At 36.4% G+C, this 144,179-nt stretch overlaps 2 protein-coding genes across 4 annotated transcripts; both read left to right on the forward strand.

Annotated features, from left to right (window-relative positions):
• The first annotated feature begins 6,863 nt into the window (after positions 1-6,863).
• OSBPL8 (oxysterol binding protein like 8) lies at positions 6,864-109,923 on the forward strand. Of its 3 annotated transcripts, none has more exons than XM_065886883.1 (22): positions 6,864-6,894; positions 16,821-16,958; positions 49,739-49,809; positions 55,677-55,754; positions 57,572-57,673; positions 59,067-59,270; positions 61,373-61,457; positions 63,056-63,227; positions 66,531-66,768; positions 67,380-67,564; positions 70,819-70,900; positions 71,196-71,294; positions 72,751-72,847; positions 82,430-82,528; positions 85,353-85,450; positions 87,234-87,323; positions 88,600-88,736; positions 90,392-90,577; positions 91,261-91,348; positions 105,757-105,862; positions 107,874-107,976; positions 109,791-109,923. In XM_065886883.1, exons 2-22 carry the CDS (start codon positions 16,868-16,870, stop codon positions 109,921-109,923), a joined length of 2,544 nt encoding a protein of 847 aa, XP_065742955.1. In that variant the 5' UTR covers positions 6,864-6,894; positions 16,821-16,867. The 3 variants fall into 3 exon arrangements, with proteins under 3 accessions (XP_065742955.1, XP_065742956.1, XP_065742954.1); XM_065886884.1 differs by having other exon boundaries at positions 16,830-16,958; XM_065886882.1 differs by lacking the exons at positions 6,864-6,894; positions 16,821-16,958 and adding an exon at positions 41,850-41,994.
• Positions 109,924-116,330: 6,407 nt separating this feature from the next.
• On the forward strand, positions 116,331-118,917 carry BBS10 (Bardet-Biedl syndrome 10). The gene is made up of 2 exons (XM_065888266.1): positions 116,331-116,515; positions 116,937-118,917. Exons 1-2 carry the CDS (start codon positions 116,331-116,333, stop codon positions 118,915-118,917), a joined length of 2,166 nt encoding a protein of 721 aa, XP_065744338.1.
• The last annotated feature ends 25,262 nt before the right edge of the window (positions 118,918-144,179 follow it).

Genomic DNA, 144,179 nt, shown 5'->3' on the forward strand with positions numbered 1-144,179 from the left:
GTTTCCAGTGTACAGATACTGGTAAGCATACTATTGCTTTTTTTTTTTTTTTTGCTACTTTTTAAGATTAATGCACCACTTAATTCATTTGATAAACTGTGCGGGCTCTCTAGATTCAGATTCAGGTATACGAAATTAAATCACTCCTGAGAAAATTTGTCCTATTTTTTAGATCTTGCCATTTGCAGAAATTGCTGAAGTTCAAGAGACAGAGAGTAATATATGGTATTATGTTCAAAATGTTAACATTTTTGTATTTTTTTTTAGGATTTCAAGTTAGATTCTTAAAATATATTTTCCACTATGTTTAATCACAGATGATTATGCCATTATAAAGCGTAGCTAACATAGATCGAAAAGATCACCTTGAAAATTCCGTTTTCATTTTTCCAATATGTAAATAGATTTAATCTTTTTTGACTATAAAAATAATGCATACCAATGTGGCATTTTTAAACAATAAAGGAAAATATAATAAATAAAATTCTACCTTCTAGAGGTAACCACTGTTTTTATTTTTGTGGCATATATGTGTTCATATGTGTATATCTTACACATGAAATTTCATAAAAATGGAGTCATATCATACAAACTTATTTATAACCTACTTTAAAAAAATTTTATTTTACTGAAGTATAGTTGATTTACAATGTTGTGTTAATTTCTGCTGTATAGCAAAGTGATTCAGTATAACACTTTTAAAAGCCAATATATAATGAATGTTTTTCAGTCCCTGAAAAAAAACCAAACTATAATGACTACAGAGTATTTTATTATGTGAATGTATTATTATTTATTTAATTCCCTGTTTTAAGTAGATTACTATAAATGATGTGATAAATATCCTTGAACACATCTTTTAGTATACATTCCTAGTGGTGGAATTGCTGTATCAAAAATGTAACTGCCTGGCAGATCAGATCATATTCTCTAACAGCGATAAACTCTAGTCCCAGAAAAATATTCCCTTAAAATCGCTCCTGTAAAACTCAGGGATAAAATGTGCACATGTGTGTTTTGCAAACGATTGCAGGAATATGAAAAAATTTATTTAAGTGTAGAGTGATGACTCCTGTTTAAAGAACAAACAGATCTCAGCTGCGTTGTATATCCCTCATTGAATTTCTTACTCTAAGAGCCAAAGATAACACTAAGTAGAACATTCTTTTTTTTTAATTTTCTGTTTTTTAAAAAATTTATTCTCTCTTTTTTTTTTTTTTTTTTAATTTTTGGCTGCACTGGGTCTGTGCTGCTGTGTGCTGGCTTCCTCTAGTTGCAGCGTGCGGGGTCTACTCTTCGTGTTGGTGTGCGGGCTTCTCACTGCGGTGGCTTCTCTTGTTGCGGAGCATGGGCTCTAGGTGCGTGAGCTTCAGTAGTTGTGGCACACGGGCTTAGTTGCTCCATAGCATGTGGAATCTTCCTGGACCAGGGCTCGAACCCCTGTCCCCTGCATTGGCAGGTGGATTCTTAACCACTGCACCACCAGGGAAGTCCAAGCACTCTTCAGATGTTTTATATAATTCTTCTTCAGTATTGTGGCTTCCAAGAGCCCACTGAAGTAGGATTGCTTCTCTGAGTACAACTTGATCAACTGTATTGGGGGAAGAGGTGCCGTCTGCTTGAAATTTTATTTTTAAGCTCTACTCATATCAGTGCTTGATAAGCTATTTGTACTTTCTCTTAAGCTCAACAAGTAAGTCAAATCAATAAAACAGGGAGGTGCCGTGCTAAAGGCAATGAAATCAAGCTATGAACCTCATGGTATTGTTTCTGTATTATATATATAGGGTGGCCATCTGTCCTGGATTGCTCAGGACTGAGGGGTTTCTCAGGTTGAAGGGTGTGATTATGAACTTCTACCTCTTCCTTTACACTGCTTAAAGATCACAAGTTTTATGCTAATTATAGATGGCATGGCAAATATTTAGAAGTACATTAAAGTAAAATCACATTTTTAATATTATGCTCTTTTCCTGATATTTGTAGACTAAAATCAGTAAAGATTTAGATAATGGCTATATTTCATGCTTTTATTTAAAGTACTGGTAGTATGCTATTGAATACCAAGTAGAAAAATTCTAGGCATGTTACTATTATTATTTTTCAGCTCATGCTTTCTGCCAAAGTAGAGAATTTATTTATATGATAAAAAATTTGAGATGACTGTATGGACATTGTTCAAGGGATAATTGTAAACATGGTAAGTTGCTCAGAGAGAGAAAATGTTTCTGTCATATCTTTTTTTTTTTTGCGGTACGTGGGCCTCTCACTGTTGTGGCCTCTCCCGCTGCGGAGCACAGGCTCCGGACGCGCAGGCTCAGCGGCCATGGCTCACGGGCCCAGCCGCTCTGCGGCATGTGGGATCCTCCCGGACCGGGGCACGAACCTGTGTCCCCTGCATCGGCAGGCAGACTCTGAACGACTGCGCCACCAGGGAAGCCCTGTCATATCTTAAATGCTCTTTTTCTGAACAAGCTGAGGAGAAAGTTCCTGGATTCCTTGAAATTCTAGCAGTATTTTGTTCTCTATCAAAAGCCAAGAAGAGTGGCTAGCTTTTTCTTTTTTTAAATATCTTAAAAGGTACTTGTATAGAGCATTTCCACATCAGTACTTCCACATTGTCCTTATTCATGGGTTATACAATATGGACCTGCACAGGTTAGGCCCAATCCTAAAAGCAGTAAGAATAAGAAGTGTAGTGTGCGGTTCAGCAGTGTGTAGAAGACTTCAGCGATGTCAGTTACTTGGTAAAATTAATATGTAATCTTCAATTACTTATATATTGTTTCCCAGTTAGCATCACTTGCAAATAATTCTGGGAGGATGATTTCACTTGCATCTCAACTTAATGCCTTTTTATCCACATCCTTCTGGGAAAGGTTTCTTAAGTGAAACTTATTTTTCATTGTGTTTCTGTTTCTATTTGTAGCGTTTCAGCTTTAATTCTTAGTTCTGTTGTTCCATTATAATGTATGTTTTCTGGAGGCTGTTCTTTTATCCTGTGGCATTTTTCAGTCTCCTGTGATGAAGCCATTCAGATCATATACCCTAACTATCACACATACCATAATTTATACTATTTTCTTACCAACCTAAACCTTTCCCTGTACAGGTCTGTGTGTCTAGCTGCCTACTTGACATTTTGACTTAGATGTCTGACAGGCATTTCAAACTTAACGTATTCCAAACTGAGCTACAGTTGGCCCTCCATGTCCAAGGGTTCTGCATCCAAAGATTTAGCCAACTGCAGATGGAAATTATTTGGGGGGAAAAAATTCCAGAAAGTTCCAAAATGCAGAACTTGGATTTACCACATGCTATAAGCTATTTACATAGCATTTTCATTGTATTTACAACTATTTACATAGCATTTACTTTGAATTAGGTATTATAAGTAATCTAGAGATGACATAAAGTATATAGGAGGATATACATGGGTTATATACAGATACTACACCATTTTATATAAGGGACTTGAGCATCCGCAGATTTTGGTATTGTGGTGGGGTGGGGTGGAGGTGGGAGGTGTCTTGGAAGCAGTTCTCTCTGGATACCAAGGGATGATTGTACCTATATTTCTCCCTGTAAACTAGCTTGTCTCACTGTCTTTTCCATCTCAGATTATGGCAGTTCATCCTTCCAGGTGCTCAGACTCCAACACTTGACATCGTTTTGATTCCTTTTTTTCTTTTACCTCATGCTTGGCCTGTTTGGAAATCCTGTTGACCTTACCTTAAAAATATATTTAGAACTTAACTACTTCTCATCACTGTCACTGCTCCCATCTTGGTCCAAGTCTCCTTCATCTCTCCCCTAGATTATTGCAGTAACCTCTGAGCTGATAATACCCTTGTCCCTCTGGTCTATTCTCAACATAGCAGCCAGAGCAGTCCTGTTAAAACGTAATCATGTATGTTACTCCTTTTCTCAGAACCATCCAGTGGCTCCCTATTTCATCCAGAATAAAACAGAAGGCTTGACTATGTCCTATAAAGTCCTACAGCTGTTTACTTCTTTGACTTCATCTGCTACTCTCCTGCTTGCCTTGTTTCCAGCCCTCTGGCCTTTTCACTATTCTCCAAACACTCCAGTCTTGCTATTCAAGTACTCTGCTCTGTACTTGATCCTCCCTCTCCCTGGAGTACTCTTCCCCTTTAAGTCCTTATGGTTAAGTTTCCTCATTTTGTTCAGTCAGCTTGGTAGTGAAGCCTTCTTAGGCCACCCTATCTAAAACTTTAACTCCATCTTCCCTAACATTTTATGTCTTCACTTTCTGCTTATTTTTCCTTAGTATTTATACTATATAATATACATCAAAATTTTACTTGTTTATTATGTTATTGTTTATCTTCCCTACTAGAACATAACTATCACAAGGACAGGATTTTTGTCTGCTGTGTTCACTGCTATATTTCTCAGTGCCTAAAATGATACCTGTCTATATAGTAGGTACTCAGTGACTATTTGGATGGATGGATGGATGATAGATTAATGATAAGAATAGACAGTGTTTACTTTGATTATTCTCCAGTGCCTCAGCCTGAGAAAAATATTGGATTAATACAATACATTCAGATTTATATGACACCAATATGCCTGAGGATATAATGTTGAAAGCATAATTTGAAATAAATGTTCAGAAGCTGTTGTGTATGCTAGGGATTATTTTCTGGGAGTAAATATATAAGGAGTACAGCTGCACAGAAGATGACATAGTGCTTTTAATCAACAAAATCTGAGAATTATACAGAACTGTACAATGAAAGTGAACTTGATCTTTTATCCTAAGTAGAAGACCAGCTCAAAAGCTTCAAATGTGACTGGCCCTTGTGAAATTAAATACTCTTAACTATGTAAATATGGTTAGAATCATTCTTTCCTTTAGGAAGTTATAGGTAAATCTAGGGAAACTGGTAATTATTCATATCAGTACAGGAAGATTTTTCCAAAAGATGTCTATGAAGGATTTGTAAAGTTTGCCATAGTTGTCTCTGTCAGGTTCTGAACTTCCTTCAGTTTTCCAATATTATATTAGTTATTTATTGATATATAACAAATCATCCCAAAATTAAATGGTAGAAATCAAGCATTTATTATCTTACAACTTCAGTGAGTCAGGAATTTAAGAGCAGCTTTGCTAGGTGTCTCTAGCTCAGAATCTTTCATATGGTTGCAATCAAGCTACTGGAGAGTGGGAGCTGCCGCTGAGGGGGTCAGGAGAGGCGGGAGAGAAATTTCCAGGGTCACTTAGGGTTTGTGGACAGACCTCAGTTCCTTTGCCTCATGGGCCTTTCTACAGGGTTGCCTCATGATGCAGCAGCTGGCTTTCCCCAGGATCATCTATCTAGGAGAGAGCAAGAGACCACAAACAAGGTTGAAGTCATAGTCTTGTTACAGTCTAATTTTGGAAATGACATCCTTTCACCTCTGCCATTTTCTGTTCATTAGAAGTGATTCAGCAAGTCCAGTATATGCTCAAAGAGAGGGGATTATACACCAAAAAGTGGGGATCACTGGGGCCATTTTAGAGGTTGCCTGCCACAAATACTTTAATCTCTTCCCACATGCTTGCTAGCTGTAATGGATTTGAGCACAATTATTTCGTTGTCACTAAAGCTGTATTTCTTTTTAGTTTATCTGTGAACTCAGTTTATAGAAGAATGAATTTAAATGGACACCTATAGAAAAAATGAATAGAGCAAATGCCTTTAAAAGCATTAGAACATAATTTTAAGCATTGTGAAATAACCATCACTTTAGGGAAGTAACAGGGCCAAGATTTTTTTTTTTCCCCTAGGAGATAGCAGAAGCCCTAAAGCAAACAACTGCTACTTTTTTTTTTTTTTTTTTTGGTCAAAACCAATTAAGATTCCCCATTCCCTTTAAATAAGACCAAACAATAATGTCATTAGTGGTGGGAACTTTTTGTTTGTTTGTTTAATCACTTCTGATACGTTTCCATGTTTGGTATTTGAAATGAAGGAGAGAGCTAAGGACTCTGTTCCTGCCAAGGGAGACCAAAACACTTGTCTATACGTGACATTTAGTGTAATGCTGTTTATTAAAATAGTTACTAGACAAAGATCAGCAGTCTTTTTCCTGTTTCTTTTAGTTGATTGCAAGTTAATCATTTAAGAATTGGATCTTCTGACTTCCTAGAGACTAGTAGCTCTAGATTATATGCTTGATATTAGTGGGTCCTAAGAAAGTTTTGCCTAACTTAGTAAAATTTATTGTTCTTCTAATCAATACTCTTTGTTTTTTTGCCATTTGAGAAAAAAATTTGTTCCACTTTGTTGATGTCTCTGTAAAAGCTCTTTGCACATGCTTGGCATAATATAAGCACTCAGTAAACTCCTTTCTTTATGTAGAAGCATCCTGAATTTCTATGTAGTGTTAAGTGCTTTCATGGCATGCAGAACTAATATTTAATAGTGCATGGGTGTTATATATTTTTAAGCCACTTGAATTTAAATGAATAACTTTTTGGCTGTCCTTTACATTTCTAAATAATTTTTTATCACTCCTAACCCATATCTTGAATTATAGTTGAAAGTAATTTTTCACTTGAGTAATTTTCAAAACAAAATACTTGGGTGATTTCATTTTTCTCTTTCCACCTTCATTTTCCAAAATTAAAACAAACATAACACCTAAGCCAATGTCTTTTTATGTGTGGAAAAGAAAATTCCTTGCGAATTATGATTATTAGAATTGATATGCATGTGCTTTCTACTTATAAAACTAATGCTATTTTCCTTGTCCTTTTGTTTCACTGCTGCTTCAATCCTGATACATTTTGCTTCTTCCTGATTTGGATTGTATTTGTTTGCTGCTCAATTACCCTGCATTAAAAGCTTCTTGGTGATAGCAAAGATGTCCTTGGGCCATCAAGTAAGTAGCTAAAGTTTGAATGGCATGTTTGGAGACATGATAATATTTTGATGTGTACTTAGAAAAGGCATGTGGTATTTCCATTTTGGTTATTAAGTCTTCTGCTTTTCTTTCCAGGCATTGAAATATAAAGTAAAGAATATGAATGATCATTCAGTACCCATCTGTTGTCAGTGTCCATCTGAGATTGATAGTGTTTGTATATTTACATCCTGATTATCTGAATATGGATTATTTATTTAGCCAGTTATCTACTTCATAATTTATAAGTTGATAATTCCTAAATTATGAATTAATACTTCTTTATAGTATCCTTTCTACAGTCATCACAAAGCATAGATCAGAGCACTGTGAGGCTGGATATAGTACAACAAATTCACTGCCATATGAAAGTGAGAAATAGTGTCTTATTTTGTCAGAATTTTTACATAATAGATACTTTGGTTATGAAAAGTTTTTATGTATACTTTGGTGATTTCATAAGTGACCTGTTTTATCTAGGGATTTAGAAGATACACCCTTTAAATTTATGTCCAAAAAAATTTTTCTTGACCAGACGCTGTGCTAACTTCAGGGGATACACAATGAATAAAACATGTGCCATGCCCTTAAGATCATTATAAACTAGTAGGGGAGTTAGACCCATGAATGCATAATTTCAAAGCTTTGTGACATATTAAAAGTCATAGAATTACTGAGGTGAATGAAACTTCAGAGATCATTTAATAAAGCATTAATTTTGTAGATGAAGAGCCTGAAGCTAAGAACTTAAATATCTAAGGAGTTAGAATTGGTTGCTAGTTCAATATGTCATCTTCTGGTTTTCAGAAATCAGAATGAAACTATCATTTTACTGAATTCAAGTCTAACCAAATAATTAAGATATTACTGCATCATAAATCAGACAAAGATTTTAACTTTATTCAAGACCAATGTGGAAATTATATCAATTTAGGATGTTTTAGTATTTATTCCTAAGTAATTGACTGTAGTAAATCAATTCACCACTTTGGGGCTCATTTTTGTTATTGGCTAAAGAAGGGGACTGAGCAAGATAATGGCAAAGTTTCTTCTAGTTGTAAAATACTTTGGTCTAGATTAGTTGCTGTTTTCTCTAATAATGGTTATAGTATATTTGTGATTTTGTTTTCTAAAAAGAGAGGTAATTTAAAGTGATATGCTAAAATTCCTTTTTTATTCTAATTGCAACAATTCATAGTATTTTAAATATATTGTTTATTATACATCTCGCATTATTAGAATAGTGAAATTTAAAAGTAGAAAAAGTATACAAATCCCAAAACATTTTTATGCTTTCTTGTTCAGGCTTACTTGTGATACCTGGTAGATATTTTCAATGCATTTTTCAGTTACTTTAATTACCTCATATATTTAGATGTTGGCTCAGGTGAACTGATTGGCAGTGCTGAACTTTACAAATAGAATTGCATTTTTAGAAATTTTTTGTGGTTATATATTTTAAGCATATGTAAATTAAAATATACAACATATAGTAGAGAAGAGTTTATATTGTACTCTGCCAACTGTTTAAAGACAGGCTGTATAATTATTTACTGCAGACCATATATCTGTTTGAGTGAAAAGTAATTTCACATAGTACTTCATTAGGATCTGTACAATTGAATGAAAAAACTATGAAGATCATATTCAAATTACTTATGTATTTGAGAAAAGGTATATCCCCTGTAAGGGGTTATTTAGGATTTTCATAGAGATTTGTATGACTTTAAACAATTACTTTACTTATTAGTTTTCACTTAGATTAAAAGCAAACACGAGACTTTGAGGCTTGTAATATTCTTCAGATTTTGTATTGATGAGTTGAATTCAGAAAGAATGGTAGTTATAGAATCATATTCTCTTAGAAGTTACAGTATGTTAATTATATTACTATTATTCCAGTGTGATTAGTTTTTACCATATTTAAAAGTAATATGACTAGCAAAGTAGGTGGCTTTGCTTTACTTTGACTACAAAGTAGAACCAGGAGAGGGCACTATAATGCTAATATCTTTAGAAGGTTAGGCAGTTGATTGAATTACCAGAAACTGTTTTGGAATCCTGCAGTGATTCATTGGTCAAATATCGATCCAAGCATTTAGTAAGTATTTATTGTCAGTTTTATACAAATGAAAATAAAGTCACTGCCCTTTATATGTGAATAGTCTACTATTGTGCAAGTGATATAGGACATCAAAATGATTTTTATATTACGCAAATGTTCTGTATAGTTAATGTTTGTGAATGTGGTGAAAGAAAACAAATTTTAAAATGCTTTCTGTTTTTTTTAAGGAAATATACTCTGTGTATTGCTATTTCTATAAGCCCTCTCATTTCAAGGTTATCAAAATCATAAACAGTAATACCTCAATAAATAAGGAGTTAGAAAGGGGTGAATAGAACTAAGTTTACACTTTTCCTTTTTTATATAGTGAAGTTATTCAAGACTTAGATATGTATGTCTTTCTTATGGAATACTAAAGCATACTTTAATTCTTTTAGCTGTCCTTATAATGTATTTAAATTAGCCTTAAATGTACTAATACTATAAAAGAATATATGAAGCATATGTAAATTATAAAGCATAATCATACAGTGAGTACATATTGAACCTACCATTCAACTACAGAATTTGAATCCTACAAATGCCTCATGTCTATCTATGTGCTTCTTCTCTTTCCTCTCCCTGTGCCTCCCCCCACCCAGGGGTGATGACTAATTTGTTTTTTTTTGTTTATTATTCTTTGCTTTTTCAAAAATAGATTTTTGGGGTTATTTTTAGGTTACATATGTATCACTAAGGTTTGCTAGGTTTTTAATTTTATAGGAATGGTATCATGCTATATGTCATCTTCTGTGACTTGTTTTTTGTAGTTAACATTGGATTTCCAAGATTCAGCCATGTTACTGGGTATAGATAAAGACCATCTATTTTTAGTGCTATATACTATTCCATTATATGCCTGTACCACAATATATTAATCCATATTGTTTTCAATTGATGAATATTTAAGTTGCTTTGATTTTTGCTATTATGAACAGCATTGCTATGAACGAATCTTATTTTTGTCTCTTGGTACACACATAGAAGAGTATTTCTAGGTATAAAGCTAGGAGTGGAATTTTTGGACCCATAGGATATGTGAAATTCAATTTTATAAGCTCTAAATGGTTTTCCAAAGTGCTTATATCAGTTTATATTCTGCCAGCAATGCTTAAGATGGCTCACTGATCCCATCCTTAACCAGTATTTGGCATTATCAGACTTACTAATTTTTTTCAGTTTTACTGAGTGTAAAATATTTATTTCATTGTGATCTTGATTTGTTTTTCCTGACTGCTAAAGAGGATGAAAATCTTTTTGTACATTTATTGGCCATTTGCATTTCTTCTTCCATGAACTAACTGTTCATGTTTTCCCACCATTTTTCTCATTTTTAATTAAAAATTTTTTTAATTGAGGTATAATTGACATACAACATTGTAGTAGTTTCAAGTGTGCAATGTAATGATTCCATATTTGTATATATTTTGAAGTGATAACCACAATAAATCCACTTAACATCCATCACCATACATTGTTACAGAATTTTTTTTCTTGTGAAAAAAAATTTCTTCTTCTTTAAGATTTATTTACTCTTGTGATAACTTATAATGGAGAAGAATCTGAAAAAGAATATAGATAGGTAGATATATATATATATATAGATAGATAGATAGGTAGATATATATAGATAGATAATTGAATCACTTTGCTATACACCTGAAACATAGTAAATCAACTGTACTTCAATTTTAAAAAAGATTTACTCTCTTAGCAAATTTCAAATATGCAATACAGTATTATTAACTCTAGTTGCCATGCTGTACATTACATCCACATGACTTATTTATTTTATAACTGGAAGTTTGTACCTTTTGACCCATTTTGCACAAGCACAACGCCATCCCCCTCTCTGGCAAACTGCCAATTTGTTATCTATATCTGTGAGTTCAGTTTTTGTTGTTGTTCTTGGTTATTTGTTTAGCTGCCACATATAAAGGAGATCATATGGTATTTGTCTTTCTCTGACTTATCTCACTTAGCATAATGCTCTGAAGGTCCATCCATGTTGTCACAAATGAAAAGATTTCATTCTTCCATTGATGGACACTTAGGTTGTTTCCGTATCTTGGCTATTGTAAATAATGCTCCAGTGAACATGGAATGCGTATATCTTTTCAAATTAGCGTTTTCATTTTCTTTGGATAAATACCCAGAAGTGGAATTGCTGGATCTTGTGGTAGTTCTATATAGGTTTACTTTTTGAGGAACCTACATACTGTTTTCCATAATGGCTGCACCAATTTACATTCCCACCAACAGTGCACAAGGGTTCCCTTTTCTCCACATCCTCATCAATACTTGTTATTTCTTGTCTTTTTGATAATAGCAATTCTAACAGGTGTGAGGTGATACCTCATTGTGGTTTTGATTTGCATTTCCCTGATGATTAGTGATGTTGAGCATCTTTTCATGTACCTTATGGCTATTGAGCTATATGAGTTCTTTATATATTTTGGATATTAACCCCTTATTAGATATATGATTTGCAAGCATTTTATTCCATTCATTGTATTGATGGTTTCCTTTGCTGTGCAGAAGCTTTTTAGTTTGATGTAGTTTCACTTGTTTATTTTTGCTTTTATTGCCTTTACTTTTGCTGTCAAATCTAAAAAATCATTGCCAAGACTGATGTCAGGAAGCTCACTTCCAGGGACTTCCCTATTAGTGCAGTGGCTAAGAATCCACCTGCCAATGAAGGGGACATGGGTTCAAGCCCTGGTCCGGGAGGATCCCACATGCTGTGGACAACTAAGCCCGTGTGCCACAACTAATGAGCCTATGCTCTCGAGCCCGCGAGCCACAACTACTGAGCCTGCGTGCTGCAACTACTGAAGGCCGTGCACCTAGAGCCTGTGCTCTGCAACAAGAGAAGCCACTGCAATGAGAAACCTGCACACCGCAATGTGAAGCCCATGCACCGCAGTGAAGAGCAGCCCCCGCTCGCCTCAACTAGAGAAAGCCTGCGCGCAGCAATGAAGGCCCAACACAGCCAAAAATAAATTAAAAAATTTTTTAAAAAAAGAAAAAAAGGTCACTTCCAGTTTTCTTCTGGGAGTTTTATAGTTTCAGGTCTTAAATTTGAGTCTTTAATCCATTTTGACTTAATTATTTTGTCAGAAAATAAGTGGTCCAGTTTCATCCTTTTGCATGTGTCTGTCTAGTTTTCCCAACACCATTTATTAAAGAGACTGGCCTTTTCCCCATTGTATATTCTTGGCTTCTTTGTCATAAATTAATTGACCATATATGTGTAGGTTTATTTCTGGGCTCTCTATTCTGTGCCGTTGATCTATGTGTCCCTTTTTATGCCAATACGACAGTGTTTTGATTACTGTAGCTTTGTAATATAATTTGAGATCAGGGAGTGTGATGCCTCCAGCTTTGTTCTTTCTCAAGATGGCTTTGGCTGCTCGGGGTCTTGTGTGGTTCCACACGAATTCCATTGGAATTTTGAGAGAGATTGCATTGTCTATAGATTGCTTTGGGTAGTATGGACATTTAAATACTATCCCTCCAATCCATAGCATGGTATATCTCTCCATTTTTGTATGTCTTCTTCAATTTCTTTCCTCAGTGTTTTACAGTCTTCAGTGTACTGGTCTTTAAACTCCTTGGTTAAGTTTATTCTCAGGCATTCTTTTCAATGCATCCTCCCATTTTTCTTTTGCATTTTTGGTCTTTTTCTAATTGATTTATACGAGTTTTTTTTTTTTTTTTTTAACATATTCTGGATACCAACTCTTTGTTAATTATATGTGTTGCAAATATCTTCTCTTGTTTTTTTTGATTTCTTTATATCTTTTGATTACATTAATTCTTAATTTTTTTTCTTTCTTTTTTGGTTAGTGCTTTGTTGTGTCTTTTTTTAAATTTTTTAATTTTATTTTTTTATACAGCAGGTTCTTATTAGTCATCAGTTTTATACACATCAGTGTATACATGTCAATCCCAATAGCCCAATCCATCACACCCCCACCCCCACCCCCTGCCGCTTTACCCCCTTGGTGTCCATATGTTTGTTCTCTACATCTGTGTCTCAATTTCTGCCCTGCAAACCGGTTCATCTGTACCATTTTTCTCGGTTCCACATATATGCGTTAATATAAAATACTTGTTTTTCTCTTTCTGACTTACTTCACTCTGTATGACAGTCTCTAGATCCATCCACATCTCAACAAATGACCCAATTTCGTTCCTTTTTTATTGCTGAGTAATATTCCATTGTATATATGTACCACATCTTCTTTATCCATTTGTCTGTCAATGGGCATTTAGGTTGCTTCCATGACCAGGCTATTGTAAATAGGGCTGCAATGAACATTGGGGTGCATGTGTCTTTTTGAATTATGGTTTTCTCTGGGTATATGCCCAGTAGTGGGATTGCAGGATCATGTGGTAATTCTATTTTTAGTTTTTTAAGGAACCTCCATACTGTTCTCCATAGTGGCTGTATCAGTTTACATTCCCACCAACAGTGCAAGAGGGTTTCCTTTTCTCCACACCCTCTCCAGCATTTGTTGTTTGTAGATTTTCTGATGAAGCCATTTCTAACTGGTGTGAGGTGATGCCTCATTGTAGTTTTGATTTGCATTTCTCTAACAATTAGTGATGTTGAGCAGCTTTTCCTGTGCTTCTTGGCCATCTGTATGTCTTCTTTGGAGAAGTGTCTATTTAGGTCTTCTGCCCATTTTTGGATTGGGTTGTTTGTTTTTTTAATATTGAGCTGTATGAGCTGTTATATTAATCCTTTGTCCGTTGATTCGTTTGCAAATATTTTCTCCCATTCTGAGGGTTGTCTTTTTGTCTTGTTTATGGTTTCCTTTGCTGTGCAAAAGCTTTGAAGTTTCATTAGGTCCCATTTGTTTATTTTTGTTTTTATTTCCAGTACTCTAGGAGGTGGATCAAAAAAGATCTTGCTGTGATTTATGTCAAAGAGTGTTCTTCCTATGTTTTCCTCTAAGAGTTTTACATTGTCTGGTCTTACATTTAGTTCTCTAATCCATTTTGAGTTTATTTTTGTGTATGGTGTTAGGGAGTGTTCTAATTTCATTCTTTTACATGTAGCTGTCCAGTTTTCCCAGCACCACTTCTTGAAGAGACTGTCTTTTCTCCATTGTATATCCTTGCCTCCTTTGTCATAGATTGGTTGACCATAGGTACGTAGGTTTTAAAGGATTCCTCTTTAAAGAAATCATTTCCTATCCCAAATTTATAAAGATATTCTCTTAAATTTTCTTTAAAAAGCTTTCAAGTTTTGCTTTTTGCATTTATGTTTTTAATTTCATAAAAAATATTCTTTGTGTGTTGTATGAGAGTGGAACCTATTTTTCCAACATGGATGACCAATTTTCCTAGTATCAATATTATTAATTGCATAGTCTTTCCTACCTCTGGCATATATACACTCTCCACATATGCATGGGTTTGTCTCTGAGAGCTCTCTGTTAAGGTCTTTAGATCAATTTGTCTCTCTCTATATCAGTACCATACATTTTAAATTTCAGTAATAATTTTTAGGTATTAAATGGATATTGGATTTAGTAACTCAATAAGCCACCATATACTTTATGATAATGAAGTTTCATAAAAATATAAAATTTGTTGATTTGATTCCTTCAACAAAATTCTTTTGAACACCTTCAGTATGCCAGAATCACACTGGGACTTGAGGATTTATGGAAAAATAAGGCAGGCAAAACTCCCTTCTCATGGAATTAATGGTCTCATGTAGAAGGCAGATAATAGACAAATAAATGATATAATTTCAGATGCTGATAAGAGCTACAGTGAAAATCAGGTAGGGTAAAGTGATAGAATATAATTATGGTAGAATGGGCACTAACCAAAACAAAAAAAAACCAAAACCAGAATTGATAAATTGTATTATATTAAAATTAGGAACTGACTTATCAAAAAGCACAATGAGGGGCTTTTCTAAAGAGATGACATTTGAACACAGACAACAAAGGATGAGAGTGGTCAATAATATGAAGATGTGGGGTAGAAGTATTCGAGGTAGAAGGGAAAAAAGATATAAGGGCTGCGACTGGGGCAAGATGGCATGTTTGAGGAATACCAAGAAGGCCATTATGGCTGGAGCCAAGTGAATAAAGAGGAAAATGGTAGAGAATGAGGTTGGAAAGATAAGCAGGGGCCAGACTGTTGAATCTTTAGGCCATGGAATTTATTGCAAATATAATGGAAAGCCATTGTGGATATTTCTCCTTAATACAAATCTGATTTATGGTTTACAAAGATTACCCAGGCTTCTGTATAGAAAATGAACTCTACACAAGGCAGGGAGCAAGATGCTAAGTCCGGAGACCAAGTAGAAATCTGCTGCTCTGATATTGGTGGTAATGCTGGCTTGGAACAGGGTGGTAGTTGTGGAAGTGAGAAGTAGGAGGATTCCAGATAAATTCTGAAGATAGAGTATAAAGATCTCACAGATGAGTTGGATATGAAATGTGAAAGAAAGAAAAAATATCAAAGAATACATCTAAGGGTTTTTGGCCTGAGAAAGTGGGGGAAGGAAATACTGATTGCATTAACAGATGGGAGAGAGGCAGGTTTGGAGGATAAGGAAAGGCAAGAATGGTTCTGGATAAATTTGAGATGTCTGTAAAATAATAGAGGTGATTATAAGGCAGGTAGTTGGATATGTGAGTTTTTGAGTTTAGGAGGAGATAAAAATTTAGTAGTCATCAGTATAAGGATCTTTTTTTATGGACTTGATGGGAAAATAAATTTTTTATATCTTTACTTGGATGATAAGTGAAAGTATTTTTTAGTTTTTACTTTAAAATTTAAGGAGCTAAAATATAATTTTGATAACTTTAGCACAATTTGAAAACATAAAACAATTAGATTTAAAAGATATAGTGATTAAAAATGTGAATATTAAGTTCTCATTAAGTTTAAAATTACATCTAGACTGAAGACAGAATCATCCTCTCTCAAGATAAAACTAAAGTTTTCATAGACTGAAAAGCAGTTATATAAAATGAGAGGATGGAGATCCTGGGGTACTGTGGATTTGCTCACGATTTGCCCTACTCCTTCAATGAGTATTTTTCTCTTTTCTGCCCTCTCTGGAACTGGACATTGCTCTCCTCTATTAGTAGCTTTGTCAAATGGGTGAATAGCAGCCTTAAACACTAGATTGATTGTTGGGACAGCAAGCTTTTGAGACCAGACTTTGAACCAAATTGTTCTGAGTTAGAATCTTACCTCTATTACTTAGTCTTAGGCAAGACAATCTCTGAACCTAAAGTTTCCCCATCTCTAAAACAAGAATCACACCTACTTTCCATGAAAATTAGAAATTAGAGTAGAAATTCTAGTGAATATAAAATACCATTTTATACTGCTATTAATTTGTATTTTTTCTCATTACTAATGAGGTTGACTATCTTTTCATATGTTTACTGACCATTTGTATTTCTTCAGTGAAATGACATTGTCTTTTGCTTACTGCTCTATTGGCAAATATATAGAGTTAATAACACAATGAAAGGTTGACAGTAAACCTTGGAGTACTTTCATTATCAGAATATGTACTTTCATTTTTATGAGGTCTATAATTTGTATAATTTGACTCATACCTATAAATTCCTCTTGAATTGATAACAAACTAAAAATAAAACAATTATGTTAATTTTTTATTAAAGTATTGAGTTGGTAAAATGAATATAACCACTGAGGCCATTTCAGTCGTAGTTCTATTCCATGTCATTAACTATGCCGTTATGTAAATCTATGAATTAAGTACTAATTCTTTTTCCCTTCTTTCCTTGAGCTGTGGTAGCAAACAGTGACGATACTCAACACCTGACACCAGGAAAGATGAGTCAGCGCCAAGGGAAAGAAGCTTTTCCAACGCCAACCAAAGATTTGTATCAGCCATGTTTTAGTCCAGCAAGTCCTCATAGCCAGGGTAAGGAGTTGTACTTTTAATGTTTTTTGTTGTTTTTGATTGTGTGGTGTGGTGTGTGTGTGCATGTGCGTGTGTGTGTGTGTGTGTGTGTGTGTGTGTTTAGGGAGAAAATGACATTTGGGGGTCTATCATGACTTTTCTTTTGGACTGTTTGGTTTTATAAAGGTTGATGTTTGTTTTGCTCGTTCATAATACTCTTGAAATGAATGCATTTTCCTTTGGAGTCCTTTAATTCCCCTTATATTCTACAACATATTTGGTTACTTGTATCATTCTTCTAATTCAGTGATTCTCAAACTTTTTGGTCCAGGACTCCTTTGTACTGTCAAAGATTACTGAAGCCCCCAAAGAACTTTCATTTATGTGGGTTAGGTAACCTCCTGATACTTAACTGTATTGTAAATTAAAACTAAAACCTTAAAAAAATGTTCAGTGTTTTTTTAATTGAAGTATAGTTGATGTACGTACAATATTATGCACATTACAAGTGTACAATATAGTGATTCACAATTTTTAAAGGTTATACTCCATTTATATTTATTATAAAAATATTGGCTACATTCCCTGTGTCATATAATAAATCCTGTAGCTTATTTTATATGTAATAGTTTGTTTAAAATGTTTACTCTTAATTCATTTAAAATTAAATAATAAACCTATCACAGATTAATATGATTAAAATATTTTTATGAAAAATAACTGTCTCCCTCTCCCCCACCAAAAAAAAGTTGAGTGAGAATGAGAAGAGTAGTATTCTTTTCCCTCAGGGTCCCTCAACCTTGGCCCTACTGTCATTTGGGGCTGGATAATTCTTTGTTGAGGGGAGATATCCCGTGCATTGTAGGATATTTAGCAGCATCCTTGGCCACTATGCGTTAGATGCCAATAGCATTTTTCCTGATTGTGACAACTAGAAACAGCTCTAGATCTTGACAAATGTCCCTTGCAGGACAAAATTGTCTCTGGCTGAGAACTACTGTTTTACAGTTTTTGCAAATCTCTTTAATTTTTATGTCTAGCTTTATCAAGGACATTTGTAAGTGAAACTGGCCTTCTTTTACTGCAAGTGCATGGCAGTGAAGAAATCAGTGACTACTACTGCATTCTGGTACCTCTGTTTTGATATGTGCTGAATTGCCAGTGGTCTTACCCAGCGTTGCTTTTGCACTATCAGTGAAAATGTCAACACAGTGAAAAAGTATTATGAAACTAGTTTTGACGTTGCAGACCCTTTAAAAGAGTCTTGGGGACTTCCAGGGATTATGGAATTCCTAATTCATAATTGATACCTTTTGTGTATTCGATTCTGCTTCTTAGCTAAAGTTTATTTGATCAAATGCTTTGAACTCTCCTGTGGTACTACTGGTAACTGTGGTGGAAAGACTTCTGCTTTTAAAATTAAGAACTTAAATTTGGTGTTTGAAAGCTGATATGTACTTAGGTTTTCAAGTATTTTTAAAAATTTAGAGTCTTAACAATTATGTTATACTGTCTGTATAGTTAGTCAGGTTTTAGTGTTGTTACTTTATGAATTATTCATTGAAGTAGGCTTTAGTTACTTCTTTTTAAATGAATATTAACTGGTTAATAGTAAGTTACATGATCATTTTCTAACTTATTCCAGTGGAAAATGTTTTTCTAGTCAAGTGTTAGATGGAGACATTTTTATATAGCATTGCAGGAATTGGAAAAACTTTAACAAGATAAAAACAATTACTACTATGCTAAAATTTATTGCTTGGTTGTTGAATATATTTTGGAAAGTTAACATTTTTGTTACTAAATGCTTTTTTGAAAATGGATATATGGTATACAATGGTATACATAAGCTTCATTAAGATAAAATTCTGAAAGGATGCAGCTTATGTGATTTTTTTGTTCTATGCACCAGAATTTTGACTGTAATAAATATGGTTCATCTGATTCATATACCTGTGTACTAGAATATTTAGAGGAATTCTTTAACTTGGAATTTAATGAAACAACAAAAAGGTTAGTTACTAATCGTTAAAAGTACTTTCATGTGTCACAGACATTTTCCGGCAAACAGGGAATTTGAGAGAATAGTACAATGAACACTAATAAATCCATCAAGTAGATGTAAGAAATTATTAACCTTTTGTTGGATTTATTTTATTTATTTGGGGGTGGGGCTGGAATATTTGGAGTAAATCATAGACCTCATGATGTTGTACCCCCAAATACTTAATCCATCTCTAAAAATTAAGAACATTTTCTTATATAACCATAAAACCTTTATTTGATCTAACAAAGTTAATGATAATTATTTAATATAAGCTAACACCTAGCTCAAATTTAAATTTCCCCAATTGTCCCCAAGTTTTTTGCAATAAGCTTCTTGAAACCAGGATCCAAGAAAAGTTCATGCATTGCATTTGGTTGTTATATAATTAAATCTCCTTTAATCCCAAAGAGCTTCCTTGTTTACTCTTATTTTATTTTCTCTTGTGCCTTTGACTTTTTTAAGAAACTAGGTCAGTGTCCCTACAGAGTGCTGGACCTTTTCGATTTGATTGCCTCCTTGCAGTATTGTTTTATTTGTTTCCCCCTGTCTTTTGTATTTTCTGTGAACTGGAAGTTAAATGCAAAGGCTTGACTACATTCAGGTTGAACATTTTTGGCAAGATTGTTTTCTAGGGGATGTGTACCACTTCATGCTGCCTCGCATGAGAATTCACTCAACATACGATTGTCCCACTATTAGTGATGTGAGATTGATCAGTAGGTTCAGGTGGTGGCAGCCTGATCCTCTTCAATTGAAAGTTGCATCTTTTCTCCCCGTATAACCTGAAAGTAAAAGACAGTTGGCACCTAGTAAATATTCTGTTCGCCATCAACTTTTCACCTAAAAGTGTAAGCACTCTTTGATTATCAAGATCAATTAGGGTGGAAAACAACATTAGGGTGGAAAAATGGTGATTTTCTAATTCTGTCATTCTTTTTACGCTTGAAGTTTTCCTGTAAGAAAGAGATCTTAATTATCTTAAGGCTACCTAATAAACACTGAAATATAGTTCCTATAGGAAAGTCAAGATAAATGGTTATTGCCTCCTAAGTACCAGTGTTTTAGATTAAAAAGAAGACATAAAGTCTACTTCCGGTGGTGACGTATTTTTTGGGCTTACAAATATTTTACTGTAAAGAACTCATGCATTGAAGATAATAATAGTATCTATCCAGCACATAAGATTTTTATAAGGCTTAAAATGCGTTAATACATATAAAAAGCTTAGAACATAGCCTGGTAAATGATAACCACTCATGATAGCTGATTAATAATAATATAATAACCACAACAACAATATTATTACTGTTATTATTGTTTTAAATAAATGATTCTATTTGAGTTGAAGGCTGATATTTCGACTTTTGCTGTACTTCAGCATCTTATAGAGGCTCAGTTGGAAATTCTTTTAGTATGGATGGCCATGTACAACCTCTAACTTTTGCATTTACAGTGTCTGTAGTGTTAGTTATATCTTGATTTACACCTAAATATTCCTGGGTAAGTTATGGGTAAATTAATAGTTGTAGAGTGAATTACATACTGAACGTACTTCTCTTTTAAAGTCAACCTATTGGGTTTTTGTAATGTATAATATCTCCCTCTGGTTTACCTACTGAAATTCCACATCATAGTTTTCAGGTGTCAGAGGTGTGTTTGAAATAAGATAAACCCATTAACTCTTGGTTATGGTGAAGATAAATTATCGGGGATTAACAAATATCTAGAAAACCTCTTTGATAGGTCTGCCGTAACTCAAGTACTCTAGATCAGTATTTCAACTTCTGAATGGAAAGAATTAGAATTCCAAAACCTTATTGATAGTAATAATGACCAACATTTAAAGTTCCCTGTGTCTCTTAAGTGCTTTTTACATGTATTATTAGCTCCTGGAATTCTTATAAGAACCTTATGGTATATAAATCATTCTCCCTGTTTCACAAATGAAGAAACTGAGCAGTTGGTAAGGGTAATTTCCTTAATGTAGTTTACACAGTTAATATGTGATAGAGCTAAAATTTGAACCTAATTATGACTCCAGAGGTTTATATTTTTAAAGTTTTGATCAATTTAGTCAGATTTTTTTTTTTTTTTTTTTTTTTTTTTTTTTTTTTTTTTTTGCGGTACGTGGGCCTCTCACTGTTGTGGCCTCTCATGTTGCGGAGCACAGGCTCCGGACGCGCAGGACCAGCGGCCATGGCTCATGGGCCCAGCCGCTCCGCTGCATGTGGGATCCTCCTGGACCGGGGCACGAACCCGTGTCCCCTGCATCGGCAGGTGGACTCTCAACCACTGCGCCACCAGGGAAGCCCTAGTCATTAGATTTTTGAGGCTCAAATTTTACAAACCTTAACTCTGGCTCCTGTGTCTTTTGATATAACTCCATAATGTGTACAATGCTTTATGTGGAGTTTTTTTTCTTTCTTTCTTTGAGTAGTATCTAGGAGTACAGTTGTGAAGTCATATGATGAGTGTATGTTTTACTTTATAAGAAATGGCCAAAACTGTATTCCAAAGTAGTTATACCATTTTACATTTGTCAGCAGTGAATGAACATTTCAGTTGCTCTGTAACCTTGATTTCTTTTAGTTTAGCCATTCTAGTGGATGTATAGTAATATCACATTGTGGTTTTAATTTGCATTTCCCTGATGACTAATAATGTTGAGCATCTTTTCATATGCTCATTGGCCACTTGTATATCTGAAGTGTCAGTTCAGATGTTTTTGCTCATTTAAAAATTTGGCTTGTCTTATTGAGTTTTAAGAATTTTAAAATATATTTCAGTATCATCCTTTGCTAGCTGTATATGTTGTATTTTCTTCCAGTCTTGGCATGCCTTTTCATTGTCTAAATGATTTCTTTCAAAGAACAGATGTTTTTAATTTTGATGAAATCCAATTTATCAGTTTTTCCCTATGGCTCGAACTCTTTTTCCCACCATTAAAGAAATCTTTGTCTACCCTAAAGTTGCAAAGAACACTTTTTGTGATTTCTTCTAGAAGTTTAAAGTGTCACAGCTCTGGTGTTTATCTTCATTTTCCTTCTTAACTATCATCATCTTAGGTCAGGTCCTTATTATTCCATACATACATTACTTAGTACCATAGTATCCTAACTCCTCTTAGGAACTTGCCTTCCAATATACCAGGCTCATCTTTCTTAACAAGACAACCAAACAGAAAATTATTGTTACATGTTAAGATGAGACTGTGATGGGACTGGGGTTCTTATAGATGTATATGGTCAGAGAACACATGGATCCTATGAAGTAGGTCTCTTAGGGAAATGATATGAATAAAGAGAAATAGAAAATTATAAATGAGAATACAGATTTTTATTATTCAAGCTTATAACTGAAAACTTCATTAGGTATCTGCATTTATGACACTCCCATTCTCAAAAAGCCAGTGGTTGACTGTTGCCTAGAGCAGTGGCTCCTACGTCTGGCTGTATCAGAGAATCACCTGGGAGCTTTCTTTGCTTAGATGTAGCTTCTTCTCCAACCTTTCAAAATCTCTAGGGTGAGTCTGTGTATTTGTGACGCTCTCCAAGTGTATCTGATATAGCAACATTTGGATCAGCAAGCAGAAACCAGCAATAAAGAGCGTAAATTACAGATTTCATAATCTTGTAGTTAGAGCTGTTAGTATTTCTGACTTTACTCTTCCCTTCCAATTTCATTTTATATTTTCCCCCATCATGAACCTAGCTAGATGACTTTCTTCCCTGTTCCCCATAAGACTGTGCTTTTATTTATTCTCATTCTCCATTGTGGAACATTCTCTCCCTTCCCTCTGCTTATCTAATTCTTCTCAAATCGCGGGGTGCAAAAAAATGACCTCAAAATAAGGATCAGATCAAGAGTTCTTCTGTAAGATTTTTTTGGTTGAGACCTCAGAAAGATTTAAGACAATGCCTCTTAGAGCCTTTCAGCTAGAGACAAGCACTGAAAAGAGTCTTAAAGGCATACCTTATAAGAATGTCTCAGCTAGTCCAAAGAGCTTCAAAGCTCTTAAGTCTGCTGTCCTACAGTACCATGACAGACAGCCCTAAGAAGGAAGTGGCCTATCTCAGAGATTAGTGGGTGTGATGTCTGTTTAATTGAGTTATTTCCAATTAAATTCATAGGAAATCCACAAAGTTTTTACAAGGATGGTACTAATCAAAGCACCACCAGCTTAGACAGAAAAGGATAGACAAAGTTCAACTAAAAAGAACCTTTGTATGTGTGGGGAATCCCAGTCTTATATGGGCAGGAAGCAAGCTGAGAAAGCTACACTGTTGCAAACGTGGACCATTTCTTACGAAATAGGAAGAGTGACCCGAGGATGGAGCTCCGAGCTTGGAGCCCAGAGGGTAGAGTCAACAGTAACAGAGGACTGTTTTCAGGGAGCAGAACTGTTGTTCTAGTCAAGTTGCTGATGACGTGTCCCTAGCAGATTTCACAATTGCTATGGCACTGATATGTGCCTTCTGTGTAACTCCCTATTCCCTACAGCTTTTGAACTCAAGTGTCTTATTGCAATTCTATCCCCGGCTTACTGCACTGGGGCAGATAAGTTATCTTTTGAGGCAATGGGATTTTGATTTAAGAGGAGCTGTATCAAAGGAACCATATGGGGACTTCCCTGGTGACCCAGTGATTAAGACTCCACCCTTCCACTGCAGTGGGCATGGGTTCAGTCTCTGATCAGGGAACTAAGATCCTGCATGCTGCGTGGCCAGAAATTAAAAAAAAAAAAAATTTAATTAAAAGAAAAAGGAACCATATATGCGGAACTAAACCCAAGGAATACATGTGCATTTGAACCTGATTTAGATAACAAGATCCTGGCCTTACAGCCAGTGCTGTAATAGGATGACATTTTGATTAGGGGAAGGGCATTGAGTATATTTGGCATGTGGAAGGAATGTAAATTAGGTGGACAGTGGTATATTTCATTTTCAAAGATGACTGCAACAATGTCTTTCATCTCACATGCTCTTTTTCTATGTGTCCTTACAACTTGCCCATCAAGAAATGGAGTCTATTCCTCTTCCACCCCTACCTCTGTTTAGTTCTAGGCTGGCCATGTCTGTTGGCCAGTCTATTGGCTATGACCAATAGAATGTAGTAGAAGTGACATTCTAGGACTTTTGAGACCAGGCATTAAAAAGATCTGGTAACTTCTATTTTTGTATATTGGAGGAAGTCAGCTTCCATGTAAAAGTCTCACCATCCACATACTACCAGCTGTATGAAAGCCCAAATTGGCCAACCCCTAGCTGTTCTAGTCACCTAGCTAAAGGACCAGAAATGTGAGTGAGGAAAGCATATTGGGATTTCCAGCAGATGCTATGTGGATTAGAGACAAGCAGTCCCCATCTGCCCCCCTCCCCCAGTTTGCCAAAATTGTAGAATTATGAGCAAATAATTTTAGTGTTTTAAACCACTACGTTTCGAGTGGTTTATTGTACAATAGATAACTGTAAGAGTAGGCAACACAAAATGATTAGAATTGCATTTATAAATTTGGAAGAATACAGTATATGAGAGAGGACTCATTACTAGACTGTACCGTCCAGGCGAGGTGAATACAGCCTGGATGAGAGTGACAGTTCCGTGAGTTTTTAAAAAAAAAAAGTGGAGAAATATATAGAGGAAAATTTCTCAGGGATTAGTGATTGATTGGGTTGGGGGGTGACAGAGGAAAAAGAGAGGGAGGGCTCAGCAATGACTCCTTGGTATTTTGCTTGGGAAACTAGTTCAGCAGTTTACCAAGGTAGGGGACTATGGAGGAAGACTATGTTTGGGGGAAAGATGCTGAGAACTCCAATTTTGGACATGGTGAGTTTGAAGGACTTTATCCATGTGGAGCTGTTGAGGAGGAAATTGGCTTTATGGGTTTAGAATTTAACAGACACTTATGCACTAGAAATGTAGATTTGGAAGTCATCAGCTTAAATAGAGTAGTTGAAGACAGTTACAATTGTGTAGATCAGTTTAGTGATTCTCAGACAGTACAGTTTTTTTTTTTTAATGAAATAGAATAGGATCAAAAGATCAGAGCTTACTTAATCTGATCTGTGAAATTGTTATCTGATACTCATATGTGTACACACACACACTTGATGTAAAATATATTTCTCATTGTGAGCTGTGAAAAGTTTGGAAAGAATTGTAGTTTGAGAAAAGAAAGGAGTTGGAATACAGTCCTAAGAAGTGTCAGCATTTAACGATCTGTTGGAGAAGGGATTGGCAAAGAAGATTTGTAAAGGAATGTTATATCCCAGGAGAATGAAACAGGGTTTTATGAAGGAAGGGGAGTGACCTACAGTTTTATATATAACTCAAAAGTAAAGCCAGTTAAGACAACTGAAAAATTATCCATTGACAAGATATCTTTGATAACTTTTGTGAAATCAGTTTTGGAAACAGTGATGAAGCTAGATGGCAATAGGATGAGGAATAAGAAAGATAAGAAATTGGGAACAGTTAAGATAGCAAACTCTTAGGAATTGTGCCTTTGAAGGGGAGAAATATGTAGGGTAGATAGAAAAAGAACATGGGACAAAAAGGAGATTTGTTTTAAGATGAGATATTTGAGCATGTTCAGACATTGACAGGAGAAAGTCAGTAGAGAGAAATACTATAGTAGAAAGGAGAATTAATAGGGCAGGTTCTCAGAGAAGGCATCAGAGATGGGATCCATTGTGAAGATTAAGGGATCCACTGGACTAGGAATACAGCTAGAAAGTGGAGGAACCATAATAGTGGGATTGCCAAGTAGCGTTTAGGTTGGTATCAGTCTGACCTAGTATGGGATTTTCTTCTGTAACGTTAGGCCTTGCTTGGTGTACGCAACAAAAGAATGGTGGCAGAGTGAGTGTGGGATGCTGGCAAGGGAGTGGAGTTTGGTGGATGAGCTTGGTGGACTGCTTTGGTGGCGGGGTAGGATCTGTAGGAGGAAATGCCAGGATCAGTAGACGGCTTGGAAGCATTGTGTTAAGTGGCTGTAGGGGCAAGGGCTCTCTTATAGACAAATACTGAACTGATAAAATAATTGCAGGTTAGTGTAAAAGGAAGAGAGTTGTTGAGCGTAAATAAATGTCTGTTTGTCATATATATATATATATATATATATATATATATATATATATAAAATAAGTATATATTCCCCCATGCCTCACATAGTACCTGCAACGTAGTAGGTACTTTTATGTTTAATAAGTGAATAAATATCTTTATTGAGTACCTGTTATGTGCTGGTTCCTGCCACTGTGAAGCTTATAGGCTCATTTTTTAATGAATAAATGCAATTTTGGAGGTGATCTTCACGTGCCTGAAGCCCCTTCTCTCACATGAACCTCACGTGTCATATTGTTCCTGTGTTTGCTAACGAGAGAGAGTGGATGACCAGGCAGACAGACAGATTGATTGATTCATTCATTCATTCACTCATTCATTCATTTAATATGACATTCGTTTTGCTGATATTTGCTGGACTCATACTTAATAGCTACCATTTATTGAGCACTTACTGAGTTTGGCCATTATACTAAAAGGTTTATATTTCGAATTATATTTAACTTTTGAAACAACCCCACAAGATATAGGCACAGTTACTATGTCTACTTTACATGTGAGGCAGTTGAGGATTAGGGATGTTAAGAAATTTGTTCAGATTCACAAAACTAGTATGTGTCAGAGGCAGGTTTCAAATTCGGGACTGTCAAAGCCCATAGTCTTTAACTATTCAGCTATACTGGAGTGAATTACAGATCAGCTATTTTCTTTTTCTGTTTTATACATGGTATGGTGATAGAAATTTATGTTTTGCGAGTGCTTTAGAATGGCAAAGATTCTCACTGTTCCTGTTTTCTGGCTGAGTCTCCTTTATACATATTGATTCATACCAATTTAGTGTGGGTCACTTTCCCTTAAAAACAACTTAAGTTTATTTTTTTGCACTGTGGTTTCCTTCCATCATTTTAGGATTTTTTTTCTTTATTTTTGGAGGAACTAGGGAGACTCTGGCTCTCCTCACTAAAGCCCACCACACACATCAATATAATCTTTCATTTGTTATCTGTTTAGATTATGATGATGAATTATTTGGATTATTCCAAAAATTGTGTATTTGCCAGCTTTTTTTCCCTGTTTGAAGACTAAGTACCAGTTCAAAGTAGTCTTAACTTAAGTATGATTACAATCTCTTAAGTAGAATGGTATTTGTTTTAGGCTGACTTGTTTGAATGTAATGTATTTCAGTTTTTTATCAAGAAAGAAAGACTTGGGGCTTCCCTGGTGGCGCAGTGGTTGAGAGTCCGCCTGCCAAGGCAGGGGACGTGGGTTCGTGCCCCGGTCCGGGAAGATCCCACATGCCGCAGAGCGGCTGAGCCCGTGAGCCATGACCGCTGAGCCTGCGCGTCCGGAGCCTGTGCTCTGCAACAGGAGAGGTTACGTCAGTGAGAGGCCCACGTACCGCAAAAAAAAAAAAAGAAAGAAAGACTTGTAGATTAATTAGGCTTGTTGTCTCCCTTTTCCCTGTACTTTTGAATAAGGACAATGCTAAGGCAGCCTAGAGACTAAATTATAGCTCATCTCACAGACAGATGCTCTACTCCCTCTAGATCACGTTTGAGATGATTATCAAAGCTTGATGAGTTACTAAATTTTATCTTGTAGCTACCCTTTCTTTCTCTGGTCATAAAAAGCTATTTTCACGGTTTTATTTTTTAAAAACCATCTTTCAATTGTAGTGCTTTGTGAGAGAATGTGAAATGTTGCTGTGCCAAAACTTATATGAATCCATTTCAAACTAACTTTTGTGTTTAAAATTTAAAAACTTTGAAAACTAAAAGTTTTACCTGCTCAATCAGTTTTATCAAAGTTAATTTAGGCCATGTTTGGTTTATCTAGGCTTGAATTAAAATGTCTACACTTAGTATTGAGTTCCTCTTATCCTTTAGTAAATTCTCTTAAACCTGTGAAGTCCCTTCACCTTGAATGCTCTGGCAGCATTAAACGTGGAGTGATGGGTCTATATCAAATACTTCTAACTTAACAGAAAACTTTAAAGGGGGATTTTCTTTAACAGGGAGTGTACTATTGTGAAGATACCAGATTCCTCAGGGTGACAATTTTAGACATTGTTAATAAAATCTCAGGTGACTAATTCTGAGTACCTTCAGTAGAGTGGCTCACAGACCAAAGGAGACCTAGAAGTCAGTTTCCTCCCTGAAACGAAGCAATTCCTCCTTCCTTGGCAAGACATTTCTAGGGTCAATTCTGAACATATATGAGATCATACACACATTAACAAGTATGTTCTTGAATACATGTGTTATATTTCATGAAAATTGTTTTACCTAAAAGAAAACTTGAATTTATTCCCCACCCCCACTCTCTTTTTTTCCCTAGATGTTGTGCTATGGTAGATTGTTTTCTTTAGAAATAGTATAAATTAGAGATTATGTTGATTTTCTTCTAAGTTTCTGAGCCCTCAATAAGTTAGATTTCTGAAGTTATTTCGTAAGACACGGTTGTTTTCTGTTTTGAAATTCCTTGTGTTTGGGGAGTTGCTTCATGGAGCTATGAAAGTACCTATTAAGTAATGAAAGAGAATATAATATTTGGCAAGTTAAGAAAATAAGAATAAAATATTTTTCTAAATCTCTCTTGTGAAATGTTGCAATATCTGTATTCTTCGGCTGTTCCTACATGGGAAACTGAAATACTTTGAAATCATTTATTGAAAAGTGAGAATGAATAATTCAGCTTTGTTTTAAGCATCTTTACAAAGATGAGAGAGTCTGTCTTATCCTTGCCAGTCCTTACTAATTGCTTCTTTAACAAAGCAGTAAGATGAACATTAAGAACGCTAAAGGATGCTTTTCTCCCCATAAACATTCATATATTCCTTCCCCCCCCCAATTTATTTATTTATTAAGATAACAGTGAAGGATTGTCACAAAATACCTGCACTAGTTTCTCAGCTCTTTTCTGGTGGGATTTCCACCCCCCAATTGTTTTCATATAGTCGGAGAGGTTGACATCTCCCTCTTAGCCAGAATGGTAAAAGAGTTTCATTTGTAGAGTTAGCTGCTACAATTTTCCTTTTCCTTATTTGAGGCATGTGGAGGCAAGCTCTCTGTATTTTTAATGAGTATATAGCAAGATAATATCAGTTTAATTTACCAAGTAATATTTGCATAATTTCTGAGAGAAGATAAACAGTAGTTTCATAGAAACTTTTCTGTTTCCATTTCTTTGCGGTAACTTTGAACATATATTAAATTTTATTTAAGGATGAAACACTGAAAGTTTAGCAAACTCATCTTTTTCCAGGTGGAGGAGGGATGTTTGTAACAGAAGGACAAATACCAGCTGGGGAGTACAGGATTTTCCAAGGGTCTTCTCTATCAAGCCAGCCTTTATTTAGCCTGCTTAGTACCTACTTCTGTACTAGAGAGCAAGAACAAACAAAGAATGATATTCCTAGCTTCTGCCTTCAAGAGTTTAGTTTGTGATTACAAAGTTTAGGGACAAGAAGTAGGGAAACATAAGAAACATGAAAACATGTAGCTGAACTTTCACTTCCAGTAACATGGCAAACTAAATGTTCAGAGAAAACCTTCTTAGTAAGAACATCAGAATGCTGGACATGGTGTTTTAAAAATTTATTTTTAGAGTGTGACTGACCTGTCGGTAAAGTAAGGGAGTTAGTAAGAGTTATTGAGAGAAGGGAGCCAATTTAAAAAATAACCACTTAAAATAACAGAAAATAAGGTACATAACAATAATTCTAACAAGAGGTGTGAAATACCTTTAAGTAGAAAAGTATAATACTAAGAGTATGTATTCTCAATAAATGGAGAGACATACCATGTTTCTGATAGGAAAATTCAATGTTATTAGCATGTCACTTCTCAGATTGATTTTGTATGTTCGATGTATTTTGAATTCATATCTCAACAGGATTTTTTTCATGGTACTTGATAAGGTGCTCTGTAACTCTCTAGGGAGAGCAAAGGGCAAAGAAGGGTCAAGACATTCCTGAAGAAGCAGAGCCAGACAAGGGTCAGGGCTTACTTAGTACTTAATAATGCTCTAGCAAATAAGATAGGTGGTATTCATGCTGATAGAGACAATGAGATGAATGAAACACAACAGAGACTTAGAAACAGACTCAAGCATATATGGAAACTCAGTTTATGACATATTACTCAATAAACTGTTTGGGGGAAATTAGTTATCTGTATGAGAAAAAATGAAAATAGATCTCTTCTACTAAATACAAAATCAATCCCAGATTAAATGTGAAAGATAAAGCTATTAAACTTTACAAAACATAGAAAAATATTTTTATATCCTTAAGGTAAAGAAGGATTTAACAAGACACACACACACACACACCCCTCTCAAACTGAAGATTGACCCATTCTACCTTGTTGAGGTTAAGAATATCTGTTTATCTAAAGATACCACAAAAATAGTGAAGAAACAAATTGCTATGCATATAACTGACAATGAATTAATATCTAGGAAAAATAAAATACTCCTATGTATCAACCCAAAAGACCAAAACCCACTACAAAAATATACAAAAGACATGAATAGCTATTTACAGAAGAGATAACACAAAAGACCAGTAAGTGTGAAAGGATGTTTAACATTAGGAAACTGGCAAAAGTGAATTAATACTACAATGGATTTCCATTTTATACCCACTAGATTTAAAGTCCAATAAGTACAAGTGTCAATGGGGACGTGAAACAACAGGGACTCTCATTTACTAGTAGTGAATGCTTATGTTGGTGATTTTGGAAAATAGTTTGGCATATTACATAGTAAAGTTGAAGATGAGCATACTCCTTAGTGTATCCTAGACCTAGTGAAACTCTCACAAATGTGTACCAGCAAATTGTCTGTAATAGAAAAAAAAAAGAAATGGGGAAAACCCAAATGTCTATCATCAGTGGAATGAATAAATATCATAGTTATATTCATACAGTAGAATACTATGCAACAATGAAATGAATCATTTAAAGCTACAGGCATCAGTGTGGAAGCGTATAGAAAACAAATTAAAGTTCATGCAGTATGATGACATTTATGTACAGTTTAAAAATAAGTAAAATGAATGAATGCATGGGACCTCCCTGGCAGTTAAGTGGTCCCACTGTAGGGGGCACAGGTTCTGGTTGGGTAACTAAGATTCTGCATGCCGCATGGTGTAGCAAAAAATAAAAAAAGAGAGAGAGAGAAAGAAAGAAAGAAAAAGAAAAAAAATGAATCAAGGGACTTCCCTAGCAGTCCAGTGGTTAAGACTGCACACTTCGCTGCAGGGAGCATGCGTTCGATCCCTGGTTGGGGAAGTAATATCCTGCAAGCTGCGCCACACAGCCAAAAAAGAGAATCAATGCATTGTGTAGGAATAGGTACATGATAGAACAATAGAAGGAGTAAAATAGAATTTGGGATAATGGTTAACTCTGATTAGAAGGGAGGTGTGTACAATCAAGCATACATGGGAGCCATCAAAGACACTTGAAATGCTCTCTTTCTTAAGTTAGTGGTCATTACCTATGTTTTCATTTTTATCAATAATGTTTAAAATGTACACATGTTATATTCACTCTTGTGTATACGTCCTTAGAATAAATGCATCTCTCTTTTTTTAATGGTATAGTCTGTGGGCTAGTGCTGGTGCATGTGGTTCTTTCCTAGTTCTGTAAGTAGATGAGAAAAATAAATACACTATTACAATTTTTCACTAAGTGAAATTCCTTCAGTGTAAAGGACTGTCTTTATTATGAGATTATAGTCTTCCTGCTGTATGATATTTAATATCCCTTTGTGAATTGATGAAGACTGTGAATTATAGGTTTAAGAAAACATTGTGTCTTCTCAAGATGAGAACCCTGATAGCAGTGCTACTGTTTTGGGGGGAAATTTTACTGGTCCCCAAATTCAAACTCTGTGAACCATAGGTTTATGTCATTTGCCTATGTGAGGAGATTGTGGGTATAGGGTAAAAAGATAAGGAAATCCTTGTATTTTGGATAGAGTAACGGACCGTGAAGTTAGTTAGATGTGTGGTTACAACTGTGGAATCAAAATAGCTTCTTCAGGACCTTGTTAGGCTCATCATTAGGAAATTTCTGGAGTGTGCCAGCCCATTTAATTTATATCCAACTCCAAAGCTTGCATAGAGTTGGATTGAGTCTCTGGTGGGTAAGTAAAAAGATGTGAGCATTAGCACCAATATTTGAACATCAGCTAAGAGAGGGAATGGAGAGATCAGTATCCATTCTTGCCGTCCTAAAACAAGCAATATTGTCTTATAACTTGGTTCCCATGCTTGGAGAGAAGAGCTAGAAGACTAGTTACTTGTGGAACACTAACATATTTAAATGGGTACAGTGGAGAGTGGGATTTTCTTTATCTGTTATGTTTTGAGAACTCAATTGTATGGAAGGAAAGAGTGTAGTAGCTTTTTTCTAACATGATACTTGCACAGCTTTCTAGTGGAAGAATTTTTGAAACAGATTTTTAAAAAGTTTTAATTAAGTCCCTGATTTACAAACTGTCCCTATGTGTGAAAGATGATCTAGTTGAGTGGTCTCTGTCCTATAGGCTCCCCTTTCTTCTTCACTATCATTAAGATTTTTCTCATTTTACCCCTTCCCACTGCGGACCCTATTGTAGCCTGGGATCATGTTTTTTATCCCCCATCTTTGAGTCTCGCCTTACCACAAAATGGTTTGATGCTGGCATCTGTGTTGGCAGGCTTAGGGAAAGCAGAAAGAGGAGACGGGGGGAAAGTAAACACTACTCTCACGGCTGGATTCTAATCTTGGCTCTATTGCTTGTTTACAGTGTGACTTCGAGCCTATGTGCCTCAGAGCTTGATTACCTGTAAAACCAGGATACTACTCCTTTTGTATGTCATGTTGTTGTTCTTTGAATCTATTGAGAACATATGTGAAAACACTTTTGGAAGCTTATTACTATATAATTATTAGGTAGTATTATGATGGTTACATTCATAGGTACTCTTACTACATTTTCAGTTAGATTCTTGTGAACAGTCTTAGAAAGAAACCTAAGCACTTCATTTAACATTTACTTTGTGGAAATAGACTCTCCGAGTTTCAATCAACTTTTAATGAACATGAACTCACATATGTTGAAAGCTCGGTAAGAGCAGAAATTAGGGACTTTTATGTTCATAACTCTCTTGTGCTTAACATAATTCCTAACACAAAGTAGGTGCTTATTAAATTTTTATTGAATGAATCTAATATACAAATATAATTACAAATAACTTTTCATCCAAAGGAAAGTACTGTCTTACACTTATTGCTGTGAATATGGATATATAGACAAGAATGCTCTCCAGTCTAAAATTATACTAAGCCATCCTTTTAATTTTGTATGTGCATTTACATGTGCTGTTAAGTTGAGAACGTATTTAATGCTGAGAAGCTACAGTTATTTTTTGAGGTAATGTGGGATAATAAGATTGCTTTGTATAATTTTCAAGCCATATAATCATCAATGAAATTTTACTAATTACAGCTAAGAAATTAATTGTCATATTGGAGGATGGAAATTGACTGAGAACTTTATTGGTGTGTTTTATATTTTAAAGCAAAGATCATTATCAACCATCTTAATTTATATGTTCTTTGAAAGGTTATTAATAGGCTTTTTTGCTAACCCTGTGCTGCTTAAATAATAGTAGATAGCTATATTATTTTTTAAATTTCATGCTCTATAAGGAAACTTACTGCTGAATTTGTATAGTACCACCTTCAGATATTTAGTTCATTTTTTAGGGCAGTGGTTCTCTTCATGTTTGGACATAATACTTTCTTAAATTCTTATTGGTTGATTTTTGTTTTCAGTATTTTGATCTTTTTCCAACTCTTCTTGCTGCTTTAAGGATTCTAAAATCTCTTAAAGCCTAAGTTTATTATCTTGGGATTCAAGATAAAGTATATAGCTCTTATAATACTTTCATCATAATTTAAATCAATATATTTTATCATGAGTGTGCATATGGAACTTTATAGAGTTTAGATGGATTTTCCAACTACCAAATTAGATGATTTCAGAATATCAGCTATGTTTGCTTCATCTGTTTTTAAAATAAAGATGGTCTGGAATTTGTCCAGGGAACTCATTGGAGTTCTGTTATTACAGTGAGATGCCTTCTCCAGTCCTAATCTTTCGGCTCTATAGAAAGAAGTTGAAGCTGGGCATTTTCTTTGGGCATATAGCAGGAACATCTAAAGATCTTATTATGGCCTTTTGTGGTTTTTTCCTCTGCTCAAATGTCTGCCATTTTAATATGGAAAGAGTCCCTAGACCAAAGATAATATATGTAGCTGGTCTCTAGTGGCAAGGAGATATTAGTTCTTTTTAGTGTTGGGGAATTTCAAAAGGAATAATATCATTTATGTCAGTGTTTTCCTATTTTGACAGTGATCCATATAAGAAATACATTTCATGTCACTACCCAAAACATAATATGTGTGTGTATAGTTATATAAAGAGTCTTAAACAGTGGATAGACCTAGAGTCTGTCATACAGAGTGAAGTAAGTCAGAAAGAAAAAGACAAATACCGTATGCTAACACATATATATGGAATTTAAGAAAAAAAAATGTCATGAAGAACTTAGGGGTAAGAGGAATAAAGACGCAGACCTACTGGAGAACGGACTTGAGGATATGGGGAGGGGGAAGGGTGAGCTGTGACAGGGCGAGAGAGAGAGAGTCATGGACATATACACACTAACAAACGTAAGGTAGATAGCTAGTGGGAAGCAGCCGCATGGCACAGGGATATCGGCTCGGTGCTTTGTGACAGCCTGGAGGGGTGGAATAGGGAGGGTGGGAGGGAGGGAGATGCAAGAGGGAAGACATATGGGAACATATGTATATGTATAACTGATTCACTTTGTTATAAAGCAGAAACTAACACACCATTGTAAAGCAATTATACCCCAGTAAAGATGTTAAAAAAAAAAGTCTTAAACAAATGATTGATGAAACAACTCGCCTTTTAATATCAGAGTATGATGCACTCTAATATTTCCTATCTTGGCTTATTCTGTTTCATTTTTTTAAATGCTATTTGTGAGTCACTAAATTGATTTTCAACTTACCAATGAGTGGTAACTTGAATTTTGAGAAGCATGTTCAAAATAAGTAAGTTTATCCATAGGTCATAATCTATTTCTAATATAAGTGTTTCACATGACTTTCAAAACTATTATGATGATCTTACAACATTCTTGTTTTATAATTTTTCTTGTTTTCATACATAGATAATGTAGTGTAAAATGAGAGAGATGATAAATTCAAATGTTAACCAAGATATGTTTGAAGAATGTTCAGCTTTGCTCTAAGTTTTACAGTAGTTGAATCTAGCCAGCAAGGCACAGTAAATGTGATTATGCTGCAGGTCTTTAAAAAATTTTTTTATTTAATTTTTTTTTTTTTTTTTGGCTGCGTTTGGGTCCTTCATTGCTGCATGGCTTTCTCTCTAGTTGTGGCGAGCGGGGGCTACTCTTTGCTGCGGTGCACGGGCTTCTCATTGTGGTGGCTTCTCTTGTTGAGGAGCACAGGCTCTGGGTGCGCGGGCTTCAGTAGTTGCAGCATGCAGCCTCAGTAGTTTTGGCGTGTGGGCTTCAGTAGTTGCAGCGCGAGGGCTCAGTAATTGTTGCTCACGGGCTTAATTGCTCTGTGGCACGTGGGCTCTTTCCAGACCAGGGATCGAACCCATGTCCCCTGCATTGGCAGGCGGATTCTTAACCACTGTGCCACCAGGGAGGTCCTAAAGATTTTTTATTGAAGTATAGTTGATTTGCAATGCTGTGTTAGTTTTGGTATAGTGCAGCAAAGTGATTCAGCTATACATAGATTTGTATCTGCTAATCCCAAACTCCTAATTTATCCCTTCCCCACCCCCTTTCCCATTTGGTAACCATAAGTTTGTTTTCTATGTCTCTGAGTCTATTTCTGTTTTTGTAAATAAGTTCATTTGTGTCATATTTTTATAAGTGATAGCATATGATTTTTGTCTTTCTTTGTCTGACTTACTTAGTATGATAATCTCTAGGTCCATCCATGTTGCTGCAAATGGCATTATTTCATTCTTTTTTATGGCTAAGTAGTGTTCCATTGTGTATATATACCACATCTTCTTTATCCATTCATCTGTCGATGGACATTTAGCTTGCTTCCATGTCTTGGCTATTGTAAATTGTGCTGCTATGAACATAGGAGTGTGTGTATCTTTTCAAATTAGCGTTTTCTCTGGATATATGCCTACAAGTGGGATTGCTGGATCATATGGCAATTCTCTTTTTAGTTTTTTAAGGAACCTCCATACTGTTTTCCATAGTGTCTGCACCAATTTACATTCTCAGCAACAGTGTAGGAGGGTTCTCTTTTCTCCACACCCTCTCTAGCATTTGTTATTTGTAGACTTTTTAATGATGGCCATTCTGGCCAGTGTGAGGTGATACCTCATTGTAGTTTTGATTTGCATTTCTTTAGTTATTAGCAATGTTGAGCATCTTTTCATGTGCCTATTGTCCATTTTTATGTCTTCTTTGCTCTTCTACCTATTTTTTTATTGGGTTTTTGTTGTTGTTGTTATTGAGTTCTATGAGCTGTTTGTATGTTTTGGAAATTAGGCCCTTGTCAGTCATAACGATTCCCAGGAAAAGATAAGCTGAATAGAGTCTCTGGGTTATAGTTTGGCTTTGATTTCTTTGAGAGTTTAACAGGAATCTCTTCTTTGGAAAGCACTGGGCAAGTGAGCCCTGGGATACATAGGGTTCATCATAGCTTGCAGTTTATGTACTAGATACCTTACAGTAATATGGTCATGAAAGGTATTTTCTGCCTTTTAGTTCACCATGTCCTACCAAGAATAGGTAGAAAATAGAACATATAAATTTAAAACATTTGCTTTGTGAAAGAAAGTGACAAGAGAATGAGCTCACAAGCCAAAGACTGGGAGAAAATATTTGCAAAAGGCACACCTAGAAAGGACTTACCCAATGATATACAAAGAGTTCTAACAATAAGAAAACAACTCGATTAAAAAATGGGCCAAAGACCTTAACAGACACCTCACCAGAGAAGATATACAGATAGCAAGTAAGCATATGAAAAGATGTTCCATGTCATATGTCATCAGGGAAGTACAAATTAAAACAACAAGATACAACCACTGCACACCTATTAGGATGGCCAAAATCTGGAACATTGACATCGTGAAATGCTGGCAAGGATGTGGAACAGCAGGAACTCTCGTTCATTGTTGGTGGAACTGCACAACGGTACAATCATTTCAGAGGACAGTTTGGAGGTTTCTTACAAAACTAAATCATATTCTTACCATATGGTCAAGCAGTCACACTGCTTGATATTTATCCAAAGGGGTTGAGAACTTATGTCCTCACAAAACCTACACAAAGATGTTTATAACAACTTTATTTTATAATTGCCAAAACTTGGAAGCAACCAAGTTTTGTCCTTCTGTAGGTGAAAGGATAAATAAACTGTGATGCATCCAGACAGTGGAATATTGTTTAGCGCTAAAAAGAAATGAGATATCGGGACTTCCCTGGTGGTCCAGTGGTTAAGAATCCACCTTCCAATGCAGGGAACATGGGTTTGATCCCTGATGGGGGTGCTAAGATCCCACATGCTGCGGGGCAACTGGGCTCTCGCAATTCAACTACTGAGCCTGCGCACCACACCTGGAGAGCCCATGTGCCACAACTGCTGAGCCCGCGCGCTCTGGAGCCCGCATGCCACAACTAGAGAGAAGCCTGCACGCACCGCAGCAAAGAGCCCGCACGCTGCAACAAAAGATCCTGCGTGCGCAACTAAGACCTGACACAGCCAAAAATTAATAAATAAATTAACAAAAAAAAATAAAGAAATGAGATATCAAGCCATAGAGGAACCTAAAATGCATATTACTAAGTGAAGGAAGCCGACCTGAAAAGGCTTCAGACTGTATGGTACCGGTTACCTGACATTATGGTAGAGGCAGAATTATGGACACAGTAAAGATTAGTGGTTTCCAGGAGTTAGAGAGGAGGGAGGAATGAATAGTTGAAGCACAGAAGATTTTTAGGGCAGTGAAAATACTCCATTTTCACTGTTAGGAACCTGTTAGGAACCGGGCCGCAGAGCAGGAGGTGAGCGGCAGGCGAATGAGCGAAGCTGCATCTGCCGCTCCCCCTTGCTCGCGTTACCGCCTGAGCCATCCCCCTGCCCCCCGCCCCGGTCTGTGGAAAAATTGTCTTCCGCAAAACCGGTCCCTGGTGCCAGAAAGGTTGGGTATTCTGTCCTAAAGTACGCTGTGGACCTTGGGTGATGATGATGTGTTAATACAGATTCATCAGTTGTAACAAATGTTCTACTCTGGTGTGGGAAATTTATAATGGCAGAGGCCATGCATGTGTGGAGGCAGGGGGTATATGGGAAATATCTGTACCTTCCTCTTAATGTTGCTGTGAATCTAAAACTGCTCTAAAAATAAAGTCTTTAAGAAAAAACAGTTCAACATATTTGGAGTATCCTCAGTTTATCCAGACATCAGGGGCTGAGAGAAAGAGAAAAAGCTTCATCAGCATACTGTCAAGACAAGCCAAGGTCAGAAAAGAATTTGGGCAAAGCTCACCCACAGAATTTGTCTTTTGGGTCAAAAAGAGATAGTAGGAGACGTTTGGTGATGACAGTTTTTTAAGCTCAGTATCCTGTTTCCTGTATTCCATGCATTCTTAATTTGCCATCACTTTTTGGTAGAGTATATATATATATATATATATATATTTTTTTTTTTTTTTTTGCAGTACGCGGGCCTCTCACTGTTGTGGCCTCTCCCGTTGGTGGAGCACAGGCTCCGGACGCGCAGGCTCAGCGGCCATGGCTCACAGGCCCAGCCTGTCCACGGCATGTGGGATCTTCCCAGACCGGGGCACGAATTTATTTACTTTATTTTTAGCTGCGTTGGGTCTTTATTGCTGCGCGGGCTTTCTCTAGTTGCGGTGAGCAGGGGCTGCTCTTCATTGCAGTGCGCGGGCTTCTCATTGCAGTGGCTTCTCTTGTTGCGGAGCACGGGCTCTAGGAGCATGGGCTTCAGCAGTTGTGGCTCTCGGGCCCTAGAGCACAGGCTCAGTAGTTGTGGCGCATGGGCTTAGTTGCTCCGCGGCATGTGGGATCTTCCTGGACCAGGGCTCGAACCCGTGTATCCTGCATTGGCAGGCGGATTCTTAACCACTATGCCACCAGGGAAGCCCTAGATCATATATTTTTGTATAGCCTTTCTCAAGGAAGTTCCTTAGAGGGAAGTAAGGAAGGCCTGTGGAAAATAATATAGGTGAATATTTTCTCAATTCTCCCAAGTATATGGTACATGATTAGAGCCATTATAGATGCATAGGAGAAAAAATTAATTCATTCTGAAGAGTGGATGTTTTAGTGCATTAGGCCTATTTCTATTGTAGAACCCCAGGTGAGAATGGCTACTCTAGTAAATTCTTTAAAAACATTCATGGAAAGTAAATTTTTAAGACCTTGCATATCTAAAAATATCTTTATTTTATCCTAGTATGTAATTGATAATTTGACTGGGTATGGAATACTAAATTGGAAGTCATTTCCTTCTAATTTTGAAGGCCTTGCCTGTATTTTTGTCTTGATTTCAGTATTGATGTCAGTAACTTGTCTGATTCCTGATCTTGGTGCTGTAAATTATATGCACAAGGATTCTTCGCCATGAGTAGGATTAGTTCTCAGTTTTTACCACTGCTGGTTTGTGGTTAAGCTTTCCTGAATCTGCAGGACAGTGACTACAAGTTCCTTTCATGCACTCCACTGTCAAACTTATGTTGTTGATGTATCTTCTCCTGGATACATGCTTGTAGGATACATACCCATACCTGCTTATATTTTTAAAAAAATACTCGTTTCCTGTCATTTTTGTCAAGTTTTAGGAGGGAATACCTTAGGTCAGTATCTTTTTTAACCTGGAACCGTTCTTGATTTTACATGTATATTATCCAATTTGATCCTTATAACAATCCTGTAATATAGGGAATATTATTAGCATTTTATAGATGAGGAAACAGAGACCCAGAGAAATTAAGTCAATTGCTCAAATGCATCCAGCTAGGATAGAGCTAGGATTTGGACTCAGGCAGTTTTAATTTAAAATCCTGTTTAACCATTATACTATAAATGCCTTTTTTGATGTTATACTCTTCATGTCTTGAGAGCCAAGTACCATTGCATGAATTAATTATAATTATTTTTCTTTTGCCTGTATTAAATGGTAATCTATGTTTCATGGCATGGAGAAAAGAGAAAAAAAAACAACCCAAAAAACAAACACACAAAACCTGTTATAGTTGTAGGTATCAACCATAAACTGTTTTTACTACTAATTGATTTTGAAATACCTTTGTCAAAGAAATAATATGTGTATATTGTTTGTTTATTTTTAAGTGTCCTTTCTTGTGAAGAGAAACAGTCTGAGGCTATATGGGATGCTGTTGTATATGAGTGGAGAACCAGCCTTGAAGTGTATGCATAGTAAGGAAGGAAACAGATCTTATACTAAGGTCTATAAAATGAAGCACTAAATCAGTTGTAATTGAGTGGTTGTTGTCTAGCTAAGGAGGTGTATTTCCAGGTTGAAAGAAATGTGATCAGAAAAAGCAGTCTAGAGTATATAGAGAAAGTAATTGACTTAGAGTTTTTCATTTTAGTTAAGGTGTAGAGTGAGGCAAATGGATTTTAATATAAGTAGGAAAGAATTCTCTGGAGTTTTAAAGATTAGGAATAAAGAGACGACATAGTGTATCATTTTGGCTATGGGTCTTTCCTGTTAGATTTAATGATGTGGGATCATACCAGTCACTTAGTTTTAACCTAGAAAAGAAAGATATTTCCATCTGTTACTGTGATAATAATGTTACATTATTTTAATAAGTTTTAAGTGGAAAATACTTGTTGGTAGATTATATATTTTGAAAAGTTTAAATGTAATGAAGAGGAACTACAGCAGCTGTTTCAAAGAAACATATATTGGGGCATGCAGCATTATTAATGGTGTCCCTTTAATCTTTTCTGTTGATTGGTTTGCATTAACACTGTCTTAATGATGCATATATCCCTACTAGAGGTAAAACTTAAATGTTTGTTCTCTGCTTTAGCCACTGGAATCCATCAGAACCGAGTGTGAAAGAATATCTTTCCTTATGAATTCTTAATCATGGCTGAAGCAAGCAGTAGATTAGATATAAATCTAGAAGCTTCAGGAAAGATAAGCAGTGTTATGTGTATATCCATTTTTAAAGTAAGCAAAAACTGGAAAGGAAAGAATTGGAAGAGGTGGGAAGTGTGGCCGATACTATAAAAATGTAATGGATATGAGAAGAGGATTGCGTTTTTTGGGAAAAGAGAAACTGATCTTATTACTTCAGCCTGAATCTCTAAGTATTGATCTTGCTTTGTTTTCCTAAAGCAGCAACTCAACCCAAGGCATTACTGGTTTGATAAAAAGGTGAAACGGTGGAATAGCCTTTCTTGTTTATCAGTTCATTTTTTTAAAAAACCCCAGCAGCATGACTTAGTGCCTTTTCTGTCAGTCTCTTTCTCTATCTGTTTATTGCTGATTTGACAGTCTCTGGTCCTTCTCCTTTGCTGTTAAATGTGTGTGTCCTTTGTTTGTGCTGGTGAGTTTTGCTATATTTGGATGTGAGAGAAAAGCCTGTCATTGCCATATTCGTCTAAGTAGGCTTCTGGGTGAGCATATACATTAAATAGACTTTCTAAGCCATGAAGGAAGAGAGCTCACAACAACGTAGATTTTCTTCCTGTACTGTGGTTTCGCCTGTTTTATTTCCTCCACGAATTGATGGCCGAAAGCTGGTCCGGAATGCTTCATTTGGAGGATACAATGAACTTTCTCCTTCGTTGCCAGGTTTGTTTGTTTAATCTTGTATTCTTTTCTTAATTTCTTATAGATTTTTTATTAAAATAAACTGGATGTTTTAACATCTTAAAACTGCTTTTGTTTAAACAAAATAATTCTATAGTGAAAGGTTAGATTTTAGTAACTGCTGCTATATGGCTTGGCTTTTCCATATTTTCTTTTACAGTCTCTTTAAGCTTGAACTTGAAAACTAATGATTCAGTGAAGTATGAATCTTGAGTGCTGATAGCATAAATTTTTGCTTTAATTATTGAAATAAATATTATAACCCTTTGATAAAAATAAAGCCCTTTCTAGACTTCAGATAAAATTCTATAGATAAACCAATTGCAAATGAAACCCACATATTTAATATTGATACTTGTTAGACTATTTCAAGCAAAATAGTAACTGTGAAAATTGATGTTTAGTTTAAACTTTAATAGCTTAAGTCCTGACTAACGTGAAGTTTTCTACCTAAATATAATTTTGGAAATGCCTTACTTTGTGTTGTTAGATGTGTTTGGGTATCATAAGTTTTTGCTTAAAAAATGTTATTTTTCTGGTAGTATTTATTAAATGAAATTAGGCATTGACAGCTATGATTCGAACATTAAACACTTGATCAATGAGATGTAGATGTAAGCTGATCTTTTATTGCTTGAAAAAGATTTATTGTAGCAAATATTTGGTTATAAATTTTAAAATATAAATAATCTCTGTTTTGTTTTCAAAATATTAAGCTGCTACATAATCATATCTACTCTTTTAAGGTTGTATTTTTCTTTTAAAATAAAAATATTCTTTTAATACTCATGGTAAAGAAGTATTGACTGAAACTGGTGCTTGTTTTAATTGTTTTTTTGTTGTTGTTGTTGTTGTTGTTTTGCGGTACGCGGGCCTCTCACTGCTGTGGCCTCTCCCGTTGCGGAGCACAGGCTCTGGACGCGCAGGCCCAGTGGCCATGGCTCATGAGCCCAGCTGCTCCGCGGCACGTGGGATCTTCCCGGACCAGGGCACGAACCCGCGTCTCCTGCATCGGCAGGCAGACTCGCAACCACTGCGCCCTAATTGTTTATATATTTTTCTGACACACATTTTGTGAAATTCGAATTATATTTTCATTTTTCACACTAACCTTTATTCTTAGCTTTTTGTGAATATTCATGCCGCTAGGCAGTATATGCATTCTTTTGAGATGATGAAACAACTTGTAGAAAGTGTTACTTGGGCAATTAAGTAAATTATTGTAAATTCACTGATTTCATTTTCTTTTCTAACAGGGTTTCCGAAAAGAATTGGAAACCATAGTCCTGAACTGTTGCCTAAGTAGCATAAGTTTCAAACAACATTCATAGTCCGTAATTTAGTCTTCTTAGTGTAGCATGATTACTATCATGCTTCTTTCTTAATGTTCTCAAAATGGTGTAAATTTTACTATTTGTCTATGTTCACAAGTGGCTCTGAAAATGCAACACACAGAAATGTTTTAATGTTGTTAAATACTGTACTTATTTGCTTTTACAGTGTGACTTAGTTCCATTTCTGTATTTGTCTTTGTCTTCTTGATTTTCTTTTTTTAAGCCAGCAAGCTTGCTAGCACATGTTTGCTGACCTTCATGCCATGAGTCTACTTAATATAAAGAATAATCAGGTTACCTTACTAAACAATAGAAAACTTCCCTGTTTAGAAATTTGGGTTTTACTTCATTAGGTAATTGAAGACAGAATTGTCAGTTTCTATTCTCAAAGAAAATATTGAAGGTCATTCTAGATAGATTTGTTTGAATGGAAAAGTAAATGGTTGGCTTTGTTTTCTAATTCTTGAAATAGAGAAAATCATATTCATAGGGATGCTTCCATATTCCTCTTAATACAACCAACAGTTTTATTACAACCAGCCATGATAAAAAACTTTTAAAAATATGTTTTATTTTATCAGCTAAGAAGTAGAATTAGGTACTTCAAAGAAGTGGCTTTTTATGTATTTCTTTTAAGTTAAAAGTAAAAAATATAATTTTTTCTGGGACATTTTATTGATTTTTCTGACATCATTAGAGAAAGAGGGGTTCTACATTAGTGATATTTAGAGATAACTTTGTTTTACCACTTTGACCACAACCCTTTTATCATTTTAGTTTTCCTTAGGAAAATCTACTCCCCCCCCTTTTTTTTTGTTACTTCTACCTTAAGGAATATATTGGTATGGCCTTTTTCTTTATGATGAGTTATAAAATAGAAATGGTACCCTTTGTCCATGTACCTAGAAATTGGAATAAATAAACTTTGAACAAAGATGTTTATAGACAGACACTCTGTGTAAGCTTTAGTACATAGATAGATCTGTTTAGTATGTTTTGACTTCTCGGAGATTTTTTTCTTATACAATTTCTTGATTCTTGGCTGTATTCAGTATAGTTTATGTAGCAATTCTATATTTTGTAAATACTTATTCAATCTGCATTTGTAGATATGTGTATATAATCTCATTTTAACAAGATTAAAGCAGCATAAAACTTGCTGTATTATATCTAAACATTAATGAACCAAATTTTACTGAAGTATATAAAAAGCTTGTACTTTATCAATGCTGATAACACTTGTATTCTGTTAACAAATTAGAATTAGGGGCAGAGTGCTAATTTATTCAGGAATCATAGTCCATTGAATTAGTAAGAGAAAGTAAACTCTGTTTACTACTACATTATTGGAAAATATCTTCATGACCACAGATTTAGGGGAGACTTTCTTAAGACCAAAAAGCACTAACGGTTAAAAGAATGAAATTGCTAAATTTGACAACCTTAAAATCAAGAGCTATTCATCAAGGAGACCGTGCATAGAATTAAAAGACAAGCCGTAGAATGGGGAGATATTTGTAATAAATATAACTGGCAAAGAACCAATAATTGGAAAACATTAAGAATTCCTATATAAATTAAGAAAAATGTAGACAATGAGGTTTTTTTAATGTAGATAGACAATGAGTTGTTTTTTTTTTAATGTGCAAAAGATCTGGGCTCTTCACAAAGAGAAAATTAAAATGGTAATTAACATGAGATAGTGCTCAATATCATTAGTAATCAGGGACACACAAACTAAAATCTCATTGATTTACCATTGATACACACACCCAACAGATTGGCAAAGATATTAAAAATCTGTCAATATTGATGTGGTACCATGGATATGGAGAAAGGAGAACTCACACACAGTGCTAGTGGAAAAATAAGCAAATTGGTAAACAATATGGTATTCTTAAAGTTGAAGACGCACATATACTCTGACCTAGGAGTTCCGCTTCTAGGTTTAAACCCTAGAGATATTCATGGATATATATGTCTACTAGGATACATTTCCAAGAATATTCGTATCACCAGTGTTTGTAAGAGGGACAAACTAGAAACAGCCCAAACAATGGATGGATAAATAGTGATATAGTCATGCAGTAGGATTCTAATCAGCAATGACAATGAATGAAATACCTGCTGTGACATGCTGGTAAATAATAATTGCAAAAGTCAAGGTAGTTACCTTTGAGGGAAAGAAGAATAGATAGATTGTGATCAAGAATGGCATGGGGCAGGTGGGGAGTAGTTCTTATGGGATGTTGACAATTCTGTATTTCTTGATTTGGGTGGCGGTTATGCAAATAATCACTGTATACATTAAATTATGCCTTTACATTTTATGCATTTTTCTGAAGGTGTGCTATATTTCACCTATTTTTAAAAGCCACTACAAGTAAAAGTACAGTCCATTTTTATTAATTTTTGGATCAGTTTATCAAACTTTGTATTTGAAAGGATGAATAAGAATTAAACCCTTCTTTTAAGGAACTCACAGTCAAGTATGTGACATGAACATGAAAACAAATAATTGAAGTACATTGTGGTAAATATGGTAGTACAAATGTACCAAGTGCTGTGTCTCAGAGGAGACAGCTAACTCTATGCCTACACAATCTAAGCAAGGCTCCCAGAAGACGTTGGCCTTGGATCTTGAGACACACCCTGGCATTCTAGAAACAGCATGAATTTTAAAGTTACACCTAAGTTTGAATTAGCTCTGATACTTTCACTTATTGACATTTGTCAAGTTACTTAATTCCTGTGAGCCTCAATTTTTTCAGTTATATAGAATATTCCTAATATTTAGCGGGGGGCATTGTTTTGAAGATTAGAAATAGTAAATCAAGAGCTATTCATCAAGGAGACCGTGCATAGAATTAAAAGACAAGTCGTAGTCACAAGTGTTGGGCTTCCCTGGTGGCGCAGTGGCTGAGAGTCCGCCTGCCGATGCAGACACGGGTTCGGCCCCGGTCCGGGAGGATCCCACATGCCGCGGAGCGGCTGGGCCCGTGAGCCATGGCCACTGAGCCTGCGGCATCCGGAGCCGGTGCTCCGCAACAGGAGAGGCCACAACAGTGAGAGGCCTGTGTACCACAAAAACAAAAACAACACCAACAAAAAATCACAAATGTTCCTACAAGTGGATATTGGTTGCTTTATTGTTGTTTTCATAAATATTATTATGTTAATTATCCCCATAATTATCATCATTGTTGATGAATGAATCAGAATTAGCCCAGAGCAGGATATGTTAAAGGGATATAGACTAAGTAAGAAAGGATGTCATAGCAGGAGACGTCTAATAAACTAGAAGAATAGGGAAGGATATCTGAATTTAAAAAATTTTTTTATTGAGGCATAACTTACACATAGTTAAGTGTACAACTTTTTGAATTTTAGTTATGTATCAATATGTGTAACCATTTCCCAGTTTCCCAGAAGACCCTCTCATGCCCACCCCAGTCAGTTCCTCCTACAACAAAGATAAACCACTGTTCCCACCTCTAGCACCATAGATTAGGTTTGCTAGTTCCTGATTTTTATATAAATGGAATCATATGGTATATGATATGTGCTTTTTTTTTTGATGGGGAGAAGTGGCTTTTTCTACTCATTATTCTGTTTGTTGTTTTGTGTATTGGTAATTGGTTCTTTTTCATTGCTGTGTATCATTTCATTGTGTGAATATAATGTATTCATTTATTCTACTATTAATAGTCATTTGAGTTGGCTCCAGATTTTGCTATTATGAATAAAACTGCTGTGAACATTTTTGTACCTGTCTTTTAACAAACATGGACACACTCATCTCTGTTGGGTGTAGCTAGGATCAGAAGTGCTCTGTCTTAGAATATGAGTACTTTCAGCTTTAGGAGATACTGTCAAATAGTTTTCCAAAGTGACGATGCTATTTGTAGTCCCACCAGCAGTGAATAGAGTTCCGGTTGCTCTATATTCTAACCTAACCTGGATTTGGATGGTCTTAGTCCTTTTGATCTTAGCCATTTGCGTGGGGATGTAGGTTTCTATCTCATGGTAGCGGTGAGGAGGATAGTAGGAAGAGAATTTACTACCTAATACCGCTAATAAGCAAACTTGGTAAAAAGTCATGATCTGAAACTGTTCTGCATTATTGACAATGGTCAATAATGTATTGTAGGCTTCAGGATTTTATCTATAATATCACATTTTTAAGAAATAAAAGAGTAATTTTTAAGTAATTTTAAATCCCTATACATGGAAAACAAAAGTCTAAGAAGTATTTTGGCTGAGCCCTTTTTGGCTTCTAACAAATATAATACTTTCGCTGACATTTTAAGATGATTATTTTTCATGTTTTTAGGAAGCCACCTTTATCCAGTCTAAAGAAAGAGTCCTTCATGTGTTGCTTTTTGCTTTGCCTACCTTGGAATTACCCTTGAAAACTTAGTGTACAGTATGGCAATATTTTCTGTTTAAGGCTTTTGAACACTTTTATGTGGTCATTGCACTTTAAGCTACTCATCTGCTTATTTGCACTTAGCTGAAATTCAAAGTATTGGACCAGACTTAGCCTTTTGCTTTATCCGCTGTAATTTTAAATAACTTGGAAGTCATCAGGGCCAGCTTTTAAAATAATGATTTGATTTGCTAGTTTGAGGTATAGAAAATCTTTTAAAATGGGATTCATTTATTGGTCTGACATAATATACAACCTATGTTTATGAGTGCCCTTTTTTTTGTTTTTCTTGTTTAGTTTCATCTTGCTTTCGTATGTGTCCTTTTCCAACATTTGAAACTTTCTGCAAGACATATTTGCATGTTCAAAAAAAGTCTATTCAGATTTGTAACTTCCACTTTGTTTTAATTTACTGTTCTGTTTTTAAAATAATATGTGAATGTATACACAGTGAAGTGGGCGTTTTTCTTAGTCTGATAAATGGATTGACCTAGATTGAGCTGAAACCAAAACCAAACTAGAGAAATTTAAGTAAAATTCAGTTCTTAGGAGAATAAAGAAAAACATTATCTTTTTTCCATTCATAATATATACTTTTAGAAAATCTTTGTTCTCTTGTACATCTATTTTATAAGATCATTGAAATAATTTGTGTTAATTCATTAGAATTAAGAATTACTTATTACAAAATGTTTATTACTCTGAATAAATATTTTAGAATTTTTAAACTGAATTATGTAAGTTTGGTTTGCTTTACGCTAAAGTTTCAAATCCTGGTAAGTTTTCCTTTAAAATTCCATGTTAGATTTATGAAACAGGTTTCTTTTTTTCCCTCCTTGGTTTTAGGATTGCCTGATCTTTCTGCTTACCAGAGATGGAAAAAAAAAAAGAAAAAGATTCCTTCTTCATATTACAAAAAAAAAAAAAAAAATCAGCAAAATCTCTGAATTAAGAAAATGGAATGGATTTGTTTTAGCTAATATAAATCAAATACAGAATAAATGGTCTCATTGATATCCTAGAAATGATTTTTAAATGCTTCAGGCACTGATACTGATAACTTTATAAATGCTGCTTTATGAATGATTATATTTTATATAGGCTTTTAGTGGACTCAGAACAGATAGTTGTAGGGAAGAGTTAATATTACTTGTCCTCAAAAGTAGAAAGAACTTCATTAAAATGAGTACTGCCCCTCTTATGCCTGCCACACAAATCTCAGCATTAACGTTTCTCTAATTGTACCCTTACAACATTAACTTGTTAATTGCTTTTGATAGTGCTATATTAATGTGTTACATGGTAGGAAAGATGTGTGCATATATCCCAATGCACTCATGTTTTAGATTTATCCTTTTAGAATTTATATAACAATAGTCAGTGACAATGATAATATTAAGGGTCAATGTTAATTGAATACATACTGTCTGCAACTACTATGCTAATTGCTTTCTATGCATGCTCATTTAATTCTCACAATAAACACATTATTAGATTTTTTAAAAAATCTGTCCCTCAATTCAGATTTATTTCCCTAGTATTCTTTTATCACCCATTCTGGAGTTGTTTTCCAGTTTGGCAAGAGGTGTGAAAAGTATGTTGGGTTGGTTCTTTGTTAGAAAACAGCTAACTGAAATAAAAATTCCACGAGTCCTGAATTCATGCCAAGTGAATGAGCAGAGAAGAGAGATATTTAGCTTATGTTGATGGGTTCAGGGAAAGACACCAGTGCCTCTGTAAGTCTTGATTTATTCTAAAGAATTACTATTAGTGACATGATCCCTTAGTAGTCTTTAAACTATAATAGTTTAAAACTGTATGTTGAGTCTAGGCTTCTTGCACTGATGTATATCAAATATTGTATAGTGTATATTTGAAATTGAATAACTTATGTGCATTTGCTTTTTAATGCCTATATGTGTTCAAATGTGGTAATACTGAAATAATGACTATGTTTTTAAAGGGTTTGAAAGAGGAAAGGAAGACATTTCTCAAAACAAAGATGAATCTTCCCTTTCTATGTCAAAGAGCAAGGTAAGCATATTGTTGTCCTCAAATATATGATCACAACATTTTTCTAATATTTAAGATGAGTGAACTAACACTGAAATCCTATCAGATTTTTGTGGGATGTTTTTATGTTGGTATATCTAAACCAGGTAGTATATATGAAAAAAGGAAAGTTCCCCTGGGGCTGATTTAGGTTCTGTTGGTTACTTGGAAATATAGCCTATTGGTAACCAGGGTTCTCTCCTGAGTGATATTGTTCTGGTATGTCTGCTATAGCAGTATATCTCAGACCGAAGTCTGAGGGTTCCATGTAGAGAATAGAGATAGTCAGGGTTCATTGGGTTTTTTTGTTTTGTTTTGTTTTTTAATTTCTAAGTGTTTTGGGCTCATTCAAATGACAATCAAAACACGTACATTTTCCCAGTTAAAGGCCAAACATCTCTTGCTATAATAGTGTGCAATTGAAAGGCAGTGTCTTAGAATAAGGCATAGTTCCCTAAATTAGTCATTTTCAAATGAGATACTTGTACATATTCTTAAGTCTGTTGAGAATTTTTTCTTTAAGAGTACTATTCAAATTTGAAAAGTATTGTATGATGCATTGACTTTCCTATGGGTTTGTAATTCACTAGATTTTCTATAATTCGTCAATGGATTTGACTTTTTACTGTTATTTCTGGTCAGGTTTAGTAGCAGGAGAAGCTTTTATGTTTGTGGAATCAAACTTCAATGACTGTAAGAGAATCTATATCTTTTTTTTTTTTTACTTATTTATTTATTTATTTATGGCTGCATTGGGTCTTTGTTGCTGCACGCAGGCTTTCTCTAGTTGCGGTGAGCGGGGGCTACTCTTCGTTGCGGTGCGTGGGCTTCTCCTTGTGGTGGCTTCTCTTGTTGCAGAGCACAGGATCTAGGCACGTGGGCTTCAGTAGTTGTGGCTCGTGGGCTCAGTAGTTGTGGCTCGCGGGCTCTAGAGCGCAGGCTCAGTAGTTGTGGCACACAGGCTTAGTTGCTCTGCAGCATGTGGGATCTTCCCAGACCAGGGCTCGAACCCATGTCCCCTGTACTGGCAGGCAGATTCTTAACCACTGTGCCACCAGGGAAGTCCGAAAATCTATTTCTTAAGCTAGTAAATTCTCTGCTATTCTCAGCAGTAGGCTTGGCTTGTAAAACCCTACATATTTTGTTCCTGTTCTTGTGAGTGATTGAGAGGATTCCATGATATATTTTTTATCATATTCCATGATATGCTTTACACAGATTTTATTCACACTTAACTTTTCAAGTATTCATTACATAAAGGTCCATCCTGTACTTATATGTATATAAGTACATAAGGTGAAAATTTAGTAGGACTTTGTATGTATATAACATATGCCTGAGAAATACCTTTATCATTTTATATGAGATGCATAATGAGGAGATGATTTATCTTGGTTCTGCCATGGTTAGAAATACAACGAAATTTATGGAATTTTAAAAACCTATTTTCAAGCAGTTAATACCAGAATTGGTGAATGTATGGAATAGTGGTATTCCTACTGAGAACCCTAAATAAACTCCAGATCTACCTACCACAGCCATCTACATGTAGTCTCTAAATGGGAGGGTGAGGGAGGGGCAGGAGGGGTAGGGAGGGCAGGGAGCCTGAAAAGCAAGTTTACATATCTTAATGAAGCAGTGTGCATTAATAAATAAAAGGAGGGCTTCCCTGGTGGCGTAGTGGTTGAGAGTCCGCCTGCCGATGCAGGGGACACGGGTTCATGCCCCGGTCCGGGAAGATCCCACATGCCGCGGAGTGGCTGGGCCCGTGAGCCATGGCTGCTGAGCCTGCGTGTCCAGAGCCTGTGCTCCTCAACGGGAGAGACCACAACAGTGAGAGGTCCGCGTACCGCAAAAAAAAAAAAAATAAAAAAATAAAAAAATAAAAGGAAACACAGGCTGCACCTTGAGTACAATAGCACCTAGTTGTGTATGAACCTTAAATTAAAATTAATTAAAATTAAATAAAATTAGAAATTTGGTTCCTCATTTACACTAGCCACATCTCAATAGCTCAGTAGCCACATATAGCTAGTGGCTGCCATATTGGACTACTCAGATATAGAATATTTCTGTTATTCAGAAAGTTCTACTGCACAGCAAGCATTCACTGCTTTAGGGTCAAAAAAGTGAGTTTGAATCTTGACTGTCATATAATACCTGTGACTTCTTAGATGCTAATTATAATGACATTAATAGCTACTTTGTACTAAGAGCTTGCTAAGTGTCTTTTTAACTCTCTTAAGGATACTAGAAGACAGGTATTATTGGCCCCATTTTATCAGTGAACAAACCGAAGCTTAGAGAAGTTAAATAACTCTCAAGGGTCAAAATGGTAGAGCTAGAATTCAAAGTGGCTTCAATTTTCTTATCTGTACAAAAGAGGTAAGATCTAACTCTCAGATTGTGATGCTGTAAGTGCCTCATGAAGTACTTGATTAATAATAGGTGTTTGAGAATTCGTTTTTCTTACTTTGAATAAAGAACTACAGTGAATGAATAGGCTTCTTGATGTAGTAACTATTTGGTGTAAGTAAAATTGTACTCATTCTGTTATTTTCCAAGAGCTGAATCTTATTGATTCTGTCTTACCTTAGATTTAATCTTGGTTTATTCTGTTAGCTTAAGAGATACATAGTCACTAGTTTGTCCTTATATATTTTAACATATATTCCACTCTTTTGTTTTTCAGAACAATCCTAAAATTTATACATTTATCATCAAACCTTATTCTCATGGAATTCTGAAGATTTTGTTCTTACCTAAGTAACTTTGGGAAGCAAAATCTTGTTATTCCTTCTATGATCAATCTGCATAACTGAGACCATTAAATAATTTTAACCTTATACTTTTATGAGTTTGATGCAGAAAGTATCAGTACTGTCATTTTGGTCACTGAATTTACGGTATCCTTCTTCCCCCCAACCCCCACCATTTTAAAAATAAAGGCAGTTCCTGTTTCTCAGGCATCCTGTAAATGAGTGAATTGGAGAAAGCAGTTAATCAGATCATCCCATCTTCCTTTTAGCATTTTTAAATAAATTTTTAACTGTCCATCTCAATGAAAGGAATTGCCAGCATGAATAATATTTCTAGTGGGATAAAAGGAATGCTATTACAAGGATAAGGGGTTTCTGAGCCAAGATCTTGACTTGATTCTCCAGCCGTCAGTCTGCTTAGCTGTAGGTTTGCTAAATCATCTACCTCTTGCTGTAAAAAATATATTTCCTTGGACATTAAAAAAAAAAAAAAAAAAAAAACTTTCCAAATCAAAATATCTGATAGAGTCATAGTAACTTATCATTATTGTTATTATTCCTTATATCTGCAGTATTTTATAGTAAGTCGAAAGTATTCTCATATGTTAATATTCCATTTATCTAAAGGTCATATTTTTGTCAGCACTTGCAATCTAGAGGATAGTCACAAACCTGAAACACAGTATACCAAGTACTGTGTTAAACACATCATGCACACTACCTCATTTACCCCTCAAAGCAACCCTATGACTTGGTAGGAATATCCTTATTTTATAAATGAGCAACTAAGACTGGAAGAGATTGAATAACTTCCCATAGTTGCACAGCCCATAAGGTATCATCATTAAAATAGTGGTCAGTAAGTTTATAAAAGGAGGAAACTTAGTTTAGTAAAATATTTCCAACAAAAAAACAGTTTATGATTCTTGGTATTTAAAAGGTAACTTGTTGATTCAGAAAACTTTGGTAGTATTTCATTGAAAAGACTATAGAACTTGGTCACTGGATCCTTTTTTTTTTTTTTCAGAACTAGCTACACAGTATGGCAAGGATTCCTTGAAGTATGTGTGCTGTAATTTACCAAGCTCATGTGACAGCCATCTGGCCTGCTAGTCCCTTATATACTAGAATCGTTTAGGAATCTCCAAGCCAGATCTTGTCATGTCTAGGGAAATAGATTTCCTGTTGTTCATAAAGATAAGTCTTAAATTTGAGTCTAAGATTCTATATGAACAGTTTTAAAAGGTGAGAAATAAATGTGATGAGATGGCTAAGAGCATGAAACTGAGAATTAGGCACACCAGAGTACAAATCCCAGATCGTCTACTTATGACTCTGTGACTTTAGGAAGTTATTTAATCTGTTAGTCTTAGTTTCTTTATTAGCAAAAGGAGGAACTACAACTATCTCATAGGTTGCTTTGAGGGTTAAATGAAGCAGAACATATAAAGTACTTACATAGTACTTGGTAAAGAGTTAAACAGTCATTCATTTTCATTAACTTTTAAGCTAATATTATTAGTATTCTTCACTTAATAGTATCTAAAAAGTACATTATAATACACATTTTCCTATTAAGCTGTGGGAAGTAGAAACCATTATATTCCTCTGACAGTAGCCATGTCATCTTTGAGTTTCCAGCGGCAAGGAGAGGACAGAGACCTGTTTGGCTTGAGAACTTTTGTGAAATGGTTTTAGTATCACAATATATCCTGTCATCATGGGAGTAAGCAATATGATGTTTCAAGTCCAGTTCTCAAAGGAGTAACTTCAACAAAAATTTAATTAGGTTAATCCCCACCTTCTACATTGAGTTTAGTTTGCAGTTCCTTTCCAGTTCAGCCAGTTATTACCATCAACATAATAATTCGTATTTTGTACTAAGTAGCGGAGGCATTTTTAGGAGAGATGAGCTGCAAATGCTAGTTTCATTTTCATTTTATTAATTCCAAAGGTATTTATTGAGCCCTTCCTTTTCCCCAGGTGATAGCTGGCTATAATTGATGAATAAACATGGTCCCTGTCCTCATGGATCTTAAAATTGAGTGAGGGAGTTTGTACCCAAAGTTTTTCATCCTTGATCACATCTAGTGATATTATGTAGATCTGGCCATTAAACACTTGAAAGCTACCATTTGGATCAAGCCCCATATACTTTCCTGGCACTGGGAGTAATGCTACAAACTTTAAGTACCTTCTCCCATGTCTAACAATAGGTAAAAATGAAAATAATAGAACAGTGAAGGAATATGTTTAATTTAATTGTTCCAGGATTTATAGAAGCAGCTTTTAGTTCTATATTCTTCTACTCTGGTGGAAGAAAGTAGTCTCCTTGAAAGAGTACTGGATTAGGAGACCCGGGTTCTGATCCCTGCTGTTGATTGATTGTTTAGAAAAATCAACATCCCTGAGCCTCCCTTTCATGATTTGTAAAATGGAGATAAAACCACTTGTTACGCCTATTTTTCAAGGTTCTTATGAGGATCAAATTGAAATATCAAGTATAAACAAAGTCTGGAAACAAGTTTAAGACATTAGTAATAATTTAGGGGCACTGGATAGTTAGGAAGAAATAGGTGCTAGGAATATTGATTTTTAAACACTGTACAACTTAGGGTGTTTCATTACTTGTTTCTGAAGATGTTTGTATTTATCCCCTTTGGAGAAGGAGTAGCAACAGAGCAATGTGTACAGCAACTTGCTAGAAGTTTTTTGTTTTTTAGAATATTTCAACTTAAAAAATTACACTGCTTTGGATACATTTGTCCTAAGAATAAGTAAATAATTGTGTTTTTCAGAAATACCCTGAAAAATAGAAGGCAGAGATTTATAAATGATCTTATTTAACCTCACATTGTAAATTAATTTATTGATATTTTTGTGGCTTTAATGTGGATTAATTTTCAAACCCAAATACTATAAAGGGAAAATCAGTATTTGAAAATCGACATTTGCCTAAATCACAGCAATGAATGGGAAGAATGTCACAAACATAGTTTTAACATTAGTTTTTATGTGCCATATGTGTGTGTAGAATAAGTGGCGATTTTAATTATTATTTCTCTTTTCTTCATTTCCATGTGATTTCAGTCTGAATCTAAACTTTATAATGGCTCGGAGAAGGATAGTTCAGCTTCAAGCAAGCTTACAAAAAAAGAATCTCTCAAGGTTAGTTTCCACAGTTATGAAATAAGATAAAGAAATAAGTATTTGTAATCCTAAAGGAAGAAAAAAATATTAATGTTTGTATGGCATGCTGGAGTCAACTGAAAAGACTCTTTGATGACTGCCCCAGTGCTACTCTGGCCCTCAGCTGGGGTGCGGGTGCTGAGGACTGGATATCTCTGCACAGCTGTACTTGAGTCAGGCACGCCACTGCGTTATAGAACATAACGGGAAGCTCTGCTGCCCTTTGAAATTTGAGTTTACTAACTGCTAGATCATGGGCTGAATTTGTCCCACAGGTAATATATATTTTGTTTGACCTACACAGTGTTTTAAAAATTTGAGCCAACAATTACAAGTCCAGATTTCCAGCTTCTCCTAAGAAATAGGTTACACTGGGCCTGCCTTCCAGAATGGCCACAGATCCTGGAGTTTAAGGAACACATGCTTTCCAATTGATTCTTGATTCCCATATAGTCTGTTTTGCCCCTCTTTTTTTCCATATCTGATCCTATACGTATCTGCATTTACAGTCCTATATGAAATCTGTTAATTCAAATATGCATATTAACAAAGACCAAAGTGAACTCTTTTTGACTGTATAATTATTAAAATTTCTTGTGTGTATGTAGTCTCTTCACCATTAAATGCAACTAGGAAAATTTTGTGTTTTAGTTTATAAAAAGTCACTGATAGGTTATCTTCTCCCCTTCGTGAACAACAACAAAGCAATAAATAATAAGATTGCTTCACTGCTACTTTCCCAAATTATCTCAGGAGTGACTTCTGAAGGGTAAAACTTTGATAATTTGAATGAATTAGTTTCAATGTTGTAGTTTCTTAGTTATTTATATGTTATATATTAGTGTCAGAAAAGAGAGAAAAATTGCCAGTCCTAAATAACTACAGCATTGTTTGTGATATGAAAAACTGACAACAGAGTAGATTTCCATCAGTAAGAGAATATGTTAAGAAAAATTTTAGAAGTAATATAGCATGGTGCTTAAAAGCATGTGTTTTAGAGCCAGGCTGCCTCTATTTGAATTCTGCCTCCATGAATTACTAACTATGTGATCCTGGGCAATTTACTCTCTGTGCCTCAGTTTTCTCATTTGTAAAATAAGGATAATGATAGTCCTACTTCCCAAGGTTATTGTGAGTATTAAATGAGGTAATACATGTAAAGTGCTTACAACAGTGACTGGTACGCAGAGTGTGTCCCATAAATGTTACCTCTTACTATTTTATTCATACTAGGAATCCTTTGTAGCAGTTAAAAGAATGAGGTAGACATGGAATGGAAAGAGAATTGAAATGCTCCAGAAAATATTGAATAGGAGAACCTTTTTTATGTGTTCAAAAAAAAAAAAACAAACACAAAAGTATATTTCTGTAGGTTGTGTACATAGAAGAGGCCTGAAAGGATAGTGTTTTCCTGAAGGTTAACAGTGATCAATTCTGGGAATCAGAATAGGAGAGGGTATAATAAAAACGGCTTTTAACTTTGTGTTGTTTGAAATTTTTACCATGAGTTTGTATTCATTCATGTACTATGTAATTTTAAAAATGTAAAATTCTTTAAAAATATACAGAGAATTGGACTAGTGATCAGAAAAACTAGATTCTAACCTTGCTTTTCTAAAAATTTCTACCAGCTCTTAAAAAGAAAAAGGTCTGTCCTAAGATGCTAGAATTCTAAAAGAGGTTTAGAATTTTATTTTAGAGTGTAAATTTTTTTACATACTATGGAGCTAAAAAATTGGAGAGAAATTGCCTATTTCTAATGAATTTTTAATTTTTCTATTATTTCTGTAAAATAGGTGCAAAAGAAAAATTACCGAGAAGAAAAGAAAAGAGCCACAAAGGAGTTACTCAGTACAATCACAGATCCCTCTGTTATTGTTATGGCTGATTGGTTGAAGGTCAGTTTGTATTGACTCTTGAATTCAAATGCTGGATATTTAACAACTGGAATAGGAAAGCCCAGAGTGCACCTAAAAGCCTGCAAGACAAAAACATCTCCTAGGTTGATTGTTTTTCACTGATGAAGAAACTATTAATTGTATCCCAGAGGATCTATGTTCCAGTCTTAATGGAGAGAAGAAACCTTAATGTTGTCTCTCTTGACATCAAATAACATCAAATATGGATAGCAGTTCTTTTAAAAAGGCGTTTTGATTTGTGTGACATGATACAGTCTAATCCGGGGGTCCCCAACCCCCGGACCACGGACCAATACCGGTCCGCGGCCTGTTAGGAACTGGGCCGCACAGCAGGTGGTGAGCGGCGGACGAAGCTTCATCTGCCGCTCCCCATCACTTGTGTTACCGCCTGAACCATCCCCCCTTTTTGTGGAAAAATTGTCTTCCACGAAACCGGTCCCTGGTGCCAGAAAGGTTGGGGACCGCTGGTCTCATTGATGTCCTGTAAAGAAATATTTTGTTTGCTGTTCAAATTATCATTTAGTATTATTGTAGACTTGGTATATTTGCATTTTGGAGAAGATATGAGACAAAGTTAGTGTAAAAGTTACCATTTGAAAAGCATTAATTTGCAGAACAACATACATATTGCTCTTTCTATTCCTTATTCTTTTAGCCTCTGGTTATTTCCACTTATTTTTATTTCCTGTCATCTTAGTCACTCTATCCTCTTTATCATTCTTATCTGTAGGATATTTGGTAGGAATATTTTAGCCTAATGCTAACTTTGAGAATGGTCTTGTAAGACCCTGACTCCCAGGAAGTTTTAGTACCTGGCTTTCAACTAAAAATCACCCCAGCACTGAAAGCTTTTCACCTTCCCCAAGGATAGGTACAACCTCCAACCTAAAATCCTTATGGGATCTGTCATGGAAGTTTTTTTACTAAAATAGAAGTCTAGTGATAGTTTCCTTGATAGTTCAAGTAATACGGGGGTCTTCTTCGATATTATTCTGAAAACACCTTCTGACTTATATTGGCTCTACTTACTAAGTCTTTAAGCTCCATATCCTATACTAGGAAAGTATATTTTAATGGCCCCTGACCTAGCCAGGAAGGTTAGGAAAACCATTCTACTTGGTACATTGTTTTGAAATTGTTGATGCAGTCTCCCACTAGAATTTAAGTTCCTCAGAAGCAGGAGTCATGCTGTTTTCACATTTATTTCCAGTGCTTGCTATTTAGTAGCTTAACAAACATACACCTAGTGAATTTAAAGTGTACACTTTATGGAAATTTTAGATTAAAATACCCTATTTGCCTCTATTTGGTTAGTATCTTGTGGAGCAGAGAAACAAAAGTTTATTTCTTAAATAAACTTATATTTTTGTAGATTCGTGGTACTCTAAAGAGCTGGACCAAACTGTGGTGTGTGTTGAAACCTGGTGTGCTACTGATCTATAAAACCCAAAAAAATGGTCAATGGGTAGGAACAGTTCTTCTGAATGCCTGTGAGATCATTGAGCGTCCATCAAAAAAGGATGGCTTTTGTTTTAAACTTTTCCATCCTTTGGAGCAGTCAATTTGGGCAGTGAAGGTAAGTAAGCACTTGTTATATAGGTGAGAGGTAAAGATGACAATCTATAAGTAGAACTGAGATAAATCAATGAATGATTAATGATTGCTGTCCTCTGCCAGAACTTATAAATTTGTTTTTGTCTTCAATCACATTATTCCTTTTTCTGTTTCTACCCACGATGAAATGTGCACCAAAATGCTTAGTTTACCTTTAAGATCTAACTTAAAAATTTCTCCAGAAAATGCTTCCCAAATTTATATTGTACCTTATTATCTCTTGTCTGTAGGGATTGTTTGTACTGTTCTTTTACTTTGCAATTACCAGCTTCGCTTTGTAACATTGTATCCTGTTTACTGTGAGTGTTCTTCTCTTCATCAAATTGTCAGACTCCCTAGAACAGAAGCTGCCATTTATTTTGGTGGTCTTTCCTGTATTGATGTAAATATGTGATAGGAAGCCTATAAGCAGAAGCAGTCCTACATATTTTTGAGAGGCAGCTTTCTTTGAAGATGGAGCTCTAATGCTTTTATAACTAAAAAGCATTACCGTGGTCACTCCTTGTTTTAAAAACAAACAATCAAGAAAATAGAAATGCTCTATTTGATAAACTATTATACTAAGGAATTCTACAAACAGTAGACAGGCAGTACATGATAACTGAATAAATGAGTCTAGCTTAAGTTTTTACAAAGCGATCATTGTTTTAGTTTCTAAAGTCAATTACACTTGAATAAAGGTTTTGGGACTCCTCCTTTAGGTAAACAACCTAATTGAGATTAGAACTAAATGTAGCTTCAGCTTTTTAATTTGTTGAGTATTGCTTAATTAGGCAATATACAGACATCTAGGAAAAGACCTGGACTTTTAACCTTTATTTCAGTAGTGTGGAATCATAGCAGGAATAAATTTAGGATTACAGTTAGTTTTATTCTGAGATTATATACTTCCCACAGGGGAAAGAATTTAACCCATGAAACCTCTGGTATTTCTGTATCATGTCATTCTGAAGTGAAAAAAAATTACTTTCAAAATCTTTGATATGTATATTATTTATTCTTTACTACTATTTTTAGGCATTGTAAGAATTATAATGAATATTAAAATCATTAAAAGATACTTATAATGTCAAGTTATTTCATTCCAGATATTGGTGGGAGGAAAATTTGTACAATTATATGAACATCAGAATATTCTTCACAAGCAAAACCTACTTAGGACATTGTTTAAGCAGCTTAAAAGTCAATGTCTATGCTTAGGAAAGAGTAATGTTTATAAATTTTTACTTTGTGTCAGGGACTCTTTTCACATGTTATATGGAATCTTTTTTTAATTCTCGTGCCTGTAAGGTACGAGATAAGGATGATACAAATTTCCTGTAAGGAGGATACAAATATCCCCCATTACCCAGATAAAGAGATTGAGGCCTAAAGAGGTTACTTAAGTAATTTTTCTAGTATGGAATCAAGATTGAAACCCAGGCAGTCTGACTCAAGGTCCTACTCTATACTGGTTCTAGGAACTAGACCATAAATTATAAAGCCATTTGAAAATACCCAAGGGATATTATAGGATTTGTTAAAATTGTATTGATTTGTTTCTACTTTTTTCACTTTAAATGTCCATCTTTACTTCCTAATGTTTATGCTTCTTAAAATCCATTTTATTCTTTGATCTGACAACTTAAAAAATTATTTTTCCCTGGACCTAGTAAAAATTCATTTCTCTTTTTCTTATAAGTTTCCAGCTGTTTCTTTAGGCTTCCAGAAATTTAGTATTTCTCATCTAATAGTTTCTGTAGTATGGAAATTCTCTGTTAAATTAAAATTTGGTCTCATATGGGAAATTTTAGGTTTCTCTTTAATATGTGAACAATATGCAGAGATAATGCTTAATGTTAGCTATAAGTTCAGTTTTCTGGTAAGGAGGTAAATTTTGTGGAAGAGGAAAGCTTTCCTCAGTACTTAACATTTGCTTTCTTAAGAAGCATGAAATTAAAGCTTGTTTGTTTTTAAAAATTATAATCCATGCCTCACTTAGATTATTACAGATAATTATGAATAATATAAAGTTGAGATCTCATAATACTGTACACCATTTATTTTGTTTTTTCTGCTTTTAAGGGTCCAAAAGGTGAAGCAGTTGGATCCATAACTCAGCCCTTACCTAGCAGTTATTTGATCATCCGAGCTACTTCAGAGTCAGATGGTAAATACAAATGATGGATTGGATTTTGGTCCTTATTTTTAAGAGTCACTTAAAAATATACTATATACTTTTATAGATCTATACTTTTATAGATCGCTGCATTTTCCTTTGGGAAATCTGCATTTAGTATGGAATTTGCAGCAGGCGTATTATAATCATAAATTGCCTAGAACACTAAATATATCATCAACTTGGTTGACAAATGGAGAAATCTAATAGGAAGGAAGCATTATATAATTGAGTGATAAAACTAGCAGCCTGGAGTTTTCTTCTTCATCCTTTATTGACTTATTAACACCTTTTTGACTTGATTAGCATTCTCTGTTGTAACTCATTAAGTTTTGTCATTTTAGAAGTACATTTAATACTATTTATATTTTATCATTAAATATTAACATGACACTGTATACACTATTTTGTTTTTTTGCATAAGACGTTCAAACACAAACTTCTATTCTGTACTTTATTACTTAATATTTAATTCCTGAAACAAATATAGGGAGGGTATAATTTGTATGAAAGCAAGGTAACTTTAATAATTGATAATGGATTTTTTCTTCACTTTTATGTTTTATAGTGTAGACTAGCTTAGCCTAGGGAATCATGTAACCTTCTAAACTTTACTTTCACTAGATGATTATTTTTTAAATTAAAATATCATAGGCATGAGCTTTCATTATGAAAACGATTTATGTGGCTGATATTGCCACCATATCTTGAAACAAATGTATATGACTTTTAAGAGCAATTAACATTTTTTTTCTACTAGTACTGTTCTAAATTTTAATTAAAAAAAATAAAGTTATTGGGGGGAGGGATAAATTGGAAGTTTGGGTATTGACATATACACACTATTATATTTACAATAGATACCAACAAGGACCTACTGCTGAGCGCTGTTGAGCACTGGGAACTCTGCTCAATATTCTGTAATAACCTAAATGGGAAAAAAAATTTCAGAAAGAATAGATATATGTATATGTATAACTGGATCACTTTGCTGTGCACCTGAAACACAACACTGTAAATCAACTATAGTCGAATATAAACAAAAATTAAAATACATAGAGTCAACCACACACACACAAAATTAAGTTATTAATGTTTCTACTAACTAATATGGCAGTTAATAACAGTATTAGACAGGCATTTTTCTGACTTAAAATTTTGGTGCTAAACCTGGGATAGAGGTCCTGTCAACAACAAAATATTATTTTAGATAGTTTGTTTATAGTAGAAACATAATCCCTTAGGTATATTTCATGTACCTTTTTGGTACCTTCAGTTATTCTACATGTTAATGTTTGAAGCTTTTAAAAATAAAGTACATTTATTTTAGATTAGATGTATTTTCTAATGTATGTTAATGCTATTTATTTACCAGTGGTTTCTAGATATTTAGAATGTAAAAAGCACTTATTAAACTGAAAAATTGCGTTAAGACATCCTGGCAGGATTTTATATTCTAATTAATTTTTACAGTGCATGTTTCTGAGAGAAATAATAGTATGTTTAAAAGTTAACAGTGTTAAATTAAGATGGATGCTAGTTTTTCTAGTTTCTTGAATTATACTATTTATGAATCTGTCTTTTTCTAGGAAGGTGCTGGATGGATGCTTTGGAGTTGGCTTTGAAATGTTCTAGTCTTCTTAAACGTACAATGATCAGGGAAGGAAAGGAACATGACCTGAGCATCTCATCAGAGAACACACATGTGACTTTGTATGGCTTATTACGTGCTAACAGTCTCCACAGTGGTGATAACTTCCAGTAAGTAGATATTGCCACTAATTTGGTGATTATTTTCGAGACTGTGTTATTCACTAGATTAGTTGGCAGGCCTAGAATTTTTGTATTGTATCTAGGATTGAAACTTAGCTGTCTTTAAACCCCTATGACCTGGTTTAAAATTTGAGTTGCTATAGTGAGGTGTAGAGAGTTATTTCCTTGATTCCAGCTAATATGAATTACTTGTTCTTTCCTAAATACAACCATGCTAACTACCTTGTCTTTGTGCCTGGTGTTCCATCAATTAAGAATGACGTCTAGTCCTCCTTGCTCTTTTCTTCCGTCATACTCCTGTGTTTTCTTCAAGGCCCATCTCAATCTCAAATATTATATCATATGCGAAGCCTTTCTTTGCCTCATAAAAATGAGATGTAATCCGTCCTACTGTTGTTCTGTTAGCACTTTTTTCTATAATGGACTTGACTTATTCTACCTGGTATTTGTGGAATTCTCCTATTATATTGTGTTTCAAATTGGAACTGTATCCTATTTGTGGTTTTTTTTTTCCCCTGAAGCATTCATTGTAGTTAATACTAAAAAAACTTTTCTTCAAGGAAACGAAGGTTGAGGTTCAGATCTCTTCTGTTGCTTTGCAGGAAAAATAGACTTCCGCTTTTCCTGCCTGGCCCCAGCCCTCAGCTTTTCCTCCCTGGCCCCAGCCCTCAGCTTCTCAGCAGCCACTTATTTCTGTCAGCATTGACGTTACCCTCCTCAAAGTTAGACTGCTTCTCTCCTCGCTTCCCTGTAAGCGGAGCTGAACTTTTTTTTTTTCTCCTATCCTTTTGTTTGACTCTTTTTCTTTACTCTCTTTTAAAACCGCCAAAAATAAATAAATAAAACAAACCACCATTACCTTATCTTTTACATCCTTTCTTTGCAGATCTATAATCTGGAGCTTTATTTTATCCTAGTGTAGGAGTCTGAATGGGATAGGATGAGGGGGAGGGAGGTGCACCTGATATAGGAATGGGTTTTTGTTGGGGACTTTTCCCCTGGTATTATAGAATACCAGGTAATCCTTAAATGCTCTTATTTGGGGATCTTAAAATTCATCTGCTTCACGTATTTATTCATTAAAAAATTTTGAGTCTCTTTTCTGTGTAAGATACCATACACTTTTCTTTGTAATTCACCACATTGTGAATAGGAAAATGAATCAGATATGATCCTAAATTTGAATCCAGTATAACAGTTTACTAGCTATGTAATCCTAGAGAGATGTTTTGTTTTGTTTTGCTTGAAAGCGATAAAATGCCAGGCAACTATAAATAGTAGGAAGAAAAGAATGACATAAACAACCAAAGGAGAGATGTCTTAGGGTAATATAGGATCAGGAGAATTTAGAGGATGAAAACATAATATCCAACTAGGGAATCAGGGAGAGGATCAATATAACAGATTTTACCATTAAGTAGAATCAACATATGAACACGTTCATTTGGATATATGACAGAAAATGAGCTAGGAACTGATGTTGCAGAGATGAGGAAGGATGGGAGCCTACCTTTGAGACTTAGAGTCTCCTTGGATGTAAGAGACAGGAAACGGGTAAAGTTAAAAAAAGATTACCAAGTTTTAAGCCTGAGTAACTGGGAAGATGATAAAAATTTTTTAAAAGGACCATATTTGGGAGATAATATATTAAATATTGGATATGTTGAGGATGCAGTGGTCCCAGTATATATAGATGTGGTCAACCAAACTTTTAAAAACATTAATCTGAAGCTTATTCTTGCATGCATGGGAAATCATCAAACAGAAATCATCAAATAGAAATGATGAAGTCTTGAAACTGGACAGGTTGCCAAAGGGGAGAGAGGATAAAACAAAATAAAAGAGAAAATAAAAAACAGATTGTGAGGGATTAAGGAGAGACTAGATGGTAAGAAAGCAAAGACAGCAATATATGATTGTAAAGGAGAAAAAAGAAAATAAGTATTCTAAAAAATGAATTTCTGTTAGAAGTTGTCTGATTAAAATCCAAACATAAGAAGATTTTGGAAAAATAGAGACTAAAAGAGAATCAAATAGGACTACTCTGTTAAACTTATCTCAGCATTGTTAAAATGTCAATTATTATATATAACGGCACCATGTATTCTTTTGTAAAGTACTTTACAAATTTTTTATACCAAACAAAACCCACAGATACTTTCTTAAATGAGAAATTTCTAAAAAAATGTTTGATTCTGGAAGTGATTTTTTTAAAAAAATTGTTTCCTTTTTGTGCAGAATAGTAACCCTAGTCTTGTAAGTAAGAATAAGGTTGGGTATGGCAGCTTAACAATTTTAGGCCATAGGTTCATTTCCTTAAGCTGAAATTTCCGTTTCCAGTTCTCCATAGAGTTTTTTTTCAAGGTTAAGCCTATCCAGTTGTTTTTTTTTCTTTCTTTTGGCTCCGTTGGGTCTTCGTTGCTGTGCGTGGGCCTTCTCTGGTTGCGGTGAGCGGGGGCTACTCTTCGTTGTGGTGCGCTGGCTTCTCATTTTGGTGGCCTCTCGTTGCGGAGCACAGGCTCTAGGTGCGCAGTCTTCAGTAGTTGCGGAGCGCAGGCTCTAGGGTGAAGGCTCAGTAGTTGTGGCACAGGGGCTCAGTAGTGTGGCTCACGGGCTCTAGAATGCAGGCTCAGTAGTTGTGGTGCATAGGCTTCATTGCTCTGCGGCATGTGGGATCTTCCCGAACCAGGGATCAAACCCATGTCTCCTGCATTAACAGGCAGATTCCTAACCACTGTGCCACCAAGGAAGTCCTCAGTCCAGTATTAAATCGATATAATTACCTTATACATTTCTCCTTTTATTTTTGGACTTACTATGAGTGACTTTGGAGACCTTTACAGGTAGAAAGTCATAATTCATTTGCATTCACTTGAGAATCTAGTGGTCTTGTCTTGAAGTTTTTCTTTAGACCAGAAGTGATAGGTTGATTCAAGTGATGATGTTTGTAAAACTAAGAAAAAAAATCTAGCAAGAAATAGTCTAAAATTTTGCTTTTGGAAAATTTTAGACCTAAAGGATAGAGAAGCAAAGAGCTCAGAGTGTCATCTTTTAGCATTTTCCAGGTTTTAATTTAATTTCTCTGTGCCTCCATTTATTAATCTGTGAAGTGAGAGTAATAATTTTACTTTTAGGGCTATTTTATGATTAAATGAGTTAAACTATATAAAACACTTAGAATGGTACCCTGCACATAGTAAATTCTCAGTAAGTGTTACATATCCTTCTTATTTATAAATTAAATATTCTTAACCTCCTTTATCCTTCCTCCTAATAATTCTTTCTCTTAAGGTTAAATGATAGTGAAATTGAACGGCAGCATTTTAAGGACCAAGATATGTATTCTGATAAATCTGATAAAGAAAATGATCAAGAGCATGATGAGTCTGACAATGAGGTGATGGGGAAAAGTGAAGAAAGTGACACAGATACATCAGAAAGGCAAGATGACTCATACATTGAACCTGAGCCTGTTGAGCCTTTAAAGGAGACTACCTACACTGAACAGAGCCATGAAGAACTCGGAGAGGTAACAGTCTGTGATTTTCAGAGATTTTGGTTTCTAATTCTTGGAAATTTACGGATGAAATTGAAGATATTTGTATGACCTATTGCTTCTTTTCCTGAAAGAGAATAGTATTTATATAATACCTATTTTATGTTAAAAGTTGCATACATATGAATATATCAAGATTTATAAACAATTAAACACATATACTCGCACAAATACCAATATATTCTATTAAATTTAGAGTTTACATCTTCAGGTTTGCTTTTGAAATAAGATACTCCTTGATGTTATTGCCAGGTACAAAGTAAATTGTAGGGAAGCATGAATTTATAACTTTCTTGTTTTTGCTAATGCATAGAAGTAAACATAGTATAAAATAATAGAGTATAATGTTTTTTTGTAATGGATTCTTTGTATATATCATTCACTTTATTTAGTGTCTCTTGCGACTACCCTTTTACTAAATTTTATAGGTGTTGACTTATTACCTAATGGGTTATTTTCACATTTTAAGATTGCTTGGAATAGTCTTAGAGAAGATTCATATTTCCAGTATTAGCTGTCTTATCTACATATTTATGTGTCTGAAATAAATATAGTATTTCAGTATTTTTTGTTAATTGCTGAAGGCAGGTGAGGCTTCTCAAACAGAAACTGTGTCAGAAGAAAACAAAAGCCTTATCTGGACACTACTGAAACAAGTCCGTCCTGGCATGGACCTATCCAGGGTGGTTCTGCCTACATTTATTTTGGAACCCCGTTCTTTCCTGGATAAACTTTCAGATTACTACTATCATGCAGATTTCCTATCTGAGTAAGTAAATTCTCATTTCTTAAAATAAAAGATACTTCATGGTTTTCGAGTATTTTCAGAGTGCTGATTTCAGTGGTAATGCTGTCCCAAAATCAGGCTCAAATGAGATACCACTCTCTCTTCTCCACCACTTCTGTAGTTGACCTTAATAAGAAGCAGGTTTAATACTTTGCTGTAATTTTTCCATTTATGAGGTCAAATGGAGAAATCACAAGCTTGAGGAAGACAGGAATTCTGCCCCTGCCTTGACAGCACTGCCATCACAGGCTCCCTGACCTGTGCATTGACCTAACACAGGGAGAGCTGGCTGGCATTCTTGGTTCTCCCCCACCTAAGTCCTCCTTCAGGTCCTGTCCTGGGGCTTCTGCTTTTGTTTGTGCTTATTCTCTCTGCATGCAGTGAGGCATGTGCAGCTTATCACAACTGGAACATCCTACTGACTGCTGGCACATGGCATAAATCCCCACTCTCACCTTTGCTTTTCTTCCTGCCAGCTAATCCTGGGAGTAATTCTGAAGAAGGCAGGCATGAGGGAGGTGGAGGAGGAGCTGCCTACCTCTTTCCCAGCAGTTTCTTAGACAATCATACTTTTCCAGGTTTCACTTGCTGCCCCCATTCCAGCAGCAGTTTCAAGGCGCTGTGTTTTCTAAGATACTAGGTTCTGGCCCTGTGACCTGATTTTTAGATTCTGCATTAATACCTGTATTCAGTTTATTCATTGCATTATTAGTCTATTAGTTGCATTAATGAACATTGCAAAAACAAGAAAAAACAAGCTGATTCAAAGGATAATTTGTAAACTGTGGGAGATTTTTGCAAATTAAGTCATAAATGAAGTGTTAAGCTCCCTAAAATAAAAAGGGCTCTTTTTATTTTAGTGAATGAAAAGAAATTCTTAGTGAATGAAAAAAAACAAGCTGATTCAAAGGATAATTTGTAAACTGTGGGAGATTTTTGCAAATTAAGTCATAAATGAACTGTTAAGCTCCCTAAAGTAAAAAGGGCTCTTTTTATTTTAGTGAATGAAAAGAAATTCTTAGTGAATGAAAATGATCAATAACTTAATAGAAAAAGAAGTGGAGGAAATGACCAAGCAGTTTAAAAATGAAGTAATAAAAATAGTCCTTAAGGGCTTCCCTGGTGGCGCAGTGGTTGAGAGTACGCCTGCAGATGCAGGGGACACAGGTTCGTGCCCCAGTCTGGGAAGATCCCACATGCCGCGGAGCAGCTGGGCCTGTGAGCCATGGCCGCTGAGCCTGCGCGTCTGGAGCCTGTGCTCCGCAACGGGAGAGGCCACAGCAGTGAGAGGACCGCGTACAGCAAAAAAAAAAAAAAAAAAATAGTCCTTAAACATGTAAACTTCACTTAAAATAAGAAAAGTGCAAATTCAGACCATAATAAGATCTATTTTCCATCCATCACTTTGACCAAAAATCTAGATGCTTTTATACCCCAGTTCTGCTTCCTTTTATCTATCTAGAAATGTATTTCCCTCAGAATATGAGGTAGGTTCCTATGAATCACAGTAAGATCTTGAGAGAGGACCATTTTCCCAAATTAAAAGGTTGCACTTCTGGCAACACACACTGTTGCCAAGGTTGTGTGGCACTCATAGACTGCTGTTGGGTCATACAAACTAGCACAGTGCATTAGAAAGGCATCTGGCAGTATCTACCAAAATTATAAATGTATTCAATCCTTTGATCCAGTAATCCTGCTTCTGGGAATATCTCCTACAGATACAACTCCACATGTACAAAATGACATATATACAAAATTGTTGCAGCAGGGTTTGGAACAGCAAAAGGTTAGATAACTCAAGTGTCCAGCCACAGTTGACTGGTTAAGTAATGTATGGTACATCTACACTAAGGAAGAACTCTATAAACTGATTTGGAGGGATCTTCAGGAGTGTGTGTGTGTGTGTGTGTGTGTGTGTGTGTGTAAAAAAGCAAGATACAGAAGAATGCATTTAGTTTGTTCCCCCTTTTTTTTAAGAAAAAGACTACATATTTGGGACTTCCCTGGTGGCACAGTGGTTAAGAATCCTCCTGCCAGTGCAGAGGATATGGGTTCGATCCCTGGTCCAGGAAGATCCCACATGCTGCAGAGCGACTAAGCCTGTGAGCCACAACTACTGAGCCTGCGCTCGAGAGCCCACTAGCCACAACTCCTGAGCCCCCATGCTGCAGCTACTGAAGTCCGTGTGCTTAAAGCCTGTGCTCCGCAACAAGAGAAGCCATCACACTGAGAAGCCCACGCACCACAATGAAGACCCAACACAGCCAAAGAAAAAAAATACTACATATTTATATTTGCTTCTTTATACTTCAAGAAAACTATATAAAAAGAAGCAACTAGGGACTTCCCTGGCAGTCCAGTGGTTAATACTCTGTGCTTCCACTGCAGGGGGCGCGGGTTAGATCCCTGGTTGATTCCTGGTCGGGGCACTAAGATCCCATATGCCACGTGGTGCGGCCAAAAAAAAAAAAGCAGCAGCTAAAAAAAAAGTTTGCCTATGGGAGGTTAAGTAGGAAGAGTATGGAGAGATGGGGCAATAGCAAGACCGTGTACTTCTTTATATTGCTTTGAGTTTTGAACTGTGCATTCTACATACATGTAAAGCTGTAAATAAATTGTGTAGTAAGAGAATTTAAACCAAGAAAAGAAGAGAGCAATCAGAGGGATGTTAACTCCCGAAAAGTTCAGTATTTTCAACTTGGCACAGTTGTCGGCGAGCCTAGGCCTAGCCTCTTCCATCTCACACTTCATCTTCAAAAATCACCACATTGGATCTTCAGACATGCTTGAAGGGAGTAATATAAATAAATTGCCATATATACATATATATATACAAACTCAGAATTCACCTGAAAAACACAATCATTGTTTTGCAATATTCATAGAATTAGCAGAAGGGCAAGGGGACAGGTGAGTCATGGCTTTTGAAAATGCCTGTTTTAAAATGAAAATTATTCTTTGATTATCTATTTGTACAGTTAGTTCACTCTGGAAAATCAGTTGGTAGCACATAGGGGAGGTTGAAGACTAAAGATGGGGTTAAAAATGGGCAGAAAAGTAACCAGATTATGAAAAGTGATTCTTGCAAACTGATTTACATGGTTGTTTTTGCCATCTATTTTGAAAATGAATTATGCTTTCCAGTCATATCTCATATTCAATTGTTGATTAATATGAGGGAGAATTTGTGATATGTTCTGTAAAATTTTTGCATATATCGTTTTATTTTTTAGGGCTGCTCTTGAAGAAAATCCTTATTTCCGTTTGAAGAAAGTAGTAAAATGGTATTTGTCAGGATTCTATAAAAAGCCAAAGGTAATGTTTGTTTTACTTTCTATAGCCTTATATGTGTTCTTTATTCTTTATGTTATCTTTAGATTATTTATTAATAATTGCATTGCAGGGCCTCTTTCAGTTAGCAGAATTGCAAAATACTTGGTTATTTAGACCTGTATTATGATTGAAGTCATTTAATTTTATTTCATGTCACTACTGGGAAATTTTATAAGGATAGTTTCCAGATGATACAGTTAAGCCTATCTTGACTGGTTTAAGTTAGTACTTTGAATCTTCCATATTTATAATTTGAAACTTGTATGTTTTTTACTAGGGACTGAAGAAACCTTATAATCCTATACTTGGTGAGACTTTCCGTTGTTTGTGGATTCATCCCAGAACAAACAGCAAAACTTTTTATATTGCTGAACAGGTATTAGAAATCCATGTTATAGAAATAAAACTGATTTGGAAGTTATTCAGATTTTTTTATAGAAAATGTTAACTCAGTAAACTCACTGTTGATTATAACCTTTCTTACTAGCGAACATTTGGTAAGATTTTAACCTCTTGGTACTGACTACTACTAAATACCATACTCTTAAGCTACGTACTCTCTTACAGTCATGGAATCCTACGATAAAAAATAAATCTTTATTTTTATTGCTCTGCCTCCCCTCCTTTTTTTGGACCAAATACTTCAGTGGTTCCCCAGTTCCTAAATCAAATTTACACCCATTTCTCTGACATTCAGGGTCCTCCGTATCTTTCTAAATTTATCTCAAATTACATGCCTTTTTAAGCCCTCCACAGATTCACAATTAGATAATCTGATATTGCACTTTTTGCCTCATTATTTTTAAATTTAATTCTCCCACCCTATTATATCTTCCCAGCTATTCTTCATCTAAACAAATCCTGACCTGCTTACCTTTCATATACAGAATGTAAGGAGGATGAGAAGACTGTGTTATTTGAAAAACCTTCCTCTTCCCAAGAGATTTTGATATACTCCTCAGATTGAAACCACTTATCTGTATTAATTTTTTTAAATTAATGATTATACTGTCTTGTATTTTAGTTCACTATAATTCTTCACTAAGTTGAGAAGCTTGAGAAGCGTTTGATTTTAGTTTTGTCTCATTTCAAAAAACATGATATATACATTTTGCAATATTAATTATTAAAATATTTGTTAAAGCTTTTGTTAGTTTCCTACAGTCTATTCAGTAATCTACATGAAGAATAGCCACTGTATTAGTTATTCATTGCTGTATAACAAATTCAAAACTTAATGGCTTAAGACAAAAAACATTTATTATCTCATGCAGTGATGTTCAGGAATCTGAGAACTGTTTAGCTGGGTGGTCTGGCTCGGGATCTCTCCTGAGGTTGAGGTCAAGATATCAGCCAGCTTTGCAATCATCTGAAGGCTTACCTGGGCTGGAGGATTCTGCTTCCAAGCTCATCACATGGCTTTTGACAAGAGTACTCAGTTCCTTGTCACGTGGGCCTCTCCATAGAGTTGTTCATAACATGGAAGCTGGCCTTTCAGAGCTAATGATCTTCGAGAGAGAAACACACACACACCAAGGTACATGCTGCATTTAACCTAATTTCAGAAGTGATATACTATTACTTCCACACAAACTAACTTTGGTACAGTGTAAGAGAAGCTCACCTTAACGGTGTGAATACCAGGAGGTGGGTTTCCTTCAGATACATCTTGGAGATTGGTTACTATAATCATCAATATTTAATTTTACTACTTACCAAATGTTTCTTTTAATTCATTATTAGAGTATGCTTTTAAGACTTGAACTTTTGATAATATCACAATAATATGCTTATATTATTATATTTTAATGTATTTTTCCTGTATTCAATAGGTGTCCCATCATCCACCAATATCTGCCTTTTATGTTAGTAACCGAAAAGATGGATTTTGCCTTAGTGGTAGTATCCTGGCTAAGTCCAAGTTCTATGGTGAGTTTACCCGTGTCTCAATCTATATGCTTTTCTGGAAGGTAGTATTTCCTGGTGAGCTTTTATACAGACAGTGTCTTGGGCTGTTTTCAGCCAGGAATTTATATGTCATTTTACCATTTTTACTTGGGTAATGACCTTTCTTTTTCTGTTGTTTTTCTTTGCTCATTCATAAATAGAGATATGACTCATGTTATGTAAGTGTTCATCACGTACGTGTAAATTTACCACAAGTACCACTTATCAAAAGACAGAATAATGATTGCCCACTATAGCTAACCATTTTAGGCCATAATGTTTTGTTTTGTTTTAGTCTTTGAAAAGAGGAGAAAGCATCCAAATACAGTTAGAATACTTAGTCCAGGGTCAGTCAGTAATGATATTTAACCTTGGATCAAGTAACATACTAACAAAAACTTTTTTAAGTACAAGGGAAAATAAATATGTACAGTAGGAAACCTTAATCTAAAATCTGTGACAATTCAAACAAACAAATCATCCCTTGATGCTTGCTTTGTTTGGGTTTTGGTTTTGATTTTTTTGCCTAGTTTTATATTTTGCTTGTTTCAGAGGGTGATCATTTTCTTCTGAAGGTTACGTATATTTGGGTTATTCCCTCCCCACTGAACCCTCCATCCCTCCATGCCCCTACCCTGACTAAAGTTTAAATGGCTTTAGTGAATATGTGTTCTACCCTTGTAGAATTTTTATTGAATACCAGGTACATAGCTCACTTTCTGCAATTACTTCAGCAGCTGGCCTTCTTTTTTCTATGTTATAGTACATACAGTTGTGTATATCAGAACTATCTGTTCCTTTATAACTTGAAAGAATTTACTAAATTCAAACTTCGTAGGGACAATTTTTTGGTAACTTCCTCATTTCTTCTTTGGTTATTGACTTGCCCATATACAAATTTCTTGCTAGGAGAGTTTGATAGTTTATATTGTTTTAGGAATTAGTTCATTTTCTTGAATCTAAATTAAGTTAAATTTAATGACATCTGGGTAGAGTATTTTCCTCTTAACAAGTAGTCTCTTGACTTGTTTTTTGTTTTTTGTTTTTTTTTTTTGCGGTACGCGGGCCTCTCACCGCTGTGGCCTCTCCCGCTGTGGAGCACAGGCTCAGTGGCCACGGCCCACGGGCCCAGCCACTCCGCGTCACGTGGGATCCTTCCGGACCGGGGCACGAACCCACGTCCCCTGCATCGGCAGGCAGACTCTCAACCACTGCGCCACCAGGGAAGCCCTCTCTTGACATTTTGATGTACTAAATTATCAGTTTTTCCTTTGCTGGTTTTTGCTTTTGGTGTCACAATTAGAAAACCCTTTCTCTCTTCAGCTTATATAATAATTCGCTCACATGTTCTCATATTTTTATGCTTTCACTGCTCTTTAGTTTGCCTGAAATTTATTTCTTTTTATATAGTGTGTATGAAGTGAAGCAAGATCACAACTTTCTCTTCCCAAAAGCCAATAAATTTTCTCAGTATTTGGTTTATTTATCACTGGTTTTTAATGCCATTATTTTCTATTTCAAGGGCTATCTTCTTGGATCTATGGATCTGTTTTTTCTTGTACCACTAGTCTTTGCCCTAAGAACCATTCATTTTTAAATGGCTTTCTGATATTCTGCAGAGCAGATAAAATATATGTACTTAGTCACTTTGCTATGGGTTGAATAATTTATCATCATTTGGGAGAACTGCTCTTGTTTTTCAAACGGTATGCATAAACCATCAGTTTCATAATGAGAGTATCAGTTAAAATTTTGGAGTCCTGAATCCCAATCTTGACTTACCAAATCAAAATCACTGGGCGCAAGTATATTCTTTTTTAATATAAATTTATTTATATTATTTATTTTTGGTTGCGTTGGGTCCTTGTTGCTGTGCGCGGGGCTTTTCTCTAGTTTGGCGAGTGGGGGCTACTCTTTGTTGTGACGCATGGGCTTCTCACTGTGGTGGCCTCTCTTGTTGCATAGCACGGACTCTGGGCACACGGGCTTCAGTAGTTGCAGCACACAGGCTCAGTAGTTATGGCTCGTAGGCTCCAGAGCGCAGGCTCAGTAGTTGTGGTGCATGGGCTTAGTTGCTCTGCGGTATGTGGGATCTTCCCAGACCAGGGCTCGAACCCCTGTCCCCTGAATTGGCAGGCAGATTCTTAACCACTGTGCCACCAGGGAAGCCCAAGAATATACATTTTTACAATCTCCTCAGGTAATTCTAATGTGTAGTAAAATCTGAAATGGCTTATGATATAATGTTAAGTGAAAAGCAGAGTACATATATGCTCTGAGTCAACTCTGCTTTAAAACATGTATACATTCATATATAGGAAAAAAGATGCAAGGAATTATATCAAGATTTCGTGATTAACCTGAATGATGGAATTATGGGTAATTATCATTGGATTTTTCAACTTTCCCACAAAGAGCAAGTATTTCCTTTAAAATAAGAGAACATTCAGTTACTTTAAGATATAGTATGGTTATGAATACTATATAATAAGAGAGAAATGATTTTATGGTATACCAATACATGTATAAAGTTGGATACAAAAATCTATGTGGTTTTACTGTGTTAAGAGTGTATGTGAACAACAGTGTCTGAATAAGGTCCTACTAGACCAGTCCTTCTCCTCTGGACATCTGGCCCTAATATAGAAAGCAGCTATTAATACTTGAAAACATTCAAGAGAGCAATTGCAGGCCAATTTAGTGGAAAGTCCACAGTCATACAACAGAAATTATACAGAATGAATCCTCGTTTCCGTGACTTTCAGCCTCAGGTCAGGTACAGTTAGCAGGGTAAACTGGTGGAAACATTGCAGCCTTTCTGACCTGGGGAACCAAACACTAAATTTGGAGAAACTGTGGCCACTGGACAGAGAACAGGAACCTGAGAAGTAAAAGAGCCAGAGAGGGGATCCTGAATTCTCTCTGCCTACCTCTCTGGCTAAATCCAGAACAAAACTGCCACCCAAAAAAAAAACCAAAGTTCGTAATTTGAGTCCAACCGAATAATTGCATGCTAGGACAAAAGAACAACTTTCATTGGAGAAAAATAATAGAATTCAGAGTCTCTACAACTCAACATTTATAATGTCCAGAATCGAATACAAAATTACCTAACTTAAAGACCCAGGAAAATGGAACATATTCTCAAAGGAAAAGAAGATCAACTGAAACAAACCCCAGGATATACTGTTGGAAGTAGCACACAAGGATTTTTAAGTGGCTAAAATAAGTGCCCTTAAATAAGTAAAAGAAAATATGGTCACAGTGAATGAAAAAATTGTACAGCTTAGAAGAAAAGTAGAAATAGATATATTTCAAAAATTAAATAGAAATTCTAGAACTGAAAAATTCAGTATTTTAAAAATTCATAGAGTGAACTTTACAGCAGAGTGGAGATGATAGAGAAGAAAATAAGTGAACTTGTAAATAGATAAATAGAAATCCAATGTGGAAAGCACAGAGAAAAATTATATTAAAAAATGAACAGAGCCTCAGATATCTGTTATATAATATCACATGGTCTAACATATGTGTCACTGGAGTGCCAGAAGAGGAGAGAAAATGGAACAGGAAAATAATGAATTGATGATGCTCAACATCACTAATCATTAGAGAAATGCAAATCCAAACTACAATGAGATATCATCTCACACCAGTCAGGATGGCCTTCATCAAAAAATCTACAAACAATAAATGCTGGAGAGGGTGTGAAGAAAGGGAACCCTCTTGCACTGTTGGTGGGAATGTAAATTGATACAACCACTATGGAGAACAATATGGTGGTTCCTTAAAAAACTAAAAATAGAGCTACCGTACAACCCAGCAATCCCACTACTGGGCATATACCCTGAGAAAACCGTAATTCAGAAAGAGTCATGTACCACAATGTTCATTGCAGCTCTATTCACAATAGCCAGGACATGGAAGCAACCTAAGTGTCCATTGACAGATGAATGGATATAGAAGTTGTGGCACATATATACAGTGGAATATTACTCAACCATAAAAAGAAACGAAACTGAGTTATTTGTCATGAGGTGGATGGACCTAGAGTATGTCATACAGAGTGAAGTAAGTCAGAAAGAGAAAAACAAATACCACATGCTAACACATATATATGGAATCTAAAAAAAAAAAATTGGTTCTGAAGAAACTAGGGGCAGAACAGGAATAAAGACGCAGATGTAGAGAATGGACTTGAGGACACGGGGAGGGGGAAGGGTAAGCTGGGACGAAGGGAGAGAGTGGCATGGACATATATACACTACCAAACGTAAAATAGATAGCTAGTGGGAAGCAGCCGCATAGCACAGGGAGACCAGCTTGATACTTTTTGACCACATAGAGGGGTGGGATAGGGAGGGTGGGAAGGAGATGCAACAGGGAGGAGATATGCGAATATATGTATATGTATAGCTGATTCACTTTGTTATACAGCAGAAACTAACACACCATTGTAAAGCCATTATATTCCAATAAAGATGTTAAAAAAAATGAGTTGATGCAAAAGTTTTCCAAATATAATGAAAGGTATAAATTTACACATTCAAGATGCTCAAAGCATACCAAGCAGAATAAACATTAAGATGGCTAAACCAATGCATGCAGGATCTTGGCTCCCCAACCAGGGATCGAGCCCATGCCCCCTGTAGTGGAAGTGCAGTCTTAACCACTGGACCACCAGAGAAGTTCCCAACTCCCACTTCTTTAACTTCGAGTTCTAGAAAACTGGTGGAGTGGGAATCCATCAATGTCCTAGAGAAGGCAATACAGGGAATTTCCTGACAGTCTAGTGGTTAGGGAAAAAAAAAAAAACATGGCTAAGCCAAGACACAATGTACTCAAACTATTTAAAGCCAAAGATCGAAGACAAATCTTGAAAACAAAAAGAGAAAAGCAATATAATACATTCAGGGAAATAATGATTCTGTAATAGCCAACTTCTTATTAGAATCTGTGAAGAACTCAGGGAAATGGAACATCTCTATAGTGTTGAAAGAAAATATTCTTCAAGAATAGAGTCATTTTCAGATAAAATAAAACTAAAAGAATATGTTGCCAGAAGAGTCATACTACAAGAAAAGCTAAATAAAGTTCTTCAAGCTAAAGGTAAATGATACTAGATAAAAACCCAGATCCTCAGAATGGACAGAAGATTGTAAGAAATGATAAGTATCTAGTAAATCCAAAAGACATTTTTTCTTACTTTTTCTTCTCAATTTGTTTATAATATATATTACTGTTCAAAACAAAGAATGTTAACATTACCTTGTGAATTTTATAGCATATGCAGATATAACTATAGCATAAAAGCTTAAAGGAGAGTGGACATACAGATTGCAAAGTTTCTACATTTTATAAAAGTGGTTAATTTGGGCTTTCCTGATGGCGCAGTGGTTGAGAGTCCGCCTGCCGATGCAGGTGACACGGGTTCGTACCCTGGTCCGGGAAGATCCCACATGCCACGGAGCGGCTGGGCCCATGAGCCATGGCCGCTGAGCCTGCGCGTCTGGAGCCTGTGCTCCGCAATGGGAGAGGCCACAACAGTGAGAGGCCCCCGTACCGCAAAAAAAAAAAAAAAAAAAAAAAAAAAAAAAGTGGTTAATTTAATTTAATTGTAAGTGGCGTGTGAAATTTTAAAGATAAATATTTGTAATCGCTAAAGCACTGGTCCTCAACTTTGGGGCCCAGGAGACATTTGGCAATGGCCAGAGATATTTTGGTTTTCCAATTGGTATATCCAGTAGTTTGAGGCCAGGGATGCCGCTAAATATCCTACAATGCACAGGACAACCCACCACAACAAAGAATTATCCAGTCCAAAATAGCAGTAGCGCCACTGTTGAGAAACGCTATTTTAGAGCATGTGCGTGTGCACATGAGCTTACACACATCCACACAATAATGACAAGCATAAGTAAAAAGCCAATAAGATTATTGAAATGAAATTCTAAAAAAAAAATTCAAATTATTTTTTAAAGTAGCAGGAAAGCTTGATCAAGGAATAAAAATCAGAGAGGAACAATAGAAAATACACAGTAACATGGCAGATAAAAAAACCCATCGTAATTATATCAGTGTTAATGGTCAAAATAATCCAATTTAAAGACAGATTGTCAGATTGAATAAAACAGCAAGGATAGATCCACTTTAAGTGTAAAGACACAAATAGGTTGAAAGTATATGGATAGAAAAAATTAAAAGCTAAACTATGTGAACATTAAGTTCAAGTATGATTGAGTGGCTATATTAATAAACTTTTAAGACAAAAAGCTTTAAAGAGATTAAAAAAAAGGAGTATTTCATAACGATAAAAGGTTTAGTACATCAGGAAAGCATAATAATCACAAATGTATATCAAATCATAGAACCTCAAAATACATGAAGCAAAAACAGAATTAGGGGGAGAAATAGGCAATTCCAAAATCATATTTAGATTAACACTGTCTCCTCAGCAGATGATAAGACAACTAGATGAAATATAAGCAAAGACATATAGACCTGAAAAACACTATCAACACCTTACCTTAATTGATATTTCTAGAACATTACAGGCAACAGTTACAGAATACACATTGTGTTCAAGTACACCTATGGTTTTTCACTGGTATAGATCACATGTTTGACCATAAAACAACTCTCCATAAATTTCAAAAGATGGAAATCATACAGAACATGTTCTGCAACCTTTATGAAATAGAATTAGAAATAAATAACAAGATATCGAGGTAAACTCCAAATATTTAGAAATTAAATAACACACTTCTAAATAATTCATGGGCCAAAGAAGAAATCACAAGAGAAATTAGAAAATATTTAAGACTAGATGATATGAAAATACAGCATATCAAAATTTGTAGGATACAGCAAAAGGGGTGCTTAGAGAGAGATTTATAACTTTAAATTAGAAAAAAAGAAAGAACCAAATCAGTGATCTAACTTTTTACCCTATGAAGTTAGAAAAAGCTAATCAAATTTTAGGTAGGTAGAAGAAAGGAAATAATAATGAGCAGACATCAGTGTAGAAAGTGGACAGACAACTGAGAAAATCAGGGAACCCAAGAGTTGCTTTTAGACTGATCAAAATAAAGAATACAAATCAGGAATAAAATGAGCAGAATCACTACGGATCCTACAGACACTGAAAGGATGATAAGGAAATATTATGGATAATTTTATGACAATAAATTTGACAGCTTGGATGAAACAGGCAAATCCCTTAAAAAACACAAATTACCAAAACTGACCCAAGAAGAAATGTAAAATTATAATAGCCTTAAATCAGTGGAAGAAATTGAATTAGTAACTTTAAATCTTCCTTCAAAGATATAGTCCAGGGCTTCGCTGGTGGCACAGTGGTTAAGAATCCACCTGCAAATGCAGGGGACATGGGTTCGGGCCCTGGTCTGGGAAGATCCCACATGCCGTGGAGCAACTAAGCCCATGCACCACAACTACTGAGCCTGTGCTCTAGAGCCCGCGAGCCACAACTACTGAAGCCCGCGCGCCTAGAGCCCGTGCTCTGCAACAAGAGAAGCCACCGCAATGAGAAGCCAGCGCACTGCAACAAAGGGTAGCCCCCGCTCACTGCAGCTAGAGAAAGCCCACACACAACAAAGAAGACCTAATGCAGCCAAAAATAAATTAATTAATTTAAAAAAGAATTATAAAAAAGTTATGGTCCAGGCCCAGATATTTTGAGTTCTTGTAAATATTTAAGGAAGAAATAATGCCAATTCTGTACAGCTTCTTACAGAAGATAGAAGAGGAGGAAACACTTTTCAGCTATTTTATGAGGCCAGCATTACACTAATCCCCAAACCAGACATTATCAGAAAACTGTAGATCAACATCTTTCTTGAATATACCTGCAAAAATCCTTAACAAATAAGTAACAAATCAATATATATAAATGGTAATACACACACATAATTGGATATCTAAAAATGACATATGTCATGATCAATATATTTAAAAGATAATATATCATGATCAAGGGGGTTTATCTCACAAATACAAGGTTGGCATATCACCTGAAAAACAATCAGTGTAATTCATATTAATAGAATAAAGGAAAATCATATCATTTTAATAGATTCAGAAAAAGCATTTGACAAAATTCAATATCCATTCATGATAAAAGCTCTCAACAAACTAGGACTAGATTAAAGGTATCTATGAAAAATAAATAGCCAACTTAATACTCTTATGTTGAAAATAGAATAATTTTTACTTAAGGTCAGGTACAAGGCAAGCATATTCACTCTCACCACTTCTGTATGAAATTCTGTTAGAAGTCCTAGCCAATGCAGTAGGCAAGTTAAAGAACAAGCATACAGATTAGAAAGGAAGAAGTTAAACCACATACATACCTGATCTATATAGAAAATCCTCTAAAATATACCACCATACTACTAGAACTAATGAGTGAATTTCATAAGGTTGTAGGATACATGATCAAAATACAAAAATCAATTGTATTTCTATATACTAGAAATGTACACTTGCAGAATAGAATTTAAAAAGCAACTCTGATTACAATAGTATCTTAAAAATAAAATATTTAAGAGTAAATTTAATGAAAGATATATAAGACCTGTACACTGAAAACTACAAAGCATTGCTGAGGAAAATTAAAGAAGACAAGTAAATGGAGAGATATACTATGTTCATACATTAGATTTTTCAGTATTGTTAAAGTGGCATGAAATGATGATACAATAACATGGATGAGTCTGAAAAATATTTTGCTAAATGAAAGAAATCAGACACAATAAACTACATATTCTATGATGCCATCTATACAAAATTCTAAAATAGGCCAAACTATAGTGATAGAAACCAGACCAGTGGTTTCCTTGGGCTGGAGGAAAAGATTGACTGCCAAGGAGCAGGGATTGTGCTGGTGGAGGTTACGTGACTGGATACAATTGCTAAGACTATCAAAATGCACCATTAAAATGGGTCACTTACTGTATGTAAATTATACTTCCATAAAGCTCTCAATGGGGGAAATATATATATTTATTTATATATATATATATATATATATATATATATATATATATATATATGAAAAGCTAGAAGAAAATACCATAAAATTTTATCATCAATTGCATTTTGGTGGGTTATGCATATTTTAAATTTTTTTCTAAATTAGCCATAGTATTATTATATCAATTATACGTACTTAAAGCTTGGGACTTAACGAAGTAATGTGTCTTACAGATAAGAAATAATGTTTTTATTCAAAAAAGGCATATTAAGCTATACAGTGAAATAGTGTTTTTCTACATGTTTAAGAATTTTTTTAAGAGCCTCATGTAAAATAACACAACAAACATATAACGAGTACCTTTTAAAAGTACTCGTTTTGTAAGAATAGGAACATGGATCGAATATGTTTTGGGTATAAGACAACAAATATATGTTTGGACACATTGAGACTGAGACATTTTTAAGACATTCCACTGTAGATATTTGGTAGGTGTCCTAAATATGTTTTGTTTGTTTTGAATTGGCTGAATTATTTTTGTGAAACTTAAAAAACAATATTTATTTCAGGAAACTCATTATCTGCAATATTAGAAGGAGAAGCACGGTTAACTTTCTTGAATAGAGGCGAAGATTATGCAATGACAATGCCATATGCTCATTGTAAAGGTAAATATTTTCTATACTTGAGTTAGGTTTTTTTTAAACCTTCTTTTTAAGTAAGTGTATTTGACTGTAATTTATGTTTTGAGGTTGATGGAGTCAGCCTTTTGTTTGAAAGTGTCCTTGGTTTACAGATACTTGAGATCACTGTTATCATCTGCTGAATATTTCTATGATGAATTAATTCACCACAGTGGATTTTTTGTGACACTTACTTTATTTGGAAGAGGCTGATTTATAATAATGGAATTTCATTTGCCTTGTCTGCGAGTTGTAAAGTTTGATGAAACTGCCCGCTATTTCCGAATCCTCAAAAGTGATTTTTATCTTCTTGCGCCACCACCCCTTTTTAAAATTTTAATGCACTGCTTTTCATTGTAACAAGTTCTTTAAAATTTTTTCTCATCCTTGTTTGGCAGTTTGTTAAAAATTAATGTATTATGCTTTTCCCCCATTATTTAGTATACAGATAAACGTATTAAATAAAAACTATCATTTAAAACAGGCCAGGCACCCAACTATTCTGTGCACTTTACATTTATAAACTCATTTAATCATTCCAGCAGCCCTATAACGTAGGTAATATTATCCCTGTTTTATGAACGAGGAAGATAAGGCAGAAAGAGGTTAATTTGCCTGAGATCACACAGCTCTGCAATCTGCACTGCTATGCTATATGACATCATCTTAAACATTCAGCTTGGTCATTATCTTTACCCTTCTTTCCAACCCATTTCTTAAAAATAACTTTTTAGGGTAATTATCCTCTATTTTAGGAACTGATTCATGAAAACATAGAAATTATTTAATATGACCTCATTTCACAGATGAAAAAACCAGGAGGGTTAAGAATCTTATCTAAAGCCAGACCAACTAGTTAGTAAGAATGCTGAGACTAAACTCTAGGCTTGTTGACTCCCATCCACTGTGCAGGACTGCCCACTTGTGACCTCAGGCTAGGTAATTCTTTGAGCTTCATGTGTGGTTCTTGAAATAGACATGAAGTGAAATATCTGAAATCATGAAATGAATTGATGAGAAATATACTTTTAAATTTTAAATAATTTAGAATAAATAAAATGATATTTCATGTAGAGAGATACCTAATGTCATACCCAAATAGCAACAGGGAAAATTTTTTTTTTCATAGCAGTGTTTTTATTGCACGGAAAAAAGGAGAGATCATAACCCCTTGTGAATGAGGAAATGATTATTTTCTACCTTCGTGTATTTTCTAAGATGTGTTCTCCAAATCACTAGTCTCAAATTATTTTATAAAATAAGAATTCCATAGCCAAATAAATATGAGAAGCATTGCATAGTCTGTTCCTCTCTTGAAAATTAACATTGTGCATTTGCATATTAAAGGCTGCCTTAAGAGTTTAGTCCAACTTGGAGGGCATTATGCTAAGTGAAATAAGTCAGAAAAAGACAAATACTGTATGATATCACTTATATTCAATACATGGAATCTAAAAAATACAATGAACTAGTGAATATAACAAAAATAGAAGCAGATTCACAGATACAGAGAACACACTAGTAGTTGCCAGTGGGGAGGGGGGTGCATTATAGGTGTGGAGGACTAGGAGGTACAAACTATTGGTAAGATAGACTCAAGGCTCAATGATGTACTGTACAACACAGGGAATATAGCCAAGATTTTGTAATAACTGTAAATGGAGAGTAACCTTTAAAAATTATATTAAAAAATTTGAAAAAGTTTTAAATCCTATCTAAAATGTTGAGTTTAAAAATCAAATTGGAGAAAGATATGTATAGTATGATTGTGTGCAAAATGAGCTTATGTGGTTTCTATGTATACATAGTAAAAATATATAAACTATGGGAATGATGAACATTGGAGAAAAAAAAAAGTTTAGTCCAAGAACAGATACACACACACACACACACACACACACACACACACACACACACACAGAGCCTGTTTAACTCGTCAAACTCAGAATTTCCCCAACTGTTTTTAGTCAAGAACCAAAATACGGAGATTTTTAAATTTATCTTACTTATACAGTTGATTCTTGTTATTTGTAGTACTTATGTCCTATAAAGTCACCACAGACACTGAATTAATGAATACTAAACTGTTGCTCCTAGAGGAAACACATGGTTAGGTTCCTGTGAGCCTCTTGTCACAGTATTTTCATCAACCAATCAAAGCATAACTTTGTTTCTTTTTAAAGACACCATATTACATATATACTTTTGATTCATTAGCATTGAACTAACAGCCAACAGCACTATAACTCATGCCTGAACCAAGCTTTAACATACATATTTTCTCCATAAAGTACATCACAACCTTCTGTGCTTAGGAACACCAGATAGCACTTATTTGGGGGCCATTGTAAATAGTAAAATCACCAACAAAAAGCACAAAAATGTGGCACTAAATATACTGCAGAAAAGACACTTGTTTACTACATGAGTAATGAAGCCAGAAGTCAAGAGTCTCACCTTGTTTGACTTCAGCTTCAGTGTGCACATTGGACAACAAATATTTCACCACTCTGCACACGTCCATGAATGACTGCAAAAATGCTGTGGGTATTGATTTTGGGATTACTAATATATTTTAGTGAGAATATAAATTTGTAAATATAGACTCTGGAAATAATGTGGATCAACTGTTATCTATTCAAATCCTACAGAACCAACTTTATGTGTATATTATAGATTGTAATTGAGTAGGATAGAATCCTCTTGAATTATTTCTCTTAGAAGATTAGATTATAAAGTTCTACTTGTTATTAGCCAGTCTCTCTCTCTTTCTCTTTAACCTTTTGTCAAAATTGTTTTTTTTCTTTAGGAATTCTTTATGGCACAATGACACTGGAGCTTGGTGGAACAGTCAATATTACATGTCAAAAAACTGGATACAGTGCAATACTTGAATTCAAACTAAAGGTTAGTAGAGAATGATAGGAGGTATCATCTAATTAAAGAAGAGCTATACGATGTATATTGAACAAAGCATGATTTAGTTTCTAATTAAAAACTAAACATAAGAGCATAGAATTCATGAAAGGGCAGCCTTGGAAGATCCAAATCAACAGAAAGCCATGATTTGTTGTTTTTAATTTTAATTAATAAAACTGTTGGCACTATAATAAGAGATTTAAGAAGAGGATGAATGGAAATTTCTTAGTAAATTGAAACATTGCTTTATAGAATACCAAAAAGTATGTACCCTCCCAAGAAAAGTATGTATCAGCTTGAGCTATGCTGTGTACACTAACAGTTTTATTATTTACTATTTCCGCCTAACACTTTACTCTTAAAACTCACGAGCTTAGAAACAGCTATGTTCTGTTCCTTAGGAGTCCTGTGGGCCAGGAATTTGGACAGGGCATATTGGGGATGGCTTATCTCTGCTACATAATGGCTGAGGCAACAGTTAGGAAGACTTTCAGGCTATGAGAGACTCAACAGTTGGGGCCTGGTAACATCTGAAGGCTCATCACTTACATGTCTGATGACATGTAAGTCATCACATGTTGGGATGACTGAAAGACTAGGACTGCAGATCTGAGCACCTGTAAACATGACTTTTTCATGTGGTTTGTCTTCCTCACGTCAAGGGAACTTTAAGGTAGTCAGACTTCTTACTTGGCAGCTCAGGGTTCCAAGGACAAGTGTCCTGTGAGGAAGGCAGAAGCTACATTGCTGTCCATGACCTAGACTCAGAAATCAAATTACATCATTTCCACCATTCTCTACTAGTTGAAGAATTACAAACCCACCTAAATTCAAAGGGGAGGGATGCAGACCCCACTTCTCAGTGAGAGGGTGACAGGATCTTATTGAGGAAGAACATGTGGGCTGAAGGAGGAAGGGTAGCTATAATTGAGGCCATCTTTGGAAAATTCTGTCTGCCTCAGCATAAAAGGGAAATTTAAGACCTTTTCACAGTGTCATTGTTGGTGTGGGATAGTACATTACATTTAGATAAAAATATTTCTATTAATTATTTAATACTTATGACTAAATTGCTCCTATGTTGATATCCAGCTAATCAGCAACTTTGCTCTAATAAAAAGGATCTCTTTAAGTATTATTTGATTCAATGCCCTTTGATTTTTTTTTTCTTCTTAGCAGATTTTTTGCTTGTATGGTGATAATGATATTTGAAAATCATGACTGAAGAGGTCTTAAGTAATTTATGACACCTTTAAAGATTAGATTGGAGCATCAAAATTTTGTCAGTGAGGAGAAACATCAGTAAGGCAATATAGTAACTCAAAATATATTTCTTCTAATTTAATTTTCAGAAGGTTTTTTTGATTGGATATTGTTTTATTGTTTTGTTTTTAAAGGAGGGGTTGCTATTCAATAGATGAGTTAAGTCCCTTATGTTTACTGAGTTGTTACTGCTTAAAATATTGCAGCATTGATAGAGTGCAGTCTTGAATCAAGAGAGAGCACAGGACACCAGTTATTTCAGTGTGATCTTTCTTAATATGTTTGTTTGGGCTTCACATAGTCTGCTTTTATCTATTTTTTCCACAGCAACAAATTTAAATTTCTTTTTATTGAACATTTCTGACTAAAATTTGAGTCAGCATTTCACCATTTGTGCCTTTAACAGCACTGTAACTATACAGTTACTTTTTGGGGTTTTTTTTGTCTACACTGTATGTAAATATAAGTTAAAAGTAAAATGTTTCTTCAACATTTTTTCTTTTAAAAGCCATTTCTAGGTAGTAGTGACTGTGTTAATCAAATATCAGGGAAACTAAAATTGGGAAAAGAAGTCCTAGCTACTTTGGAAGGACATTGGGTAAGTATTTTTATACTGTAGCTTTACAAAAAGAATTCTATTTTGTGGGAAAAAAATTAAAAATCAAATTTTATAAGTTCACTTATCCCATTTCTAAAAGCATCACTATTCAACATCAGTTTCAATTTAACAAATATTTTGGTATTGCTCTGTATCAACAGTATTTAGTTTAATGTAATATTTGATCTTTCCAAAACTTTAAATCAGTAAAAGTAGCTAACACTTACATATCACGTACTATGTACTGCATTGTTTTAAAATGTTACTCATATTAACTCATTTAATATTTAGTATAATAACCCTATGAGATGAGTATTATTATTGTCCCCATTTTACAGAGGAGGACACTGAGGCACAGAGAGTTTAAATAATTTGTTCGAAGTAGTGAAGTAAGATTTCCCCCCAAGCACTCTGGCTCCAATGCCGTGCTTTTACACACAACAGTATACTGCCTCTCACCAGAAGAGGCATTTCCAATTAGGGTTATATTTTCTTTTGAGGACCATGGAAAAGATACAGTGTTTTTTGAGAGCAATGGCTTTTATTTACTTCTCTGCTGACCTAAATTCATATTTACATAATTTTGTTAAGAGGAGCTTATTATATTAATAAAAAGGATCATATCATGCTACTGCCAAATGCACTCTCACTGTAAACACTGGTATATGCTTTTTTCTGCATTATAATCAGAAAATGATGAGAAATATGATGAGAAAATGAAGATGGACCTAGAGACTCAACTAAGAGGCTACAATGCTCTGTTATTTTTAAAATTTACTTCTATCTGAATATCATTTGGAAAAAAAGATAAAACTGATTTTTAACAAATGAAATTTATAAGATTGTGCTAAGATTTTTAATGCTAAGAAAGGCTTTTAAGTTTTTCTACATATATTGAATACGTAGATGGTCTACAGCATCTCATTGTAGCTATAGCAAACACTATGCTCTACTTTGACAATTCAGAGACAGTTGTTGAGGCTTTTTGCATGTAATTGTCTAAAATTTGTTTATTAAGTGAAACTTCTGAAATCTCACAAACTTCCTCTGCATTCAACCAAGTTTTTAAATGAAAAGTATTAGGTATTTAATCTTAATGTTTCTATAAGAATGACAAGAGATTTGGGGCTTTTAGAAAAGTGCGTTATATTTGTTTTAAAAATGTCTTTCACTGTGGGATTGTCAGGAAGAAATTATTATTATATTACTAAACTACAGAATTCCCTTTTAAATAGAGATAATTCTCTACATTAATTTTTAATTTCTTTAAATATAGGATAGTGAAGTTTTTATTACTGACAAAAAGACTGATAATTCAGAGGTTTTCTGGAATCCAACACCAGACATTAAGCAGTGGAGATTAATAAGGCACACTGTAAAATTTGAAGAGCAAGGAGATTTTGAATCAGAGAAGTAAGTATACCACTTTTCAGCTCACTTCATGAAAAATCAAAGAGTATTTTTTGTAATCCCTCAACAGTATGGTCACTTTTCTGTTTTTAATTCAGCAAAATAGTTCAACATTTATGGGATTTGACAAGATTTTGTTTTGGTGTATGTGAATGTCAAATAATTATAACACAAATCATGCTGCTCTTCTGCAGCTCTAAACTAAACTTCCTATTTTTTCCTTTCTCTTCTTATCTGCTCCAGGGCTTATTTTTTAAAAAAAAGAGAGAGAGAGAGAAGAAGAAGAACAAAAACTTCTTTGTTTGCATAAAATGGTGGGACTAATGATTCTTGGTTTTTATCTGGCAGCTGTTTTCTAACCTGGGTTAGGCATGTAGAACTTTAGGCGAAGTGGTACAAAATCTACTTCTGTTTTGTTTTCTAAAATACAAAAATCACGCCACTGGATGTGCAGGCTTCTAGAGGACTTATATTATTTGGGGACTAATTAAGGCCATAATTTATGTTCTTAAATCATGAAATTCTTCCTGGATCTCCTATACTTTTACACCAAAAATATTGTATACATACTGCCCAATCGTATTCTTCTATTTCTTTCCTTGTGGTAGGAGAAGGGGGTAGCTGTGTAAAAGACACTCTACTAGGTACTTTATACACATTATGCAGTTTAGTTCTCACTACATGTTTGCACATGCATATCATTCTCTTCTCATGAGGATTCAAGTCTACGTGCACTTTCCTTGTATGCTCAAAATTGAGGTTTTCAAAGATGGAAGGTTACGTATGCACCAGTTCTGAAAATTCTGTTTCAGCTATAATCACGTGATGCTCTCCATCCAGAGTGAAACTTTGCCAAGGCATACGACAATTTTTGAGATGTGGGTCTAATTTAATGTATTTTAAAGATGAGGAAAATGAGTCTTAGACAAGATAAGTAACTTTAAGTTCACCAGCCAAGAAGTGGCACATCTAGGATAAAACCCAAGTCTATCTGATTCCCTAGCCTTTATTCTTTGAGCCCGACATGCTATCTTCCCAGATGGGTAGAATACAGATATATTTTTAAGTATCTAGTAAAACACTAAACTTTAGTAGGGGAAAAGATTTTTACCTCAGTATTTTTTTCTGCTAAATCAATGTTCTCAACACTGGCTGCACATTAAAATCACCTGGGAAACATTAAAAAAAAAAAAAAAAAAAGCAATACTTGGGCCCACTCCCGGAGATTCTGATTCTTTTTAATTCCCTGACAAATCCTACACCCAAGGTTGAGAAACATGGCAGTATACTTCTGGATCTTTGAGGCCAGTGGATCCTAAACAGTATGTACAAGAATCATCTAGGGAGCTTGTTAAAAATGTAGATGCTTGAGCCTTCATTACATTTCTACCATGTGGGTCAGCACCATTCACTTCCATATGTTTAAGAACCCATGTAATAAATTTCTCTGGCCAAGAAAAAAAATTGGTCTCCACTGTCTCACTCTATTCAAGGCATCACTTTTTATATCTTGACTTGTTTCTAAGCATCCGAGCATAAGTTTTCTCAAAGCCAAAAACCCACATGGGCATCATTTTCTCTCAAGGGGAGTCAAGCCTATTCCATGCAGATTTGATTTTCTGTTGTTCTTTTCAATATTATTTTTGCACATGTATTAGACTCTGGCAGCGGGTAACTCGAGCCATAAATGCCAAAGACCAAACAGAAGCTACTCAAGAAAAGTATGTTTTAGAAGAAGCTCAAAGACAAGCTGCCAGAGATCGGAAAACAAAAAATGAAGAGTGGTCTTGCAAGTTATTTGAACTTGACTCACTCACAGGAGAATGGCATTACAGGTTTGCAGAGTAAGTAATTAAAAATTATATTACAAACAGTATCTCATAGTTTTTTGCCTTCATTTCTAGTTTTGTTTTTTTTTTTTTTTTTGATAACATCCTACAGCTTGGCTTGGGTTGTTATTCTTTTTAAATTTATTTATTTATTTATTTTTGCTGTGTTAGGTCTTCGTTTCTGTGCGAGGGCTTTCTATAGTTGTGGCAAGCGGGGACCACTCTTCATCGCGGTGCGCGGGCCTCTCACTATTGCGACCTCTCTTGTTGCAGAGCACAGACCCCAGACACACAGGCTCAGTAGTTGTGGCTCACAGGCCCAGTTGCTCCACAGCACGTGGGATCTTCCCAGACCAGGGCTCAAACCTGTGTCCCCTGCATTGGCAGGCGGATTCTCAACCACTGTGCCACCAGGGAAGCCTGCTAGGTTTTTTTTATTGTTAGTATGAATAGTTTTTAAATTAAACAGTATGTGAGATTTTACCCTTGATGTTCCATTCATTATAAATTTGACTCCATGATAGTAGTTAGCCTATAAGATAAGCTGAGGATCAGAAGATTAGATATGACATATCTTAATCTTACAGCTAAGTTTATAATTACCAATGAAAATCTAATCATAGAGTAGAAAGTTTTTTAAAACGTTTCTGAGCGTTTTGCTTTGTCATTAAACAAGTGGTCTTTTTTCATTTATGTAGTACTCGACCATGGGATCCACTTAACGATATGATACAGTACGAAAAAGATGGTGTTATCCAGACCAAAGTGAAACATCGCACGCCAATGGTATGTAATAAAAAAGTGACTAGATCCTGCTCTGCATATAAATTTTTAAAATTCGTAGTATCTTTGGTTACCAACCTTTAAAATTTGGCTCCTCAATTTAAAATTTCAGGTCAGAAAAATGATACAGTAGGCAGCGCCAAGCTATTTTGCCCCCAAAGAAACATAAAAAATCAAGCAGAAACTGTCATAACCAAATTTGCCTGAACTCTGGAAAACAGTCAGAGGTTTGCAGCAACTAAGTGAGAGCTGAATCAAGAATCAGGTGACTTCAGAGCAGCGAGAAGGCTTCATGGCATTTTTTACTTGCTCTTGTCCTAATGCCTCCCTGGTGCAGTGGCAGTCGTGAAGGGTCCCCACATTCCCATTGTGAGCCCTGGTTCCACAGGAAGTACAGTAGACCTTGTTAACAAATTGTTGTGTATGTCTTTTTTTTTTTTAACATCTTTGTTGGAGTATAATTGCTTTACAATGGTGTGTTATTTTCTGCTGTATAACAGTGAATCAGCTACACATATACATACATCCCCATATCTCCTCCCTCTTGTGTCTCCCTCCCACCTTCCCTTTCCCACCCCTCCAGGTGGACACAAAACACCGAGCTGATCTCCCTGTGCTATGCAGCTGCTTCCCATTAGCTATCTGTTTTCCATTTGATAGTATATATAAGTCCATGCCACTCTCTCACTTCATCCCAGCTTACCCTTCCCCCTACCCGTGTCCTCAAGTCTGTTCTGTATATCTGCGTTTTTATTCCTGTCCTGCCCCTAGGTTCTTCAGAAACTTTATTTTTATATTCCTTATAGATGTGTTAGCATATGGTATTTGTTTTTCTCTTTCTGACTTACTTCACTCTGTATGACAGTCTTTAGGTCCATCCACCCCGCTACAAATAACTCAATTTCGTTTCTTTTTATGGCTGAGTAATATTCCATTGTATATATGTACCACATCTTCTTTATCCATTCATCTGTTGGTGGATATTTAGGTTGCTTCCATGTCCTGCCTATTGTAAATAGAGCTTCAGTGAACATTGTGGTACATGACTCTTTTTGAAGTATGGTTTTCTCAGGATATATGCCCAGTAGTGGGATTGCTGGGTTGTATGGTAGTTCTATTTTTAGTTTTTTAAGGAACCTCCATATTGTTCTCCATAGTGGCTGTATCAATTTACATTTCCACCAATAGTGCAAGAGGGTTCCCTTTTCTCTACACCCTCTCCAGCATTTATTGTTTGTAGATTTTTTGATGATGACCATTCTGACCAGTGTGAGGTGATACCTCATTGTAGTTTTGATTTGCATTTCTCTAATGATTAGTGATGTTGAGCATCTTTTCATGTGTTTGTTGGCAATCTGTATATCTTCTTTGGAGAAATGTCTGTTTAGGTCTTCTGCCCATTTATGGATTGGGTTGTTTGTTTTTTTTGATATTGAGCTGCATGAGCTGCTTGTATATTTTGGAGATTAATCCTTTGTCAGTTGTTTGTTTGTAAATATTTTCTCCCATTTTAAGGGTTGTCTGTTTGTCTTGTTTATGGTTTCCTTTGCTGTACAAAAGCTTTTAAGTTTCATTAGGTCCCATTTGTTTGTTTTTATTCCCATTTCTCTAGGAGGTGGGTCAAAAAGGATCTTGCTGTGATTTATGTCATGGAGTGTTCTGCTTATGTTTTCCACTAGAGTTTTATAGTGTCTTGCCTTATGTTGAGGTATTTAATCCATTTTGAGTTTATTTTTGCGTATGGTGTTAGGGAGTGTTCTAATTTCATTCTTTTACATGTCGCTGTCCAGTTTTCCCAGCACTACTTATTGAAGAGGCTGTCTTTTCTCCATTATATACTCTTGCCTCGTTTATCAAAGATAAGGTGACCATATGTGCTTGGGTTTATCTCTAGGCTTTCTATCCTGTTCCATTGATCTATATTTCTGGTTTTGTGCCAGTACCATATTGTCTTGATTACTGTAGCTTTGTAGTACGGTCTGAAGTCAGGGAGCCTGATTCCTCCAGCTGCGTTTTTCTTTCTCAAGATTGCTTTGGCTATTCAGGGTTTTTTGTGTTTCCATACAAATTGTGAATTTTTTTGTTCTAGTTCTGTGAAAAATGCCATTGGTAGTTTGATAGGGGTTGCCTTGAATCTGTAGATTGCTTTGGGTAGTATAGTCATTTTCACAATGTTGATTCTTCCAATCCAAGAACAAGGTATATCTCTCCATCTGTTTGTATCATCTTTAATTTCTTTCATCAGTGTCTTATAGTTTCTGCATACAAGTCTTTTGTCTCCTTAGGTAGGTTTATTCCTAGGTATTTTATTCTTTTTGTTGCAATGGTAAATGGGAGTGTTTCCTTAATTTCTTTCAGATTTTTCATCATTAGTGTACAGGAATGCAAGAGATTTCTTGGCATTAATTTTGTATTCTGCTACTTTACCAAATTCATTGATTAGCTCTAGTAGTTTTCTGGTAGCAGCTTTAGGATTCTCTGTGTATAGTATCATGTCATCTGCAAACACTGACAGTTTTACTTCTTCTTTTCCTGTTTGGATTCCTTTTATTTCTTTTTCTTCTCTGATTGCTGTGGCTAAACTTCCAAAACTATGTTGAATAATAATGGTGAGAGTGGAAAACCTTGTCTTGTTCCTGATCTTAGATGAAATGGTTTCAGTTTTTCACCATTGAGGACAATGTTGGCTGTGGGTTTGTCATATATGGCCTTTATTATGTTGAGGTAAGTTCCCTCTATTCCTACTTTCTGGAGGGTTTTTATCATAAATGGGTGTTGAATTTTGTTGAAAGCTTTTTCTGCATCTATTGAGATGATCATATGGTTTTTCTCCTTCAATTTGTTAATGTGGTGTATCACATTGATTGATTTGCATATATTGAAGAATTCTTGCATTCCTGGGATAAACCCCACTTGATCATGTTGTATGACCCTTATAGTGTGCTGTTGGATTCTTTTTACTAGTATTTTGTTGAGGATTTTTGCATCTATGTTCATCAGTGATATTGGCCTGTAGTTTTCTTTTTTTCTGGCATCGTTGTCTGGTTTTGGTATCAGGGTGATGGTGGCCTCATAGAATGAGTTTGCGAGTGTTCCTCCCTCTGCTATATTTTGGAAGAATTTGAGAAGGATACGTGTTAGCTTTTCTCTAAATGTTTGATAGAATTCACCTGTGAAGCCATTTGGTCCTGGGCTTTTGTTTGTTGGAAGATTTTTAATCACATTTTCAATTTCAGTGCTTATGATTGGTCTGTTTATATTTCCTGCTTCTTCCTGTTTCAGTCTTGGAAGGTTGTGCATGCTTAAGAATTTGTCCATTTCTTCCAGGTTGTCCATTTTATTGACATAGAGTTGCTTCTAGTAATCTCTCAGGATCCTTTGTATTTCTGCAATGTCAGTTGTTACTTCTCCTTTTTCATTCCTAATTCTATTGATTTGAGTCTTCTCCATTTTTTTCTTGATGTCTCTGGCTAATGGTTTATCAAGTTTGTTTATCTTCTCAAAGAACCAGCTTTTAGTTTTATTGATCTTTGCTATCATTTCCTTCATTTCTTTTTATTTTATTTCTGATCCGATCTGTATGATTTCTTTCCTTTGGCTAACTTTGGGGTTTTTTTGTTCTTCTTTCTCTAATGGCTTTATGTGTAAGGTTAGGTTGTTTATTTGAGATGTTTCTTGTTTTTTGAGGTAGGGTTGTGTTGCTATAAACTTCCCTCTTAGAACTGCTTTTGCTGCATCCTATAGGTTTTGGGTCATCGAGTTTTTATTGTCATTTGTTTCCAGGTATTTTTTGATTTCTTGTTTGATTTCTTCAGTGATCTCTTGGTTATTTAGTAGTGTATTGTTTAGCCTGAATATCCTTGTATTTTCTACAGATGTTTTCCTGTAATTAATATCTAGTGTCATAGTGTTGTGGTCGGAAAAGATACTTGATATGATTTCAATTTTCTTAAGTTTACCAAGGCTTGATTTGTGACCCAAGATATGATCTATGCTGGAGAATGTTCCATGAGCACTTGAGAGGAAAGTGTAATCTGCTGTTTTTGGATGGAATGTCCTGTAAATATCAATTAAGTCCATCTTGTTTAATGTATCGTTTAAAGCTTATGTGTCCTTATTTATTTTCATTTTGGATGATCTGTCCATTGGTGAAAGTGGGGTGTTAAAGTCCCCTACTATGATTGCGTTGCTGTCGATTTCCCCTTTTATGGCTGTTAGCATTTGCCTAATGTATTGAGGTGCTCCTATGTTGGGTGCATAAATATTTACAGTTGTTATATCTTCTTCTTGGATTGATCCGTTGATTATTATGTAGTGTCCTTCTTTGTCTGTTATAATAGTCTTTATTTTAAAGTATGTTTTGTCAGATGTGAGAATGGCTACTCCAGCTTTCTTTTGCTTTCCATTTGCATGGAATATCTTTTTCCATCCCCTCATTTTCAGTCTGTATGTGTCCCTAGGTCTGAAGTGGGTCTCTTGTAGACAGCATATATATGGATCTTGTTTTTTTTATCCATTCATCCCATCTGTGTCTTTTGGGGGGAACATTTAATGCACTTACATTTAATGTAGTTATTGATATATGTATGTTCCTATTACCATTTTCTTAATTGTTTTGGGTCTGTTACTGTAAGTCTTTTCCTTCTCTTGTGTTTCCTGCCTAGAGAAGTTCCTTTAGCATTTGTTATAGAGCTGGTTTGGTGGTGCTGAGTTTTCTTAGCTTTTGCTTGTCTGTAAAGCTTTTAATTTCTCTGTCAGATCTGAATGAGATACTTGCTGGGTAAAGTAATCTTGGTTGAAGGTTCTTCCCTTTCATCACTTTAAACATGTCCTGCCACTCCCTTCTGGCTCGTAGAGTTTCTGCTGAGAAATCAGCTGTTAATCTTATGGGGATACCCTTGTTTGTTATTTGTTGCTTTTCCCTTGCTGCTTTCAATAGTTTTTCTTTGTATTTAATTTTTGATAGTTTGATTATTATGTGTCTTGGCCTGTTTCTCCTTGCATTTATCCTGTATGGGACTCTCTGTACTTTCTGGACTTGAATGATTGTTTCCTTACCCATATTAGGGAAGTTTTCAACTATAATCTCTTCAAATATTTTCTCAGTCCCTTTTTTTTCTCTTCTTCTTCTGGGACTCCTATAATTCGAAAGTTGGTGAGTTTAATGTTGTCCCAGAGGTCTCTGAGATTGTCCTCAATTCTTTTCATTCTTTATTCTGCTCTGTGGTAGTTATTTCCACTATTTTATGTTCCAGGTCACTTATGCATTCTTCTGCCTCAGTTATTCTGCTATTGATTCCTTCTAGAGAGTTTTTAATTTCACTTATTGTGTTATTCATCATTGTTTATTTGCTCTTTAGTTCGTCTAGGTCCTTGTTAAACATTCTTTTATTTTCTCCATTCTATTTCCAAGATTTGGATGATCTTTACTATCATTACTGTGAATTGTTTTTCAGGTAGACTGCCCATTTCCTCTTCAGTTGTTTGGTTTGGAGGGTTTTTACCTTGCTTCTTCATGTACTGTGTGTTCCTCTGTCTTTTCAGTTTGCTTAATTTACTGTGTTTGGGGTCTCCATTTTGCAGTTTGCAGATTCATAGTCCCATTGTTTTTGGTGTCTGCTCCCAGTATGTAAGGTTGGTTCAGTGGGTTGTGTAGGCTTCCTGGTGGAGGGGACTGGTGCCTGTGTTCTGGTGGATGAGGCTGGATCTTGTCTTTCTGGTGGGCAGGACCACATCCGGTGGTGTGGTTTAGGGTGTCTGTGAACTTATGATTTTAGGCAGCCTCTCTACTAATGCATGTGTTTGTGTTCCCGTCTTGCTAGTTGTTTGGTATAGCCTGTCCAGCACTGTACCTTGCTGGTTGTTGAGTGGAGCTGGGTCTTAGCGTTGATATGGATATCTCTGGGAGAGTTTTCAGCACTTGATATTATGTGGGGCAGGGTGGTCTCTGGGGGACCAATGTCCTGCACTCAGCTCTCCCACCTCAGAGGCTCAGCCCTGACACCTGGCCAGAGCACCAAGACCCTATCAGCCCCATGGCTCGGAAGAAAAGGGAGATAAATTAATTAATTAAAATAAAGTTATTAAAATAGAAAAAAATTATTAAATATTTAAAAGTAATTTAAAAAAGAGAGAGAAAGAAAGAAGAGAGCAACCAAACCAAAAAACAAATCCTCCAATGATAACAAGTGCTGAAAACTAGAAAACAAACAAACAAATAGAAAATAATGGACAGTCAGAACCCTAGGACAAATGGCAAAAGAAAGCTATACAGACAATATCACACAAAGAAGCATACATATACACACTCACAAAAAGAGAAAAAGGAAAAAAATATATATGTAAGAAAATAAAACACGGAAGAGAGCAACCAAATCAGTAAACAAATCTACCAACGATTATAAGCTCTAAACACTAAACTAAGATAAACATAAAACCAGAAACAAATTAGATGCAGAAAGCAAACCCCAAGTCTACAGTTGCTCCCAAAGTCTACCGCCTCAATTTTGGGATGATTCGTTGTCTATTTAGGTATTCCACAGATGCTGGGTACATCAAGTTGATTGTGGAGATTTAATCCATTGCTCCTGAGGCTGCTGGGAGAAATTTCCATTTCTCTTCTTTGTTTGCACAGCTCCTGGGGTTCAGCATTGGATTTGGCCCCGCCTCTGCATGTAGGTCGCTTGAGGGCATCTTTTGGGAAATCTGAGGTCTTCTGCCAGTGTGCCGTAGGTTTCCTGTAGGAGTTGTTCCACATGTAGATGTAGTTTTGATGTATTTGTGGGGAGGAAGGTGATCTCCACGTCTTACTCCTTCACCATCTTGAAGGCGCCTCCAGCTTCATCTACTTGAAAGCAGTGGCCTATAACATCTCAGTGATGGCAGCAAGAGAAGAATCCTCTGAACTCTCCTCTGTGTAAAGGAGGACACCATGCCATGTGTCAGTGCAGCATATGGGGAAATCTATGGGTGGCATCATAGTGTCCTTTGTGACTCAGGGGTCTGTCTTTCAAGCCAAACAGCCATCGTGCACAGCACCATGCTCTTCTGAAAATTCCTGCATCCAGGCTTCAAATGCAGAGCTCCATCAGAAGGCTTCTGAGTGCCCCCAAAGTCCTGCCTGGCTTCAGCCCCAATGGCCTCTCCAGAAGTGGGAAGTGCCAGGATCCGACCTCTCCATAAGGGGGGGTGCACTGGGGTTGACCCCTCCAGAAAGTTGCATGCAGGGCTGTGTATGTCTTTTGTAACCTGTCTGGGGGCTACCTGAAGGATTTATGCAGGGCATGCATCTTTTTTTTTTTTTTCTAACTCAGAGCTGAGCCAGAAAGGCTGCAGGCATTGCTTGAAAATAGTACAAGCCAAACTAACAACCTGCAGATACCTGGGGCAAAAGATTACCAATAAAACACACAATAGGCCATGTAAGGCCCAGGAGAAAAAGCTAGGGAGAGATTCTTTGGGAAACTAGGGCGTTGAAAAGCCCCATGTATACAGGAGAATCTAGAAAGCCATGAAAATGCCCAAGGCAAGATGCTTGTGCTCAGAGAAGACTTGCAAAAACCCTCACCTTTCACCTTAAGCTAATTTCTAGGCTTGAAATGTTGAAGGAGTGCCCCTACACAGAGCCTGTCTGCTAAGACTAGGAGAGTTTGGGTTTTGGGGTTTTTTTTGTTTTTGTGTCTTGTTTGTTTAGCTACTGGTGTTCAAGGAAATCTATGTCAAAATACTAGCTAAACACAAGCTGAGGAACACAGGCTTCAGTGACCATGCACAACAAGAAAAGTCTTTGCAAATATAGTTTGGGAAATTTACTGAACAGATGGAGTACAATAGCCTTCAACAATACAGAAAGCAGCACACCCTGGAGAAAGTGGAAAATATGATTTCCAGAGTTACCACCTTATAATATTTAGATGTGTAGTTTTCAACAAAGAATTAAAAAGCATACATAGAAACAGGGAAATACGAACCCATTAAAAGGAACAATGTAAGTTGACAGAAACCATTCCCGATAAAGTCCAGATACCAGACTTACCAAAGACTTTAAAACAGTTATCTTAAGTATGTTCAAAGAGTTAAAGGAAACAGGGACAAAGAACTAAAGGAAATCAAGAAAAAGTTATATAGACAAAATCAGAATATCAATAAAGAGAAATTATACAATGAAACCAAACAAATTCTGGAGCTCAAAAATACAATAATTGAAATGAAATATTCACTAAGATATTCAACAGCAGATTTGGAGAAGGTGGAATGCAAGAATCAGCTAACTCAGAGATTGGACAATTGAAATTATGTAGTCTGAGGAACAGAAAGAAAGGAATGAAGAAAGTGAACAGAGCCTAAGGGACCTATAGGGCACCATCAAGTGGATCATCATATACATTAAGGGAGTCCCAGAAAGAGAAGAAGAGAAAGAGGCAAAAGAATATTTAAAGAAAAAAGTCCACCAAATCCCCAAATTTAATGAGAGATATGAGTCTATAAATCCAAGAAGTTCAACAAACTCTTAAATAGGATAAACTCAAAGAGACCCCCACACCAAGACATTATAAGCAAACTGTCAAAAGTCAAAGACAAAAAGAATCTTGAAAGCAGCAAGAGAGAAGCAACTTGTCACATATAAGCCATCCTTGATAGGAATAGTAGCCAATTTCTCACTAGAAACCATGGAGACCAAAAGGCATGAGATGACATATTTAAAGTGCTGGAAGAAAAAACTTGTCAAACAAGAATTCTATATATGGCAAAACAGTCCTTCAAAAATGGGGGAGAAATTAAGACATTTCCAGATGAGTGAGGTCATTACCACTAGACCTTCCATATAAGAAATGCTAAAATAGTCCTTCAGGTTGAAATGAAACTCAGAGCTGTATGAAGAAATAAAGATTTTCAGTAGAGGTAAATGGATGGGCAAATATAAAAGCCAGTGTTATTGTAGTTTTAGTTTACAACTACACTTCTTATTTTTTTCAGAATTTGAAAGATTAAATGAATGAAAAATCATTACAAATCTATGTTACTGAGCATACAGTGCATAAAGATGTAATTTGTGACAACAAAAACACATAGGGAGGGGCAATGGAGCTGTTAAGCAACCAAGTTTTTGTGTGCTATTGAAATTAAGTTGGTATCAATTCAAGCTAGATTGTAATAAATTTAGGCATAAATGTCATTCTCATGATAACCACAAAGAAAATATCTAAAACACATATACAAGAGGAAATGAGAAAGGAATCATTCATTCCAAAAAATATCAATTAAACACGAAAGTAGTAATGAAAAAAATGAAGATCATAAAAAGGTATAGGACATACAGAAAACAGCAAAATGGCAGAATTTCTTCCTTATCAGTAATTACCTTAAGTGTAAATTGATTAAACTCTCTATTCAAAAGGCAGATTGGCAGAACGGATTAAGACAAACATGATCCAATTATATGCTGTCTACAAGAGATTCACTTTAGATCCAAAGACACAAATAGAGTAAAATGGAAGGATAGAAAAAGTTACTCCATGCAAATAGTAACCAAAAGAGAGCTGGGATGGCTATACTAATATTGGACAAAATAGACTTCAAGTGAGAAACTATTACAAGAGACAAAAAAAGACATTATGTATTGATAAAAGAGCCAGTTTATCTCTATATATGTACCAATCTATGAAGCCCCAAAATGTATGATGCAAACATTGACCGAATGAAGGAAAAAATAGACCATTCTACAACAATAGATGAACACTACAGTATCACTCTCAATAATGAATAGAACATCTAGATAGAAGATCAATAAGGAAACAGAAGTCTTGACCCACACAATAAACCAACTAATCCTAACATATATATATAGAATATTCTACCCAACAACAACAAATATATATTCTTCTCAAGTAAACATGGAACATTCTCCAGGATAGAACATATGTTAAGCTACATAACATATCTAAATAATTTTTTTAAAAATTAAAATCATGCAAAGTATCTTTTCCAGCCACACTGGAATGAAGCTAGAAATCAACAGAAAGAAACTTGGGAAATTTACAAATATGTGGAAGTTAAACAAGACACTCTAAACAACACCAATGAATCAAAGAAGAAATCATAAGGGAAATTAGAAAACACTTAGATGAATGAAGAAAAACAAAAACAAAAACCACAACATACCAAAACTTATAAGATGCAGCAAAGGCAGTGCTCAAAGGGAAATATACAGCTGTGAATACCTATATTAAAAAAGAAGAAAGATGTCCAGTCAATAACCTAACTTAACAATGAGGATCTAGAAAAGGAAGGGAAAAACTAAACCCAAAGCCAGCAGAAGGAAATTTGGAATGGAAATAAACAAAATAGAGAATAGAAAAGTGATAGAATCAATGAAACTAAAAGTTAGTTCTTTGAAAAGGTCAGCAAAGTTGACAAACATTTAGCTAGACTAAGAAAGAAAAAAAGCAATAAGACGAAAATAACTAAAAGCAGAAATGAAAGTGAGGACATTACTACTGACCTTACAGAAATAAAAAGGATTATAAGAGAATATTTTGAATATTTGTATGCCAACAAATTAGGTAACCTAGATGAAATGGACAAATTTCTAGAAACACATATGTTACATAACCTGACTCAAAAAGAAATAGAAAATTTCAACAGACCTGTAACAAATTAAGAGATTGGACCAGTAATCAAAAACCTCCAAACAAAACAGATACATGGATAAAGAAGATATGGTGTATATACACAATGGAATATTACTTAGCCATAAAAAGAATGAAATAATGCCATTTGCAGCAACATGGATGGACCTAGAGATAATCATATTAAGTGAAGTAAGTCAGACAGAGAAAGACAAATAATTTACAAGCAGCTCATGCAGCTCAATAACAAAAAAACAAACAACCCCATCCAAAAATGGGCAGAAGACCTAAACAGACATTTCTCCAAAGAAGATATACAGAATGCCAACAAACACATGAAAGAATGCTCAACATCATTAATCATTAGAGAAATGCAAATCAAAACTACAATGAGATATCATCTCACACCCGTCAGAATGGCCATCATCAAAAAATCTAGAAACAATAAATGCTGGAGAGGGTGTGGAGAAAAGGGGACACTCTTGCACTGCTGGTGGGAATGTGAATTGGTTCAGCCACTATGGAGAACAGTATGGAGGTTCCTTAAAAAACGACAAATAGAATTACCATATGACCCAGCAATCCCACTACTGGGCATATACCCTGAGAAAACCAAAATTCAGAAAGAGTCATGTACCAAAATGTTCATTGCAGCTCTATTTACAATAGCCCGGAGATGGAAACAACCTAAGCGCCCATCATCGGATGAATGGATAAAGAAGATGTGGCACATATACACAATGGAATATTACTCAGCCTTAAAAAGAAATGAAATTGAGCTATTTGTAATGAGATGGATAGACCTAGAGTCTGTCATACAGAGTGAAGTAAGTCAGAAAGAAAAAGACAAATACCGTATGCTAACACATATATATGGAATTTAAGGGAAAAAAATGTCATGAAGGGCCTAGGGGTAAGACAGGAATAAAGACGCAGACCTACTGGAGAGCGGACTTGGGGATATGGGGAGGGGGAAGGGTGAGTTTTGACAGGGCGAGAGAGAGTCATGGACATATACACACTAACAAACGTAGTAAGGTAGATAGCTAGGGGGAAGCAGCCACAGGGCACAGGGATATTAGCTCGGGGCTTTGTGACAGCCTGGAGGGGTGGGATGGGGAGAGTGGGAGGGAGGGAGACGCAAGAGGGAAGACATATGGGAACATATGTATATGTATAGCTGATTCACTTTGTTATAAAGCAGAAACTAACACAACATTGTAAAGCAATTATACCCCAATAAAGATGTTTAAAAAAAAAAAGAAAAGACAAATATCATATGATATCACTTATATGTGGAATCTAAAAAAATGATACCCTTGACAGAGTTGTCAAGTCCACTCAATGGGAAAAAAAAAGCTTCTTTAACAAATGGTGCTGGATTTCCACATGTAAAAGAATGAAGTTGGATCCCCTACCTCAAACCATATACAAAAATTAACTTCAAGTAGACCCACAACCTGAAATAAGAGATAAAACCATAAAACTCTTAAAAGAAAACAGGGATAAATCTTCATGACCCTTTATTTAGCACCGTATTCTTAGATATGACTCTAAAGGCATGTGGAACAACAAGAAGAAATAGATAAATTGAACTTCATCAAAATTAAACACTTTTGTCTATCAAAGGACATTATCAAAGTGAAAGACAACATGAGAGAATATTTGCAATCATTTATCTGGTAAGGGTTTAATATCCAGAATATATACGGAACTCCTTACTTAACAACCAAAGACAAACATTCCAAGTAAAAAATGAACAAAGGGCTTGAATAGACATTTCTTCAAAGAAGATACACACATGTCCAACAAACACATGAAAAGATGCTCAACATCGTTAGTCATAAGGGAAATGCAAATCAAAACCACAAGGAGGTCAGGTACTACTTCACACCTACTAGAATGATAATAATTTTAAAAATAGACAATAAGTGCTGGTGAGGATGTAGAGAAATTGAAACCCTTGTATATTGCTGGTGGGAATATAAAATGGTGCAGCTGCTGTGGAGAATGATTTGGTGGTTCCTCAAAAAGCTAAACACAGAATTGCCATATGATCCAGCAATTCCACTACAGAAGAATTGAAAACAGAGTCAGACGTATACTTGTACACCAGTGATCATTGCAGCATTATTCTCAGTAGCCAAAATATAGAAACAATTCAAGTGTCCATCAACAGATGGATAAACAAAATGTGGTATATATTTACAGTGGACTATTATTCAGCCATAAAAAGGAATGAAGTTCTGCTACATGCTACAACGTGGATTAACTTTGAAAATATTATGCTAAGTGAAATAAGTGGAACACAAAAGGATAAATACTGTTTGATTCTACTTATATAAAATATCTAGAATAAGCAAATTCATAGAAAGATTAGAGGTTACTAGGGACTGAGGGGAGAAGAGAATAAGGAGTTATTGCTTAATTGTTACAGAGTCTGTCTTTGGGATAATGGATATGTTTTGGAAGTAATGGTGATGGTTGCAAAATATTATGAATGTACTTAATACAACTGAATTGTACACTTAAAATGGCAAAATTTATCTTGTGTGTGTATATATATGTATGTGTTTATACATATACACACGTTATCACAATTTAGAAACTTTTAAAATTTTTTAAATTTTGTTTCTTCCTTTAACAACACTATCATGATAGAGACACACAGGGTATCCAAATTTCCTCCTGATCACATTAAATCTTTGTATACTGACAGTTAGATTACTGACTCCCTTTCTCATTTTAACTAACTTCTCACCAGGCTTTATCAATCTCCAGTTTGAACCTATTCTAAGAATGTGGATTTGGATTCTAAATGTTATAAAATCTTAAGTTTCCATGACTTGAAGTAGCAGGGCACAGTGTAGGCTGAATCTAGAACCTGCCTTTTTATTTACTTTCTGTAATAAAATTATACAAATTTTAATTTTAAACCCATGAGTAAGATTTTGCAAAATTATTTTGAGGAATAGTTAACTGGGGATAATTCCTATTTAGAACAATAAACAGGTAAGAACAGAGTTAAAGACTTATGACCACTGGTTCCCTGTTTTTCTAAGCATGTAAATTACCTTGCCGTTCTGTTTCTAGTTTGTTCTCTTGCATTTGGTTTTTTTTTCCTAAGGAAAATTTAATCCTAATTGATGGTTAAATATACTTTTGAATTTTGTACATTTACTCAGATGTTTTCAGTAAGTTTAAATTATGCTCTGAAAAGATAATAATATCATTTCCACTTATTATAAGATGCTTTCTACATTATCCAGATATTATTAAAAGTAAGCAATCTAAATAATTTTATTGGAAACCCAACATCATTCACTGAGAATGTTTCTTATGTTGGGAACAAGATAAGTATGATCTTAAAAGAGCACTATTTTTAACATTCAACTAGATGTACTACTGGTGCAGTTAGAAAAGCGAGGTATCCATATTCTTATTTGTGTGTGCATAAATATGTCTCTTGAAGGATATACAAACTAATAGCGTTGACTATCTTTTTAGTGGGGGAGAAACTGGGTGGAAAAGAGGAGTGGGAAGGAAACTCTTCATTGTATATTTTCTTATACTCTTTGATGTTTGTGCCAAATTAATGTTTCTTATTAAAATTAAACAATTTGTATAAGTGTATCACATTTGTTAAGTCTTAATTAGACTATTTCATCTTTGTTTTTATTTCCAAGTACTGTGCCCATGAACAGGTTTGACGGTTGTACAACATTGTCTTTAATTATAAAATTCAGTGCAAATTCACATAATAGCATGATTTTTTTTTTTCAGGTTAGTGTCCCAAAAATGAAACATAAGCCAACCAGGCAACAGAAGAAAGTGGCAAAAGGCTATTCCTCCCCAGAACCTGATATCCAGGATTCATCTGGAAGTGAAGGTAAAAATATTTATTGTAGACTATTGACTATGAGTGTCTAAATTTTTAAAAGTATATTACTATACTATGTTTGATATAAGAAAATGGTTTTTCATATTAACTCAAGGAGATTTGTAAGTTTTGGTGGGGGCAGGGATGATGTACAAGAAAAGCTATTTTAGATTATAAATTTCAAAACCAGGCCACAAGGTAAAGGCATGGGAAATGAAAAAAGGGGAAACATGCAAATCAAGAACCACACTGCAGTGCTAGCTCTTATGCCTTGTTAGCTTCTGAAAAATTGTTGCTGGTTTCCTAGATTCAACGCAGGCACCATTTCTTGAGTTTTGGTCTCAGTTCCATGCTTCAGAAAAGTTTTTTATTTTCATAATAAATTATTGTGTTTAGAAGTCACAGAAGTAAAAATATAACTATATTAAATTATGAACTAAATTTACTAGTGTGCCATTCTTGTTTAAGTCAGATAATATATAAACTGTCTTGAACTACACTGAGATATAATCAAGGATTAAGGTAATGTCTGAGACATTATGAGAAAATAAAGTTTTCTTAAAACCATAGTCTCTACTAAGTTCACACTAAGCTGGGGAACTCAGTTTTACAGAGATAATACTAGAGGTGAATAAATGGTAAATGCTAAGAAACTAGTAGATGACAAATAGTAAAGAGTCTAAAGGAAAGGGGGCTGAATTCAGCTTGAGGGAAGGTCCTTAGAGGAAAGGAACCCTGATGAATTTTGAGGATTTTTAATGGTTTATAGCAATCTAGGCTTGAGGGATGCTGGTGAGTGGACACAATACTGGAATAAAAGAGGAATAAAATGAATAAAGTTCTAAAAGTAGAAGTCACATGGTACTGTTGTGCTCAAAAGGAGTATTAGTTATACTGTTGTTCCCATTTCACAGAAGAGGAAAGTGAGACATGGGTTAACCTGCCCAAGGTCATATGCCCCATAAGACAGTGTGTGTGTGTATATATATATGTATATGTTATATATGCAGATATTTTGGCTCCTTAATTCATTCTCTTATCCACTCCACTATATTACCTATAATGTATCAGCTGACATTTACTGAGTATTTAATGTGGGCCAAACTGGAAGTTAAACATACCTTCCTACAACCATGTGAAGTTTGAGTATTATTATTATCCCAAGTTTACAAATGAGAAAGCTGAGATCTGGAGAGAGGTTAAGCTCTGAACAAAAATGGAAAGGAAGGAATGGATATGAGAAGGGATTTTAAAAAATACCATACACTTTGTTAGTTGACAATAAAAATTTGTAGAAGAGATATTTAAACCAATTGAAAAGGTTTAAAGTTTGGGTGACTAAAGGAATAAAGATAACATTAACAATTAATAAAAAAATTGAAAAGGGAGCTTAAAAAGCTGACTTCTTCAGATGTAGGCAAATAGGCAAGAGGCAGAAGAGAGTAATACCTCCTCCAAGTTAATATATGTTTTTTGGGTTTTGGTTTTTTTGCGGTACGCGGGCCTCTCACTGTTGTGGCCTCTCCCGTTGCGAAGCACAGGCTCTGGACACGCAGGCTCAGCGGCCATGGCTCACGGGCCCAGCCGCTCCGCAGCATGTGGGATCCAGTGGCCATGGCTCACGGGCCCAGCCGCTCTGCAGCATGTGGGATCCTCCCAGACCGGGGCACGAACCCGCGTCCCCTGCATCGGCAGGCGGACTCTGCACCACCAGGGAAGCCCAATATATGTATTTTTAAAGAAATATTTTTGTCTATTTTAATTGGTTAAAAATGAAAGCTGATTCAATACAAAATTTAACTAATTCGTGGTTACTTTAAATATATCTATAGTGTTCTAGTTTTGAAATATGATTGAAACTTCAAAAATGCCAAGTATTAGGAGTAGTATGTTAGTCTCTAAGCCATAAAAATAATGCCTAGGAAAATTATTACAGGAGAATCATTAATCTGAAATTTAGATTGTTTATAATTAAATATGTTCACTGTTTTCACCAAGTTTATTCTAAATGTCTTTTTAGCTCAATCAGTAAAACCAAGTGCAAGAAGAAAAAAAGGGATAGAACTGGGAGACATTCAAACTTCCATTGAATCTATAAAACAAACACAGGAAGAAATTAGAAGGTAATATATACGACAGTGACTATTCATTTGAGTCTAGAGGAGTTAAGAATCCTGTTTTGTAGGAAATCATATGCAAACTTTACATTTTTATAACATTGCTAAGCTAAAATAGAACCTTGGCGTCTGTCACCTGATTACTGAAACTTAGGAAATTCCTTCAGCACTAAAATATTTGGGAGAGATGAGGAGGTTGTTTTGTCTCATCTGTGAGACTGGAATTGGAGTCTCTTCATCTTACTGCTGTAGCATACTAGGAATGTAGCTGGGTTGAATGCGGAAGTGGGGTGGTTCCTGAGAAAGCCAGTGTCCTTTGTACATGGCTGATTTTAATTAGAATGTACCAGTTGTTAAAATATTGAAACAATTCCATAACAGTGGGCAAATAACCACTACCCTGAGACTTTCAAGTGTTCCCTGTGCACTCCCAGACCCATCCCCTCACTCACCTCTGCAAGATCCAGCAACTAACGGTCATAACACCTAGGGAAGTTCCTTGGGAGGGAAGGGGTCCTGATCCTGCTCCACTGGTAAGGCTAGCATGAGTTCAGATCGGTTGTCTCCCATTGCTGTATCAGATGTTAAGTTTTTTTAATATTAGCCAACCTTCTTTTGTGTATTCAGCACTCAGTGCTAGATGTCCTAGAGGATTTTTTTTTTAAGATACTTTTTTCTGTTCTTGGTGATCTATGGCTTACATTTAATTGCTATTTTCATCTACAGCCTCATTTCCTACCATTCCTCTACACTTAATCATGCTCTAGTCCTATGAAACTCCTCACATCTCCAGAATATACCATGCTATCTCATCTTTGGATATTTACCCACACTGAATCCGCTTTTTAGATTGCCCTTCCTCCCACCTTGCCCCTCAAGAAAATCCCTGTTTATCCTTCAGAATATAACTCAAATGTCACCCTTTTTGTAACATTTCTAATCACTCTGCCCCATAGTTATTAATCCTTCCACTTGGCTTGTATGGCTCCCTATACATAGTCTTTTTGAGAGCTTACTGTGCTATAGAGTTGCTAATTGTGTGTGTCTGTTTACCTCACTCCACCCTGCCCCAGTTGGACCATGAGCTTCTTCAGAGCAGGGAGCGTGTCTTCTGCATCTTGGTATCATCAGCCCTTATATAAAGTGCTTGAGTTTCCTAACTTAATTATATTTATAAATTAAAGAGCCTACTTGTTCATATTTGCCTCCTTTCTTTCTCTATACTCATAAAACACTTCAATAGAAGAAGTCAAAAAGAAAAACGTCTTCACTAATCAGCTCTTTTTAGCCAAAAGCGTTTAGAGTGGCATGAGGATAATGTAAGCTCATTTTATGACTAAATTAACATTTTTTTGTTAGCATATGAAATGCCTACAGAGCATTCTTCAAGTTAGGAATGTCACAATATTTGTTGTATTACTTTTTTCCTGGTGAATTAAGGATTTTTCTCCAACTCTGCCTTTGTCTCCTAAAGAAAGATAAAAGAACCTTAGTGGGCCAACTAAGAAGCAAAATTTTTGTTTTAAAACCACTGTGATAACAAAGAAAGTGATATATTTTAAAGTCATCAAACTTTAAAAATTATGTTTAACACACATCATTAAGTAATATATTTGGTACAGTGCAGAGTATAGATTAGGCAAGACCTAATAGTGGTTCCACAAAGCATAATCAGCTCCCTGTTCAGGTGGTAGTAATTGATGGAACTTTATACAATTGAATTTTATGCAATGAATTCTGTGATCATATATCAAATTGTGATTTCTTTGCTAACATTTTTGGTAAATAATTATTAAATTTATTGTTGCTTATTTTTATAGAAATATTATGGCTCTTCGAAATCATTTAATTTCAAGCACACCTGCCACGGATTATTTTCTGCAACAGAAAGACTACTTCATCATTTTTCTCCTGATTTTGCTTCAAGTCATAATAAACTTCATGTTTAAGTAGAAGTTCTTTACCATTGAATCAATGAACTGGAATGATCATATTTGGCCTGGGACCAATGTTGAAGATGCTTTGGTCTTTATTGAAACATCACAATATTTCTAAAACAGAAAACCTTAGAAATATATGTAGAACTGTTGACTTTTCCTACCTTCTATCCTTAACCCTGAAATAAGAGCTATTCTATTTGGTTATTAAAGTGAACTATGTGTTAAGTGCCAGAACATTTCTAGCTTTTGTGAGACTGTGTCTACATGTGAGTATAATAAATCCACATGTATACACAATTGTGTCTTATGTATACCTTACAGTAGTCTTTGTAGTCTATGGTATGTTCGTGTTATGAAATATATAGCATTAATGTCATTCATAACAAAAATGCTATCAATCTTATAAATATATGTGTAGCAATCTATTTTCTTCATAAAACCGGCACAAAACTTCTATCAGTAAGGAATTACAGAATGGGAAATGATGGGATAATAGACATAAATCGTTCAATGCACTGTACTGTGAAAAAAAATCATTTCTAAAGCATTCAGCTCAATTGTCTTCTTAGAAACAGCAAAAAAAAAAAATTGTGGTCAAAATTGATTTGAGAGACAAGGTGGCAAACTGCTTTATCAAAAGTTTACACAAGATTTTTTTTAACCCCTAGAATTTAATATTTATAGATACAGGTATAAATATATGTATGTGTATATCAACAAAAAAAACCCTGGTACTCGGATCTACTGATTATATATTTCCTGTCACACCTGTATAACACCCCATTAAGCACTTGCTGAAAAAAGTGTGGTCAAACTTGATTGCTGTCCTTCTTTCTTTTTTTTTTTTTAAACTCAGTTGGTCCAATAACATAGGCCAAATTTTAGAGATGGAATTATAGGGTGTATGAAATGCTGATAGTCATGATTTTTCTTTATGAAAAATTTATTTTAGTTTTCATTTAGATTCTAGTGTGTTCAGTGAAACAGTTGAATAGAAAATATATATATAACCAATATTTTACTTCAAAAGCCAAAAAGAGAAGGACAATGAGAAAAGACACTTCGTGTGGTGGTATTTATGTGTATGTTAAAATTGGTTTCTTTAAAATGTGCAATAAGTTGAGCATCTAAGAAGAGCATCAAGTTCTCAAGTTTAATTCTCTGTTATCCTTCTCTGTTCTCAGTAACTGCAGTCTGTGGCAAAACCACAATTCCTCAAGATTCCTTTTGTTCAGGCTCAGGCAAACATTTTTCCTAAATATTTTTTTCAGTTTAATGTTTTTCCTTTATGTATCTTAGAATTCTGAAAGTAGATTTTGAAATGAAAATGAAGGTCAGAGAGAATAATTGCTCTGGCTACACTTGCCTTCGACTAAGAAGAGACTGAGACACTAGTAAAAATATAATCAAATGTTTATGCCATGATAAGTATAAAATCAAGGAATGATTGCTAAATTATGAAAATTGAAAATGATTAAAAGGACCTGCTTTTTACCACCTAACCAATATAGCTATCTTAAATATCCTTAGATTTTATGAAGAGCTATTTCCCATGTATTTTTGGCAAAACAGTGTATTCCAAATGTATGTGTGAAAACATTTTTTAAATAGATTATGTGTAAATAACATACCTACACCCAGTATAAGTATAGGTATAATATGACTACACTAGAATAGGTGGGTTTTTGTTTGTATTTCATACTTGTTGATATAATTTTTATACTCACTTTCTGTTACCAATGTTATGCTCTACTGCCTATTCATTGATGTATATTTTGTAAATACTGTACGACTTGATCCTTTTTTATGGTTTAAATTAGTATTAATTTATATAAGTTGATTGGCTGATCACAAAATAATTTCATTATTAAACCCTGAAAACTTACATTTTTTGTTGGCAACTCCCCTTTGGGACTTTAGTCATGTTACTTTCGTTTGGTCTAAACAGTGTTTTATTTGTATGGTTATCTTCTAAGACTGGAGAGGTAGTTATTTACTTTTGTATATTTTCTTGTTAGGGCAAATGTGTTATGGGCTCTTATTACTCAAGGAGTCAAAAACTATTTCATGAGAAAGAGCAGGGTTACTCATGACTGTTTCTTATACACTAAAAGCATATATCTAATCTAATAGTCTTCTTATGTTTTTATTTGTTTGAGTTCCTTTCTGTGAATTGAACACAAAACTCAGGAATAGGTGGCTTAGTTTTAGATCAGTGCTTATACTAGGCTTAGTATGTGAATACTTTAAAACACACAATTAACTTTGTATTTAGCCATATATGTAGTTGACTTTGAATGTTCTCCACCTGAGATTAATCTTCCTTCACAATGGATTCATAAAAATTGTGATTTACAGTTCCCAGTTGTCTGAGAGCCTCATGGTGGTTTTTAGGATTTAAGACCTATGACCGTTTTTTTTTCATTTGATCAAAAATTTTATTTTTTCACTTGAAAATTTAAATGGGTAATAATTACTGATGTGTGCATTTCTGTTTTAGTTGTTAAATATACTATGCCTTCAGTTATCTACCATTTAGTGAGACGTAGCTGGCCCGGGAAAAGATAATAAATACAGCATGTGAAATAAGTTTCAGCAATAGATATTTTACTTATATTTCATGTCAGTACTTTTTTGTATTACTTATACAGTGTAATCTTTGTTACCATTCCATTGAAACAATTGGCCTTGTAAAATAAAACCCTCATTTAGTATTTACGCTTTTGTGCCTTTAAGAAAATACTTTTTGTCATTTTTGTGTTACAGAACTATAATATGATTCAATGTGTTTATAGTCTTAATTATCACAAAAGGGTCATTTCTCTGTCACTTAATTTCCTTTTATATAGCTATAGCATATTTAAACACTAATGCTCTACTTTTATAAGGGTTTTTGTCTATTTACCTATCTCAAATATATCCTTCACTTTCAGACATCATTGAAGTAGACCTGTCAGATTATTCTGTGTATTGTAAACAGTGCCTTTTTGATAGAATTCACACTGTTTTAGGGTGTCAACTCGTGCCATATACACACAAAATTATGTGGAGAAGGCAGTTTTAACTTTCTGAAGAATATCTTAGTCAAATATTTAAGGAAAAAATGTATAAAATTCCATTTTTTCCAGTGTTTAGCATTTCTAGTGAGCAATGAATATATTTAGGTTTTTTTTTTGTTTGTTAGACATACAGTGATAATGAGCCATACATGATGCTGCAGATTATTTTGAATTATGTTAAATGTATAGAAATAAAATATTAAAATTAGCATTTATACCAAATTTTCCAAATTGAACCATAGTGGGGTCGGGGGGGAACCCCACACAAATCACTAAGTTTACATTTCAACCTCTATCTTATTTGACTACATGGAAAAAGATTCTTGGGCTTCCCTGGTGGTGCAGTGGTTAAGAATGCCTGCCAATGCAGGGCACACGGGTTCAAGCCCTGGTCCGGGAAGATCCCCCATGCCACAGAGCAACTAAGCCTGCGCGCCTAGAGCCCGTGCTCTGCAACACAAGAAGCCACCGCAATGAGAAGCCCGTGCACCGCAACGAAGAGTAGCCCCCTGCTCGCTGCAACTAGAGAAAGCCTGCGCACAGCAACAAAGACCCAACGCAGCCAAAAATAAATAAATTTATGAAAAAAAAAAAGATTCCTTAAAATGTATATAACCTGCCACTATTATGTAATTTGCTTTCATTCTGTTTACCTGTAGTATGAATTTAGTATATTTAATTTGCTTTTTGTTACTCTTAACATACTGTTCGTTTCGTTACAGTTTTTAATTGAAGGATGGACTGTTAAAATTGTATAGGACCAGGGTCTCCTTAATATGATTAACATATTTAGAAGAACCACAAGAAACCCATGACAAAATGAATGTGAATATACTTTCTAAAATATTTAGAAAATTTTATCTTTCTGCACTTATTATGTAAAATTATTTTAGTATTACAACATTGAAATTTATTTAAAGAAAAAATGCCATGAAACATTTGAACTGATGAGCCACAGAACTTCAGTTGAAAATTTTCACTTCTTAGCATGCTAACTATTCATTTAAGTTAAATATCCTGTTTAATGGCCATTTATAAATTCAAATACTACCACTGGTCAGTTTTGTAAAATAGAATAAAAGGATGTTATCTGCAGTGTAAGTACAGCACACTGTCAAATTCTTTTCCTTAAGGTGCATAGTAAATGTACATAGTCATAGGCAACTGTTTTGTAATGTATTACATTTCTAATCTGTTATTCCTAACCTATTATAAAAGTTTGCAGAGACAAAAGAATTGAATTTTTCTAATCTGTAAAATGATGCTAACTTCGACAAGTAGGCATTCTAAATAAAAATTTTAAAAAGAGTAAACTGATCAAACGACTGAATATAACATATGGTGACCAGATTATTTAGTCTTAATTTTTTAATTAAAAATAATTTTGTGTGGGGGGGTAGTTGTGAACGATGGTGAAGGGATTTAACAGCTAGAATCATTAATGTATGCTTTACGTGATGCTTCATATTCATTCTTCTTGAATACTCATAATAACCTTCAGATGAGTGGAAGTTACATTTTATAGATGAAGATTCTGAGGCTCAGAGAAGTTAAATGATTCTAAAAGCTACATAGTAAGAGTGACAGGGAACCCAAGTTTGAACCCATGTCTGACTTCAATGTCCATTATCTTTCCACTGTACACTTAAATAGAACTCTGACTTGACTTCTAAATGTGTGTAATAATCCACTGCTCGAATCGAGTAACCCCTTTGTGATGGGTAAGAACGAAAGAACCTTGGGAATTCCCTGGTGTCCAGTGGTTAGGACTTGGTGCTTTCACTGCTGGGGCCCAGGTTCAGTCCCTGGTTGGGGAACTAAGATCCCACAAGCCGCGTGGTGCTGCCTAAAAAAAGAAAAAGAAACTTGCCATTACACAAGCATATACACAAAACCCACATGAAAAAGTTTTTCCCCCCACAAATCACCTATTAGTCCATACTGAGTCAAAATCACATGTTCCAAGAACTCATTCCTCTTTAGTTTTCCTCTTTTCCTCCATCATCCTCCCCTCCCATATTTGCACCCCTCAGGATCCAGTTCCTTCTGGTTAATAGTGAGCTGGTTCTGCCTTACTGGGGGGAAGGGGAGGGCTGACAGGCTTCTTCTGTCCTATGCATAGGAATAAGGGGTAGGGAAAACAGGCCCTCACTGTTCAACCTCAATGAAACATCTACAAGGTAAATAATTTTCTTACTAATGTTGACCACACTCTAATAGGTGTCCTGTATTGTGTTATGATAATCAACTCTTGCACCTTACAAAATATCCCTTTCTTGTGGAGATAGTGGGCCCCTACAGTGGTGACACGTCACAGTAATTTGTTGAGTATGTTGTACTTGTTGAGTGCTTAGTACCTACGAGGCACCATGCAAAAACAAACCAAAAAACCGCCTTGTAAACATTCTCACCCTCCTTAAAACCTTGATTTTTTTTTTTAACTTATCTATTATCACCATTTTTTTTAAGATGAGAAAAGCGGAGACAAAAGAATGTCACAGATAAGTACATGGCACAGCAAACCCAGGTCTAAATATTAAGCCTATGCTCTTAACCATTTCATCCTTAAGAGAGAGGGTATGTGTGTGTCAGTATACGAAACAGTATGTTGTTTCTGCTTAACAGTATGTATTTTTCTGCCGTCGGATTGTGTCCAGTAATCTTGGGTCACTGTGTTTTTAAAGCATCCTATTGATTACCAATGTGGCTAAGTGTTCACATCTATCACCTCTGCTAAAGAAAAATTAAACTGTGGTGAGTTTCATAGTGATACCTAAGCCCAGGAAATGTGGCAAAGCCCCCAGCAGAAAGCACAAAGCCTGCAGCTCGTGACTGTAGCCAGGGCCTCCTCATCTGTCCTGCAACCCGAAAGAGAACCGCTGATGCAGAGTGTTCACAGGATATGCACGAGTCCAAGGCAGAGGTTTTTGTTAGAAAACAGCAAACTTTTGAGGGAGGTCAGGAACGAACCGAGCTCTAGCCGCGGTGCCCAGTCCCTCCGCTCTCGTGCCGAGTTCCTGGGAGACGGAGGGATCTGGTGGCAGCTGAAGCCTCCAAGAAAGAGGAATGAATTCACCTAGGAGGGGGAGAAGGGTTTGCAGTTTCCTGTCCGGGGACAGCTCCCGAGAAGCCCCGACCTCTTTCCCATCTTCGCGGGCTTTTGAACCGCTAGCTCCTACTGGCAGAACAGCGGGGCTCTCCCACTGAGCGGGCGGGAACGTAGACCCTCGCCCAACCAAGAAACCGAGCAGCACCGGCTTCCGGCCTCCTCCCCGCCTCTTCCGCTTCCGCCTGCGCCCCGCTCCTGGTCGTGCTGGGCATCTACAGGCGGCGACCCGAAGCTGTTGGAAGCTGAAGGGCTATGGCCGCTGCGGGATCTGTGAGGGCCGCGTTGCAGGTGGCGGAAGTGCTAGAAACCGTCGTGAGCTGCTGCTTGGGGCCCGAAGGGCGGCAAGTTCTGTGTACCAAGCCCACTGGCGAGGTGCTGCTCAGCCGGGATGGCGGCCGCCTCCTGAAGGCGCTACACTTAGAGCATCCCATAGCCAGGTACTTGCGTGTCACGCTCCAGACCGTTAGAGCATCCTATAACCAGGTACTCAGGTGCCGCACTCCAACCTTCAGTCCATCTCCCTGAACTTCTTGTCCCTGAGGTTATGCTCCTGGAAGAACTGACCTTGGACGAGACCAGTGTACGCTCAGAGTTAGAGCGCTGCCCGCTGCCCGAGGGAACATTCCCAGACATCGAATCATTAACAACTGCCGAGAGCTTGTCTCCTTTCCTTCCGGCTCGACCCAACCCCTAGAATCTTGAAGTAGAACAAAGTAACTTAAAAAAGGAAAAAACTAAAACTAAGGATATCACAGAGACAGGATTCTCGTTTTATGCCTGTAGCTGTAAAAGCATGGTTTCAACTTGATTTAGGCAGCCCTCTGAGAATCTGAGTTGCTTTATTTCTTTCTTGTACAGGATGATGGTGGCATGTGTTTCCAGTCATCTAAGAAAAACAGGAGATGGTGCTAAAACATTTATTATCTTTCTTTGCCATTTACTCAGAGAACTTCATGCAATCACAGACAAGGAAAAGGATTCTTTCTTTTCTGAAAATATTCAAACCCATGGAAGGCACTGGAAAAAGTGTTGTCAGTGGAAGTTTATTTCCCAAGCTCTTCTAACATTTCAGACACAAATATTAGACTACGTTATGGACCATTACTTAGGTAGACACTTTTTGTCCATCTTTTCTTCATCCAGCAAAGAGAGACCATTGTGTAGGAGCTCTTTAGAGATGCTCTTAGGAGCATACTTTTGTGGAAGAGTGGGAAGAAATAATCACAACTTTGTATCACAGTTGATGTGTGAATACTTTTTCAAGTGTACAGCTTGTGAAAGTGGGTTTGAAGAAGTACTTGAGTTAGTGGATGACTGTTTTGTTGAGTTGAAAGTTGGTGTCACTGGCCTTCCTGTTTCCGATTCCAGGATCATAGCTGGGCTTGTGCTTCCCAGAGACTTTTCTGTGTACTGTCCAGCAGACGGTGACATAAGAATAGTGATAGTCATAGAAACCATTCAGCCTCTTTTTTCAACGTTTGGATCAGAGTTTATTCTAAATTCAGAAGCACAGTTTCAGACATCTCAATTTTGGATTACAGAAAGGACAAAAGCAATAATGAAATATTTACAGAAGCAGAATGTAAAATTGCTCCTATCTACTGTGAAACAACCAGACTTAGTAATTTATTGTGCAGGACTGAATGGCATATCTGTGGTGGAGTGTTTATCATCTGAAGAACTTTCTCTTATCCAGAGAGTCACTGGTCTCGCTCCCTTTGTAGTACCACAGGCTTCTTCTCAGTATGAACTCTCTAACACTGCTATGGTGAAATTTTGTAAGCCCTTTATTCTTAGATCCAAAAGGTATGTTCATCTTGGCTTGATTAGCACATGTTCGTTTACACCACACTGTATAGTTCTTTGTGGTCCAGTGCAGGGTCTTGTTGAACAACACGAGGTTGCTTTACATGGGGCATTTAAAATGCTTCGGCAATTATTTAAAGACCTTGATCTAAATTATGTGACACAAGCCAGTGACCAAAATTGTACTTCAAGTCCTCTTATTTATAAGAATAGTAGAGAAAGTAATGACTTACCAGAAATTGTTAATGGCTCAATACAAAGGCCGTATCAGGACACAGTTGTAAAGAACAAAGATGAACTGGCAAAAACTCAAACATATTTAGAAGCATATTCAAATTTGGTAGTTCCAAGTGTAGAATTAGAAACAAATATATTGTGTTCAACACCAACAGTGACACTAACAGATACATACCAGACAGATGCAACACTGAGATGTTTCTCTCCAGACAAAGCCGGGATAATGGATGACCATGAACCATTTATTGAGAGTAATTCTGCTAACTCAACAACAGAATATACTAGAAGAGAAATTTCTTATGAAAATTTACAAGTCACAAAAAATGCTAGAAAGGGGAGCATGTTACCAGTGAGACATAAGTCACTAGAGATGTGTACTTCCCAGAGTTACTGTTTCTCATCTGTACCAGCTGGTTGTGTTTTGCCAGTGGGTGGTAATTTTGAGATCTTGTTGCATTACTATCTTCTCAGCTATGCCAAAAAGTGCCAGCGATCAGAAGAAATCATGGTTAGTATGATAATTGCTAATGCACTTTTAGGCGTTCCCAAAATCTTGTATAAGTCTAAGAAAGGAAATTACAGCTTTCCACAAATATATATAAGAGCTCTCCATTCACTGCAAACCAATCAACCCATGATAAGCAACCAGACAGGTTTGGAATCAGTTGCTGGTAAATACCAGTTACTAACTTCAGTTCTTCAGTGTTTGAGAAACATTTTAACCATTGACTCGGTAATCAATATTAAGAGACAACCTCAGGAAATTTATGATCAAGATTCGGAAGAGGAACTATAATATTGGAAGCTTTTTATTAACCAAAGTTTTAATCCAACTCAAGCCATAAAGCAAGGCAGGCATGTGACCACTGATTTTCAAGTTAATTCAGTCTAGTTAGGAAAACAGCATAACTAAAAAGTCTTTAGAAGTACACAAGGCCAGCACACATTCAGACACAAATATCAGAGACTACATTATGGCACAGTTCTGAGGAGGAATCCTTCTGGATGGGTGAAGCCAAGATCTGAGTAAGTGTATCTTTTTTCCCCCTCAGTATCCCTGTGTCTCTGCTGTGTGTTAGTCTTTGCATTTGGGGGAAGGTATTTCCTTAATAGCTCCTTTTTACTTTTCTGTATCTTTTTTCACTCTTCATCCCTTCTCCCTTGCCCTTCTGTATCTAGTTAATAGAGTGATTTAATCTCAGATATAGATGTGGTCTTCAAATGCCATCCTACTTTAATTGTTTATAATATAAAACATTATTTGCTTTATTTAAAATGATTTATTTTCCCTACTCATAATTTCTATAGCAGTGAGCAAAAGGCTCGTTTTCTTTTTCTCAGAGTGTGAGTAAAATTAGTTTTTACTTTTTTGTGGCCCCTTGTTTAGAGCCTGGATAGATTTTTTCCCCATTCATAGACCAATGAGTATGTCACCATAAATGTGGCTTTGTGCATTGTAAACTTATTTTCATTTCTTTAGTTGAAAGTTAATTCCAGAAAGGATATGAAATTCATACTGTCATTTTCTCATATCCTCTAAGAGCTTGCAAAACTAATTCATGTATTTGCTGAGTTTTCTTAAATTTGGTGCATAGCCAGAGTTCAGTAGTAATGCAAGAGGGAGGGGATATGGGGATATACATATGCATATAGCTGATTCACTTTGTTATACAGCAGAAACTAACACACACTGTAAAGCAGTTATATTCCAATAAAGATGTTAAAAAATAATAATAATAATTTGAGAATTACAGTTGGCTCTCCAGTCCTTGGGTTCTCCATCTGTGGATTCAACCAACTGTGGATTGAATATATTCAGGAAAAAAAATTCCAGAAAGTTCCAAAAAGCAAAACTTTAATTTGCCAGGTGCACTGGCAACTATTTATATAGCACTTACATTGTATTAGGTGTTATAAGTAATCTAGAGGTGATTTAAAGTACACAAGACAATGTGCACAGGTTACATGCAAACACTGTGCCATTTTATATAAGGGACTTGAGTACCCACAGATTTTGGTATCCTCGGGAGGGGGGGAATGTTCTGGAACCAACCCCCCTTGGATCCCGAGGGACGACTGTATTTATTTCTAATATGAATTTTTTAATGTTTATATTTTATCTTAAAGGTTTATAAATGCAAATAATACTGTGCACCTAGCTGTGAATAAGGACAGTGTCTTCTACTTTTAGTAGTTCTCTGTAACACCCCAGGCAGTACTGTGTTCATACCAAGTACTCGGGAGTGCTTGTTGAATAAAACTGTTATCTTTAATCTGATCTGATTATGTGTTTCCAGTTTACTAGTTCAGCAGATTCTTATTGAGTGCCTACTATGTGCCAGATGCTGAATATACCATGGTAAACAAATAGATATGGTTCCTACCTTCATGCACCTTTCCTCAAAGGTTAATGGGTAGTAGATGGTGACAACACTTGGATCAAGATTAAATTTAGGAAAACTGATTAAAATTTCATTACAGTTAAACTTGAAAAAGAGATGACTAATAATGTATTTAAGAACTGGAATATTCCATCATGCAGATCTCATGATCTTTTATATTAAATATAATTTCATTTTTGTAAGGTTTATGCCATATGAGATAACATTATTTCACTTCTGTGACTATGGAGAGAATGTATTAGCTCTGTTTCTTATACAGATTTCATAGATATATAAACGTACTGTAAAATTGTTGTATAATTTTTTCCATTCACTTTTTTAAATTGCCTGTCAGGCCACTTGATAGCTTTGCTTTATTTTGTTGTTGTTGTTTTAAATACTTCATCATTGAAGGCATTCAGAGACTTTTCCATGTATGCCCGTGCCTTGCATATGGTAGACATTTTATAACTGTAAATAATCACTAGCCCAGGAGCCACTTTGTAATCTGGGAGTGGGTCTTTTTGTGTTTGGCACCTCATCTAATATCTGGCACACGGTAGTAGCCAATAAATGTCTGTTGAGAAACTCTGGTCCTCATGGATGAGCTCCTAATTATTTCTATCAAACTTTCATGGAAAAGGATCTGTTTGCGGGGGAAAGAAGCAAAAAATGTAGAACAAATCTGCACAAAGCAATCGTTTTTCTTTTAATTAAAAAAATCCTCAAAAATGGTGATAAAGCTTTCATGGGTCATCCTTGTCATTTACAGAATAACACTAGGGAGTTTATATTACTGGGTTAGATAAAAGAGCACTTCAAAAATGTAATTACGTTATACTTAAACCCACTTACACAAAGGATTTGAGGTACTTAAACCCACTTACACAAAGGATTTGAGGTGACCTGCAACAAAAAACAGATGAAATTAAAGTAAAATCTAAATAAAAATTAAAGAATCAAGAGCAAAGAAAATGTAAAAATGATTAAAAGTCAAGACCATGTTCCTGTTTTTATTCTGCATAATGAATAACCTCAAAATTTACTTGATTGGAATCACTGTATTATTACCTCTCATGGTTCTGGGAATTGCCTGGATTTCGCTGAACAACCTTCCCTGTATCCTGTTGGGTGAGGCAGTCGTGCAGGTCAGCTGAAGTTCAAGGGGAGGGAACACAGGCCCCACCACTCAATGGAAAGTGTCAGTGACACCTTATAAGAAGAGCATGTGGAATGAGATATATATTGAGGCAGCTATCTTTGGAAAACAATCTGCAGCACCATGGGAGAGAAAAGAGGACAACTTCTCAGCTGAGGTTTTTATTATTGTTTTCTGAAGTTACATGTCAGTCCACCTCCCACAAACACGTTTTCCCCAATAACTTTTATGAACTCATTTTTTTCTCACTGGGCCAGCCCAAGCCATTTTTATTCCCAGAACAATAGGCATTGAATAGTTGAATATCTCTGAACTGCTTTAGCCAGGGAGCTGTTTAACCATGTTACACTGGAAATGTTAGGGTATGCATGTTTTAGACTAAAAGGGATGGGGAAGAGGAATGCAATTTGAGCCTGAACTCTTTTTTTTTAATAAATTTACTTATTTATTTATTTATTTTTGGCTACATTGGGTCTTTGTTGCTGTGTGCGGGCTTTCTCTAGTTGCGGTGAGCAGGGGCTACTCTTCGTTGTGGTGCATGGACTTCTCATTGCGGTGGCTTCTCTTGTTGTGGAGCACGGGCTCTAGGCGCCCGGGCTTCAGTAGTTATGACATGCAGGCTCAGTAGTTGTGGCTCGCGGGCTCCCCGCCTCCAACTGTAGTTGGAAAAAGCATATATATATACTTTGCAGTTCTGTAAACAGCAAGAGATGGTAACAACCTGAACTCTAGATGGATCCACAAACTAAATGGGATAGGAGCAATGACTGGTGGGGGAGGGGGGAACATGCATAGGGAAGAGGTGAAAAGGTGATTTCTCAGTGTATACCTTATGGCATTTTGATTTTTGAACCACTTGAATACTACTTATTCAAATGAGATAAAATTTTAAAAAATAGATTTAGAGCAAACACATAGAATGCACCCCAAGTAGTAATAAAGTAATAAGGATCCTGGCCTAAGGAAACACAAGATCAGAATGGAAGAAAAATGATGTGAGATACACAATGATGGATCAGTACTTTTACAGTGGAAGAAAGGATACAGTCAAAAGAGGGAATATTCTCATAACTATAATTGGCTAGGGGTTTTCTCAACAATTCTGGAAACGTTCTCCCTTAGCAGGCTACTATGAGCCAGGGAAGTGCCAGCAACCAGTGTGGCGTTCATTTCCTCATGGAATTTTCAGTCCTGGGCCTGGCTTCCTCTTATGCAGACTCACCATCAGATTTTGTCAGCACGTTGAGAATGGCTCTGTCTCAGGGCCTGAGTCAAACCAAACTTGTGAGCATGATCAATTTATTTACAATAAGAACTGTTCCAGGAACTAGAAGTCTTTCCTTTATGTATGGACCTGTTTTATTACTTCCTGTGGGAAGTAATAATCAGGTGGTTGCTCAGTAAGCATGGAATCAGAACAAGAGAAATCAAGTGAACTCCTCCCAGCCAGCTATGCTCCAGTTCCCCAGCGCTTGGTCCTGGCCTTCTACACCTACACTTGCTTCCCGTGGGATTCTGTCCGGGTCTATAACGGCTGCCACTACATGCTGATGATTCCAGATTTTGTATTTCCAGCCAACCTCTTCTCTCTCCTCCCAACTCATTTATCCAACTGCCAACCCGGTCTCCATGTGGATGCTTACCCTTAACATGTCCAAAACAGGATCTCTATTTCCCATCCCCTAAACGTGGCCTTTCCCCTGCTGTCCCATCTTAGTTAATGGTATCACCAGTCTCCCACTCATTCAAAACAAAAACCTGAGAGACATCTTGCCTCCAGTCTTTCCTTCACATCACACAGCCAATCAGCAAATCCTGCTGGCCCCACAAATAAAGTGGATTTCAAATCCACCCATTGCTCACAGTTGCCTTTCCAGCCCAAGTCACTTCATCTCTTACCTGCAGCAGCCTCCTAATGGTCTTCTTCGCCTCTGTCTCACCTTGTACTTTATCCTAGAGTGATTCCCCCCAACTTCTTATTTCAAATGTTTTAACTCCACAAAAAAGTTGGGGGAAAAAAAGCACAACAAACGCCCACAAATCCTTCATCTAGATTCACCAATTACCATTTTACCCTTTGTGCATGCATGCATGTGTGCGCGCGCACGCGCGCACACACACACACACACACACACACACTTCACTGAACCATTTGAAAGCAAGTTGTATCCCTAAATACCTCAGTAAGTATTTACCGTGAGCAAGGACTTCCCCTACATGATTGAATGATTCTTTTAAAAATGCAATTCCTGTCATGTCATTCCTCTGCTCAGAGTCTTCCAAAGGTTTTTCCTTCACACAGAATGAAATCCAAATTTATCATAGTCTACAGGGCTATACATGATCTGTTCCCCTGCTTATCCCTAAAATCTCATCTGATACTCTCCCTCTAGCTTTCTCCCCACCAGTTACACTATGAGTCAGGACAAGTTATGCCATACTGAGGTAACAAATAACTCCAGATCTCAAGAGCCTCGACACAGTACAAATTGATTTCTTGCTCACATTCATGCCTATTAAAGGTCAGGCTTCTGATCCCACACTGTTTTCTTCCTCGCTCCCAATTCAAGGCAGGTGGAGCAGTCACTGTCTTGAGCGTTACTAATCATCACGCCAGAGAGAGAGAAAAAAAGATCTAGAGGGTCTTGCATTGGCTCTGTTCAGAACTGGCATGTGTCATTTCTGCTCATGACTCACTGTCCAGAATTCGTCACATTGTCCTACCCATCCACAGAAGAACCAGGTAGTGCAATTCTACCTTGTGCCTGGAATGAGAGAGAACCAGGACATTTGGCAAACAGCACGAATGAGTACCCAAACTGGCCGCCTTTCTGTCCCTTGAACGCACAAGTTCGTTCCAGCATCTGAGTTTTCCATTTGCTGTGCTGTCTGCATAAAAGTCTTCCCCTCTGGTCTTCATATGGCTCACTTCCTCACTTTATTCGGGTACTTCTGCTTTAATGTCACCTCCTTAGAGATAACCTTTCTTCACCTTTCAGTCTAAAATAATACCATATTCCTTCCCCATGACCTCCCTTGTTCTCTATCTTCCTACCTTGTTAAGCTCTTTTTGAAGCACATATCTGGTGTTATTAGTATGTGTGTTTATTTTTTGTATTGACTGCTTTCCCCACAAGAATGTAAACTCCATGAGGACTTTGACTTTTTTCACTTCCATATTTCCAGCATGTGGGATAGTACCTGGCCAAGCAGGCACTCAGTGAATGAATGAATGAGTGAATGAATGAATAGGAATGGACCAATGGAAAGACTGATTAAGGCTCCCTTCTCCTGAGCAGTGATCACATAGATCCAACCAACATTTGCCTCAGTGACTCCATTTTTGTTAAGCTCCAATGAACCCAGTTTTTTCTTAAAATACTAAATCACTGCAGAGTCCTACCAGCCTGGAAGCCATTCTGTTTCCTTCAGGTGACTTAGCATGTCCCTGTTCTAAACAATCATTTGTTCATTTTAAAGAATAGCTCTCAGTAGGAAGTTTCATTCCCAAGTCTGTGCCGAAAGCCTCCCTGTAGCCTTATGTAGACATGCTGTATTATGGTTGAATCGCATTTATGCTTAGGTTAACAATATGGTAAATATGCATAGTTCTTGCAGTCTCTGTCATTTACAACAACTCCTTTGGATGTTTGTATTGATATTTAGCCCCAAGTAAAATCACCAATCACCAATGCCAGATCTTACTATAAATAAGATCTGGGTGAAAACGTCCCTGATTATAGCAACCAAGGTTCTTGTGCCCAGATTAAATACACCTAGTTAGTAATTGGCTGTGCTTCTTGAACTACTCAGGGAGGTTTCCATTATCTGTCCCCCACTATAGGGAAATCCCTGCTGCAGCAACAGAAATGTCCATTTTCTTTAAAAAAGGGACTCCATGGTATGTTTAGCCTTAATACATATTTCAAAAGTACATTTGTGGGCTTCCCTGGTGGCGCAGTGGTTGAGAGTCCGCCTGCCGATGCAGGGGACACGGGTTCGTGCCCCAGTCCGGGAAGATCCCACGTGCCGCGGAGCGGCTGGGCCCATGAGCCATGGCTGCTGAGCCTGCGCGTCCGGAGCCTGTGCTCCACAACGGGAGAGGCCACAACAGTGAGAGGCTCGTGTACCGCAAAAAAAAAAAAAAAAAAGTACATTTGTGCAAAACTTCCTGGGCTTCACTTGTGTTTCTGTCACAATTTACACATCATTTCGTACTTAATAAACTCCCATACTGATCTCTTCTAATTTGTACTGTATGTCTTAAAATTTACATTAACTCGCGATATAATTAGTCTTAATAATTAGTTAGGGTTTCGTATACAATCCCTCAGATGGTAATGCCTACAAGATCTTTATCAAATGATAACTTGGGCATAACTTGATAAGGAAGTTATCTAATGTGCTCTTTGAGAAGACTTTGTTGGTTATTTAGGGGGGAAAAAAGTCAATTTATATATTTCTCTTATTTGCAATATTTTACTCTAACCCTTTTGAGAAGTGGAAAAGGAGATCTCATATATGTATTAGAAGAAACGAAATTAACTAGTGAAGACAAAATTGGGACAGTTTGAAGATTGTATTTCTGTTCTAAACTTTGAGGCACAGTGTAGTAGAAAGAACATAGTATTTGAAGTCAAGCAGACCAGTATTGCCATCCTGGCTCTACCAGTTACTATTTGTGTAACTTTGGACAAGTTGCTAAATACATCTTCTACCTCAATGTCCTCATCTATGAAGTAGTAATAACAGAACCTACCTCATATAACTGTGGTGAAGATCAGTAAAGATATCTGATGGGAAGCGCCTCGCACAATGCCTGCCACATTATTAAGTAGGAGCTTAATAAATATTAGCTTTATTTCTTCCTTTGGTTGCCATAATTTTTTAAAAATATTTATTTATTTGGCTGCACTGGGTCTTAGTTATGGCACGCAGGATCTTCGTTGACACGTGCAGGATCTTTAGTTGCTGTATGCAGGATCTTTTAATTGCAGCATGCGGAAATCTTTTAATTGCGGCATGTAGCCTCTTAGTTGCAGCAAGTGGGATCTAGTTCCCTGACCAGGGATCGAACCCAGGCCCCCTGCATTGGGAGCGCAGAGCCTTAACCACTGGACCACCAGGGACATCCCACCCATAAATTTTAAACTTTTCCCTCCTTCCTCCAGTTCTTCAGTTATACTTGATAACCTGTTCCCTACATGGAAAAACAGCAGAAACCTTTGGGACTCATGCCAGCATGGACCACGGATATCACAGATATAGTAGAAATTCATTGTGGCAGATTGTATTTTCTCCCATATTTCCCTTGCCATATTCTCTAAGTATGACCTTGACACTCCTCTGATGGAATGGTAGAATCTAAGTCTCCTCTCCTTAAACCTGGATGAGGCCTTGTGACTGCCCTGCCCAGAAGACTATAATGAGTGACACTGTGTATGACCTCTTAGATTATAAAAGGCAACCTCCTCGTTCTCTTGAAACTCTTGCTCTTAGAACCCAACCACCAATGCTGTAAGGAAGCTCAAGCATCCTGAGAAGAGCCAAAGCCCTAATCCACAGCTTTGGTGAAGTTTCCAGCCAACAGCCAAACATCAACTTTCCTCATTTGAGTGAGCCTTTTTTTTTTTTTTTCTAAATATTTATTTATTTATTTATTTTGGCTGCTCCGGGTCTTAGTTGCAGCACATGGGATCTTCGTTTCAGCATGCAGGATCTTTAGTTGTGACATGCGGACTTCTTAGTTGTGGCAAGCAAACTCTTAGTTGTGGCATGCATACTCCTTAGTTGTGGCATGCAGACTCTTAGTTGCGGCATGCATGCAGAATCTAGTTCCCTGCAGGGATCAAACCTAGGCCCCCTGCATTGAGAGCACGGAGTCTTAACCACTGGACCACCAGGGAAGTCCCCTGAGTGAGCCTTTGAAGTGGATCCTTCAGTACCCAGGGTTTGTTTACAGGTTTTCTTCATGTGAATCGTGCCTATTGCCAGCTGAATTAGGTAACATACCACAGGAAGAAAACTTTCCTGTTATATTTTAAGAATTTGATCTTAACTTACGAGTAAGTATATTATCAACTGGAAAGCACTGATAGAGCTACACATACTGTCAGCACTTTGACATTCTTCTGAATTGGTTTGGTAAATAGCTACTGTCTTCAGCCTCCCAAGTCTACTACCCTCTCCCCCGAATCCCAACCTACCACCCTGGTCTCCTCATCCCTATCCTAGGCGCCCTTGGATTCAGGTTAATATCTGCTTCAGCAGGGGAGTTTGGTGGGATCTTGCCCCAGTTCTATGGTGTCCACTTTAATTGGTGAAGTGTTAACCATGCCACAGAGGTTGAAGTATTTTGAATATCACTCCTTAGTGCAATAATATATATTAATGTGATCACACCGTACATACTATTTTTTATTGGAGTACAGTTGATTTACAATGTTATGTTAATTTCTGCTGTACAGCCAAGTGATTCAGTTATACATATATATACATTCTTTTTTTATATTCTCTTCCATTATGGTTTATCACAGGATATTGAATATAGTTCCCTGTGCTATACAGTACGACCTTGTTGTTTATCCATTCTATATATAATAGTCTGCTAACCCTGAACTCCCTCTCTGTCCCTCCCCCACCTGCCTCCCCCTTGGCAACCACGGGTCTGGTCTTTATGTCTGTGAGTCTGTTTCTATTTCGTAGATAGGTTCATTTGTGTCATATTTTAGATTCCACATATAAGTGATATCGTATGGCGTTTGTCTTTCTCTTTCTGACTGACTTCACTCAGTATGATGATCTCTAGTTGCGTTCCATGTTTCTGCAAGTAGAATTATTTCATTCTTTTTTATGGCCGAGTGGTATGCCATTGTATACATGTACCACATCTTCTTTATGCATTCATCTGTCGATGGACATTTGGGTTGTTTCCATGTCTTGGCTATTGTGAATTGTGCTGCTATGAACACAGGGGTGTATACCTTTTTGAATTATAGTTTTGTCCGGATATATGCTGAGGTGTGGGATAGCTGGATCATATGGCAGCTCTATTTTTAGTTTTCTGAGGCCCCTCCATACTGTTTTCCATAGTGGCTGTACCAACTTACATTCCCACCAACAGTGCAGGAGGGTTCCCTTTTCTCCACACCCTCTCTAGCATTTCTTATTTGTAGACTTTTTAATGATGGCCATTCTGACCAATGTGAGGCAGTAGTTTTGATTTTCATTTCTCTAGTAATTAGCCATGTTGAGCATCTTTTCATGTGCTTGTTGACCATCTGCATACATACTATATTTAGTGGTTAGTTTTCTTTCCCTGTTTACTTATCTCCCTACTCTCTTCCCCACTTCTTTCACATTGTCCCCCTGATGCTTCCCCGCAAACCAGGTAATCCTATGAATCACCTACCAGGTATCCTTCCATATTTTTCATTATGCTGCTTATAAAAATCAAATAAAAATATATTCCTATTCATATCTGTACATTTGGATTGTTTTTGACCTTGGTTGAGATTTCTCTTGGCTTCTTGTCTCACTCACTACCCCTCCAGGGAGGCAAAGGGACTTACATGATTGGTGAGTTTGGGTGGAGGAACTGCGTGTGCCTGGCTCAGCACTCCCTTTCTTTCTCTTGGTTAAGAGAAAGGAAGCAGGGTCAACATCTCCCCACCGGCCCGGAACAGGAATCAGCACTGTTAGGAACCATGCCTGGGTCCATCTGTCTGATTCAAAGGTGGGGCATTCACCTGCCTGTTCCATTTAGCACTGTAGGCCCTAGGGTCCAGTATAGGCATCATAGGGAGTTACTGTGGTGTTTCTGTCTCCTTCAGCCTGACTCCCATATATGCCTCCCAATGGGAGGGGAGTTATTTATTGGGTCTCCTAAAACTTGTTCCCTACCACAGACATTGCCAGGTTTTATTGCCAGTGTCAGGTAAAGTAGCAACAAAGACCAATTGAAACTGCCTGGTATCCTTATCGTTACCACCAGTGTGCCAGTGCTTGCATGCTCACATGGCTGAACTCTCTCCCCAGGATCCACTCATCCCATGAACAAAGAAGCAGGCCCACAAAGAGAAATGGAAAGGCCAATGGCTCCACATCACAAACAGCTAAACTGTCCTTGGAAAGAAGGTATGTGAACTGAACAGGAGACTGAGATTTTAGTAATCAGCTCTAAAAGCAGTCACTGGAATGGGTTAATTTATCCAGAGAGACCCAAGTGCTGTTACTTGACATTATTAGATTTTTTCTACTTCCGGGATAAACTGAGACTCTAAAAAAGCAAAGTTATTTGGAGAACCAAAGTGTTCCATGTTCTTTGCCACTGTATAGAGATTCTTCCATTAAACCTACTCCACAGACATGAAGTTGGAATCATAGACAAGAGAAGGAGAGACAGCTCTCCAGTTAGAGCTTGCCAAGGCCCAGCAATATTCCTGCTTTTGGGTGCCAGGAGACTCCCCTACTTAAATTTGCTCAAGGAGTCTAATATTCCTGAGGAGGGACCTAATGATAATGCTTAGTGGAGTGATTAGATGAAAGGACTCTTTTATTAATTTGATTAGGAAAATGGAAGGAACAGAAGGAGAAAGGGAATTGAGTCATTCCAGGGTGATGGGATGAAGATATTAGGTCTTATCAGCATAGACTGGAAGACTTCTGGGCACCAGGTATGTAAATAGCTTACAATAGCTAATTAAGGTTGTGTTTTTAAGATTGGTGCATTTTGTGTCCTGTTGAAGAATTCTTTGCCTACTCCAAGATTTTGGCCTTTGGAATAGTAACTAAGAAATCTCAGAGAAATAATGCGTTTCAGTAATTCCTTCATAAATATTAAATATAAATATTTGAATATACACATATATTAAAGATGTATAATATTGAACACAAAAATATACTGAATATATTTTAAAATTGAGCAATCTAGTATAATCCATTCACACTCTGAAAACTCTTTTATAATACTATAATAATGAGCTAAAGAAGAAAGTTTTTTATCTCTAAAAAGTTACTTTATAACAAACTTGCTTCAATCTACTCTTCCAACAAAATGTCTTCACAGAAATTCTTTAAATAGTACAGTACCCTTCTTCATTAGAATTGCCTTTTTGCCCAGCATTGTCTCAGAAATTCTTCCAGTCAGCAGCTTCTTTGGAAACCCAGAAAGCAACCTCCCGAAACTGTAACATGAGCCAATCTGCAAAGATTTTATAATAGCACAGTCAAATGATTTTGCATTTGCCACACTAAGCATCTTTAGGAGGCAGCATGGCGTGGCACAGAGATCAGGGGCTTTAGAGCCCCACCACCTGTGTTTGGATCCTGGATCTGCCACTTACTCGTTACATCACCTTGAACAAATTACTTAAACTTGCTGTACTTTACTTCCCTCTTTGGTTCTTTCATTTATCTGTTGTTGTGTGACAACAATATTTTCCTCAAACTTAGTAACTTGAAAGAGCAAACATTTATTCTCTCATATAGTTTCTGTGGGTCAGGAATCTGGAAGTGGGTTAGCTGGGTGGCTGTGGCTCAAGGTCTTTCATAAGGTTGTAGTGAAGATGTTGGCCAGGGCTGCAGTCACCTGAAGACTCACTGACTGGGGCTGAAGGGTCCACTTCACTCACTGACATGGCTGTTGGCAGGAGGCCTCAGTTCTTCACTGTGTGGGCCTCTCCATAGGGCTGCTGATGTGTCTGAATGACATGGCAGCTGGCTTCCCCCAGAGGGAGTGACTCCAGAGAGAGCACGGAGAAAGTGCAATGCCTTTTATGACACCGTCACTTCTGCTGTATTCTGTTCATTAGAAGTGAGTCACTGAGTCAGCTTATGTTTAGTGGGAGGGGAATTAGGCTCCACCCTTTGGAAGGAGGAAAGTCAAAGAATTTTTGATTTAAGGTCATCACATCAGTAAAACAGAAATAATAATATTGATCTTATTGTACCTTTGAAAGAATCAAAAGTGAACATCTAGAACAGTGCTGGCTTCAAAGTGTGTACTCATTTACTTAGTCTTTATTGAGTATTTACTAATGTGCTGTATGCTCAGCCTATGGTCATGAGCAAAACCCAGTCCCTGCCCTCATGGACTCACAGTTTAATGGGAAGATAGACATTAATCAAATAATACATAAACAAATGTAAAATCACTGCTTCACATGTACACAATGCAATGCAGAGGGATTGAAACTAGATAGGAAAGACTTCTCTGAAGAAATGATGTTGAAGCTGAGATCTCAAGGATGAGTAGGAGATGACTAGGTGCAGAAGAAAGAGAAGAGGGTTCTAGATAAAAGGAACGATGGGGTAAGATTAGTGGGTGGAAACATGGAGAGGAAAAGGCACTGGATGAGGTGGTGTGGCTGGGGCAGGGGAAGGGCTGTGTGCCAAGATGGGGGAGGTGACAGGGAGCCAGCCCCTACTCTGCTTATCTGTGTCTGACAAAAGAGGGGAAAATAAGCATTTTATATATTTTTATGAAATCAGTGAGTGCCAGGGAGTAGAGCTAGGTGTAGGAGTTGAGTACAAAGGGGCATGAAGGAACTTTTGGGGATGATGGGCTGCTCTGTATCTTGATTGTGGTGCTGGTTGGAACTTATACAGCTGTAGACTAAGGAGGGTAAATTTTACTATATGTAAGTTATACCTCAGTATCCCTGAGTTCTTAAAAATGTACTTTTTATGCAAGCACTGTTATGAAGGGGTACCATAACATCGTGAATTTTCCTATAATATGGGTTTTGGGTTTTGGATTCCTTCCAAACAGTATTAATTCCTGCAGTCTTCCAACAGAAGACTGCCACAATGAAGTTTAACCTACCTAGTGGTGCTGTAGCTAAAACCCCGCAGTCAGTGAGAGTGAGGGGTGTGTGTGTTTTGGTGGAGGGGGACTGAACACATATCAAAGTAAACTAAATGTAGTACCCTTTTTGGCATTAAAAGTAACATGTTTTCACAGCTGTGTAAAGCATGAAGGAAAGAAAAATTTTAGAGGTAATAAATCAAGTTACTTTAATGTAAATGCTGACGTTTTTGTTTGCTCTGTTTTTATTTTGAAAAAATGTTGCCATATGAATACAGTTCTAAGATCAGCAATGATGCTTAACAATGGAATTTAAGAGACTGTTATTTTGTCACAAAGCTAATAACAGATATGAAGCAAAGCAAGTTTTCCTGGCTCAGAAGCTGATCTAGTGCTTATAATATTATCCTTATCCAAGACACTGAGGCCATTAAGCTTTTGTGAATTTTAAGATTCAAGAGTCTTGACACACACAATAACACTGTGTTCATTGCAGCACTGGACTTCACTTTCAACAGCTGAGCTCTTGAGATTTCCAGTGTAAAATAGTGTTAATGAAAATGAAATGGGTAGAATTCCATTGTATAAATATACCCCAATTGATTTATTCATTGCAAAGCAATGGGAAGGAACAGCCTACCACATGCACACAACACTGTGGATGAATCACAGACAAAAGAAGCCAGCTACCAAAGTGCATCCAGTATGATTCCATTTATATAAAGTACAAAACCAGTCAAGGCTGTTACAAGTCAGTACAGCAGTCCCCTTGCAGAGGAGTTGGGGGAACAACTGAAAGAGAGCATGCTGTAGAAAGGATGATGTTCTTTTTTTTCTTTCTTTCTTTTTTTGAAGTATAGTTGATTATAATGTTGTGTTAATTTCTGCTATACAGCAAAGTGATTCAGTTACACACACACACACACACACACACACACATTCTTTTTTTAATATTCTTTTCCATTATGGTTTATCATAGGATACTGGATATAGTTCTCTGTGCTCAGCAGTGTAACCGTGTTTATCCATTCCATATATAACAGCTCACATCTGCTGACCCCAACCGCCCACTCCATCCCTCCCCTAACCTCCCCACCCTTGGCAACCACCAGTCTGTTCTCTGTGTCTGTGAGTCTGTTTCTATTTCGTAGATAGGTTCATTTGTGTCATATTTTAGATTCCACATATAAGTGATATCGTATGGCATTTGTCTTTCTCTTTCTGTCTGACTTCACTCAGTATGATAATCTCTAATTGCATCCATGTTTCTGCAAGTAGAATTATTTCATTCTTTTTTTATGGCTGAGTAGTATTCCATTGTATATATGTACCACATCTTTTGTATCCATTCATCTCTTGATGGACATTTAGGTTGTGTTCCATGTTTTGGCTATTGTAAATAGTGCTGCTATGAACATAGCAGTGCATGTATCTTTCTGAATTATAGTTTTGTCCGGATATATGCTGAGGTGTGGGATTGCTGGATCACATGGCAACTCTATTTGTAATTTTCTGAGGAACCTCCATACTGTTTTCCACCGTGGCTGCACCAACTTACATTCCCACCAACAGTGTAGGAGGGTTCGCTTTTCTCCACACCCTCTCCAGCATTTATTTGTAGACGTTTAAATGATAGCCATTCTGACTGGTGTGAAGTGGTACCTCATTGTAATTTTCATTTGCATTTCTCTAATAATTAGTGATGTTGAGCATTTTTTCATGTGCCTGTTGGCCATCTGTATGCCTTCTTTGGAGAAATGTCTGTTTTAGGTCTTCTGCCCATTTCTTGATTGGGTTGTTTATTTTTTTGTTGTTGAGTTGTATGAGCTGTCTGCATATTTGGGAAATTAAGCCCTTGTCAGTCGCATCGTTTGCAAATATTTTCTCCCATTCTGTAGGTTGTCTTTTTGTTTTGTTTATGATTTCCTTTGCTGTGCAAAACTTGTAAGCTTAATTAAGTCCCATCTGTTTATTTTCGTTTTTATTTCTATTGCCTTGGGAGACTGACCTAAGAAAACTTTGGTACAATTTATATCAGAGAATGTTTTGCCTCTTCTCTTCTAGGAGATTTATGGTGTCCTGCCTTATGTTTAAGTCTTTAAGCCATTTAGAGTTTATTTTTGTGTATGCCGAGAGGGTATGTTCTAACTTCATTTATTCACATGCAGCTGTCCAACTTTCCCAACACCACTTGCTGAAGAGACTGTCTTTTGGGGATGGATAATGTTCTATTTCTTGATCTGGGAGCTGGTTACACAGGGTGTTCAGTGTGACAGTCACTGAGCTGTACATTTATGATATGTGCATTTTTATACATTATGTTTTACTTCAATAAGAAAGGGTTTTTTTTTTTCGTTTGTTTGTTTTTTGTTTTTGTGGTACGTGCGCCTCTCACTGTTGGGGCCTCTCCCGTCGCGGAGCACAGGCTCCGGACGCGCAGGCTCAGCGGCCATGGCTTGCGGGCCCAGACGCTCCGCGGCACGTGGGATCTTCCCGGACCGGGGCACGAACCCGTGTCCCCTGCATTGGCAGGCAGACTCTCAACCACTGCGCCACCAGGGAAGCCCAATAAGAAAGGTTTTTTAATTAAAAAAAATATATGGAACAACTATGGGAGATGGGTGCCCTAACACAGAAAATTAGAACATTAGACCACACTCACCATGATCGTAGATTGTTGTAATAGAAGGCTGCTACACATGTGACCACGGAAGCATCCTCCTGTCTGAGAAAACCCCCCTCGTTGAGCAGGTGGCTTCAGGAGGCAATGCTTAGGTAGGGGTTAAGAAGCGAAGGAACACCAGATCAAGCCTAGGAATCAGTGAGGTGACGCTAATGGCTGAGTCACCCTCACGTTCTCATTACAAGGTCTGGGATTTTACATAATAAATCCAGTTAAAACTTTTAAAATGACCCAGACATTAATGTGTGAAAATATTTGGGCACAGCATTTCTGTAGGACTTGGAAGTTGGAAAATCTGTTTTCTGGTATTTCTCATGATTTCACTATTTATAAGCAAATTTATCAAACAACTTTATTCAAGTCCCTTTTCCAGAAGTTGTGAGGGATAGAATGATATATGAGACACAGTCCTTGACTTCAATAAGCTATTGATTTAATATGGAGATAGCCCAACCATGAAAAGATTAACCAAAAATACACAGGTGTATGCTGTAAGGATTGAATTGGGGGAGCATTAATCAGAGGCAGCTATTGGCATGTGAGGTAAATTTACTGTGTTCAGTGAAGGACAGAGAAAGCTTATCAAAGGAGACAGAACTTGAGTTGGAATTTGAAGGAAGGAATTTAAAGGAATAAAGTAGACCTGGAAATGTGGGGAGAAATTTCAGGAGAGAGATTAACAGTGTAAACAAAGATTCCAAGGAATCAGTACACAAAGGGAGTTTAATTGGGATTGTCTTGTGGCTCAGTCTCTGAGAAGACATTCAAAGAAAAAATCCAGTGTTAAAAGTCATTCAAATTTTAACTGGAATCTCTCAAAGACTGTCCACAGAGATTCATCCAATTGGTAATCCTTAGCATTACTTCTTAAAATATCCCTTTCTACATTCCTTGAGGTCTAAAACCCCTCACATATTGCAGCTGTAACTAGACTAGGGGTTGGCAAACTTTTTCTATAAAAGGCCAGATGGTCTTTGTCACAACTACTCAACTCTGCAGTTGTCACACAAAAGCAGCCACAGACAATGCATAAATGATGGATGTGGCTGTGTTCTAATAAAATGTTATTATAATAACAGGTGGCAGGCTGGATTTGGCCCACAGGTCATACCTTGCTTACCCCTGAACAAGACATCCAATACCCCACAAAGATGATTCCTCCTCACCTGTGTCCTTTTCATTTTTCTCACTCCCTCTATCCTTTTGCTTCTTCTCTACAATTAAATTTTATTCCTTCTGACACCAATTCCTGTTCCTGTGATGAGAATCCCAGAACAATGGGTCGAGAAAACAAGAATCTCAGACATCCTGGGGAACTATGGACGGTTTCTAACCAGTGAGAGTGAGTCAATCCAAGTGATATTTTAAGAAAATTAATCTAGCAGCACTGTGTAGGATGGATTGTCGTGGGTATAACAGAAAGCAGAGACCAATTAGGAGGTTATTGCAAAGAATGTGTGCAGTAGATGTGGAGTCTAAACTAGAACGTCAGCTAGGAATGGGAAAAAAATGGATGGATGTGGGACAAAGTGCGATTCAAAGATTAACTGGAATTGGGACTTCCCTGGCCGTCCAGTGGTTAAGACTCTGTGCTTCCACTGCAGGGGGCACGGGTTTGATCCCTGGTCGGGGAACTAAGATCCCACATGCCACACAGCATGGCCAAAAAAAAAAAAACTAACTGAAATTGACAATGGAGTAGATGCAGAAGAATGCAGAGGAAGGAGTCAAAGATAAGTAAACAATTACTAAGATACAGAGGCTGAGTAAGTAGGAAGATATTTGCATCATTTTTGTCTACTTTTTAAATTTTCCTTCTCCTTGTCCCATAAATGTCAGTGTTCTTCAGGTTTCTTTCCTTTCCTTCTGTTCTCATCCCTTCACCTCCTACCTCATAAAATTTTCCTGGGTGGCATGATTATTCAAATTTATAGCTTTGACCAAGACTTCTCAGCTAATGATTTCCAAATCTGTTATCTGGAGCGCAAGTGTGTTTGGTGAGATGCAGACCCCCAATTGATGTGTCCAGGAAGACTCACAGGCCCTCAACTCGGGCTCCAATTGAGGTTGGTTTTACCCTACTTTCACGCCAGTAAATTAGCCTATTACTGTTTCATGGATGCAGGCAAATAAGTAAGGCTCTTGGTTCGGCGACAGAAGTTCTTATTCCTCACAGCACAGCAAGCAGCTAAGCATCAGCATGTTGACGTCAGTTGCCTTTGACACCCCAAGTCCCACAGGGTGAAATGGAGGGCCAGATGGAGGCTTGCACACACAGCGGATTGCGCTACAGGAAGGGGACGCTGAGCTTGAGGAACCTGCTGTTTTATTGCAAGCGGTGAGCAAGCCTGCTCCTTGTCCTGGAAAGAGTCCCTCAAGGTTACTCAGGGCAAAAACAAGCCTGGAAAACGACTCAGGTAAAGAGCAGTCAGGGCCTTGCATTCTTAGCATACTCTGCAAAACGTGTAGGAGTGGAAGAGACCCCATTGAAGATTGTTCTAGCAGTCTGAATGTCCAAAACTGAATTCACCAACTTCCTTAAGACCTGCTTTTCTGTTTCCAGTCTAGGTGAAGGATACCATCTTCTACCACAGTCACCCAGAGCAAAACCTGACAGCTATCTCAGGCTTTACTATTACTTGCTCCCCTCATCCCAGTTAACCACTGAATTAGTTTCCTGTAGCTGCTGTAACAAATTACCATAAACTGGGTGGCTTAGAACAACAGAAATGTGTCCTCTCACAGCTTTGGAGATCAGAAGGAAGTCTGAAATCCAGATATTGGCAGGGCTGTGCTCCCTCTGAAAACTCTGTCCTTTGCCTCTTCCAGCTGCTGGCGGCTCCAGGAGTTCCCTGGTTTGTGGCCATATTACTCCAGTCTCTGCCTCCAGGCTCACATCGCTGCCTCCTCCTCTTTTATCTGCCAGATATCCGTCTGCCTCACTCAGCGAGGGCACTTGTCAATGGATGTGGAACCCACCCGGATAACCCAGGATAAATGCCTCCTTGCAAAATCCTTAATTACAGTGTTTGCCATGATAAGATAATACTCACAGGTTCACAGGTTCGGGGATTAGAATGTAGACCTATCTTTCTGGCTCAGTCCCTACAGTTACCATGTTCTCTAAAGGTTCTAGCTTAGTCATTTTTACATAATAATACAAGTTGGATTTAGGAGTTATTTGCATAGAAGTAATGGCTAAGCCATGAACATGCAGCTAGTGAATAGTTATTCCAGGATCACAGCCAGGCTGTATGACTCCGAAGTTCATGCTTTTAATCAGTAACAGGCGCTGTCACCTTCTTGCCCTTTTTAAATGTTAATTTTGTCAAGTTGCAGAAGTCAACAGCCACGAAAGGAAGCATGGGCTCAAGTCATACCAATATCCCCTCTGTCCTTGGGTTGGCAAGTGTTCTATGGACATAAGAAGCCCTTTGCACCACCACTGGCCCCCAAAGATTCCCCTACTGAAAAATCAATGTGGCTCATGGATGCCCTGCAACTGAGTAACCAAGAAGCCGAGTTCCGTTTCTTGCCAGTTCCCTTTGATTTGCACTTCAGTGCTCAGAGTTTCAGTCTGCGAAGTAAAAATGACCCTGACAATACCTGATGAGTTCTCTGATGGGGGTTGGTGCAATTTGGTGAGAATCAGCCCTGAATGAGGGGCATTCATAATCAGCTTCTCATTTTGCAGAGACATTCTGCCCTACAGGCCTAATGAGAACATGGGAGCATAAATCCTTAAGACTTTGAAGCACTTTATATTTCATAAGCACTTGGCTAAAATTAATTATCCAGTTAATCTCCAAGGATGATAACCAAATGATTTCTTTTAAAAATTATCATTACTTATTAACAGATTAGAAAGCTGGAAGCTGATGGAGATATTTTGCATAAGTTTCCACAGGGGAAATTGGAGTCACTGAGGGACCAAATTCCAATCCCTTCAAGATCTTTCAATAAAGCAACAGAATCCAAATGTACGGAGGTGGGACACTGGAATCTGCCCGGTCCCACTGTATGGAAATTACGAAGTCACTAAATCCCTGGAGGCTTCTATTTCTCTGTCAACCACAACACTAGAATTCTGCCCTTGCTTCTCATGCTGAACTGAGAAAATGTTGAAGTCTTCATGGAAATTAAAACATTTTATTCTGGGAATGTTGATTGACTTGCATATTAAGCGAATTTAAAATAAATTTTAATTAAACAAGAATGCTTTTAAGTCAGGGATCCCTTAACTATGATTTATTATTGTAACTGGCTTTGCTGGTGTTACGTTGTGGTTGAGGACAAAGGATCTAGAGCCAGATGGCAGGATTTGAGTCTCACTCACTACCTGGGTGACTGGGCAAGTTACATGCCTCAGCTTCCTTTTCCATAATATGGCATCACGATGGTGTCATTTTGAGGACTGAATGTGTCAATACAGGTAAAAGCTCTTAGCCAGGTTCCAGTTACATGGTAGATGCCCAGTTAATGATTATATCTGCACAGCTCATTAAGGACTTGAGAATTTTTTCACAACAAAAAGAGGACATGAGTGTGTCCCCTGTGTTTCTCTGTCTCCACCGCCTTTGACCAGATGGGTACTGACCAACTGTCCAACAGACTTATAACCCCTTACATCCCTCTTCCCCTTCTCCCACTCCTCTATGTCTGTCTTTCCCCATCTCTCTGTTACTTTATCTCCCTCTCTTCTCTCTGCCTCCCCTTTTCTTTTCATCCCCCTCTTCCTGCATCTTCACCATCCAGGGCAATGAAAGATCCCACAAGTGTCTGGGTCTGCTTATGGGAACTATTTTTTTCTCATGAAGTATCAGAAAATCAACCTGGTCTGTGAAGGTCTCTGAATCCACTCTCCTCACTGAACAGACTGTGTTTGTACCTCTGCCCCAATTTTTATATCTGCCTCTCTCTGACTCTCTTCTTGTCTTGGTCTGCATGTCTTTGTTTCTCTCTGTATCTGTCGTCTCTTGCCGTGTGTGTGTGTGTCTCCCGTCAGTTGTGTGGGTCCCCTCAGCTGTGAGAGGTGAGCTCCCTGGGCCCTCTGAAGACCTGCTGGTGGAGAAGAAGAGGGGAAAAGATCTTGTGCCTCCTCCTGCACTGGGACCTGATTGAGAGAACTGTTTTCTCCAATGAGAGTAACTATCAATAGGACCTGGCAGGCGGTTCTGGAGCTCCAGGGAGTCAGGTCGCTCTGGATAGCCCCTGAAGTAGCAGGACTTTAAACAGTGTATCTCCGAACAGATGTCTAAGTAGAGCAGAGATGATGATTCTCATCAAGACCACTTACATGAAAGTTAACTGGGCACGTACTTAATGATGCACATAATTATGATTGTGCTGCGTGATCATTTGCATAAATGGTAAGGGGCTCGTGTAAATGACTGTAATTAGCATTACTTTTTCCCAGCTAAGCCAAATTTTATTTCCCCTTTCTACATTGCTAATTCACCAGCATCTGTAATCAGTGTCAATGTTGATAATTTCTTGATGTCACTTACTGTTTACTCATCACATCCCATGAACATACTTAGATCCAGACACACAGATGCACGTGGAAGCACACACACACACACACACACACACGCACACACGCACGCACAGAGACAAAGAGCGAGCCTGGACCCAACTCTCTAAAATGAGGATTCCCTTATCCCTAGTTCACTTACCCTCCTCTGCAGGGCAGAGGTTCTCTCTGTTCCACCCATGAATCCCCACCCCACTGCCCTCCTTCTGGGATCGTTGCGATCTCTTTGGAGAGGCTTGACCACTGGCTGAGTTCCCTTCTAATCCTAAAATTCTATTTTAAAAATAGTAATGGGGTGGGGGGCGTTTAAAACATATGAGTAGGTTTTGGTACCTTCATAATATCACCATCATCTCCATCACAAAAAATGATAATTATTGAACATATTCCAGATACAATGATGTGCTCTTCATATGCACACTCTGTTTAAATTTTGAAGTAGATGTTCTTCATTTCCTAAATGAGAAAACTGGGGCTTATTGAGGTTAAGTATTTGCCCAAGGTCATGGAGCAAGTCAGTGGGAAGTCAGGGTTCAAATTCTGGGGATTTTGACTTTAAAGCTCATGGTGTGTAACCAACTTGTTCTTCTAGCAAAATATAAATGATAAGGACAGATATTTCCTTCCCCTAAATCTTTATTTTTTTCATCAGTAACTATGCTCATGGGACAGATCTGTCTTATTTTTATAGGAAAAAAGGAGCTCTGAAGAACTGAAAAGTTCCCTCCGTGACCCTCAATGTCCTTGTCAACTGTAGCTTGTACCCCTGCTTGCACATGACCTCAGCCCCTCACTGTTCTCCCACTCCTCTTGGTAAAATCCAAATTGTCCAGACAATGGCTGCTAATTAGTCAGAATAATTCTTCCCTTTCCTGAGAACCATCTTTGAACAAATATTCTTGAAAATAGCTGAACTTCAGCTGACCCTGCCTGCTGAAGCCCTGTAAAAAATTCCACCCTCCTTCCCAAGTTAGAACGGCTCCTTCTCCTGCCGGCAGTTTTGAAAAAAGACTTATGCTAATGGCACTCTTGTTTTTTTCCACAAAGGGTATGAATAAGGGATGCTGAGATGCTAGCAGCCGGTCCACAACTTGTGGAGAAGCCAGCCTAAGAGTGAAATTAACATAGGAACAGGTAAAGACATAAGTTCTGAGAGAAGAGAGAAAGAGAGTGGTGGAGGCAGAGAAAGAGAGATATCCAGTGGTGTTCAGTTTTCCATCCTATTTCTCTGAGGCCAGCACAACATCTGTTATTACCATTGTTTTTCTTATATAAGTGAATTAAACATGTAGGGTCAAAAAACAAAACCAAAAAAAAAGAAAAGAAGGATAATCACAGCAGTCCTCAAATTTAGCTGTGCAAACATATGATTTTATAACTATACTGAAATAAACTCAAATCTAGAGCCTCTATGTCCAGGAATGAGGGTAAACATGATTTTTCCCTTTTTATTAGCTCATATTCACCAGTCTCTTCTGGGTAGATGCTCAGTCAAACTCAGGGTTCTCCCCTCACCCCTTGCCAGCCCCACTTTTGGAGATGAACTCAGTTGCTAGAGAATCAGTGTGCTAAAAGATAATTTTCAAAAATTATGACTCTCATACAAATATAAAATATGTGTCAAAGATTTTATTTCGCTCATTATTTTAATGAGGAAACCAGTGAGAAGGAAAAACTGGTTCCAAGGAAAATCCAAAGGAAAAGCATGTATATAGGCAATCAGGAACCCTGAATTGAATTTGCTGATAGATACAAAACTGACATCTTCCATAGAGTGGAAATTGCTGCACCTTCATTGGATAAAGTTCACTGGTATTTCTAAAAACTGAATTATTTGCATCACCTTCAGCCTTCCACAATTTAACTTCAATTTCTACAGACTTGCAAAATAGGGTCAGTAAAAGACACAGATCCCTGTAGAATCAGATAATCCTGAAACGGTCCTTCCTCCAGAGATTTTTACCGAGAATTCTGTGTGTATAGTCTGATCTGCCACACAGGATCCACAGGCTGGTTTAAATAGAAGTGAGATTTGAATAACTGAACTTGAGAAACTTCCTGCCAAATACGACCTATAAATTGCTGCCGAACTAAAAATGTTCTATTTTCATACAGTCCCCCAACCCAGTTCATGGGCGTTGTGTCAGCACAATAGCCATCTAAATGTTCAGTTTTTACCATTAAGTTTAATTAGGGCAGTTTATCTCACACATTAGGAAACCCTTTGGCATCCCCACCTCGAGATGCATATGCAGATGGAGTGCTGTCTCAGAAACTAGGGTTTCTGTAAGAGGAGGAAATTGGTTTAAGATTTCAAAATCAGATAAAGCAGACCATCTGAGTATGGGCTTGTAGCCCCAATTAGGAAAGTTTGAAAATCATGATGAAAAAAACTTAAAAACCAGCACCCTTGTTATCTGGCCTCCACTTGCCTCTTGGACACATGGTACTTCATTTGGATATTTCATCCTGGCTTTTTGCATCAGGAGACAAGATGCGCACTTTTGGTTTGGTAAGTGATCAAGAAATAAAAACACTCATGGTCTGCTGGGATTGCTTCTCAGAGCTAATAGTAGATTTATTTACTCCTCATTGGGAAAAAAATATGGTCAAATAAGGCAAATTGAACACCTCACAAGCAAGTGGAATAGCAGCCTCCTGGATATCTTCCCCCCTTTTTAATTGTGAGAGGGATGGAGACAAGAGCTGAGAGTCAGTGATTGCAAAGGCAAAGACAAAGGAAGGTTCATTTCAGGCCCAGATAATGGAGCACCAGATAAAATTCTGATCAAGGGTCTGAAGACTGAGAGGAGTCATACAGATCTGCCCCATGTTTTTCTTTCATCTTGGTCTGAAATGGCCCTCTACAGTTTAAATACCAAAGTTGGTATTGTACCCACTAGTACACTCTCTAGTTCATATACTAGGTTCATTCTCTCATTCATCTCTTCATTCATGTATATAGTAAGCATATGCCAATTGTCATCTTGGTGTCCCTAAGTCCTCTAGTCTATGTATTTAGTTGCTTTCGTATTTACTGTTTAAACAAAAATGGCTTGAGTACCTACCCAACATCCTATGGAGAGTTCAGTGCAGAACTCCCAAGATTCCTGCAAGAAATCCCAAGATGTCTGCAAACCCCAAGGGGCTTGACTGCTATGCTTGCTCCTTGCTCAGATTTCCTAGTCCTGCTAAACTGTCAATCCACCTCACATTCCACTTCCTATGGTTCTTGACCTTCCTCCATCCATTGGCACCTTACAAGGGAAAAAGTCACACATTTTTCTTTGATTTCCTCACTGAAACAACAAGTTCTTGTGTAGCAAACATTTACAAAAGTTTGAAATCACTTTTGAAATAGTTTTACAACGCTGGACAGTACAGCAAAAAATTTAAAACGAACCATGACTCTTCTTAAAACCCTTTGGACAAAAATAGATGAAGTAAATGTGGCAAAAAGTTGATAAAGTCTAAAACTAGATGGATCCATAGGGT

Source organism: Phocoena phocoena, chromosome 11 (assembly GCF_963924675.1).
Source record: "Phocoena phocoena chromosome 11, mPhoPho1.1, whole genome shotgun sequence".
In the NCBI taxonomy this organism is placed as follows: domain Eukaryota; kingdom Metazoa; phylum Chordata; class Mammalia; order Artiodactyla; family Phocoenidae; genus Phocoena; species Phocoena phocoena.

Coding starts and splice junctions, on each gene's coding strand:
- OSBPL8 (XM_065886882.1), top strand. CDS start 41,850: ATGAAGGAAGAGAGCTCACAACAACGTAGATTTTCTTCCTGTACTGTG. Junction 55,755..57,571: donor CAAAAAAAGAATCTCTCAAG/GTTAGTTTCCAC, acceptor TCTGTAAAATAG/GTGCAAAAGAAAAATTACCG. Junction 59,271..61,372: donor AGTCAATTTGGGCAGTGAAG/GTAAGTAAGCAC, acceptor TCTGCTTTTAAG/GGTCCAAAAGGTGAAGCAGT.
- BBS10 (XM_065888266.1), top strand. CDS start 116,331: ATGGCCGCTGCGGGATCTGTGAGGGCCGCGTTGCAGGTGGCGGAAGTG. Junction 116,516..116,936: donor TTAGAGCATCCCATAGCCAG/GTACTTGCGTGT, acceptor TTTCTTGTACAG/GATGATGGTGGCATGTGTTT.